The 144179-nt window shown below is 41.6% G+C and overlaps 4 protein-coding genes across 5 annotated transcripts; 2 read left to right on the forward strand and 2 right to left on the reverse strand.

The window, feature by feature from the left end:
* Positions 1-3118: 3118 nt before the first annotated feature.
* necab3 (N-terminal EF-hand calcium binding protein 3) lies at positions 3119-49654 on the reverse strand (the record flags this gene model as incomplete). The annotated part of the gene is made up of 13 exons (XM_084062491.1): positions 3119-3195; positions 3906-3997; positions 7178-7255; positions 7789-7901; positions 11461-11514; positions 13179-13258; positions 14199-14308; positions 25935-26071; positions 27378-27475; positions 28520-28545; positions 32069-32177; positions 41775-41799; positions 49517-49654. 13 exons carry the CDS (start codon positions 49652-49654, stop codon positions 3167-3169), a joined length of 1089 nt encoding a protein of 362 aa, XP_083918617.1. The 3' UTR covers positions 3119-3166.
* Positions 49655-51592: 1938 nt separating this feature from the next.
* Positions 51593-64385, forward strand: rbck1 (RanBP-type and C3HC4-type zinc finger containing 1). Its single transcript, XM_084062478.1, has 13 exons — positions 51593-51729; positions 52083-52122; positions 52617-52761; positions 53898-53994; positions 54127-54325; positions 56335-56489; positions 57080-57253; positions 58579-58739; positions 59544-59655; positions 59906-60085; positions 60630-60728; positions 61948-62091; positions 62299-64385. The coding sequence occupies exons 2-13, from the start codon at positions 52089-52091 to the stop codon at positions 62380-62382; spliced, it is 1584 nt and encodes a 527-aa protein (XP_083918604.1). The 5' UTR covers positions 51593-51729; positions 52083-52088; the 3' UTR covers positions 62383-64385.
* Positions 64386-65004: 619 nt separating this feature from the next.
* tbc1d20 (TBC1 domain family, member 20) lies at positions 65005-74943 on the reverse strand. Its single transcript, XM_084063373.1, has 8 exons — positions 74516-74943; positions 73402-73596; positions 70782-70862; positions 70226-70412; positions 69897-69998; positions 69359-69500; positions 68624-68802; positions 65005-67480 (listed from the first exon to the last, which is right to left on the reverse strand). The coding sequence occupies exons 1-8, from the start codon at positions 74556-74558 to the stop codon at positions 67216-67218; spliced, it is 1194 nt and encodes a 397-aa protein (XP_083919499.1). The 5' UTR covers positions 74559-74943; the 3' UTR covers positions 65005-67215.
* Positions 74944-85385: 10442 nt separating this feature from the next.
* Positions 85386-104496, forward strand: znfx1 (zinc finger, NFX1-type containing 1). Of its 2 annotated transcripts, none has more exons than XM_084061558.1 (17): positions 85386-85897; positions 86102-86336; positions 86655-87007; positions 87478-87657; positions 88012-88118; positions 89230-89468; positions 90324-90470; positions 91091-91239; positions 91539-91691; positions 92354-92477; positions 93971-94194; positions 94720-94859; positions 96229-96361; positions 96880-97047; positions 100405-100515; positions 101222-101317; positions 101701-104496. In XM_084061558.1, exons 1-17 carry the CDS (start codon positions 85454-85456, stop codon positions 104134-104136), a joined length of 5439 nt encoding a protein of 1812 aa, XP_083917684.1. In that variant the 5' UTR covers positions 85386-85453; the 3' UTR covers positions 104137-104496. The 2 variants fall into 2 exon arrangements, with proteins under 2 accessions (XP_083917684.1, XP_083917685.1); XM_084061559.1 differs by having other exon boundaries at positions 90324-90458.
* The last annotated feature ends 39683 nt before the right edge of the window (positions 104497-144179 follow it).

Below are 144179 nucleotides of genomic sequence, written 5' to 3' on the forward strand. Positions count from 1 at the left end.
TGGACATAGAACAAAATGAGTAAAAAGGAATGCTAATGCCTCAGCAGCCATGGGCTGTGAAATGCTCCAGAGTATCAGTAGAAATATATCCACAGGCAAGAGTCTCCATGAACAGTACACTTTAAAGAGTGTGCTATTCTGTACTGCGCTATAAGGCCCTTCAAAGCTATATACACAGTAGGCTAACTATGAGTAGTGCCAAGAAAGTTCATCTAGCAAAAGTATTACTTGCATACAAATATGATTTTGTTTAATGGCATTGGCGTATTTCATATCATTTGACAGTGTGTGTGCAAACGGACCCTTAAATGTACTTAATACAGTTTTCCCCTTCTCACCTGACCTTAATTGTGAGGCTCATCCAGGAGTATTCCCAGGAACACAAAGAACAGGTGTACCCCCCCTGTTTGTGCCCCCCCACACACACATTTTGTGTAGACATTTGAGTTTATAACTCATCTACATGCAATGTACACTGATGGCTAATCCATTTATTCATACCTCCATTCTACCATACAGCCAGGCTCGACAGGAGGCTGGACATGCTGCAGGCTCCAAACCACCAGTGCAAGTCTCAAGGCAATCAGACAGCACAGCTGGTGCAATGGACATGTGCCCCGTGTGCATGTACGCATGCATGTGTGCATGTACATTTGGTACAAAACTAAATTTCTACAATTGAAGCAACTGAGTGTTTCTTTAGAAAATAGGATTTGCTTTATTTATGTTTATACCTAGTCTCCAGTGCCACAGTGCCAGCATGTATAATTAAAACAATTTAACCACTTAAACCCCTTACTTCATTGACTGGGATCCTCCAGCGGCCCCACCCATCCTTTTTTCACTCTACACCAAATCGCTTTGCCGAACATATTCTATATATAAGCTCACAACGCGTGGTGTTTTGTGAGCTTGTAGATGAGATATTTCCCCGTTTTCACTGAATGTTCACCTATTATGACATGCCTAGAGTAGGGATGCTAAGGTTCATGTGGTGAAAGGGTGCCCACATTGTAGCTTATGAGCCCTATTATGTACCGGTTTGGGAGAGTTCTTCTTCAGTGTGGTAATTGGAGCGGCTAGTAAGGAGGCTCCACACATCTGCAAACCATTAGTCCTAACATTGGGATGTTATTTTTCAGAGCGATATGATGTTGTTGACAAAGGTTTTCTCACAGCAAAACACGGTCAGTAGAAGTCAGCAGAACTACGCTGAACAAAAAGGTTTGTGTTTTTCTACACTATAGAGGAAAATAAACAAAAGTACATTCAATCATTTGAAGACTTTTATTGAAGTTGCTCATCATTGTTCATATTCGGTGGGAATTACCACTACCAAACCAAAGCACAACAGAAACATGAATATCTTTGTGAATTGTATTACGTACAGATGGAGGAAACTCTACTGCAGTCTTTCTGTTTATGTCCAGATGACAGGAAGACATCTCTTCAGAGGGTGTTATAGTTAATCTCCCATAGTAACTAACAAACTATTCATCACTAATACAGTATGTCACACTTTTTACATTTTACACATCACAGCCAGAAAAATACAACTTTCAATATTGGGCACCCCAGAAAAAAAACAATACATAATGTAGTTCACAATTTACTGATCACTGACAAAACGTGTTCCTTTGGTACAACTTAAGTAAGTTGATCATGCAAAAAAAGGTCATCTTGTATGTTCCCATTCCATAATCTTAATAGAACAAGATTTTGTCACAATCTACAAAAAACACAGCTTTTCTATCTCTTTATAAATTATATGTACTGTATTAAATTAGAAAGCCATGTGGTGTACAATCATTTTATAAGAAATATATACTGTATTTTTTCTCTTTGATTTAATATAGCCTCAACTTGCCCAAACCCCTGTTGCTCATCTTACTCAATAGCCACAATCTGGACAAATAAATGCACACAGCAAGACGGAACAAATATCACATCTGATCTGTAACCTCAAGTTTGTAACTAGAATAAATAAACACTGCAGTACCTGATGTGTGACGCCACCTTAAAATGATCAACTCCCCCTCAGACACAGGAATCATTATATCAGCAACTCAATAAAATCACTTCACATGGCAAAAATAAACATTAAAAACACAATTTAGACTGCAGTTCATTCACTATACGCAATGATCACAACCATCACATGGCTGCTGTAGTTAAGATCAACCTAGAATTGGTGCTGCATACTGCATATTGTTTTTGGATTCCTTGAAACATGGGATAGGCTCATTTTACCCAATGGCTCATCTTACCCCGCTGTCCCCGGCCTATAGTAGATCTACAGCAGCAACAAATACATAGTAGCAGTAGTTTATTTTATAGCAAGAGCCGGATTCGATAAAAATACTTGTGATATACAGTTGAAAGTACACATTTATTTTGCATTCTATGCACATCACTGGGTAAGTAAAGTAAGAAGGACTGCGTGCAGCCAGAATGCAAAGTAACTATTCATAAAAGCTCTTGCCCACAGCTGACCAGCATGCATGTTTAAGGTTTAAGCCCCCAACGGCAACCCTGCCCTTTGTTTTTGTTTGCTCTCCCTCTCTCCCTCTCTCTCTTGCTCTCTCTCTCTGTTGTGCTCTTCAGGAGAAGACACTTTTGCATTGAAAATCAGCGAATCAGAATCACTTTCAAGTTAATAGATTGGCTAGGGTGCAACCATCCATGTGTATCTCTCTTTTGATGTTAACGTCACAATAATGAGTATTCCAAGACAGTGAGACATTAAAGTATGCTGCTGGAGAGTGCCACATCATGCCATGCCATGTCTTGTGTCCTGTTGCTTTCACAACACTTTGAAGCCTTTAGCATTTTCCTCATCTCGTATGTGTGTGTGTGTGTGTGTGTGTGTGTGTGTGTGTGTGTGTGTGTGTGTGTGTGTGTGTGTGTGTGTGTGTGTGTGTGTGTGTGTGTGTGTGTGTCTACGTGTGTTTGCATGTACATTATGAGTGTGTGCGTTTGCTTTTCTTTCTGTTCGGGCATGCTTCAGAGTGTCCGGGCAGTGTGTGTGTGTGTGTGTGTGTGTGTGTGTGTGTGTGTGTGTGTGTGTGTGTGTGTGTGTGTGTGTGTGTGTGTGTGTGTGTGGTCGGTCGTGTTTGTCCGCATGACAGCGTGGGTGGCAGTACATGTGGCGCACGGCTTTCACTTGTTAGTGGTTAGTCATGATCCACCAGGAGGCTGTGGAACAGAGGAAGAGAGAGAAGAGAAGAAAAGAGGGAGGAAGATGGACAGAGACAGGAGGCAAGACAAGGATAACAAGAGAAAGAGGAAGATTGGGTGAGAGAGAGAAAGTGTGAGAAACAAGGGAATGAATAGAGATTGAGAAAAAGGAAAAAAGAGAGAAAGAGGGACAGAGATTTTACATGATCTGTGTGTTTCTAAACAGTATCTCTTGCATCTCTCATGGCTAAGGGCACATGTGAGTCGATCAACAAATCATTCATCTTTTTTCCATCTCATTATGTCTGGTTTATTAGCTAAACATTACCTACAAGCTAAATTTCATTTAGTGAATGCGACCACCAAAAGAGATTTAATCATTTAATCCCTTCTCAAACATTTTCAGAAATAGCTGAACTACAAGCATACAACGCGTCGCATTGCGAGGCATTGTGAGCTTGTAGATCGTTTTTGAAAGATTTTGCCTATGCCCAAACAGTATAGATACGTTAGATGCCTAAAAGAGTGCAAACATACAAACAAAAGTGGATGGAGGCCCACATATTTTGTCCGCATAGTACTTGTACTTGTTTTGAGTCACAGAACTTTTTTTTGTATCTTTACTCCTCTTTAACATGCTTGCATATGCCCTCAAGACATGCATACATGCATGCATGCATGTGTCTGACACAGGCACACACACAGTCTCAACACACCCACACACACACCTGGAAGCAGCATGGTAGATACCACTTCTGGATCCTCAAGCATGTCAATTACGCAGCGCTGGAAGTCTTTACTGGTGTTGGACTGCAAGTAACTACAGGGACGAAGACACAGAAAGACAGAAAATGGGCCATGTTTATCAACAGGTTCAAAAGGATCGACAACCACTGTTACATTTATCATTTCTCATTTCAACAGTTTTTTTGTAAATAGTATTTCATAGATTTTTCAGTATAAGCTATGTTTCAGCCTGGACATTAAATCAATTAACTCTGGAGAAACCAAGGGGACAGATTCCGAGTTGTAAATTGAGGCTATATAGGAAGAGACAGTTCATATGAATGGCCTGTAGTCTCGCTGTTTCACACCTGCCTGGTGTCAGAAAGTAAATAAGCTCCATTCAAGCGGATGGGTTTTTGCTTTACACTTGATTTTATTACCTTAATAAACATTGTCATAAATACTATATGCTTCCAGTCGCTAGTTTAAAGTCTTATTTCAATCACCATGATATGCGTTTTGGTAAATTATGGTCCCATCTATTTCAAAATTGATGATAAAGTAGGGTATGCTGTAGGAGGGGCGTGGCTACCTTGTGATGATTTGATTGACACGCTACACAACCAATAGCATTCATTCCCCACGCCCGCTCTGGTCCCAGCCAATATCATTAATTTCCGAGTGCACAGGAAACAGAAAGATGGCGAATTTTGAAATAGTTTAAAACATAGGCTTCATTTACGGTCTGTAGAGTCTATGGGCGTAACTCTGTCCATACCTTTTACTGTCTATGGGAGAAACACGCACAAAAAAAAACATCTATATAGCAGAACAGAAGAGAACTGAATGAATGAATGAATAATAAAAACATTCATTCTGTGACCACCAAGGGGAGCAGAGGTCTGGGGAGATACTTCAGCACCACGGACAGCACGTGCCAATTCACCTTCTCAATCAGCTGGAAGGTTTTGTGTGGTTCTGTGGTTTTACTGAAAGGTGCTGACAGCTGTGCTCTGATCAGCCTTGGGCTATAAAAGCTGCTTAGAAAAGCACTTGCTGTCCTCGGTGAATGACATTACGTTGTGTGGCCAGCTACACACACAACTTTCTGGGTTATGTAAGTAATGTGAAATGGTGCATTACTAACTCTGGTTTGTATCCCTCATAGGCAACGCAGGGCGAGCCTACTCATTGGAAAATACCCTGGTTTGTAAAGAACCTTTTGTTGGGCATGTGTTTGCAACCCTTCCCCACACCACCAGTGTTAACTTTCCTTTAATAAACTCTTGTTTCGACCTGACAACTCTGCCTCTGATGTGTGTATCGATCAGCGCTATCACTTTACATGAGATGAATTTGCACAATAATCATGCCATGGTGTTCATATCCCTATAACATGTCTCATAATTATGATCTCTAGGAGGACTGTAATGGATAGTACAGAAATAATAAGTTAAATGGCCCTTTATTGCGGCCTGATGTGTGGAAGGTGCAAAATATATAAGGGGAGAAATATGAATGACAAAAACAGACAAACAAATGATAACACTATGTACTGTGAGAGCTGCAAGAAACTGATGGAATGGAAAAATCAGACAGCAATGTCCCTTGTAGTGTAAAAAATATCTTCCTTTCTTCTTTGTGTTCTATTTTCAATATTTATCAACCTCATACCTTGGATAAGTGCAGTATTCTCTATTTGCAGAATCAAATAACTATGTATTTAGCATCAAATAACATAACTGAGTTAAGGAACACCTTTGAATCTGAATTGCAATCTGACTTGATACAGTATGTGATAATAGGTTTGTTGTGAATGTAGCAAAAACCAAACGTTCAGGCCCAAACATGCCACTGATATTTTAAAAGCTAGCTCAAGAGGCAAATTTGCTTGGTGTCATGGAGGGCAATCGTGGGAGAAACATTGGAAATATTGTTAAGAAAATGGGTAGAGGAGGAATGTAATGCCTCAGAAGAGCTAGCTCTTTTTTAACCCTGCCTCTAGAGTGCTAGTGAAAAGGCACTTGATTTACCTCACCTTGATTACTGCTCAGCAGGCTGTTTGGGTGCAGCCAACAATGATCAGGCTAAGCTCCAAATAGCTCAGACCTGCCGGTTTGCTGTGAGGCAGAGTCCAGAGAAAATGCATGCCCGTCTCTCATCTCTCAGAGTGCAGGAGAGGATGGCATGCAATTGAATGGATTTCTTTTGGGAATATATCTGTTATATCAGCCCAAATTGTCTGTACTCACAAATACATTATGTGATAGATTAGCACAGTCATACTATCAGGCAGGCTATTTGGGGTTCACCTTCCCTAGACTTCTTTTCATAGACCTGGTTGCTTGTTTCTCTCACAGAATCTGGCAACGCTGGCCCGGTATATAGCGTAACACGCTAGAACACACCACTGGGATGATCTAGAATTGATGGACTGCCTTAACTCCTCAGAAAGGGCCCACAAACTTTGGAAGTCAGTCAAAGCCACTTGGAATGGAAAAAAATCTTAACTTTTCAAAGAATGTTACCTAATCTTCTTAAAGAAGAATCAGAAAATGTCAATGACAGTTGATAAAAGTTTATATTATTAATATGTTTAACATTTTATTATTCTAAATTATCATTTGTTATTTATAAAATAATAAAATAAAAGTTATTTATTGAGAAATAAGTGTTCTTTACAAATCAAGAGTCAATAGCCTAAATAAAAATCGAATTGTGGATTAGGCATATCGTGACAACTCTAATTATATAATAAATTATATATACATACATACATACATACATACATACATACATACATACATACATACACACACACACACACACACACACACACACACACACACACACACACACACACACACACACACACACACACACACACACACACACACACACACACACACACACACACACACACACACACACACACACTGTGTGGATAAGTGAAAGAGAGAAAGTGTGGGAGTTTGTGTGTGTGCGCACACGTGCATGTGTGTTCCTGCAACATAAGAGATGGGCCATCTGCTCCTCTTCAGTAGCAGGGGACACTTCCACCAACAGGCTCAGAAGCACACTGCCAATATCTGTCTCACACACACACACACACACACACACACACACACACACACACACACACACACACACACACACACACACACACACACACACACACACACACACACACACACACACACACACACACACACACACACACACACACACACACACACACACACACACACACCCACACCCACACACACGTACCCACCTCATCCAGGAGAGGCGGTCTTGCCAGAACTCATACATAATGTAGCACGACTTCCCTGGGAGCATCTGAACTGACACTCTGAGGAAGCACCGGGGAGGACGACCGAGAGAGGAAGAGGAAGAGTGTAAAGGGTAAACGACACCAAAGACAGTGGGACAGACAGTTGTAAAAAAGGGAAAAAAAAGTTTTTAACCACTTAAGCCCTGTATACTTCATAAGGCTTGTTGTGCGACAAGTAGCTTAAATATACCATCTACAAGCTCACAACGTGTCGCATCGTGATTCATTGTGAGCTTGTAGGAAAAAAAATATTGACACATTTACCCAAACTAGGGACACCAGCTACAGTGCGTGCAAGCCCATAATAAAAAGGAAAAACACTGTCAGTCTCATTCTACACTCCTTTAACACACCTTAACTGTGTACAGATACATGTAATATGTATCCACTTAATCTCTTCATCCCTAATGCCCCCCCCCCCCAAAAAAAAACAACAACAACAACAACAACAACAACAAACATTATCCACCTTTCTACTACTGTATACCTAAAACCCAGCATTTGTTGAAGTAATAGTAATGCCTGGAGAAAAGAAAAATCTATCCACTCACTGCAGGTTGTCGGAGTGGGTGTTGGTGGCGTCGCTGTAGCTCTTCAGAACGTTACGGAAGTCTTCCAGGTGTTCCTCTGCCACTGTCATCTGCCTCTGAACCAGCAGGATGTTCTGGTTGGCACCCAGGCAATGGCAAGATGAGACAGAAGAATGGGGTGAGACGCCATGGACCTAGGCAGCACCTAACCATTTAAAACTCAATATACTTTGTTGCTAGGGGTCCCCCAGGGGTCCCCTCCCTTTTCTCCTCTACACCAGATCTCTTAGCTGAAATAGCCAATATACAAGCTCACCACGTGATTGGCGACCATTTTTGCCGGATGGTCGCCAATTTCCATGGCCAGAATAGGGACACTAGGGTTCATATGGTTAATCATGAAATCAACTTGATTTTATGATTAACTTGAAAAAAGGCCCTATTTTGGGGAAGACGTGCAGTGGATATGCGACTTGACAATGTCTGGAGTTGAAGTGGCGTGTTTGCCCTTGCCTATGTGTGTTTTCCTTGCCCTACGTATGTTGCCATGTGCCGGTGTGGGAGGAGAGGTGTGCAATAGGTTTGCAAATCAGCAGAGCACTGCAATTTGGAGGTCATCAAGGACCACGCTTTGTGCTGTACGCCACCTGCCTGCTTGGATCAGCTCGCCAATTGCTATTTTTGGCACAATTTAGTTAGTGGAGGCACTGTCAGGCACACCCAGACAGACATCTCTAAAATCACACAAGCATGCTTCATGGAGTTTGCGTGCCTAATAACAACCGCACATGTCTACAATCAAGCCAGATGACAACACGGAAGCTCATGCTAATCACACACCTGTCTATAATCAAGCCAGATGACAACACCGCCCCTCATGACAATCTGCGAACAGCTGTTCACAGTTGTGAGCGCTGTATCTCACAACGATCCCTCACACCCCTTATTTCTCTCCTTTCTCTCTCCCCTTAAATCTTACTTAAGTCAAAGTACAAAAAGTTCTATTATGTTGTGTTTTATCCATTAAGACCAGGAACGCATCAGTGTCATTTTAGATTTCTTTGGGCTATTCAAAAATAGCAGATCTACAAGCTCATAACGCAGCACCGAGTGCCGAGTGCCGCGCAAATCTTTGAATATATATATTCAAATATATGTAATATATAATAAATACATTTATTTTAAAGCGAACATTTTTAACTCAAATCTTTACTCCTGGGGATTCTAGCAGATGTCTGCCAAGGACCGCTCAGTTTTGTCCACCCGCACGTTGTTTATCTGGAGATTATGAATTGGGTTTATATGAACTGGGATCAACTGAGAAATGCTTCTCAGAGGACCAGAGTCATACATATTAAATGCATTTGTTATTTCCTCCAGAGAATGCATCATCTTCTCTTGGCTGCCTGTGTGAAGTGCCGTAGGTTTGTTGTTGATGACTGTGCACCCCCACAAGGACATCAGTTTGCTCTTGGGAGAAATTCAGTTTCCGAGTCTTTGCTTCCACGACAGTGTGGAAATTACCAGCTCTCAAAGGTAATGAAAAGTGATCATTTGATTGGTCATGATTGAATCCACCTGCAACACACCCACTGACAATATATCGTCATTGTCGCGTGGAAACCGACAATAACGTCCAAAACTGTTAATTTTCAGAAAATAAAATCCAATCCAATGGATCCAATACTTGTCAATGGTTCAGTATACCCACAGATCTAACCACTGTAACTTTCACTATAAACAAATCTACGATCTAAAGCTCACAACACGTCGTGAGGCAGCTATTTTTGCTACTTTTGTGTGACACTGTAGTATGGCGAAGTAGGGCGTTAAATTATGACAAAAACATAAAAAGCTGAAATGTGGGGATACAAGGTTTTCTGCCAAACAGCAACTCAGTGTAATCCATCCAACCTTGCCACTTTACCACGTTTCTTGCCCTTTTCCAGTCCCAAAAAATACCAAATCCATCTGTCGTGGCGACAGATGATTGCAATCACACCTGCAATCACACCTGACCCACCTGCTACACTGTTGACTGCACTTCACACCGGTTCGCCTGTTTCCCCCAAAATAGGGCCACAAGTGTTGAAATTTCATCAGCACCAAAGTAGCTGTGTTGCCATCTCAAGTGACGGATTTTAGAAGTGTCATTGATGCATTTATATTCTGCTTCGACCCTTTCTTTGTACTGGTGCAGCCGGTGCATCCTGTGCAAAAAAAATATCTAGAATGAAAGGAATACTTTCATACAAAATGTGTCTCTAGACTGGCAAAATCTTTGACTAGTGTAACAGATACAAAAATGCTAAATGTAATTGCCATTGGTGCATGCAGTAAAAAGTGAGTCTTCTCCTATAGTTACTTCTGTCTTGCTGAGTCACAGACTTATCTTTAGCAGCTAAAGGATTCTTACTTCTCGAAGCATAATGCACTGCACATTCACATCCCACTGGTACAAGTCTCATCATATATAATAGTTGGTTTATATAGTAGGTTCCCTCCAACATTATCCTTTACACATATCTTTATGTCACATGTGGTATGTTTAAAGCTGTAAGTACACAGTACATTTTTAAACAACAAATTACTTGTTATATAAACCTACTCGGGAACAATGCAAATAGCTGATGTATAAAATAGGGGATAAACGTGATTTTTATATTAACCAACTTTGCTGGGGACCCCCTGGAACCCCCTCAAGGACCCCTGGGGGTCCCCGGACCCCACTTTGAGAACCACCTGATCTACTAATGGACTCCATAGACCATATTCACATGGCGGCCATATTGGAATTTAACATTGAAAGTGCCGCCACCCGGGGTGGCTACTTTCATTGACTTCATAGAAACATGGCCGCCGTGTGAATATGGTCTATGGACTTGAACGACCTCTGCTGTCATTACTTCAACTGTCCAATAAATTACCTGAATATCAGTTGATCAAATAGGGACTAAAATACATACAATACAGTGCTGTACTCCAAAAGTTTAAGATGCAAAGACAGGTCTCTTAATGTATGCATCTTGCTTGTTTGCTCACAAGCTTGCATAATGCCTCATAAGCATGCAAACCGCAATTACTTCACTGGGGCCGTTGTGCACTTACATACAAATGCATTATTATCCAACGGCCATGCAGGCTCTTCTAACTAATGTTCCGTTCTAATTAAGTGCTTGTATGCAGCTGGGAGTGTTGTACTGTGAGAGAGACGATGGCTGTGATGCATTCTCAGGCGTAAGGAATATTTCCGCACCGTAATGCAATGTTCTGAAAATACAGCCTTGACGGCCGTATTTCATCAAGATGCCTCGAAAGTATTGCTTGTATTTCAACAGGACGTATTGCTATGGTTCACACAAAATATTTTTTCCTGTTGCCAAGCAACACTTAACTGTCTAGCTGGGAGACGGGATAGTACTGTACATAAGTTTGCGTTTTGCCTATATTGTCCAAGTATGAAGACGGTTTAAATGTTCAGACCTCATTTCAGGTTTTACGGTTTTCACGTGCAAAGGTCCAATCTCAGAGTTAAATTAAATTAACTACAAATTTGACTGTGTACTATTGCAGTGAACATTTAGCTATGCCTCTGATAAAAGATTGGTTGACCCTATAAGCAACGGCAAAATTACAATGTAATTCCTAATCCGTATATCAGTAATACAGGGAAAATATGTCACGATGACTCACAGACTTGTATGTGCCGGCCAGTGAGTCTTCTTTCAGTGGCTCCAACTTCGGACTCTGAAATGAAGAGGTGATAACATGAGAATAGTAGAAGTGTGAAAATGGACCCGTAACGGTCCATTAGACTCTCAGAATTAAATGAACGCTCAGGGTTTCACTGTATATGAGAGGCTTTGTCCTCTGCTTTCAAACAGTGTAGCCCAATATAGACTATCTTTTAAGCGATCTAGGGCTGCAACTATAAATTATTTTCACACACACTCTGAGTTTAAAGATCGGCTATTTTTGCTTTTTCCCACTTTTTTGTTGTGCCCAAAATAGGGATGCCAGATTTAAAGTGCACGGTTGAATGCTCTTTTTGGTCTAATATTTCACGAGGCTGTGCTGGATGCAGCTGTGTTGTGAACTAATGTGTCATGGGCTGTACATCCATTCCATTACTTATCCTTTTTTTCCTACTTTCCATATTTTATCTCACAGCAGTGAATGCAAAGATGGCACACTCTATTCTTTATTTCAACATTTATTGAGCAGTGACATAAGTTAGTCGAGATTCCAATGGTATTTTTTGATGAGGAAGGCAACCCATACATTTTTTACTGAACTGTATAAGGAAACTGCATCAAGTTGAAGGCTAACAAGGGCCCTTCCTTTTCAGGAAGTGTGCAAAAAGAACATTTCGTACGCCAGTACGATGATTTCATTTCTGATCCTTGCTCATACTTTGATATACATCCAAACAACCATACTATATGTGGCATGACTGAAGGACTGAATCATGAGTATATGGCATGACTGAAGGACTGAATCATGAGTATGTGAAAAGTCAGAGCACGGGCTAGATATAAAGGTTATTGTGCTGTGTGAGAGAGATCTGTCAGTAGATATTGCACCTCACTATAGCGTACAGTAGGTTATGATTTGCTTTGATATTGCCCCCCCCAGCACCCACCACTCTCCCTTGGGATGACAGGGGAGACATGGGAGAATGAAATAAAAACAGGTGCAAGAGATTGAAAAAGGAGTGAAGCACTGGTATGCATGGAGAGAATTTGCCATATAGAGGGTGTTAGGTAGGGAGCGAATATAGAAGAGAGAGAAACTATGGAATGAGACACGCAGAATTGGGAAGCCAGAGAGCGTGACAGAATAGTTCAGGGAAAGCGGAGAGAGGTGAATGAGAAGCGCTGCGTAAGCCTCCGCCTTGCAGAATGAACCGTGGCGTTACTTTCCATTCTGTGATTGTGCTCCTTTTCTGTCTTTTGCTCACATGGCATGTTTTCCACCTGCACAGGCCCGCATTCTGCCCTCCACAGTGCCATCTTTCCATTGCACCTTTTTAATGCACCTGGTTACATTTATTCATGTATACTGGAATTTGTATATTGATTTGACTCAACTCAACTCCCTTCCTGTTGTTTTTGATCTGTGTTCCTTTCTTCTCTATTCTCTCTTTGCCTATTCCAATGTTGACTTGAGAGCTTGCACAAACTTTTATTCATGTACTCCTTTACAGATATAATCATGGGAAGTAGAATTGATTCTGATTCTGAACATTCATTATAACGCTGACTGTCTCAGTGTCAGTTTAAGCTGAATGGAAAGTTTACGTTTTTAGATCAGCTTGGGTTGTATCCACTCTTGATTAACCGAGACCATGTGCCTCACAAAAAGAACCATGTGCAACATATACATAGCACATTTCTGAATGTTAAGTATACCTGACACTCCAGCTTGTCCAGAAGCTGCTGCAGCCTGTTGACCTGAGAGCACCAGGTCTCACCGTTCTCCACGCTCACACCTGGATATGCACACAGTGGAAGAGAGCAGTCTTTTTTTTTTACAATGTTCAGTGTTCAGAATGTAGGATTCTCTCGTATATTTTCTGCCAATATTGATTATGTGGAACAACCCTAATGACAGTCACGGGAAGCAGCCAAGCATGGACCATTGCAAACCATTCCCTGATGAAAAACTAATTACATTACACAGTAAATTACAGGTTAATAAAATATAATGATCAATCAATCGATTGTAGTTCCGTTATTTTCCCTTTATTCGAAAATGGTTGAAAATGGCGTGGTCATTTTCGCCTGGCATGGCCAAAATACGGATGGCATGTTGGCTACGGTAGGGTAAGTGATTTTCTTTGGTTAAAATAAGTGTCAAATAGCTCTATATTCTGATAGTCGTCTCCATGTCTCTTCAGCTCTTTATTAAACAGAAAATGCATTTTCAGGTCAGGATACCAATTTTATCCAATCAGTATAGAGAACTCAAGATAGAGATTAAACAAGTGAAATTGAAGGTGATAACACAAAGAAATGAGCAGACAAAATTGGAACTGGAACACTATCAAATGAAGCTGATAAATGGGTACTCGCTCTCTCCCGATTGGCTGAAATTTTGTCAGCTACCTGAACATTTATTTTCGGTTTATCAAAGAGCTTGAGAGACATGGAGACTCCTATTATTGAACAAACACTCTATAGCAATGATTACTATCAGAATATAGTGCTTTAACCTTTTATGAAAAACGTTTTCTTTTGACCAAAAAATATCACTTACCCTACCTTCAAAGAAAAACACTGAACAAATGTTTATGTACAGCACAGCCACTACAGTATGGAGTTCCACACATGTGAACAATAACATGTAGAAAACCATTAATATTTATCAGCGTCTATAGGAGCCACATCCGTCCTCCTATATAGTCACATTCTGTGTGATGTGTGTGTTACCTGTAGTCAGATCTGATGGCGACAGACACAGGCTGTTCTGGGCCCTGCGTCCACAGCTAGGCTTGTCGTTCCTCTGTAGCGCTGTCAGCTCGGGAGCCTCCACCTCGCCCCTGCTATGCCGCAGAGTGGCAGTGATGGCACAGTTTGAGGCCCGCGGAGAGATGAGTTAGTGTCGAGGGAAAAAAGTAGGGGAGGTTAACTGTCAGAGTGAATGTTAAAAACAACTGGAGGAATGACACAAGGCAGTGTTAAGTAGGTGGAATTGAATAGAGGTAGGAAGCCAGGGCATGGAGAGAGACAGACAGAAAGAGATAGGGAAAGAGATGGCTAGAGAGGAAGGGCCCTGTTTTGAAACAGAGTGAACAACGTGGCAGGTACAGTGGTGGAAAAAGTACTCACATTTCTTACTTAAGTAAAAGTATCAAAACTGTACCAAAAAGTAGAAAGTACTCATTATGCAGAATGTCCAATCACAAGTTTTCAAATGTATAAAAATCTTTTGAAAATAGCCGATCTACAAGCTCACAATGCTTTGCGATGCGACGAAATCATAGCTGTTGGGTGGAAAGCTTGCATGTCCAACAACCTTTACTTTTCAGGAAATGGCAAAAAGTTATGTGGTTATCATCTAGTCCCAGGCTGTTTGGTTTTCATTGGTTCAATATTTAGAAACCTTTTACTTTTTTCTGCAAAAATAGAAGATCTACAAGCGCTGCAGTTTTCGCCACTCTTCTGCATCACTCTTGAACGACTAAGTACTGAACTGAAGGCGATAAAAGGTTTCTGCCCGACAGCAGCAAAATGTAATTTCTCCCAAGAGCAAAGTTATGATGTCCTTGTGCAGAAGGGGGAGGGTCGCCAACAGTGAATCCACATCCACCTCGGACAGATGGCCAAGACTAAATCATAAGCCCAAAGTCACCAGATAAACTATGTGGACGGACATCTTAATAAAGTAAAAACGGAATAAAACAGATGTCGGCCTCGGAGGTCCAGGCAGCAGTAACTCTTTATATCTGTGCATACCTGTCCGTGTTATGATGAGACAATAGTCAGTGAAATCGAATAGCTGTCAGTGAAATAGAAAGTGGGCTTGTGTGACTTGTGTGCCACCTAGAGGTGCAACAGTTAATCGAACTAACCGATTTAAGCGATCTACAATCTCACAACACGTTGCGATGCGTCTATTTTCCCTATGTTCGCATGACACCGTTATTCTAATAGCGCTTAAGTGGTTAATTCAGACTAATCGATGTAGCTATAAAAATGAATTGAACATTTTCATGTCAATTCGATAGCTGCAGCCCTAGTGCCTCCACCAACTAAAGTGATGAAAGTAGCAATGGACAAGCACAGTACACGCCTCGCTGTATGCCAATAGACCTGGTCCAAGCAGGCGGGCAGCGGACGCTGCAAAGTATGGTCCTCATTGACACCGAAATTGCAGTTCTCTGCTGGTTTGCAAATGACCAATCTGGGAACCCATTCAGTAAAAAAAAAAAAAAGGGAAATGAGTTTTTCCCCCCTTTGTTTTTGCCTCTGAGGCCAGCACATTTTTTTGTGTAAAAACAGGAGCTCGGGTTGGCTCCTCCCCTTTCTTAGCCCGCTTCCTCCCGGGCATGCTTCTGTGTGTATTCCTACTAACAACAACACTACATGTTTAGGGCAGTGGTGCTGACAGATTCTGCTAATCTGTTTAGAGAGATTAGCAAACGACACACACACAGCCCACTGTGCTCCTCTCCCCCCACACCGGTGCACGGTGAGTCCACAAAAATACCAAGCACACGAAGCCGGGGAAAAAAAACACACCACTGTAATTTGGGAAATTGTCAATTTGGCCATCCACAGCATGCCTTACTCACGGCAACGTGCCTTCCCAAAAATAGGACCCAAAGAGAGGGAAATGGCAGGGTGGAGGAAAATTGGCAGAAGAGTGAGAGGGAGCAGATGGAGGGACAAACCGCACAGTGCTGCACCGTGGCGTCTTCAGCAGCACAGTTTATACTGTTCTTATCATTTCTTGTTTGTACATCATGCGAACTAGTTAATTAATGACTTAATGGGACCGTGCTGACATCTGAGAATAATAATAACTTTGTCCCCCACTCCTTTGGGGTATTTGTTTGTCGCTGGACATTTGCACTCACATTGACCCATTAAAACCGGGAAAGAATTTGTGTCGTTTTAGATTTTAGTTTGGCTATTCAAAAATAGCAGATCTACAAGCTCACAGCGCGTCACTTTGTGCCGTGCTGCAAGCTTGTACATCTGCCATTTTTGAAAATATAATCATTTTGATTTTTTTAACACAAATCTTCTCTTCTGGGGGTCCCTGGCACAGAGCATTTTCAGATGGGGGTCTGCGGCCAAATGTATAAATATATATCAATTTGGGGGTCCTTGGCATGAAAAAGTTTGAGAACTGCTGATTTAGAAGGCATTTGTAGAATCGGCCTCAGGTTAAATGTATCCGCTGCATTTACCCATTCTAACTATTACAACATCCAGAAAGTGGTTAGGAGTTAAGTCTCTTGCTCAGGTACACCTCGACACATACATGTAGACTGGGCAGACCGGGGGGTAAACCAGCGACCTTCTGATTCCCAGCGGCTTCTCTACCCACCAGCTATGGCTGCCCCATGATATTTGCCCAGACGGATTTACTACCATGTGCATGGACAGCTGCAGAGAAACTACAGGCACAGAGCAAGGAGGGGGCGTGTGTGTCATTATAAATGCCAGGTGATGCAAAACAAACAAGAGTGACGAGGAAGAAGATCTGTACCTTCCCTGCGAGTTCCCACTTCCCACAGATAAATATTTATATTTTTTTATCTATCAAAAAGTAAATACTGATAAGACAGTATCTTTCATAATAGATCAGACCACATCACACTGACATCATGTGGCATGCACATGCAGGCAGGTTGCAAAAAGAACCTGACTGATCCATAAGACGTAAAGGAAAAGACATCATGGCACCCACATGGGAAAATGCATTCCATCGAACCTTTGGCTGCAGTTTCCCTCCCAGTGTGGAGGAGGAAGGCTTAGAACGTTTACTGTGGTATCTCCTTCTTAAATAAATCTTAAATCTTAGATAAACAGACCTTAAATTGATCCTGCGGGAGGAATTCAGTCACCAGAAGCCACACAGCGGTTAAGGTACAGATACAGAGTAAGAGAAGTAGGCCTACTGTAAGTTACAGCGTGTCTCAGACAACAAAACTGTCCTTCTTAGACCTGCCTATAGACAGGTTTCTGAATAAGGAGAAGCCTGTGGAAAAGCAGGTCCAGACAGATGGGATGAGGACAGTTTTGAGACCCTAAAAGTGTAATTTGACTGTACATCTTGGAATGACTTTGAGGATTGTTCTGCCCATTTAAATGACATGACAGAAGTCTAAGGCTATATAGACGTCTGTGTGGGTGTGGTTATTGCAACAAGGGTCAGCAGAGTGTGTCCAAACAACAAGCCTTGGGTGACTACAGGGTTAAAGTATATTAGGTAATAAACTAGAAAAAGCCTGCATGAAAGAAAGGAGATACAGGAGCTAGGACTGCATGAGCTGGCATGCACATCATATCAAATAGACTCTCAAAGTGCCTCTCTTCAGCCAACAATCTGATACATTTTTCACTGCTTCAAGACAGGGGTCGGCGATAAACATCACTGTTTGGCAAGAGACTGTCATTGCCGGAATGGAAAACAAACACAAGCTCACTCATCATCGAGGAAGAGGCGGTGAAGCGCATGTTTGATAGGAGAGCACTAACTAACACATGAATACTGATTACATCGATATCAGGGTGTTGAAACACTGATCGCCCCAACTGAGTAGGATTTTTGAATCCCTCTTCCAACGCTCACTGGATACCCAGGTGGTCTCATCACTGTGGAAAACAATCAATCATGGTCCCCCATTCCCTCAGTCCCTCGTCCATCTTCTCCTAATGACTATATAGGCCAATTTCAATCCCCTCGTTGGTACTATAGCCAAATCACTTCAGAGGATTACCAAAACTCACTTTATGCACTCATGTAAGCAGATATCCTGGACCCACTACAATTTGCTTATCGCTCTGCAAGAGGGACAGACAATGCCAAAGCAACACTTTTAAACATTCTGTATTATGCATCTGGAGCGTTGTAAAACACAACAAGCACAAGTTTGCATATTTTTCTTGTGCAGCAGGCTGACAGACTGAAAAGAGCAGCTTGGACTGTATCCAAAACTAATTACATGGATTTTGGATTTCCTTGTGGGCAGATCTCAAAGGGTAAGAGTAGGCATCACCATGACAGACAGAGAGAGAGAGAGAGAGAGAGAGAGAGAGAGAGAGAGAGAGAGAGAGAGAGAGAGAGAGAGAGAGAGAGAGAGAGAGAGAGAGAGAGAGAGAGAGAGAGAGATTGAGTGCCTGTGTGTGTGCGTGCGTGTGTGTGCAGCCTTTGCAGCCTACTAATGAAAAGAGCTATAAATTAAGTTTAGATATTTCTCTTTCCTCTCTCCTACTCTCGTAAGAGAGTAAGAGAGACACACACAGAGACACACACAAGAGAGACACACACAGAGACACACACACACACACACACACACACACACACACACACACACACACACACACACACACACACACACACACACACACACACACACACACACACACACACACACACACACACACACACACACACACACACACACACACCTGTCTCTGCAGGGAGAGCACACTATAATGCACACTATATATGTTATATTATATTGTAGATCGGCTATTTTCACTAAAGTGCTTAAGTGATTCATTCATAAATCATAATCCATTTCTGGTAAGTTTGGATCCCAGGGAGACGACAAATTAATCTTTTGGGTCTCCGCTACAGCAGATAACCCCAAATTAAAAACTAATGAGCAGAAAACAAATGTATTCTCATGGCAGCAACTCAATTAATTAATGTGGTAGGCAGCCATGGGGAGTCTGGGGAATTACATGCACTGTCACTAGGGGGATGTGAACTACATTGATTCAGAAGCAATGTGCAGTACACTCACTATGTATTTGTATTATCACAAGTTATTGACATGCACTTTAAATGTCACCCTGGCCTGTGATAGGTGTAGACTTTTACTGATCCTACAGGGGTTTCAGTCATAGTTAATTCAGTTATGATATTTATGACGCCTGCTATTGATGATCTTGGATTATTGTTAAGACAGCAATTGAGAGAGAGGGGAAGAGAGATACTGTAGAGAGAGGGAGAGTGTGGTGTGAGGGTACAGTGGTGAATGGAGGTGAATGAATCCAAGTCATTTCCAATTAATTAATACACAGGCTAAATGCATGCATGATGCGCGTGCACACACACACACGCACGCACGCACACACACACACACACACACACACACACACACACACACACACACACACACACACACACACACACACACACACACACACACACACACACACACACACACACACACACACACACACACACACACACACACACACACACACACACACACACACACACACACATTCGCTCAAAGCCACTGAGTGCTTAAATGTCTTTCCTTGAACTGTGTGTGTATGTGAGAGAGAGAGAGAGAGAGAGAGAGAGAGAGAGAGAGAGAGAGAGAGAGAGAGAGCATGTGCCTGTGTGTGTGTGTGTGTGTGTGTGTGTGTGTGTGTGTGTGTGTGTGTGTGTGTGTGTGTGTGTGTGTGTGTGTGTGTGTGTGTGTGTGTGTGTGTGTGTGTGTGTGTGTGTGTGTGTGTGTGTGTGTGCAGCCTCCTGCTGACAGTCCACAGGGAGGGCATTACTTGGGAGGTACTCATGCTGAGACCTGCCTGGTGCCAAAAGGCCACTGCAGCATAAACCATAAACCCACTGCAGACGAGGAGGATGCTGCTCCATCCCTACACACACATCCTGAGTGTTAACCACAGCAACCCTTAGCCTCACTATTTTGCATGACATTCTCATGCTAAGCGGTGATACCCTAGATGCCATGACGACACATCGAGGTTAGACAACACACTCTATATTTGGGCGTAGCTGGCATGGTTTGTTTATGGTTATGTCAGAGTGACGTGGGCCGTGGTCCGCCCACCCACCGGCCGGCCCTCCCATCAGCCAATTTTAATATAGGAAAGGATAGGATATTGGGCACGTCACAGATCAAAAAACGAATTCAAGTATAAAATAGTTAATATTATAATAGTAGTATAACTAATATAATAGTAGTATAACTATATATCATATCATATATATCATATCATATCATATCATATCATATTATATATGTATAACTATAATAGTAGTATAACTAAGTTAATAGGTTAAATTAAATTAAGTCTGAGAGTGTAAATGTATGCCTTGTGGGCCCATTTTTCCACTTTTAGAGTCAAATGAACACACAGGACTTTACAGTGATGGTTTTCTCCATCTCTCTGTTTAATAACGACTTTATCGCTTCTCATTCCTCTCTCTTTTACTCATTCTCATTACTATCTGTTTCTCTTTTCTCTGATGTTGATTACCACTCTCTCTGTCCTCTCTCTCTTCAACTCTCCCTTGAATTGTCTCTCTTTCTCATGAATATCGACCTCTCTTTAATTGGTGTGGTTGTGAAGGGCTTTGTAGCCTACTAATGAAAAGAGCTATAAATTAAGTTAACGGATATTTCTCTTTCCTCCCTCTTACTCTCTTTAAGCCCCCCCCCCCCCCCCCCCCCCAACACACACACACACCTGCCGCCTTTTCACTGTCTCTGTGGGAGAGCAAACTATAATGAGTTGTTTGTAGCTTAAAAGCTCTCTCTCTCTGTCCTTGCAGCCCTTCACTGGTTACCTGTGAGTTTTAGAATTGATCTAAATTGATTGAAAATACGATTTTACTGCTTGTTTTTAAAGCCCTAAATGGTCAGGCTCCTGCGTATATCTGTGATCTTTTAACTCCCTGTAAGCCAGGCCACTGCCTGAGATTTACCTCTTGTCTGTCATAGTAACAGACTGACTCATCGTCTCTATTGCTATGCCTTCGTTACCTGTGGATCTCTCTCAGTCTCCATCTGTCCCCCTCTCTGCCTCCCCTGGTCCCCTCTCAATAATTCACCTTGGCAATAATCTCTCTATTATCTCCAATAATAGCAGGGTGGTTCCCAGAGGGAGAGAGGCAGAGGATAACTCTGCTGAGCTGTGCCACATGCTGCACTACTAGTACAATCCAACTTGATGCTCCATAGCAAGGAGGGGGATAGCCTCGCCCCTTCCACATTTAACCATTCAAATTAATGATACTAGAGCTGAGGCGCAGCTCTAGTATCACGCACACAAGCTGAGGCCGCGCCCCCGCGCCCACTTGGCAGCGCATATCACTGGCGTAGCCAGTGGGGCCATGGCTTGGTGAGTAAAGACCCTGTAGCGCGTCTGATATGTGGCATAGAGGGGCGGATTTTAAATCTCCAGAGAAAACACCCTTCCTCCTACCCCAATGTGCAGTATTGAGAGCCCTGACGTCACAACATTTGGAGTGATGGCCACTGCACTCTGGTTGGTTGGAATACACCTAGGGCCCAGGTAGAACCCACTTATAGGCCACATGGGCATCCCAGTTAAGAACCACCTCGGCCCCACATAGAATTGCCTAGGTGGGGCCCACCTAAGGGCCGTTTTGGTGGTCACAAACGGTGCTAGGGTGACCACCTCATTTGGTAGCATGCAGGGGCCTTAAGCAGCAGTAATGTAACACAAGCTTAACACAGTAGAACCGAAATTAGCAGAAATGACTACATTTCCCATGATCCCCTCTGATGGTCAGCAACGCGTCACTGCCATTACGTTACATTGTGTGACAAAAGCCCACAAAATACACTAAAACAGGGGTCTTCAACCTTTTCAGGCCGGGGGGACCCCGGACACCCAAACTGATGGGGTGATGGAGCAGGGACCCCCTACCTCATAGGGTGGGGGATAGGCTACCACATATATCGTATATTTATGCATAAAAGTGTGTTTTATATATAAATAAACATGAAAAAATGGTTGCCTAGTAGGTGTGCAAAAGAACCTTTCTCTACAAAATATGTATAAACCTACCATGTTATTGTGCATTCAATACTACGCTACACATTGGGTGCCAGCATTTTTTCATAACAACTTACCGTGGGTGCCAGCATTCTCCCCATTGACTGCGCTTTGCTGTTTAAAGCTTCCGCGTGCGTTACAAGCAAATCCATGCACGCAAAAAAAAGCATCGATTCATGTTGTGCCATGAGACTGGCTACAGGCTGGAACCATAACATTTCCCTGCCGAGTTACAACGGGGGGGGGGGGATCGCGCATCGCGCATGACCGGTTTTCCCCACAGGAAACAGATTCGGAGATAGAGGCGTTTCAAAGTAGGAAATAGACAGGAAGCGGATGGGAAAAAAAAAAAAGTTTCCGGTGAGCGATCTGGCACTTCCTTCGCAGGATTACAATGGGTGCTCCCAGAGCTGCTCTAGCCCCGCCCGCGCGGAGAAAAACGAAAAAAACAAAAAAGACTAAACTCACGGTTCAGACCGTGTTCGGCACCGAAGCAGCGGAAGCGCTACTATGTAAACACACGGTTCAGACCGTGTTCGGCACCCGATGTGTTAAAATATGTCATGTTATGTTTAAAGACAAATTGACATTTTTGGAAAAAAAAAGTTTTTAAAGTTTTTAAAAACAAAAATATTTTTTGAATCAAACAATTTCGCGGACCCCCTGCAGTACCTCCGCGGACCCCCTAGGGGTCGTGGACCCCCGCTTGAAGACCTCTGCACTAAAATGAAACTCTTATGCGTACCTCATTAAGTAGGTCTGAAGGCAGTGACATAATTTCAGACCATTATAACTGATGGACTGGCGTGTTAATTACAGACCAGCATTTTGGGTGGCAGTGACTGGTAGGCTGAAAGGTCGCCTGGACATCGCAGGGTCGGCGTCTATGTGTTGAAGTGCCTAACTGCTGAGTTAATAACAGTTGATACAGCAGTTGTAGCGGCCGCCAAATCATTGTGCTGGAAGGGCACAGCTTGAATCATAGCATACAAGACTTTAACCTTGAACAACACAACTTCCTGTCTTTCCTGTGGATTTGTCCATGGCAGTAGCACAGATGTAGCACTGCTCTTCTCTGTCACATATGATGGCAGGAATTTATAGATATTATTGTGTATTTGTTGGTTATCTCATTGAAGCAAGGTCTTACACAAATGTGCTAATTCCAACTCAGCTACAGCTGTCTCCCATGCTACTCTGACTCTGTCAGCTATTTGTATATGTGTATCTATGTTTGTGTCGCTCTTATCTTTAATACATACCTTATATGACCATTTAGAATAGCATCTCTGGTACAATGAGGACTATGTAGAACTGTGTTAGATGGAGGCTTTTGAATTAGAGGCTTGTGCCCCGAGGGGCTGTTGGTCAGGCCAGGAGGCCTGGCTATACTGATCTGTTTGCTCTGCTGCTGCTGTAATCTTCCTTAAATGGTCTACACTTCACCCTGACTGGATATAATATTTTCCATAATACACTGCTGTCATGGCATGGCACACTACCACTATATTTTAGACATAATGATTGTGAACTTGTGAAACGGGACATTCTGCATAACGAGTACTTGTACTTTTGGTACTTTAAGTATATTTTGATGCCAATACTTTTGTACTTTTACTCAAGTACATGTTTATTACAAGAGTTTTACTTGTAACAGAGTATTTGTGCATTACAGTATTGATACTTTTACTTGAGTAAAACACTTTTCCCACCACTGCACACTACACTCAAGGCTGTAAAATGAACACTGCCAACAGACACTTGACTTGAGTATAGAACAACTGTAAGATGGCACTGCATAGCATATTATAGCCCAGCATGACATTGTATATCAAAGCAAACACTCTAAGAACGTATAATGTATCATAACAAATGTATGATGCAATGCAGTGTAATATAATATAGCATAGTATGCCTCAGGAATCTGTACTCGGCCTGCCCCACTCTGTTCACCCTGCTACCCCTTGGCGGTGTCATCAGCAGGGATGGAATATCTTTCCACTGCTATGCTGATGACAACTGTACATAAACCAACCAAACCCCCTCTGCCACCCCGTCGTCCTCATCATCTTCATCATCACCACCGCCCTTATCCACTCTCACCACCTGCCTGGAGGAGATACAGGCGTGGATGAGAAACAACTTTCTGCAGCTCAACTGTTCCAAAACTGAAGTAATCCTAATAGGCACCCCCCCCCCACACACCAGATAAAAACATCCCCCATAACCAGCATCAGCTTCTCCGGACAGGACCTTCCCCTCTCACCGGTTGTCACTAACCTGGGAGTAAAAATGGACCCTCACCTGAACTTTGAGGCCCACACCAGACATCTGAGCAAAACTTCCTTCTTCCACCTCAGAAACATCTCAAAACTCCGCCCCACACTCACGCTAGCAGATTCCTAAAAACTTGTCCACGTCTTCGTCTCCTCCAGGTTGGACTACTGCAACGCGCCTCTCATCGGGATCCCTAGCAAGAGCCTTCAAAGGCTCCAGTATATCCAGAACAGCGCTGCTCGGATCCTAATGAGAGTGCGCAAACACAAACACATCACACCCATCCTCCGTTCACTCCACTGGCTTCCCGTCTCTTTCCTGGACCTAATACAAGGTATCCCTGTTGACTCATCAGTGCATCCACGGCAACGCTCCTTCCTACCTCAAGGAATTAGTCTCCCCACAATCCTCGACCCGCAACCTCCGCTCTTCAAACACTATAACCTCCTCAAAACCCCCTATACCAACCTACGTACAATGGGCGACCGGGCTTTCTGCTCGGCCGCCCCGAAATGTGGAATTCCCTCCTTACCCACCTGAGAGCACCATAGTCGGTTGACTCATTTAACTCTCTAACTGCCAAGAACGACTTATGACAAGACAATGACTTATGACAACTTTTTGGAAAAATAAAAATAAAAACGTTCAGAAACCAAGATATCGTGATCCGAAGATTTGCTGCTCCATTCACTTCTTGGTTCACTTATTACTTAAGGCTGTATCTCGGCTCCTGTGCACTTTTTTTTTTACTATGTATTTTTGGCCAAGACATGCTATTTTCAAAGGCGTATAAAATTGAATGAGGAAGTCGCGATGACATTTTTTTTTTTTTTTTGCAGAAGCACAGTGAAACAGTGGGCAGTGGGTGCATGCAGCCAGAAATAAGTCTGGCAGTAAGAGAATCTCTCTGTGGGTTATAAGAATATTTAACAAATGAAAAGTATTAACAAGAGCTTGTGACTTGATCATAACTCCATTGAATCCATTGGAACAGAAGGTTCTTTCCAATTCCTGAAAAGTAACGGTTTTGGACACACAAGGTCTGTGCCCAACAGCGACAATTAATTAGGTCAATGGTTCTCAAAGTGGGGTCCAGGGACCCTCAGGGTTCCTTGAGGGGGGTTCCAAATGGACCCTACAGGTCTGTAACTGAGAGTATAGAAATGGAACCAAATAAACCCGTAAGATCTGTAAATGGACCCTTACAGAAACCAAATGGATCCTTACGGGTCCATTTGCTGCTGTCCCTCCAGAGGCCTCTCACGGCTCCATTTATGGGTCCATTTGGTCCATTCTATTTGCACACTCTCAGAGTTGGATTATGTATTGATGTCGTTACATTATAGACTAGAGTATTTGTACAGCACTGACTTTGCAGGACTGCTCTGCTCCTCCACCGCCTCCATGGCACACTGCAGAGACCTCTGGAGGGACAGCAGCTGGCTGGATGTCTCTCGCAGCATGAAGCGAGTGACAAACTGGCCCAGCACACTGGAACCCTGGTACTCCTGAGAGACAGGGAGAGAGAGAGGGAGATGGAGAGAGAGAGACAGGGAGAAAGAGAGACAGGGAGAGAGAGAGGGAGATGGAGAGAGAGAGACAGGGAGAAAGAGAGACAGGGAGAGTTCACTTTCAGTCCGTTAGGTAAATAATTGATGAACAGAGACAGCTACCTAAATATGTAGAGACACACATTTGCACAGTCACATGGGCATGCACACACAGTCGCACACATGTAACACACGCACAAAGGCACTCAAGCACAAATGAGTGCATACATGCATACACGCACGCACGCACGCACGCAGGCAGGCAGGCACACACGCACACGCACACACACACACACACACACACACACACACACACACACACACACACACACACACACACACAAACTTCCCTCAGACAATCGAAACCCTTTAGAAATAAGTGCCGGCGGAAATGATTTGGCATAATTAGACGCTCTCTTCATGTTCGCTCCTCTGCGCTGCAGATCAAAATTCCAAGGTAGGAGGATTTTTTCAATAGCTCTTAATAACTACTGGAGCACCCTTCATCACCAATATGACGAAGCACTCCGAGAGGAGCTCCATTTTGTCAACATGTTAAAGCAATGAACAATGGAGCAGCTCTTTGTCACACTTTTTAGGGTGACAACCAGCCTATGCTGGCAGCCGTCGTGGGACTAACAGTCCAGAACATTCTGTGACAGTCCGCACGCAGCTGCTGCTAATAAGAAATTGCACAACCCCTCTGTGGATTTCCCCCGTTCTGAAAAGCACACTGAGAGCCGCAGCAGAGGAACAAGGTGCTCTAATTAACACAGGAAGCGTAATTATCCAGCAGACGTCTCCTCCTTCTAGCTTCAAGCTATCGATTCTCACAATATTCTGCTCCGCTGCTGCTTCAATTGTGGGATATAATTCCTCATTTAAAAACAATGTTAGGGAAAGTGGAAATGGTTCTGCAGTGAAAGTGGTAGATTTAAGCAAATAACTAAAGTGATTGTATACTCATTCGTGTTATTGTTACATAAATTAATATTCTTGGCAAATAAGTGTGCTGAACTACAGTATGCTCTACTTAATTAAGCTAATTCATGATTTTCAACTGAAAAACCTGCAGCAACTTCCCTGTGTGAGTATGCACGTGTGTGTGTGTGTGTGTGTGTGTGTGCGTGCGTGCGTGCGTGCGTTTGCAGACTTGTCTGGCAAGGATGGATCGAGTTATTAAGGATTTCTAAAAAGCCTAAATCTGCTGACTACATGACCTTGCACTAGAATTTAAGTTATTATTCTTACAGGAAAAGCTTACCTCTTTAGTTTTATCCATTGCCTTTAAAATGGAAATATTGAGGCTCTCTAGAGCTGAAAGTACATTCACATACTCCCCCAGGTGCTGAGAGAAATAATCTAGTAGGAGACAGAGCAGACTGAGTCAATAAAACATTTATCACAATGCTGTCAGTACAATCACATACTATTTTCCATTCTCGCAAAGCCAATCCTTTGTACTTGGCATACTGTTACAGATTCCCAATTCCCATCAAAAGATAAATATGATCATAAGAGCTATTTGATGTTATAAAAGGTTAAGAAAACAATCAGGCTGCTAAGAAGACCTCAGAAACTTCCATTGAGTGAACAACTAATCTCACAGGAATCATGCCAAGATAAGCAAGCATTCCAATATCTTACAACCATATCAGAAAAGGACAGAATTGTTAAAACATCCTTGGTTAAATACCATGATATTGGGAAACACTTTGTGATGACATATAGATGGGGAAAAGGCAGCTGTGCTTTTTTAATTGAATCCCCCCTACATCTTAGAATCCATTATGTTATCCATATCGATTTTGCACCATTTGCCAGTCCCCATATCTGCCTCAAGAACTTGCTTACATATCACTGCATTAAGGCTCAGCATTGACCTATAGAGTGTATTAAATCCATGAGAAAGCTTGGACTCTGTGATGGGATGGGAGGCAGTCAACTTTCCCTGAAGATGGACTGCAGTGCAGAATTGAGATGCCATTGCCATTCAATAAATTATGCATATTTTTTATTCTGGGTAGCTCCAGTGTTTACAGGTCTTCGCCCTATTTCCCTTTATTCAGGCCATGTGGCACTCGAGAGATGAATGAGAGATTATCGTAGAAAATAGGGCATCAGATCTGTGCTCAAAAATGTGTACATTAAAACGATAAAAGGTGATGATGGATGCAGTTGAATGATGGCGTTATAGGTAGTGAAGGTTGCAGCTTTCTTGTTGTGATGGAGATGATCATTTTGATGGCAATCCATTTCTTCTCATGACATTTAAAAAAGAACAAATGTAGCCAAGGTTTTGCTGATGAAAAAAAGAAAGAAAGAAAAACGGAAAGTATGCAACAACCATATTAATGTGATGTAAGGAATGAGACATTCAAACAGACAAAGCATTACCCCACTCACCTGAAAGCTTGTCAGTGTCTAGGTTGCTACAAGGCAGAGCATATGAGGAGGCAGAAGGGAAAGTGATAGTGAAAGTTAATTGAGTCAAGTGAAATTCAAAGATGCGCTGCCATGTTCATTTGCGCTAGAAAGGTTCTGTGGCTCAGAGCTGTGTGGCTAGAATTTTAATATCAGGCCCAGGTGCATCAAACCTAATGGAAACATGAGTAAATATTTCTGAGTTAAGCTAATGAATACAATCAAGGTTGTGTAAGCTGGCACAATTATAAGCTGGCCCAAAGTCCATTCGTTTTTGCATTATTGCTTTGGTAACATGCTGTTAAGCGTTCAAGCTGTGAAGAACACAGCATGCATGTCAACAAGCCGACCTTTTCAAATCATGCTGTTTTTTTCTTTTTGTTTCGTTTTTTTTCTTTTTCCCCCCTCCCCCACCCCCCCAATTTAGTTGTTATGCCAAATAATTCCTCCACACATTTATGTGCTGTCACCAGACCTTAAAAAAATATGGACAGCGTCACGCCATTGGTTTCTACAGACCTTAAATGAAGCCTATTTTGCAGCGAAATGCTAACGGAAATGAATGCTATTGGCTGAAACCGCAGCGAGGGTGGGTCTTCACTCGGTAGAACCAGTAGAAACCCTAGAAACATACCCTACTTTATCATTCATTTGAAAATAAATGGGACAATAATTTACCAAAACGCATATCATGGCGATTGAAAGACTTTAAACTAGCGACTGGAAGCATTAGTATTTATGACAATGTTTAATAAGGTAATAAAATCAAGTGTAAAGTTTGGCCAAAAACCCATCCGCTTGAATAGAGCCTAATTGCTTCTGCAACCAGCAGGGATGAAACAGCAGTGAAACAGCGGTGAGACAGCGAGACTACGGGCCATTCATATGAACTGTCACACTTCCTATATACTGTATACAGTAGCCTAAATTTACAAGCCGGATGCTTGGTTGTCACTGTTGTCATATTGTCACTGAGTGTACCCAACACTCCCTGCTGACAGGTGCCGCTCCAGCCCGTATAGAAGTACAATACTTGCAATGACAAATATCACCCTCCCCGCCCGGCTTCCCGCCACCGAAAACAGGACAATTGTGTTCATATTGACGCTCGACAAACCGTGGTGGATTCGAATCCCAGCCGCTCATGCTGTTTTTGATCAAATCCAACAACATTGAAATCAAATTCTTACTTTATGTGCCAGACTTGGCAAGGATGACTGCTTGGGTTGCAAAATAGATGATCACACTATTAATGTGCCCCTTTTAAGAGTGTTCCCCGGTGGCTATAGGTTAATGGATTTTACTGGTCATTTAGGTCTACTCTGTCAAATGAAGAGGCACCAATTAAAGCTGGCTAATGATTTGTGTAATTAGAAAACTCACAAAATGTCTACGTCTACAATTCATGTCCTCAATACTGATGGCACGTTCTCTTTTTACAGTAACAGTCAGCTGAAGTCATCGTGCTCTGTTTTCACACTGGGGATAAGCTGTTTATTATGTTTTTGATACATTTTAATGTCCTCTGTAGGGGGCCTTCCAACCTGTGTGGTTATTAACACACGTCACCAAAGTTCAGATATGGGAAATATAAATCCTTTCCATTTAAGGTAAAGAGATTCTTATGAATACTGTAAGAGAAGCAAAGTGAGATTTGTTGTTTTGTGGCGTATAAACAAAAAATAAAGAAAATATGAAGGGAAAAAAAAGTGTGCATGCACATCATGTGTGCAAGTTTGAATGCCTGTTATCCCAGACTGCGTGACTCCCAGGACTCCCAGTGAGTGTGTATGTCTGTGTGTACATGCACATGCACGTGCATGCATGTGTGTGTGAGTGCATGCGCACACATGCCTGTGTATGTGAGGGTGTGTGTGAGTGTGTGTACAAACACACAGATATACAGTAAATACATTATTTCACCTGGGCAACTACAGAGTCTGACAACAACAAGAACAAAAGACAACTTTGACATCCATAATTCAAGCTAACAACCTTCTCATAGACGTCCAATCAATGCTGTCATAGATTGTCCTCAACAGATGAAACAGGCTTTTAAGTGGTCCACCCATGAATATAAATCCCCCTTGACAAAGGCAACAGACTTTGGACAAAGGAATACAACTGGAAACCAAACCAATTACTTATTCAATCAGCCTTTGGATGATTTTTCTGATTGCAGTTGGCCTATTTGAAGTGCCTCTATGTCCAGAGGGGAGGATTTTTCCCCCCAATCCTAGCGCTCAACTACAGAACTCCATTAAAATCACACTACGTGGTGTTACCCATTGTCTTCTGATTGTCTTCCCCTTAGATTTCCATTGTGCTAGAGGTGGTCGGTCCTTTTATTTTGTGTATCATCAATAATTCGTTATTTTTTAAGCGTACTATGTATTGATTTGTTTGCCGTGCCATCGACACATATTGCTTAAGCACAATATCTCCTTTCATTGCTATGGAGATGACATATAACTATATATCACCACTGACCGTAACAATCAAGGGGGGAAAAATGTTGCAGTTTTTTCCTCATTTATCCAAAATTGGTCAAAAATAAATTCTGCAGCTAAATAATAACGAAAATGTAATGCCAATTACTGCATACTGAAAAAGCCAATTACTTTTTCAGTATGCAGATATGAAGCTAGCTTGGTCCACTCTCTCAAAATACCACAGTAGCAGTACACTGCAGAAATGTGGGTGTTATTTTTTACATTGAGCTTTCTTTAGATAAATATGTCAAGACAATTGCACATCCTGCTTCCTCAGCTTTAAGATTGCTAGAATTAAAGCTTTTCTATCCCCCCAAAACTTTATCACATCCGTCTGGATTACTGCAACTTACTGTACTTATCTGTCACAACAAAGTTTCTCCAAACTACAACTGTTTCTGTTAGACCTGTAGAAGAGACAGTGTTATCCCCAACGTATACTCCCTTCAGTGGTCCAGCCAATTAAGTGTAGGATTGATTTTCACATTTTATTTATCACATTCAAACCCAGAAGCAGTCTTGCTCCCCAATATATTATGGATCGTTTCACACCGTAACAGCCCGCAGGCTGAGATACTCAAGGAGAAATCTATTGCTCATTCTGAAAACGAAGAGTGACAGAGCTTTAGTAGTCAAGGCACCTAGGCTTTGGAACGATCTGCCTGAGGAGATCAGACTTGCAACAAAAAAAAAACACTGCTTTTGGTTAAATATTGGATGTTATATTTAATTTGTACGTTGATTGTATTTGATTGTACAGTATTTGATTAATTTATTCAATGTAAAGTGAATTTAAATGTATACGCTTTGCTACTGTAGAATCTATTGTTTTTATTACTTCATTATTACTATTTGTATTTTCCCAACTTTAATGGACTGCCTCATTTTATGAGTTTGTAAAGCATTTTGATTTTGATGACATTTTGCTCATATTTTATCTAAACTCTATGTATTTGCATTGCAAACAATGGGAAACAAATGACTTAATATTAGCCATTTGCATCGTTCAATCAAACCAGTTTGCCAAAAAGGCACCTACTTGTTCTGTCGTCCGTCGATGGAGAAGAACAGCTCCTGTAGCTCGTCTGTAGTCAGGATACCATCAGCAAAGTAAGCATTGAACTCGTCAAATGACAGCTTGCCATCATCTGAAATTCAAATGTAAACACATTTTTAAAAGATGAACAGTATTTACTTCCCAGAAGAGTAATAATCCAATAATAATCGAATAAATCCTTGGATTGAAATATCTAAATTTGCCAAAATAAAGTAAGTCTGTATTCACCACAGTGTTGTTTTCAAAAAAACTATATATATATTTTGTATATATATATACTTGGTTTTATTTCTTAAATGTTCAAGAGACTTTAAGGATGGTTGAGTCAACCATGTAAAGAAACACGCATTCCACCCAACCCTGCCCTATATCGCAATCACAGTATTGCATTATACTGTACTATAATAACTGTCTTAGATACATTGAAAAAGCAAAACGTTGCAGTCAAAAACTGACTGTGTGTTTGGGTCAGAATTCTTTCCTTCTGCAGGTTGGGTTACTGTAAGCACAAACTGCAGCGATGGACAATGCACAGGAAAATCAATAGCGGGAGATGAATTGCTTGGTTGTTTAAGTTGTGATGTGTGGCGAAGTGTCTCTTGCAAGATTATCCACTATCAATCTGTCTACTGGTAGAAATTGTACCGATTAGTCAGCATTCGCAGTCTGCTGGACAGTAGTAGTGCTGCACGATTATTGGCTACAATGCTAATTTGATTGTTTTGCTTCATATTGTAATCACAATTATTATTGGTGATGATGATGAAGAAACATGTATTTTTATGTCTAAATGTATTTGTTGCTCATTGTGCTTATCAGTGACATATGTTTGTTAAATTAGTATGACATGGCCTCTGTGATGTTTATGTGCCACTGTTAGTCCGATGGATGGAGAGATGGATTTTACTATGTGAGGAGACCAGTGCAAGGTGCAACAACTGCCAAATAAGGTAATTACCAAGTTTCACATTAAATCATGATTTCGGATTATTTTCCATTAATTGTGCAGCCCTGGACAGACACATTATTAGCATCGCTGTAATAGCTTCAATTAAATCTTCAAGATCACAATGACACATGAGTTTGTAGATCTACTATTCTCAGCTAAGAAATTTGGAGTAGAGGGGAAAAAGGAGTGGTTTATAAAGTATATACAGTATATCCCCCAGGGGGACTCCAGGCAATGAAGTATATAGGGTTTAAGTGGTTAAAAAGTCCAGACAGACAGACACACTGACCAACCGACAGGGAGCCACAGTAGACAGGCACAGATCTATATGTGATAAATCAAAGAGACGGACGGATAGAGAGGCTGACTTGAAGGCACCAAGAGAAGCATATGGACCATTGGTTAGCCAGGCACATGCAGACTGACTTTAATCAGAGAGAGACAGTAACAAACGAAATGGCCTTTCAATGGACATATAGCCTGTAAAAATCATGGAAGATATACTATAGACGTCAAACAGTTGGACATTGGACAGGACAGGACAGGTGGACGAGGCACTGCTTGGGCACATTCATTACTCAGAACGTGACTGGAATCGGGGGTTTGCATGGTATGATGCATTACCTTCTGTTGTGGAACAAGGTGCCAAAAGAAATTGATTGCTATACTGGCTATAATGGTTTGTGTGAGCGACCTTTATAGGCATGATAGCTATAGGCTATATACACAGCAGCCATAGTGGAAAGAAATTCGGCCTCTTTCTTACTTCCTTCACAGGTCTATTAATTGTCTCCGCCAGGCCGAAAGGCATGGCGAGAGAGTATGTTTTACCCTCTGTCCGTCCTTCCGTCCGTGTGTCCGTGTGTCCGTGTGTGTGTCCTGTCTGTGTGTTACCAGCTAATCTCCGGCACCGTTGGTCCGTTCGCTCCGAAACTGTGCACACACACTCCCTGGATGCCAATTCAGAACCTCTGCCCCAATTTTTTCACATGGGCCTGTTATAGCGCCACCAGGAGGCCGATTTGTGCAAAACACATTTTTTTACATTACTCCTACAGATGTTATCCAAATGTCATGCCAATCGGTACACAGTATCTCTATAGTCATGAGATCAACACGGATCTGTCCAATTTCCCATATTCCATCCTGATTGCCCATGGTTGGCTTCCAAAGTTTGCAGGATTGGTCCGTTTTGAACAAAATGCCTCAAACTATGCATGCAGCTTGCGATTTCCGTGAAATTTCACACACACATTCCCACTAGGCCGAGGAAGAAATGCCACCCTTTTCACATTGGCCTGTTATAGCGCCACCAGCAGGTCTAACTTAGCAAAACACATTTTTGGAACAAAATGCCTCAAATCATGAATGCAGTGTCTGATTGCCGTGAAAGACCTAAGAATAAATGGCACCCTTTTCACATTGGCCTATTATAGCGCCACCAGGAGGCCAGAATAACGTACCTGACCTGGCGGAGACCTGTGCTCCGAGGAGCACTTTTTCTAGTTACCAATTATATTGGTAGCACAGTGGTTCTCAAACTTTCTCATTTCAAGGACCCCCATAACTCATTGTTGTAAGTGTACAAATGGAACTAAATGGTGGGACTAAATGGACCCTTATGGTATTTTGTACACTCTCAGAGTTACTACTGTACATACCCATAAGGGGCCATTTGGTGCCTGGACCACACTGGTGTTGCAGAGTCTTTCCAGTGAGCCAACATGCACAATATCAATATCTGTTTGCCCAGAATGGAACACAACCTTAATTAGCAACATTGGTAAAACCTGTGAAGGAAGTAAAGAAGCGGCCCAATTTCTTAACAATATGGCTGCTGTGCATATAGCCTATTCCAGCAAAAGGACCAACTCTCTTGAAACATCTCATAAAGCCTGGGATAATGGGCCAAGCATATCAGCCCAAATAGAACTCCTGGCTAAACAATGACATGGTAACAATGAGGGCAATTTAATATGCTGGGGGAGTTCCAGTTGGCTGATTTGAAACTCCAAAGGTAACTTTGAGGACCATCTGTTTAGCCGGAGCCTCGATGATTCGCTGAGCTGAGCTGAATACATAATGTGATTGCGGAGGCCAGCAAGAATGCCACCACCGCTGACCAATTTCTCTCCTTTCGCAAGCCTTTCTCACCTCTCTTCGATCTCTATTGCTCGCTCTGTCTGCCTCCTCCATTCACAGTGAAAGGCTAATGAGCTGTACTGAGCTACCAAATTGACTTTCAACACATTCCATGTTATTTGAAAAAGAAAATATATCTTTTAAGCTCCCTGCCTGCCTTATTTAGCCGTGTTGTGTGCCTTAAGCCCGAATTATAGTGTGCCATACGTGTCGTGCACAAAAGTAGACGATTTAAAAGCTCACAACGCGTCGCATCTGTGACACTTTGTGAGCTTGTATTTCGGCAATTTTTGGTGTGTGCCACCAAGTATAAATTAAACAGTCTGTTGGAGAAAATTGATAAAAAGTGAAACAGAAGGACTCCCTCCTTTGCTACAGAAATGATTTACGATTGATTTACCATGGTCCAAAATACCTGACAGCCAGACTTGTACAAGATACAGTACAACCTTTTTTCACAGAGTGTTTAGAGTCTTTAAAGCTATTTTCATGCAGCAGTGTTACAGTATATGTATATTTTGGAGCGCTGGGCTGATGCTTGGCTCGTGTTCCTTCCTGTAGCTTGATACCTGCCATTGGTTGGTCCACAGATCAGAAGCCATCCTCTCAGAGGCCTGCATTTGGAAAGCCTCCCACGTTGAAGGTGTCAAGCTGACCACCAGTGGTCTCCTTGAGTCGACTAATGATGACTACTGGGAGCTTGCTTTGCTCTGCCTGACAGATCTGGGTTAACCATATTATTCATGAAAAGCGGACCACCTAAAAGAACACAATTAGTTTGGGCCTCAGTGTGCTTAATTGATCCATTTATTACAGAGATGTACATGATGATCGTGACAGTTATTATTATACGCTGCCTGCTATTAGTGAGACATTGTGTTCACGATGTAACTTCAACTACTTCAAGTATAGTGACTCCTACAGAAACCTGATAGATTTCTCCTGCCTCTGTCCATCTCAAGAGACATACTATATCTGTCTATTTCTGTATGTGTTTTTTCAGAAATGGATGCTCTCTTGTTACCTCCACCAAGAAGGTAATATTTTCTGTCCGTCCGTCCGTCCGTCTGTCTGTGTCTGTATGCCTGTCTGTCTGTCTGTCTGTCTGTCTGTCTGCCTGTCCATCTCCTAGAATCTCTGGAGCAGTTCTGAATGAATTTGCACAACATTTGGTGGAAAGGTTTGTCCTGCATGGTACAAGGAAGCTCCTCAACATTGCAGCCACAAGACAAAATAGCAAAGAATAGCAATCCAATAACAATAGTTCAATAGTTACCATGGTACATCAAATTATTAAAATATAATTACAATTGCACACTATGAGGTGCCTTTGTCAGGTCAGGTAAGAGTAATAAGAACAGTTCTTCCAATACGCTGGAACATATCTACCCCAGATACCCAGGCTGACTGCAGTGACTATGATAGCTTACACAACAGTGGTACTGTATGTCAAACCAGGGAATGGTGTTGGGAAAACAATGTTGGATGTTTGAACTCTGAAAGCCGTCCCCAGTGTCTCCTTTAACTGCACAGAGCCTGTGGGGTTTGGACCACAACAATAACTCAGCTGATGCAGCCGTGTTGCCAGATTAGATATAGCGAGAGAAACAAGCAACCGGGTCTCTGAAATCGAGCCCAAACGAAGTGACTAGGCCACATGAGCACACACACATGCACGCACGCATGCACGCATGTGCTCACGTGCGCACGGTAACTTAAACATTCCTCTTTTGTACACAACCTCTATCCATGAAAGAAATAGATTTAATAAATATGATATCACAGGCACAGCTTTTATATATGATTCATAGTGTTCCAATGTCCGTTATACGAGGCTGAAAAGGCAGCCTAGAACATCAATTTCATCACAGAGGCCCCTCTGAAACATACTAAGAATACCAGCATCAGTAAAGTAAAAGCATAGACATAGTGCTCAGCCAGGCTTTCACGAAGAGCCTGAGAGCCCACTGTGAGGAGATTGGACTGAATGCTCTCAGTAATTCTAGACCTTCTGAAGCCTTTGTGCGTCCTTGGGAATTCATAAACCACTTAGGAGAACCATAAGATTCTTCTCAGTAGCAAAGGGACTGAGTCGACTGACCTATAGGAGAGATAAGAGTGTGTCTTACTTTGTGTGCTACTTAGTTCACTTCCTCTCTTGCTCGCTCAGCTGTTGTTTACTTGGGCCCCGTCAGCGTCTTCTTTAGCTTAATCTGGCATTTTTCACTCAAAGCAGACAGTGCTGGCCGTGCTGCTCATTGGCTGTTTGGCTCCCTCTGCTTTGGAGGTTGCCATTAGCTTTACCATTAGGGAGATCACTTAACCCATTGAGACCTGAGGCCAATTCTACAAATGCCTTCTAAATCAGTAGTTCTCAAACTTTTTCGTGTCAAGGACCCCCAAAATGATATACTGTATGGCCGCTGACCCCCCATCTGAAAATGTTTTGTGCCAGGGACCCCCTGAAGAGAAGACTTGTGTCTTATAGCAGATGGACAAGCTTGCTATGAGCTTGTATATCTGCTATATTTGAGAACCACTGTTCTAAACCAATGTTCTAAATCCTAAGAGTTTTCAGAAAAACGTATGATGCTATATATAGCTAAAAATCTATAATGACACAGATGCTTTCCTGGCTTTAATGTAGATCATCAAAAATAGCTGATCTACAAGCTCACAGCGTGTTTTGTTTTTTTAAACCTCTACACCAAATCTCTTCATCAAAAATTGCTCATCTACAAGCTCACAGCGTGTTGCATTGCGACACATTGTGAGCTTATAGAACTGCTATTTTCACCAAATGTAGAATCTCAATCCAAAGAAGGGCTTGAATAGTTTACTATACAATATATATATATAAGATGAAGAGACAGGTACAGTGAGTCATGACTGCATCTAATCGCACACACACGCACACACACACACAAAAATCATTTTCTAGTTTGAAAGGCAGGGATGCGGGATCTGACACTTTGATGAGTTCACTGCTATGGATAACAGCAAAGCGTAGAAAACGGTTTGATTAAAAGACTGGTCGAGGTTACGTTAATTGGCCAATTGTCCTAGAGGTTTTCTGCTCGTGGTCCTTTGGTAGTCTTAATTGGTTGACTTCAGTATGCTCAGTATCCAGAACAGCGGTTCTCTAACTTTTTCATTTCAAGGACCCCCATAACTCTCAGAGTTACAGACCCGTCGGGGTCTGTTTTGGAACCCCCCAGGGAACCCTGAGAGTCCCTGGACAGCACTTTGAGAACCACTGGTCCAAATGGTAACTTGCATTCCTCTTTTGTACACAACCTCCATTCATGAAACAAAGAGATTTAATAAATATGGTATCACAGCTTTTATATATGATTCATAGGACCCATCTATTTCTATAAGGGCTGGGGTTCCTCATGTTTTATTCACCCAAGTATTCATATACTGTAACTACCTACTGTATATCCTATCCTTCTCTGTGCACAACAACAGCCTATTAGGGCTGAGCTCCATCTCATCTATCTACTGTATGTTCCTATTAGTATACAATATTCCTCGGGATAGGACATCCTCTGCTATGTTTCTTGTCTCTCTTTTCTTGACTTTATACACTGTAAGATCCCAGTGGAGTTTATAACTGTGCAACAACACTGGCATATAAAGGAGGAACAGTAATGAATGACATTATGTATCACAGTATATTTGATTTATGCTATGTATACATTATCTCAACTTTCTCCCCCACAACAGTAGGCTACCTCTCACTCGCTTCACTTATGACAACCCTCTCTGGCAGTGGTGTAAAGTAACTAAGTGCATTTACTCTGGTACTGTACTTAAGTACACTTTTTATACTTTTACTTATACTCCACTACATCTCAGATGCAAATACTGTTACTAGTTACCTTGTGGATTTTGATTATTATTACAAAACATACATTAACCACTTCAGCCCTATTAAAACTTTGGCTATTTGTATACATTTGAGAACGTGTGAAGTGCTTTTACTATTGGTGCTTTCAAGTATATTTTGATGCCAATACTTTTGTACTTTTACTCAAGTACATTTTTAATACCAGACTTTAAACAGAGTATTTCTACATTGTGGTAGTGCCACTTTTAACCCATTTAGACCTGGAAAGCCTATATACTGTATGTTGTTATGCCTTTCAATCCGGGAAAGCATCTGTGTTATTCTAGATATCGTTGCTATCGGGCAGAAACCTCTTATCTCCATATTCTGACTTTTTGTGTTTTTTTTTCATGCATCAACGGCCCACTTGACCATACTACAGCGTCACACAAAACCATCAAAAGTATCAGATCCACAAGCTTAAAACGCAGCGCGAAGCGACACGTTTTGAGCCTGTAGATCTGCTACTTTTGCTGCTTTAGAATTGTCCAAAAGAACAGTTTTGGACAGGTTTCCACAGACGATATGCTATATATATATATATATATATAGTTTGATTACATTTCATATTATACTACATAAGTGTCATGTGTGTCTAAAAAGGTCTAACTGACCTGTTCTAGTCTAAAAAGGTCTAACTGACCTGATCTTGATCTGTCTGATGTTTAAATAGGGCCTAATTAGTCTAGTCTGCACCTGAATCCGTGTAAATGTGATGATGTAACAGTCTTTTAGTTTAGTTGGGAGTCAGACACTGAAGGAAGAAACACAGTTTTTTGAGAGTGCGCTTGACTCTTTTTCCAGTTTTAGAGAGGATTTAGACAGTATTTTTTTAAATCGGCCTCAGGTCTAAATGGCTTAATTAAGTAAAACATCTGAGTACTTCTTCCATCAGTGCTTTCTGGTAAGTGCACTGTAATAAAGACCTTCCGGTGGCTGCCGTTGGCTTGGAGCCACAAAGTACTTCACTTGCAGTCAGTCAGACTGGCTAAAGTGACGGGCAAGAGCTGTCAAGATGTAATTACTGTTTGGTGTCAAGGTGGTTATGGCCACTTTAGCTGCTACAATGGCCCACTGATGTTGATTGATTGATTTGATTTGCCACCTTATTATTTAATTTGATATTGGATTGAGATAAATGGTTCTTTGTCAGGGCATTTTCCAACCACAGCAGCAGCTGAGGGAGTGAATGGTAAGGGTCATTTATGAACTGTGGGTATATACATTATTTCCTACAAGTACATAGTTTTCATACATGCATAGTTGGCTGTCAGACTGATTACACATAATAGTTATCATTCAAAAACAATTGTTGTGCGCTGTAGCAACAGAAAGAAGAGAGAAAAGATTAGAATAAACCTGTTCCCTGTTTTCATTGTTCTGTAGCAGCAAAGGACCCTTGAGCAAGTCAATGAACCCACCACAGGTTTTCAAAGTGGTTACCGCCAGTGGGCACAAGAGGGGGGAATCATAAAAGAGGGGGGAATCATAAAAGAGAATATATATAAAACATCATTAGGCTACTTCACAAGATCAGGTGTGTAAAGTGTCTAATGCTATCTTATCTTGATTCTTTGGCAAAGAAGCTAAAATTCACGCTGAGCTTCTTTTATAGAATGAACTCCTGTTTTTTCCCCTGCCTCTCGAAAAAAAGATTGTCATAGGCCTCTTCTTGTCGCAGTTCGACTATGGCGAAACTGTCTATCGCTTTGCCTGTTCCTCAACACTGGGCAAACTTCATCCCCTCTTTCATGCTGCACTGAGGTTTATTACCAATTCCACCTTTAGGACTCATCACTGTACTCTGCACTCTCTCTGTACTCCTCAGTGGGTTGGCCTTCCTTAACATCTCGCAGGTTGCTACACTGGTATATATCTACAAAGCTATTCTCGGTAATCTCCCATCTTACATTTGTTTTAAATTTGAACTAGTCCAAAACTCTCTCAATCTCAGATCAAATGCTTGGCTGCGCTATGTCTTACTGTACCACCAACAAAAACTGAGGCTGAAAAAAAAAATGCCTTACTTATTTTGGGCCCTGGTTTTGGAATGACCTGCAGACCAGACTCAAATTGGCTTTTGTGATCCCTCTAGTGAGTTTTAAAAGGATTAGCATGGGCACACTTCCCAGACAGTTCTCCTGTTTTGATGTGTAGAAAATGTTGTTGCTCTTAGTTTTATATTGGTCACTTTTGAGATGTATTGTACTGTTTGTCCTTGAGCGTCCTAGGTAGCCTAGTGGGTATTGTTTTTTATGGATGTTATATGTCTGTCATTGTTATTGCCCTGTATTTGTTGTTACTGGCAGAGCTGTGTACCATTTATTTGCCTCTTCTTTGGCCAGTTCACACTCGTAAAAGAGACCAGTCTCAAAGTGTTTTTTTTACTGGTTAAGGTTAAATAAATAAAACCAAAAAAATGAAAGCTAACATGGAGGGATATCATTTCCTGCAACATGCATTGCTCCTCCAGCAACAGCTCTAGAACAGCATCTTATCATCATAATAAATTGGCTGTGGAGCTTGTTGGAGCATGAAGAGAGCAGAGGAGCAGAGTTCGGAAGCTGTTCATGCAAACACGTCATCTTGCTCTGCCCAGCTATTATTTTTATGAGGCACGGGGGTGTAATTGGTGGAAATAACACCTAGAGCCACACACCGTGACAGATTAATCATCAACAAGCATGTTATGTCATTGTACTCACCATTTTTGTCTGCTCTGCGAAATATCTGGAGGGGGAAAAAAAGTGAGAGAATATGAGTTTCTTTGGTTGTAGGCAAGTTAACAAGTATCACAGATTCTCTCAGGGCAATAAGCAGGTCAAGATGATTAAAATGATGGCAATTAATCAAAAAGCTCATTAGAAACGTGAACTATAAAATGATTTAATTATAATACAAGAATGCCGGAGTTTTATGATGTAAACTTTTTCCCCCATGCAGAGTCATATAACTTTGTTAATGCTCGCAGAGCAAGTAGCCCCCTGAACTAGACATTGTAGCTGGTATGTAACAATAAATCAAAGCTAAATTAATCTCAGGCCATGTGGAAAAACGTTGATTTGGGCCTGTATAATGCATTCAGCCATTTAACAGCCAACAGCCTTTAAATCAAATTTTCGCCCTGATGAAGACCATCCGAAGTCGAAACATGTTGGCAGTTGCCTTTTAATAAATAAAGGCTGTTCCTCCTTGTTACTCCTGAGTGCCCGGATCGTCTGTTGTTTTTTTTCACATGTTTGATCCGTGAGCCTCGCATTGGCCCTTTTTATATCTCCTGTGAGCACCTGGTTGTTCAGTTTTTTCATCTATTCTATATTGTTGTACTTTCAAGTCCGACCGGCATCTCAGCCGCTATCAGGCCTCTCAGGACTGACAGGCCTGCCAGTTTTGACCTACAGGTTATTAATAACAGCTGCGGTCGCCGGTCGTTATCTCTATCATTTGCAACATGTCAACAACAAGCTGCAAGTCTCTGCTTCTGCCCCACTGTCTGTCAGTGTCTGCCTGTGTGCAGCCCCACTCATTATGGACACGGAGGACAGGTCATTTATATCCTTTCCACAAGGTGGCCATTGCTGCATTTTTGTTTTGTTTCTTTTTGTTTCTTTTGTTTTCACCCCTGTGTATGTTTGTATGTGATAGCGTGTTATTTAAACAGATGCCAGATTAATTTGTTGACCTGGCATCCTATATTTTGTATAGTTTCAATGTACAGATTATTATTATTATATTTAGTATTTTTTATATATTATACTGTTTAGACTGATGCTAGGTTCTTGGTTTACCTATGATCCTAGATTACTGAGGCCCTACACTGTCTCTATATCTCTATACATTTGATGTATGTGTTTACCTTGTTTACTGTACTGTAAGTCGCTCTCTATATAAATGCCTAAATTGTAAATTGTGTATGTGTGCCTCAGTGCCTGTCAGTGTGTCTGTCTGCAGATAATCTTGCATACCATAAGGTTGATCAGCGTCATATTTATTGTGCATGCTGACAGCAAGCCAAGGACATACATTCTCTATATTTATTATTCTATCTTTTATAGTATAGCTACTTCTTCATTCATAATCGCAGTGCAATCAGCCCTCCAGCCAATGGGATAAGTGTCCCTCTACCAACTAGCAATCACAATGCTCCTATCCCTCTGGCTTATGGGATATAGCGGGACAAGCCAATTGCAGACATTTAGAGGTGAATTCTGTTTCTTTCTTTTTGGAGCAGAAACTGTGTACAACAAACAAAGAGTGGGTGTAAAAGTTCTCAGTCTGTAATACAAACTTTTTCCAAATACAGGCTTAGATTCAATATGGCAACGCTGTCATATTGTGCGGCAAATGGATGCTGAAACCAAAGCCATCAGGTCTGCAGTGCTACAAGAACTATTACTACAGTACTAGTCAAAGAGAGTAGGTGAAAGACCAAAGCACTTTCTTATCAAGATTGCCATTCCCAGAGTGGAGACAGGCATACAGGATAGACTACTAGAGCATATCCCAGCTGCCGCCAGTGTTGCAGCACATTTATATTTTTCAAAAGTAGTATATGAAAAATTATGCACAGTGTTTCGCCTCATTTTGCTGACATAAATTAGGAATGTGCGAAAGAGCCATTGCTCTTTTTTGTCTTCTTTCTGATAAAGAAGACACGACGCTACCATCATCATCAACAACAACAACAGTCTCCCCTCTCTGCTTGTTGCCTCTGTATTCCTCCTCCATGTAGGCTACTCTCTGGCTCAAATAAATAGGGTAGCCATCGTATTCAAAATTAATAAATGCTAATTGCTCATGCTCAAGCTCAGGTGAATATTCTGACACGAGTCTGGAAATAAATGTGTTCCTCTGTAGGCTAAGCACTAAACAACAAACTCCTATGCTCAGAGTACCCCCGCCCAGCAACACGACTCAACTCCCGTGGGACGTCAGAACAACAGATACCCCCGGAGACCACTGGAATATTTTCAGACAAATACAGAAGAATTTAAGCCTGTATTTGGCACACACAAAAGAACAACATTGCCCCCCCCCGGAGGCAAATGAAGGGACTAATTCCAGTATCTTTACACCCACTCTTCGCTTGTAGTCCAAATTATCTAAAAAATAGGACCATGGGGAGAAAAAAATAAAAAGGAATTCCCCTTTAAGTTAGCCGGTTCAAGCCGACTTTACATTAACGCCAAAATATAAACATGACGATGTATTGTCTGTACCCCATAAATCCCAATTTACAAGAATCTATGTCTGCCCACATTCAACTCAAGTCAAGTCTGAGCTGTCTTCAAGAGAGAATGATGGAGAGGCTGACTATAAATGCGTATGAGAAAGAAGGAAGATAGTAGAGATGATGTACAACTGGTAATCACATGCCACGTTACTCTTTCACAGTCTTTACGTGTCTGCACATTCAACTCCGTGTGAGCTGTCTTAAAAGTCAGAGAGAAAGATGGAGAGAGGTATTACGAGGCCATGCCTCCTAGCAGAGGTTTGTGCTCTACTGAGTGCACTTTTCTTGTTGATTATTCAGTCCACTCCAGACAGGAGACCAGAAGAGTAAAACCAACATGCAAACTGCTAATGGCATTCCAGTAAAATGCCCTGAGCAGCAAACTCTTTATACAACTAAATCACAAAATGATTCCCTTTTAGCAATTACAATAACTACCTGCTAGGCATGGACTCACTTCTCATTATTGCCTCTTTATCAATACTATCGCTCTCCCTATGGCACAGTATACACTTTTTGCTCATCTGGACTGCTACCAAATAACATTACATATTATCAAGAACAGGTAGAGCTAAAAGCCCCTTCCTGGCTTGTCTGTGTGTTTTGGCTCTCTGGTGTCAGGAGATAATAATGCATCATTTACAGCAAGCTCCGAAAAGGTCAGTCCTTCTGCTTCCCAGAGCGCTGCTGTTCTGATGTCACGTTGGCAGATGTTGCGACAGTGAGATACTCGGGAGGCTGGGCTGATACATGGCTCTGCACAGGGATTATTATCTGGGCAACTTGGGCAAGGCAATCAGTAAGATATGAAGCTTGCAAACAACATTCATCCACTCCACTTTCTCTGCCAACAGTGTCATTTTCTTTTCTTTAATGCGCAGATCAATAATAAATTTCATATGGAAGTGTTCGTTTCCCTCCTCTTCAGACAGATATTGTGGAGGAGAACAGTATACATTTTGGGTTGTGTCATCATTACAGTGCATCACTGCATTCTATTACCATGGCTTGGTAGTGGGAGGAGGGGTGAGAGAGAAGAGTATCGTAAATTATAGGGAGTAAGAAATAAATATACAGTATATTCTGAGAGAGAGAGAGAGAGAGAGAGAGAGAGAGAGAGAGAGAGAGAGAGAGAGAGAGAGAGTGTGTGTGTGTAAACATAAACAAAAGAAGAAATGATATGGACCACCCTAGCCGCAAACACTAATTGTTCCCATGGCTTTCATTTTTTGAGACACTAATGCTTAATCCTCTATTAGCGTGGGCTGCTGCAGCCTGTACATTCCTCTCCCTGTTTCCGAACTACTGTAGCTTGGATCAATATAATGCGAAAAGGGGTTTGTAAAGGCTTTCTCTTGTTATCCTATATCTACATGGAAGAAACTCAGGGATGTTTTACAGTACATCAACCTGGCTGTACAGTCTCATGCTGCAACAAGGGACTCATCCACAAACAAACGAAAATTAGACCATGTCTTCTTAAGCCATATAATTGTTTGTGCATTATTTTGTGCGCTGAAAAGAGATGATCTACATTCTACAAGCTCACAACATGTCATAGTGCAATGTGATGTGAGCTTGTAGAACAGCTATTCAGTGTGTGCAGTCGTGTTTATCTCTGGATCAATATCTCATGTGCCACTAGCAAAGCTTAAGTTTTTAGAAACATTAAAATTCAACCCGCAGTGGTGCATCATGGATCAGCAATTCTCAAAATTGGATCCATGGTACATGGCACAAATTTTATTTTTTTTTACGATCTGAACAATACAAGCTTAACATATTTTGTGGGGCTGCGGAGAAGGCTCATCTGACAAAGCTTATTTCACTTTTTTGGGGGGGATTCTGGTCGAGCCAACAGGCAACAACTATAACGTATTCAGCCTCTCTCATTAAGTGCTGGCAGTTGGAGATACTTCTGTGTCACAATATCCCAGTGCAGTGATTCTCAAACCTTTCCATTTCAAAGACCCACCAGTATAAAATACGTTAGGCCCCAATTGTACAACATTTTTATGGGGACCCTAATCTACACTGTCACATCCTGTAAATTTAAGTCTGAGAGTGTACAAATGCTGTAAGGGTCCATTTGGTTGCATATGTAGAGTACTATCTGAGTTGCAGACCTATAAAGGTTTGTTTTGGTTCCTAACTATCAGTCATTTAGCCGGGGACCCCATGGAACCATCTAAAGGACCTCTGGGGGTCCCTGGACCCCATGGCGAGTCCTTCCTTGGAATCCACACATCTGTTCCTAACATATGGATTTATTTTTCAAAGAGTGTGCAGATGTACTCCACATCTTAGTTACCAGTGACTGATGGTAGTGGCAGTACAGTTCAATACAAAACAACATTTAGCAGTCTCTGCAGAGTAATTTTGGCCCGGCGAGGCGCCATTTTAATCTCCCCATAAGCCAATCTTAGAACCTAACCCAGTTTCTGGAAAGGACTCCAATAAATAACATGCACTACAATAAACAAGGAAAGGCTAGGAAGCCTTCCTATAGATTTTCCTATATATTACGTCTTCCGAAGGCATAATATATCATAGCAAACTGACAGACTTCTTTTTCCTTCACCAAAACAGAAGTCTTCACATTAATAAGACATTATACAAAAAGATCTGATGCTTATATGAGCAGTAAGGCAATTTAAAGGGTAATTCAGAGAGCTGTGATTTTTCTTTGCAACGTTCTAATGTTTCATTTATGCTCCGTTGTATGTCTGATGGTGCGGCACATTGAAAATGCATTGTGAGCTTATAACACAGTATATATTGGGCTTGCATTTATTTTGTCTCATTGCAAATCTTTGGTCTGAACTAGGCTTAAGAAACAAATGAGCATACAAAAGATCTATATCAAGACATACAGACAAAGGGTATTGTATGTAACTCATAGCTGGGTTCATTGTTGTAATTTATTTTCTATCCAGGGTAGATTTCAGTGGACAGGACACAGTCTGGTGTTCCCAGAAAAACACTAAAATATTGTGTCTTGTCTTGAAAATAATTGGACTTTTTTGTATCTGCCATCTGTCAACCATAAAACAGTGGTGTGTGTGTGTGTGTGTGTGTGTGTGTGTGTGTGTGTGTGTGTGTGTGTGTGTGTGTGTGTGTGTGTGTGTGTGTGTGTGTGTGTGTGTGTGTGTGTGTGTGTGTGTGTGTGTGTGTGTGTGTGTGTGTGTGTGTGTGTGGGGGGTGTTTGTTTGTTTGTTTAGTGCGTGTGTGTGCGTGTGTGTATGGTGGAGGTAAGTGCATTAGAATGTGTCTGTGTATGTGTTTGTGTGTCTGTATTCCCTAAGCATCGAGTAAAAAGGTTGACGACTAGTAAATTGGGAGGCAAACTGCCACACACGCGCACACGCACACGCACACACACACACACACACACACACACACACACACACACACACACACACAGACTGCCTCGGGCAGTCTGTGGTACTGTATCTACAGGGTGGAATATGCATTAGTACAGTGACAGTATGTTACATGACATGTCCTTAATTGGACCCTGCTGTCATATATGCAGTGCATGAGATGGAGCAGAGAGAAGAAAGTCAAAGAGACTGTGACACATCGCAGATCGTTAACTCAGCTAGAGGCTACTGATGGATGAATAACTAACCCAGCTACAGGCTACTGATGGATGAGTAACTAACCCAGTTTGAGGATACGGACATGACTAACCCAGCTAGAGCAGCGTTTCCCAAACAATGGCCCGAGACCCATTTTTGGGTCACAGACCCATTTTTATAGGTTGTGACTGTGAGTAAAAAATAATCATTTTTTTCATTTCCTACAATATTTAAAAATGATTTCAAAAGATCAAAGCAAAAATGCTACATGTCGTTGTGAGCTCGTAGATCTGCTATTTTCACTGGTTTGGGTCCCGGGGAGACATAATATTTCTCTTTTGGGTCTGAGTATCCTTTTAGGATGGAGGCTCTGGCACCCTATAGATGTCATTAAGTATTTTATTCCATCAGCAATTGGTGTTTTAAAATGGGCAGACTAACTGCCTGCAGAGCAGAAAGTTATTCTGCCTAGCATCCAAAAAACATGCATCTGCGTCATTCATTCACCCATGGAATGTTCAACTTCATCCGAAAATGTTCTCTAGGTGAACTATGTTTTTATACCCCCATTTCTTGCTTCCTTGCTGCTCTCTGGTGGTTTTGGTGACATGTGACAATGACAACAGTGGCGAGGTATTAATCATGTACGGTATATGTGTCTTTATGTGTGTACTGTATGTGAGTCTATATTGTATGTTTTACTGTTCTTACTGCTTGACTCACAAGTCAGCCTCTAAACGCTTGCATCGTACATCTACGGCAGTCCTTCATATTGGGACAGTGGGGAGGTGACATGATTGGTTTCCAAAGCAGCGGGCGTAGGTTAAATAAAGCTTTAGCCTTACCTTGACCCTGCTAGAACATACTGAATGAGACATTGTTGAGTCCTGCATCAGTTTTGAGAGGCTGACTGACAGCACTGAAATAAGGTGTGCTGTGTGCATGCGTGCGTGCGTGCGTGCGTGCACGACTGTGCGACTGTGCGTGTATGTGTGTTTAGCAAGTAAGTAGGCGGGGGACGCCCCAGCAGACAAAATCTGCTTTCCAAATTCTGTCCAACTGTGAGAGCTTACTTTATCATGCAGAGGCAGCAGCTGTAGCTCTTCCTTCACTACTCTGTCACACACTCAGGCTACATGTGCATGTGCGTGTGCACACACACACACACACACACACACACACACACACACACACACACACACACACACACACACACACACACACAGTAGCCTAGCCTATATGCTTCTAAAGCATAATTTCTGTTTACATTTTAATTTACACTTCAATGGAACATAGCCTATACTTAAAATATTTACAATCATGATTTGATGATCTGTGTAATGAATTAATTAATGCAGCCTTAATACTTCAATTAACATGATGACATATAGGGTACATTGACACAGTAGCTTTACAGGACCCCAATGGAAACAAGCCATAGTGCTTTCTTGGGTTTAATCCTTTTGTATTGAACTGTACTTTCTGTGCTTTTTTTGCAAACTGTTAATAAAGTATTCAATCAATCAATCAATCAATCAATCAATCAATCAATTCCCTAAGAAACAGACTCCTAACTTGAGTACAACTATTCAAATTCATTGAGTAATTAAAGAATAAAGTGAGACGCACTCACATCATGAAATATGGGCAGCCCGTGCACAGCGCTCTGCAGCGGCTGCTGCTGCTGCTGCTGCTGCTGAAGCTGAGCCCGGAGATGCTTCTGTTTCGCGGACTGGAGGCACATGGTGATCATCTCCGTGCAGGCAAGCATCTTTCAATAATAATAATGTCCGCAAACAGCTTTCCACTATACTGCGTTGTCTTCTTCTCTTGGTGGTGTTGACAACCGCACAAACAAGCAGGTGTGTCAGATGAAGATGATGCAGGAGGAGGAGGATCTAGACCAGGAATGATGAAGATGCTCAGCAACTTTGTGCGCCACGCAGAAGCTACTGTGGAACCTAATCTCCTCCTCCTCCATCTCACTCTGTGATTGGCTCTTATCTCCGTTGCGGAGCAATGGGATCAACATAGCAGAGAACGCCGGTGGCATTAAAAACGTATCAGGTTTATTCATTTTTTATTCGCAATACATAAAGGCAGTGGTGTAAAGTAACTAAGTACTCAAGTACTTTACTTAAATACAATTTTGAGTTTTTTTTTATTTTTTACTCTGGAGTATTTCCATTTGAAAGGTTTAGTTAGTTAGTTACTTTGTAGATTTAGATAATTATTGCAAAACATACATTAACCAATTCAGCCCTATCTACATTTTGGCCATTTGAAAATAACAGATCTACAAGCTCACAATGCATCACAAGGCATTGTGAGCTTGTAGATCTGCTATTTTCCAAAAAATATTTTTGGTACTTTAAGTACATTTTGATACCAATACTTTTGTACTTTGTTGCAAGTAAAAGTCCAGAATTCAAAATGTTCTTACAGAGTATTTATTGCAGTATTGATACTTTTACTTAAGTAAAAATGTGAGTACTTTTTCCACCACTGCGGAGAAGACTAGTGCCATTAAAATACCAGTGCCATTAAAAATGTATCCGGTTTATTTTTTATTTATTTACAATACATAAAGGCACTATATGTGCCCTTATGTATTGCATAATAGTGAATGACAATGTGTCAAAATATGTTCTCTGAAGTAGATTGTTTTTATTTATTTGAATGAATCATCCACCGCAATATATATTTGAATAAATAAGCACAAACAAAGGGTCAAAGACAGTAACTTTTTTAAATAGCCTACTGTTGCTGGACACTGCCCTCTACTGGATATAAATAGCATACGACTGTGACTTATTCTGTTTTATTCTTTTCTATTTTATCTTATTCTTATTATTTAAATCAGTGGGTCCCAAACTTTTTACCTCATGACCCAATAGAGAAATTAGACGTTTGCCCGGGACGCAAACTATAGTGAAAATAGCAGCTCTACAAGCTCATAACGTGGTGGGTGCTTCCTTTTCTAAAGATTTTTTACACATTTTGAAAACTTGAAATGGGACATTCTGCATAATGAGTACTTTTACTTATGGTACTTTAAGTATATTTTGATGTCAATACTTTTGTACTTTTACTTAAGTAAATTCTGAATACCAGACTTAGTTACTTGTAAATGGAGTATTTCTACATTGTGGTATTGATACTTTTACTCAAGTAAAAAAGGTGAATCTTCCACCACTGACTAAGCCAAAGTTTTTGAAGTGCATACAAAACATGAAAAGCCCAACTTCCAATCATCTCATCTTAACTTCCCAATTGGGAAATATTTTAATTTTTAATGGAAGTGTGGAGAGATGAAACAGGGGGCGGGGCGTGTAGGATGGATGGGAATTCTAAAAACAAAAACACTTCCTGAAAACAAATGTAGGCTAGTTCCCAGTGTGTTGCCATGTCGGCTTATTATAAGCGACGCTGGCTTGTTTTTCTGTAAAGTTGCTTGTTTCTAAAGCTTTTGTCCTAACGTTGTTTAAACCTATGGTAATTAAACATGATCATGTCAAGGACCCCCAAATAAATATGAATTTGTCCACAGACCCGCCTATCTGAAAATATTTTGTGCCAGGGACCCCCCATACAAAATCTTTAAAATCTTTCAATTTCTAGTCGCTTCTTTTGGGCTTGTTTTCATAGACCTGGTTCCTTATTTCTCTCACAAACTCTGGCAACATTGGCTAGTTTCACTTTCAATTCTGTTCTGCTGCTGCTCAAAATACAACACTCTGAAACTGGACAATAAATATAGTGTATTTATAGCTATTATTATGCCATAAAGAATATCTTTCAACTGGACATTCCACTGCAGACAAACATACGTATCCGGGTGTTCAAGTGAGTAACTTTAGAGTAGCCTACGACTTGTAAAGGCTAGATCTGAAATACAATAATAAATACAGTAAGCTTATTAGCTCCATCGCACCACTAATGTCGCTTTACCGAAAAGAACCGATCAGTGTAACATTTACTCAAGTAATGTACTTAAGTTCAAATTTGAGGATTTTTTTTTTTACTATTTTCAGATATTGCAAATATTGTACTTTTTACTCCACTACCATTATTTGACAGCTTTTGTTAGTTACTTCATTGTATTTTTTTATTATTATTACAAAACATCCACTTTAACTAAATAGGCTAATGTTTTATATCTTACATTATATCATTATAATATTGTTCCTTCTCTCTAGGCAATCATGACGTCTCCATCAGCTGACTGTCTGAAAGAGGGTGAGAATAAAATCAATACACTTTAAAATGGATCACTGACCTGCATTTCCTATTTGACTGCCACGCAGCCTCAGCAGGTCAAAGTGCGACCATGTCGGTCGGGCAACTTGGGCAAGTTAAATGTCGGCTTTTCCAGCAAGTGTGTGTGTGATCTGTGAAGTTGGAAATGGGTTTAGGTTGAAGGTAAACAGTAACTAAAGGAACACAGTGCTACACAATATGTATCCGTCTGTAATAGAGATAAATGAGGAGAGAATAAACAGACCATGAGATAGTGTGTGTGTGTGTGTGTGTGTGTGTGTGTGTGTGTGTGTGCGTGCGTGCGCGTTTCTCTGTCTGTCTGTCTGTCTGTCTGTCTGTCTGCCTGCCTGCCTGTCTGTCTGTCTGTCTGTCTGTCTGTCTGTCTGAAGAGAGAGAGAGAGAGAGAGAACATTATAAATACACACACAATAAATAGATAATAACCCCGTCCTGGTTTCCCCATTCCAATGCAGCTGAGGACCTGGCTGTCTCCCTGAGCGAGGCCATCAGTACTGGGGAGAAAGAGGAGGCTGCCAGGCTCTCACAGAGACTGTCTGAACTCTGTGTCCCTGTATCTGTCAACATCAACAGAGAGGCCTATCCACAAGACCCCATACAGTAAGTCACTGGTCCTCAAAATGTTTGGATTGATTGATTGATTGAATACATTATTAATAGTTTGCAAATAGTACAGAGATACGATTTTACAATGATTGTTAAAAGGATAAAACAAAAAGCCCTAGGGGCTTGTTTGCATATGAGGACCTGCTTCATGTCAAGGACCCCCAAATTAATTAATGTACAGTATTTGTCCATGGACCTCCGTCAGAAATAATTTTGTGCCAGGGACTGACATTAGAGTTAATGTCAGTTAATGTCTGAGCTGTACGAGGAACAGGTTCATTCTTTATGTGAAGACAGACACAAGGTCAGGAGTGACTGTTGTTCTGACTTGCTACACTGTCTGCTTTTTCCTTCAATATCTTGTACCCTTCACATAATTCCTCTGAGCATTGTGTCCTATACGGTATATCGAACCACAGTACATTTGTACTGATGTTACTTGCATAAATACACAACAACAACTATTATATAAGAATACGGTCATAGAATGAATATGTTTCACTTCCACACAACAGCAAATTCTCTCTAAAATATTACATAAATCTCCATCCCATATTTAATATTGTCAATATTATTACATGTAGGCCTACTGTATAACTTCAACTAGATAAAGACACTTACAGTAAGTGTACTGCCCAAGTCCTGTATTTAGGAAGTACTGGTTGCCGAGGGAGTTCTGACGTGTGCTCAATAACTGAGGTCCAAAATGTCCGTGAAGTTCATAACAAAAAAAGATATTTATTCTTCTGTAGCTTAGTGCCAGTCACTTTAGCATACAATAAATACAATTAAACGTAAATAAACAGTCAAACGCTTACAGTCCCCCAGATCTCATGAACACAGTCAAAAGCTGTCTGCCTCTGCCACTGGCAACGCCTGCGCTTGATTAGGGACAGGGTTAAATACCCTGTAACCCTGGCAACCTTGGCCTTGACTAAGCCCTGTGGTGATGTCATCAAATTAGAAACAAACATGGCTCATATGGCTCTTATGGCTCTTACAGTAAGTGTGATACACACACATTACTAATGTAAACGGTAATACAGAATGCAGTGCATTTGTCAACATTACATTTGGGACGGGTAAGATACTAGTCTGTGTTGTGTTTTTCTATTCTGTGCTACCCGTAGGTTGAAGGTGGGGGTGGAGGATGCTCAGTCAGATGCCTACATCCCTGTGACCCTCATCGTTACTCCTGAGATGATGATAGCACAGCTCAAAGTAAAGGTAGAGTATCATTATCATATACCTCATACCTGTGCTTTAGTATGAAATTCCAAAGCCTAAACTGAGCTATGACCCCTTGAACTTAGCAGCTAAATGTGTAATACACACATGCATTGTTTCCTTTGTTAACAGGTCAGCCATGACTTTGGGTTCCACCCGGCACTGCAGCGCTGGGTGATCGGGAAGCGTTTGGCACAGGACAGAGAAACGCTGTACAGTCATGGCGTGCGTCGGAATGGAGATCAGGCCTTCCTGTTCATTCTGTCAGCGCAGGCCGCTCACCTCACACGACAGCAACAGCAGCTGGATGCAGAGCAGCAGTGCTTGGAGAGTCAGTATCACTCAAACACATACAGTACCACCACGCATTGGTAAAGATGCACAGAAGACTAGACAGTGACTAGACAAGACTGATATATACTATAGTATTTTGAGTGAGATTGCATAGCAGGTCCTTAACCCATTAAGACCGAGAAAGCATCTGTCTTTTAAGATTTGAACCACTTTAACCATGTACTTTGGCTATTCAAAAAAATAGCAGATCTACAACGCGCTATGAGCTTGTAGATCTGCTATTTTTGAAAAATAACGAACATTTTGGGCAAATCTTTGAATATATATATATATATATATATTTTTAAAGCAAACATTTGTAACTCAAATCTTTGCTTCTAGGGGGTCCCTGGAACTAAATATCTTGAGATGGGGGGTCCGCGGCCAAATACATATAATTTTGAAAAAAAGTTTGAGAACCACTGATGTTATAGCAACATAAGTGTTTCAGAGAACCGTTTTAGAAGACATTTGTAGAATCTGCCTCAGGTCTTAATGGGTTAATCTTCATTTCCCTTAAACTTTCTGGTAAATTTCCATGGGAAGTTAAAGTTTTTGGTTGGTTTAAATTGAGACACCATGAACCACTTTCAAGTTTCAATGTCCAAGATTTCTTTATTGTTACATCTTGTGTATTGGTTACATAAGAGTAAAAATACTTTTACATTTTTGAACAAATAAGTCATTTTTTTGTGAATTTGTTTGTATATTTTGATGTTTGATTATCCGATGGACAAATCTAGGCTCTACAGCTTTGGATTAGATTTGATAGGTGAAGGTGTAAATAAGTAAGACATTTTCACAATTTCAGGAGAAAATATTTGCTTATTCAGTAGAATTGCAATCTTCGGCATGCACAGTGCATTCTCCATGCACAGGATACTTACATCACAGTTTCCAAGCAGATAACATTGAAGAGGTACAGGGGAGATACTGATAGGCTGGCATTGCCAGACTGATGATGTGGATTCACTCAAACGTTCCTCCACGGTATCAGACTGGACTTCGGCCCATAGGCAGAGAGTATGAGAAATCAGAAAATGACCGGGCCAATCAGGGGCTGCTTTTCACTGTTGTATGGACAGCAGTTGAAACGCAGTCTGATTAAAGGAAGAATCCTAGCTTGACAAAATGTAATGATTCTATGGTATTTATGTTGAAAATACGTATTCAACATTCCTGTTTTCTTTGTTTTTTACTCTTTTTTTTATCGGTGAAAAGAATCCAATGTAAAGAGAGCTCATTATTAAAATGCAACTCATAACCAACTTGTTGATTTTGTTAATTTCTGTTAGGAGGGTTTGCATTTATATGCTTATAATAGAGTAAAGGTCATTACACACCGGTGAATATACGCAACATTCGGACTCGGTCCGAATAAATAAAAGAGGCTTTTTCGCTCCGCGAAACTGATGTGGAAGCTTGCATTGACTTTATAAGGTTTTTTAAAAAAACGTATTATTCGCATGAAAGAATCGCCCCCGGTGTGTAAGGACCTTAAGGTTTATTTTTCTGTATGCATAATGACAAAGTACTGTAAATACATATTGTGCAATAAGATATCTATCATTTTCCTTTGAATTCCCATATATTCCCATTTTTCACCTGTGACTATACTGACTTTTGCAACCCTATTTGGGATGTATTATATTTTCAATTGAATCAATGAAATGAGTCTAATACAGTATGTCCAAATAAAGAACCATTTCTAATAATAAGGTACTGCTATTCTCTGTACTTGGTGCAGCCACCTTATGCAAGGATAAGAACATTATTTTCTTATAACATTTTGGTTGGGTCAGAACATATGTTGGACTATTCCGTCTTATATAATAACCTTTTAAGATACAGGTTTCTGATTATGATATGCCTTCTTTAGTTTATAACAGAACTGGAGACTGCAATAGCCATAGCAGAAAGTTGATTTTATGTTCACTGAACCGTTTCTGTGTGTTTTTTTGCCTGGGTATTTAGCTGGGTAAATCAAGTTGCCGTCTGTCTTTTTAGGCATCATGGAGTCGATGTACCTCCTGCCGAGAGGTTTGGAAGTAGGAGTAATTGAGAAGAAGATAGCTCCTCATCCTGGTCCTCAACAGAATCCCTTGCCTCAACCTCCCAAGCCGACTGTGGCTGCTCGACCAACTGTGCCTCCTAAACCTCAGGTCGGTTGGATTATGAGCTGTGGTGTTATCCTTAGACTGAGGATTTATGGGTGTCTTCTCTGAACCACTTGAACCCTAGCATCCCTATTCTGGGGTGAAAATTCAGCAAAAATAGCCGATCTACAAGCTTGTAGTAGACTTGAGTTAGTGTTACAATAAGGAAAAGATTCCTTTTGGGATTAAGGTTAGGCATTTAGGGTTTATGTTTTGGGTTAGTCAAGGGGTTAAAGTTAGGGATTTGAATTCTGAATTGAATTCTGCGTATTTGTATGTTTTGTGGTATTTAGTTACATTCTTATTTTCTATCAATTATCTATCAATTACACACCCCATGAAGCCTTGAATTCATGGAGATTTTGTACTTTGTCGCATTCATAAGCCAGTAATTTCATGACCGGGTCATCGGTCAGTAGGAGACCGGTCATCAAATTATCGGCTTCATGGGGTGTGTAATTGATAGAAAATAAGTAATTTTTTGGGCGAACTACTCCTATAAGGTTAGGTTGTGTTAGTGGTTAATGTTATAGGGTGAGGTGGTTGGGCTAGCAGTTTAAGTAATATTGGAACGTGTGCATGCCCTGCCTATACAGCTGGCCTGGTCCTGTAAGGTGTGTACCTTCCTCAACAAGCCAACGCGTCCTGGCTGTGAGATGTGTGGTGAGGAGCGACCAGAGACGTACCAGGTGCCTGACATCTACCAGCCAGACCAGGAGGAGTCCCTGCGACTGCAGATGGAGGAGCTGGCCTTGGAGCAGTACCAACAGGTAACCTGGGTTTCTTTAATCCATTAAGACCGGGAACTCATCTCTGTCATTTTAGATTTCTTAAAAAAAAGGAAAAAAAATAGCAGATATACAAGCTCATAGCACGGCACTGAGTGCCACACTATGAGCTTGTATATCTGCTATTCGTGTGCAAATCTTTGAATATATACCTTTTTTTTAAGGCGAACATTTTTAACTAAAATATTTTCTTCTGGGGGGTCCCTGGCTGGAACAAAATATTTTGAGATGGGGGTCCATGGTCAAATACATATCATTTTGGGGTCCGGTCCTTGACATGAAAAAGTTTGGGCACCACTGATATAGCAACATACGTTATTCAGAAACAAGTTTTAGAAGACATTTGTAGATGCGTTCCCGGATTGAATGGGTTAATATATATTTTTTATTTGTATATTTTGTAGAAGTGAAAATCCCATTGAGATACAAGATCTCTTTTAAGAGGGAGCCCTGTTCAGTTTATTAGCAGTACAAAAAGTTACACTTTACTATAAACATATACGTACAAACTTTTACATTAAGAAACAGAACATAAAAAAAATATTTAAGAGTGCAACAAACGTCATAAGCCAAAACTTTATATCAGCATACACTAAAACCAATGGCTAGGGAAGCAGGTGCAGTTTCCGATAGACAGTAAACTTTTAATAGACCTAAGTGAGATCAGTTGCATAAGCTGCAGATCTGTCTGCAAGTTATTCCATTGCTGCAGGGGCAGCACACATGGATTGAAGGCTTGTTTGCCAAGTTCAGTTCGAGTCTCAGGGACCATTTTGATGCGGTACCAACAGGTTTAGGGGTGAATCTGTGCCTCTGCTTTTGAAATCCCCCTCTCTGGTCATAATTTTTTTTAGGTAGGAATATGTTTAACCCTGTATCTGGTCAGACATTTCCATAAATGTTTTGTCGTTTTTACGTCACTGTCGTGCGACATGTCGTGTGACATGTCGTGTGACACTTGTCGCTCAAAGCATATATTGGCCTTTAGACCAGGGGTCTTCAACGTTTTTCAGGCCAAGGACCCCTTAGCTGAGCCCCTTGGCAAATGTTCTCCTCAGAATAGGAATGCTAGGGTTCAAGTGGTTAATGTAAAAACTAAAAATCCAATCACACAAAGATTTGGGGGGCTCCCCTCTAGTAACTCTGAGGACCCCCTAGGGGTCCCGGACCCCCTGTTGAAGACCCCTGCTTTAAACAACATAACGGGATGAAGAAGAGGAGAGGGATGGTGCTGTAAACTTTTTTTGACCATTCTCTCTCTCTGGCTTAATCTAATGTCTCTCTCTCACTCTCACTGGGAAATGAAGGCTGTTGATGAGGAGCGAGAGAGGAACTTCATGTCCCTGCTGGAGACAGATGACCACAGCCTCGTCCCCAATTCCACGGAGACCGATTGTCCCATCTGCTTTTGTCCACTGGAGCCAGGGGAGGGCGCTACACTGAGAGAATGTCTGCACAGCTTCTGCAGGTAACACACTATGGTCTACTGTAGGGCTGGGCAATGTACTGTATCATCATAGCGATATCGTGATATGAGACTAGATATCGTCTGGGATTTTGAACATTGAATATATGGTTTCAGTCACTTAAGCCGTATTTTTTACTTTCAAACATTTTCCAAAAGTTTCAAAAATTGCAAAAGTAGCTGATCTACAAGCTCACATCACAGTGTGATGCGATGTGAGCTTGTAGATCAGCAATTATTGCTATTTTCTGAGGTTTTGAGGTATTCGGTCAAAAATATGATATTTGATTTAGTCCATATCGCCCAGCCCTAGGCTACTGTATAATAGGCTGCATTCAAACCACCAGTATAATAGGGACTGGGACTGGTTTCTAGGATGTTCCAGTGACTTCACACATTCTTCCTGTCTGCATGCATTTAACCTCAGGGTTTGTATTGCTGATGATGACATGATGGAGGGTCGCAGCAACAAGCAATAAGTGATATGTCTCAATGAAACATGAAACTAGCCTCCATTTCTTGTCATGAAGTTTAGATTAAAGTAAAGTAGATCTTTGTCAAAACAATAAATAATCAGTATTATGAATTAACTGGCATATGTCAATATGCCAATGTGGCCAATGTGGCATAATTGTGGAATAATTGGCATATTATGTGGGTGCCTATTTGTGTGTGCATGCTTTGATGTGTGTGTGTGTGTGTGTGTGTGTGTGTGTGCGTGTGCGTGCACGTGTGTGTGCACGTGTGTGTGCGTGTGTGTGTGTGTGTGCGCGCTCGCGCCATGCGGGCATGAATTTTCCCCAACAGTGAGTGTCTTAAGGGGACCATAGTGAACAGCCAGGATGCTGAGGTGTCCTGTCCTTTCATGGACAACGACTACAGCTGTGAAAGCAAGCTACAAGACAGAGAGATCAAGGCTGTGAGTTCAACACTGTGGGGCCTTTTTATATTTTTTGGGAATCCCAAGTGCTGACAGCTACTGTACTACTGGCAGTGGGGCACAGACAACACATTGTATGGGACACACACACACTAACAGACACACACACATGCACACTTGCGCTTGTTTGTTGACCGAAAATTGCAAATCTATAAGGCAGCGCTATATAGCTATTTTCTGCCATCATACGACGAACAAAGTATAAAATGGTGCTTAATGCTGTGTGCAGCTCCTAACAGCAGAGGAGCATCAGCGGTTCCTGGAGTTACGACTGAGCATTGCGGAGAGCCGCTCGGATCACAGCTTCCACTGCCAGACACCCAACTGCCAAGGCTGGTGCATCTATGAGGACGATGTCAATGAGTTCTACTGTGAGCTCTGCAAAGAAACCAACTGCATCCTCTGCAAGGTAATACAGTCAAAACCTTAGCGTTAACTACAAAGAGTGAACCAAATGGAAACAAATGGACACGTAAAAGGTCAATTTGTTTCCCGTAAAGATCTGTAAAGGGTCCATTTGGTTCCCGTAAGGGTCCTTTTGGGTCCATTTGTACACTCTTCTGTGTTAAACCAACTCTAGACTCTAATGCATATGTGAGCACAGCCAATGTGTGCATGGAACGGTGGAGAGTTGGATACCGGTACTTGTTATTTTGATGCTCTACTCACACTGTTAATACCAACTAGCTGTGTGACTAACACAAAGAATAAATCCATGATTCGTGTTTTACTAGTTTTTGTAATAAAAAAAAAGTGCATAAGAAATTTGACAGTGCAAATGTTTGTTGACCACCCATAGTAGGGGAGGAATTAAGTGGCATTAAAGGTACATTTGGAGAAAAAGGGGTTACGGTAAAATAATGGACCATTCTAAAAGAAAATGAGAAAAAAACATAGGAACAACACAGTAAGTGAGTTGACAGTCAACATACAGTACTGTATGTGTTCAACAGGCCATTCATAAGGACATGAACTGTAAGGAATACCAGGATGACCTGCGCATCCGAGCAGAGAATGACCTGGCTGCCAAGCAAACCAAGGACATGTTGGAGGTAGGTTGACCTTTAAATAAGTATTTCAATCTGGTGGAACTTTTCAGTGAATGTGCGATGCAGTTCTTCATAGTTCCATTAACAACCGTACTAGCAACTCTTACAGGTTGGTCAGTGAGCCTGTTCAACAGGGAGAACTCGGTAGGAAAGTTTTCCTTTGCATGTGTTACGCTCTCCTGGTGAAACTCCTCAGTCAGGTGAAAAGAAGTAGTTGTGACTTTATGTTTATTAGAGCAAACACATGCTCGTCTACACGCTTCCACGTGACGAACTGTAGGGGTTAGCAGTGTTTGGAAAATTGGGAATTGGCATAATGAATACATACTGTAGGGAGAAAAAAGGAAAAAGAATGTGAAGCATTACGTAGATATTATGTGGAGAAACAATTACTGATATTGAATAAGCATGAAAGCCGTAAGAATATCTTAGCGTTACATGCTCAGAGCTTGCTACTGTTAACTTAGTTGTTTGCTGGTGTCCTGCACCAAAAATAGCTGATCTGCAAGCTCAGAACGAGCCACGCAATACAATATAATACAATATTTTTGTATTTTGTACAATAATACCTGGTCTGTACCTATTCATTATATTGTGTATAGGGATGTGTATGACTCACCAAAATCATTTAAGAACATTCTACTGGTACATGGATATCCAAATATTATAAAATTAAATCCAGTTATTGTCTCCGCCAGGCCGAAGGCATGGCTGAGACTCTGTTTTGCACCCTGTCCGTCCGACCGCGTGTCTGTCCGTCCGTCGGCCATGCATTTTTCACATCAGCCTTTTATAGCGCTACAAGGAGGCCGAGATTTTGTCCAAACACCATGCAAATCGGTACACATTATCTTTATAGTCATGTGATCAATAGGGATCTGTCTGATTTTTCATATTCCATCAACATTGCTGGCCCACAATAACCTACCTGACCTGGCGGAGACCTGTGCTCCGAGGAGCACTTTTTCTAGTTCTTTCTATATTGTGTTTCATAATGATATTGATCACTGTAGTTTGTGTTGCATAATGATATTGATCACGGTAGTTTGTTGTTCATAATCATAATGATATTGATCACTGTAGTTTGTTGTTCATAATGATATTGATCACTGTAGTTTGTTGTTCATAATGATTAATAAAATTGATCACTGCAGTTTGCTGTTCATAATTATATTGATCACTGTAGTTTATTTGTAATAATTAATGATATGTATCACTGTAGGGTTTGCTGCAGAGTGGGGAGGCCATGAAGTGTCCGCGCTGTGATGTCATTGTGCAGAAAAAGGATGGCTGTGATTGGATCCGCTGTGTCATGTGTCAGACAGAGATCTGTTGGGTTACCAAACAGGCTCGCTGGGGACCAAATGTAAACATACACACACACACACACACACACACACACACACACACACACACACACACACACACACACACACACACACACACACACAATGCTTTACACTCATTTTCTGTAGACAGTCACATGTACACCTACACAAATTGAGGAATGTTAGGTTTCTATCAACAGTGTAACACATCAATGTAACGTGTGTGTGTGTGTGTGTGTTTTCAGGGTCCTGGAGACACATCTGGTGGCTGTAAATGTCGACATGTTGAGAATCAGCTGTGTCACCCCAACTGCAAAAACTGCCACTGACAAGGACACGTGCACATAAATGTTCACATGCACACACTCGCACAGAAAAACAGCCCTCAACCTAACTGCTGTCTTACATCTGATTATATCGTATTTAATTCTTACTTGATTTACTGTGATTTAAATTCATTTGCTTAGCCTGATTCTATCTCTGTTTTGCTTGTTGGATGAGTACTTAAAAATATCCTGCTACAGACCAGGTGGGAAGCTTCCGGTCTGAAAAATGTACCCAAAACAGAAGTGTATTAAGTTAGATTGTATAGAGGTCTATAGGGAAATGACCTTACTTCTCACTTGATTTATTACCTCAGTACACATTTTCCTATGTTCTCAATCGCTAGTTTCAAGTCTTCAAAACAGCATGTTCATTTAGCTAAATTTCGTCCCATAGTATAAAATAGACAATAAAGTAGGGCATGCTTTAGGGCAGCGGGCACTGGAGGTCCACAATTCAGGTCCGCAAGGAAAGTTTTATTTTATTTCATGTATAATATTCATGACAATTACAGTACAGTATGTATCTGTAGAAGAACTGCCTTAAGTCCGATCTCTCGCTGCTATCTTTTAGTACTGTTTTGTTGTTGTGGCTAGTTAACAAAACAAAATTCAATCCCCCCTGTCTGCCCAGAGTCTCAACTAGGTGCTAAATGTTAATATTAATATGCACCGCCACAACAAACCCTTGACAGAATACAACATATTTGTGCCTTTCAATACATGGCACGTTGGAGATGCAATTATCCTAACCCAGCACATTTGCCATCTGTGTGCATCGCTCATAGAATTATGCCAAGTACATACAATGACCAAATATAACGGGTGGAAAGTGAGATTCATATTAATTTCTTGACTTGTGCGATGGGTGCTACAGTATGAGTTCACACCTGTGTGTCATGTTCACGCAGACTCGCGCATAATGACACTAGTGCCTGTAACGCAATGATTGCATTGCCTAAAACCGGAATCAGGTGAACGTTAATGTGAAAAATTAAAGACCTTCCTTCTCCCAGCTGCTCCATATTCACATAGCTTCACTGTCAATTGGGTTCAAGTGTTACTTCCCAACCACCAAAGAACCATGAAGCAACCATTTTCTGTACAAGCTACAAACATTTGCAGTTAAATATAACCTTAAGAATACAAAAGAAACAAAGTAAATATAATAAGTATAAAGTCAGTACAATTCTATTCATTGTGGGTTGATAATGAATATGCCTACATATTTAATAGGTATTTTCAATCGGCGAACATCACAACCCACGACCTAGCCTCCTACAGAGCTAGGACGCAAGACATCTAGAAGAGGGTCTGTCTCTGTCTGTCTGGGTTAATCTTGCAAACCACTGGACCGCTCAGCAACAGATTTCTTGTGCACGCTGTCAGTAGGCCGATTAGGACTTCCACGCGTGTTTTATATTCAACTTTAATTTTACAATGGAAGTCAATGGATCAGGCTGAAACCTTGACCAAATATAGTCCTATGTCATAGACACGTCATAGATGACTGACGTGTCATCATAGACTGGATACATGAAGTCTGAAATCCACGCCGTTATTAGAGCCTATCTTGTTATGCAGTCTATGCTACAGATGCACTTCTATCCTTGAGACAGGATAAGGCAAGAATGAGGTAAAACGGTAATGCTCTTCAGTTCACAAAGCCAAGTGTTCATATTGGAACTGAACGACTCCGAAGATGTTTTAATGTTTTTGTAGCATTTTAAGCTCATATTGCTGATGAGACATCATAATTTTCATTGTTGCCGCTGATTACTTTTGCAATGTAACTTTCATCTAAGTCCCAACTCGCTTAAAATGAAACCTCTGATATCAAACATAATGTATCTAAAAAATATATGTTTTGTTTACAATGTAAAGTTTTGTTGTTGGCAACAGAGTCAAAGAACTACAAACAAAATTCTAATATATTTTTGCTGTTGATGTTCTGTCTGTGAAGGATAAAGCTTTGAGAAACGCCAACTGTATCACTTTGCTTAGCATATTTTGTAATAAGGGGAAATAAAGTGGATAAACACTAATATTGTTTGGGTTATGAGGCTCTAGTGAGAGTGACAGGAAACAGAGAGATACACAGCAAAGGTGTCAGGCTGCATTAGAGCCTATTATGCTGTATGCGCTTTAACCCATAAGACCTGGAGACTATTCTACAAATGTCTTCCAAATCCCAACACTATTCTGAAAAAAAAAGTATGTTTCTATATCAGTGGTGCTCAAACTTTTTCATGTCAAGGACCCCCGAAATTATATGTATTTGGCCGCCAACCCCCATCTCAAAATATGTTGTTCCAGGGACCACCAGAAGCACAGATTTGAGTTACAAATATTCGCTTTAAAACAATATATTCAAAGATTTGCACAAATGTTCAAGATTTTTCAAAAAGATCAACAAGCTCGGTGCCGCACTACGAGCTTGTATATCTGCTATTTTTGAATAGCCAAAGTGTAAAATAATGCTTTTTAGCTCATATCTAAAAATGACACAGATGCGTCCCAGGTCTTAATGAGTTAACCACTAGGCCATCGGTCTCCTAGACATTGTTTCTTGTGGGACTCGATGTTGTTTCTGTGCTACTGGTAAAAGCAGAGCATACTGTAAAGCACGTGTTCAGTTTAATTTATTTGCATTCTCTTATACAACTTTACATTAGTACAACAGCTTCATGGAAACACAGAAATAACAGAAAAGGCAAAATAATGATTTAGTGCAATGAAAATGACAGACAACCACCGAGTGCAGGTATACTGTATAATGTCAATATCAATATAACACTGCTATACGATTGTACTCTCAGGCACATCATAGCATTCTACACTAAGTTGCAAGTCGCCCCGATTCTAGACATAACTAGATCTCCCAGAACCTGGCTAAGCGCTTTAGCACGAATACCACCTATATTATGATATGTAAATGAGGTATTCAACTCTTCAAACAATGACTTAGCAAACAACAATTCATTTCAAGATCTTTCAGAATTTCAGTGAGCAGTTTTTTGCACCCCGCAACGCGGGTGACAGAACAGGCGATCATGATTGAGTGAACTCCTCAGTGTGGATCAGAAAAGCCCTATTAAGCAAAACACAGCCAATAGGCTCCATACACAGCAGCCATATTGGAAAGAAATTGGGCCTCTTCCTTACTTCCTTCACAGGTGTTACAAATAATTATAATGAATTACAGGTCAATTTGTTCTCTCAGATTTACACACTCTTAAGGGGCCATTTGGAACCCCCTCAATGAACCATGAGGGTCCCTGGACCCAACTTTGAGTGTCTTTGCTGTGCATAGAGCCTACTATTACACACATCTGAGTAAGAACTGCTCCACAAAACAGTAATTCTTTCTATAAGAGTAAGCCAGGTGAACACGTTTTCCAGACCTTGGGCAGAATGCCATTGAAATGTATACAAGTCCAGACACCTTTAAATTGAATTAGAAAAGCTTGGAACATTAAATTCAACCAGTTTTCAGTTTTACTTAAACATAATTAATACTTTCTAATTAATCTTACCTTTAAACTAAGCTTGAAATAAATAGCTTCCAGACATGAGTGGGACTGCGAAACAGCTCAATGTTTATTCATTTTTTGCAAATCTGCCACCCTCGCAGTGCCTGCAGAAAGTATTGCGAGGGTGGCAGATTTGCAAAAAAAATAAACATTCAATTCAATTACAACTTGCCCTGATCCTGATGGTTCTCTGTGAGCAGGCCAATATCAACTCAACGCCAGGCAACGGTTACCGTAGTTAATTGAGGCCATGAGACTCGGGCACATTTTCCAAGGCAGTGCTGTTGGAACAAATGCTGGAATAATAGTTTCCATGGTCAATTTATGATGAATGCATGTGTTGTTCTCTATTTTATAAGCTAATCCTCCTCTGAGTTCGAATTCAGAGGCATTCTACAGAACATGTGACAGACCTGTATATACTATAAAAGCTTTATAAGTGAATGTGGCTTTACAAGCTGGTGTGTGAGAAATACAGTAGAGCTACAGTATATTAAACCAAGGCCTATACAATAAACTATATATGGCTGGGGACCCAGAATGGGTAGACAAGATGAGCAACAGTGTTCCTGGATTTCATGGAAGACACAATGTCAATTTGGTTATCATGGTATAAACGTAATAATAACCTAAAATAACCCATCAACACAGCCTCTGAAAATTGCCTGTGCATCATGACTGTACTACTACTGTACTAACATACCTATATAAAATTATGAAATGAACATCTAAACAAAATACAGAGAGGATTCAGAGGAGCCTCTATTTGGTCTCAGTCTAGGTATCAAAGGGAAAACAAACTGGTTAGGATTAGGAACACGCGTGCACACTTGGCCAATCACTCACCACTCATACATACATACACACTTTCACTTCATTGGCAGCAGTTTCAAGTTAAGTGCAACCACCAAGCGTAACAGCCTAAATCTCTGTGAGCTTACCATGTATTAAATCAACATCAGACAAATTTATTTACAAATATAAATTATCTTTGACCATTTTTAATCAATGGTATTTGCAGTCCTCAGAAATATACTTGACTATTAAGGGATGGATTCTTCCCTCTGGTGGGAGAGGTGAGACTCCGCAAGGAAAAAGCAGTCATAACAAGGGCACTAAGTATAGGGACCTTATAGGTATCCGAGGAGGGATCCGTGGACACATCCAGATAGCATAGTAAGGGAAAAGGTTCCCTTAAGTGTGCCTGCTCCAGAGCAGCTGTATTGACCCACCGAGGTCAGACTCTAGGGGTCAGGGTGTCCGGTACGTAGGAGTGCAGGAAAGGGGTCAAGAGAGAGGAACCAGATCAAGGAAACAGGTCCAGTTTGGGAGCCCATTCCAGCGCCGTGTTGATCACAGCGATAGCTGCTGCCCCCATAGCCACCGTTATACCCATGACGGCCAATCGGACGAAGCGCCTGGCTGCCGAAGGCTGGGTCACCACCACTATGGGTCCAGCCCCGGATTTGTCCAGTGCGGCCTGTTTCTGCCGCCGGCGTCGGCGTAGAACCGAGTCCGGCCGCTGCTGAGTGGACGCAAGGTCAAAGTCCTTAAAGGTGGAGGCCGCCGTGCTGACAGAGGACAGGAGGGGAAGAGAGAGAGAGAAACAGGGCAGACAGACAGGACCAACCAGAATGATGAGTTAACATTGAAACACAAGGATGGTAACGGTGTTACATGGTGCAATTATGGTTGGTTCAGCCTCAGGTCAAAATATTTTAATACATGTTTGCTTATTTAGAATGGGCTCAAGGGGAGTGATGCACACTGATCACTAGTCTGCTTTTTGTGGAGGAGTAGATTAAAACTAAGTGGGCTGTATACTGGCTAAGATGTTAGAAACCGTTGACAGCCACTGGAGAACATGTTCCCTTCACCAGTTGCCAGTTCGTAAGACGTCTTTTTGTTGCTCTAGTCTACGCCCACTCGACTACCAAGAAGAGCTACAGTAGCTCTCAGGAACAAATAATAGAGCTACAATACTTGTGTTGGTTGGGTGCCACTTTACTGTGAGAATGCTATAAAACCCAGTAACCACAGAATTCACCACATACACACAGTTATACTTGGTAGGAAAGTAGCCAAGTAAAAATAAACTATTTTTTTTTTAAGGAATGACATATTACCTGGCCAAGCTAACTAGTTAGAATTAGCAATGTACACAATAAAAGGACATTTTCGTTGAGTAATTTCAGCACATATCATTGTCCTTAAAATCTGTGACTGATCATGTGAGGATATCCTGCAGTCTTGCACTAGTTCAACAGCTCTTTCAATAAAAGCATTCATCTGGAGTTATGGAGTTATAGAGTTATGTAATGTTTCTATAGCCACAACAACAATGTGGTTGCTGTACAGGCAAAGCATTGAATGACCCAAGTGAATGAGACCCTGTTTGCAATCATGACGTAACAAGCCATATGATTTGGACCGATTGCTGAGGGGGGAGGTCGTAAAACTAAAAAGATGATAGGCAAAGTTCTTCCTGCAGGCCTGCACACACCGCACTAGGAAAAGGCACAACACTGCGTCTTCCAAACGTTATACTTCTTAATGAGTATACTAAGGCCTTAACAGTTCAACCGTTTGTAACATACATCAACTGAACTTTGAATTATGAAAGTCATTTTTATGGTTTAATATTGATTTGAACTAGCTACATAGAAAAACAACTAAACCTGATTTTTGGAAAAGGAATGGAGAGAGGCCATTACCTCTCCTGTGTGGCGGCCTCCCTTGCCAGTTCAGAGGGTGGGAACTGGACGAAGAGGTCTCCTGCGCGGCTGATGAGTGTCTCATACGGCAGGTCCTGAGGAATCTGGGACAACAGGTGGTGGACCATGGCCATGTCGCATTCACACTCCAGCACCTCCTCTTCTCTGTACAGCACGATCTGGGGTCGAAATACATGGAAAAGAAACACACACACACACACACACACACACACACACACACACACACACACACACACACACACACACACACACACACACACACACACACACACACACACACACACACACACACACACACACACACACACACACACACACACACAATGATCATTGCAAAGGCTTGGCTGCAACTTTTCCGGATCAAGATTGGCCCATATGACAAAATAAATCAAAATGTCACCTGCTTAAAATCAATTTAATTTATTAGAATGGCTAAATAGTTCTCTGCTCCAAGGGCACCTCCTTCTCAAATGGTTATCATCATCATTATTACTTAAAGCAAAATTCCAATGGGTTTATAAAACAGCCCCCACTAGATGGAGACATTGGGTGACAGGAGAGGGCATCGCACACACAGACTTGGACTTCAGAAAGTTAAGACCATAATAACAACTTCTAATTCAAGAGCCTGAGAAAAGCTGTATCAAAATTCAAAATCCTCAAGTCTTGAAAGTGGACAATTAAATTGAGAGGCAGCAGGATGGAATAACTCACCACAGCAGCAAAGTAGATGGGCATCAGTGGGTGGCAGGCAAGGAAGAAGTCATACAACCGCACAACATGTCGGAAATCTGACAGAACGTGGCCAAACCAGGTGATCAACCAGCTGAGGGCAAATATAGTGCCCACCTCTGCCCTGCAAAACATGCCACAGATTAAGTTACATGGTCAGTAAACCAGCACATGATAAAATAAATGCTGCCCACCTCTATTATATAAGTATACAGTAGGTTATCTGTAGGTTCTCTACCTTCTTGTTGAGGTTAATCACAAAATAGGTGTCCCTATTTTGAGAAGATTTACAATTTTCTTTGTTTGCTATATGTGGTATGACAAAGTATATACTGTAAGGGTAAGTAAAAGGTTTTTGCACAATATCTCCACATTTAGGTGTCCACTCGAAAGACTCAATATCAAAGAGAGGGTTTCCCGGCCAGAGAATGCAGTGATAAAAGCATGACGGATGTTAGCTGTTCTGCTCTAAGGTCCAGAACATAACAAATGCCTGTTGAAAGAGCAATGTGAAACTTACTGCTGCATGAAGTCATGCACCTCCGGGTTAACCCTCTCTATGATGGGCATCAGATAGTTGAGGATGTGTTTAGTGTTGTCCATGGTGGGGTCCATGAAGTCCCTGTAATAGACAGAGATAATCTTATGTTTTAAAACATGCATCAGAGATAGAGATAGGGGGTCATGGGGCAGACTTTGCAGGAATAACGTGGTCAGAAGAAAACAGCATTGTGAGCTTGTAAATTTGCCATTTTCACTATTTAAAAAATACACATTTGTGGTAATAAACATTTCAGTAACATGCTTCTTATTAGAACAGTGGCCTGTGGCTAAAAGTCTACATGGTACCTGAGGTGATGCGTGGACAGTTTCTCTACCAGAGCCGTGGCTAGACGCTCTCCCAGGACCAACAGAAAGGTGACTACAATGTCATGGTATCCTTGGTAGTAGTATAGCTGGGGATTCCGTGTCAGAACTCTGAGGATGATGTCGATCAGCTCCTCTTGAAGACCTTCCCTCTGGTTATCTGGCATACCTGGCCATGTGATTGATTGATTCTTTATCGGTCCGTTAGGAACATAATATTGCGCCACAGAGGTGTCACATAAATAACCAAATAACTATATCCAACACAATGGTGGCACATTTATGTCCATCTCTATCTCTCCCTTCTCACGAAAAACTACAAAATGATGCATAGAAAAGGATTGTTTTCTGTGCACGGTGCACCCTAGAATTAATACTCAAACATGGAGTATTAATTATATGCATCAGCATCACATACTAGTGCTTAGTATTTTCTTTACTCCCAAAACCACTGTCTAAACAGTGCACACACATCCCCAGTTCCATTCAGAGACAGTATTGACATCAGTGAGATAAGAACTGGAGGATTTCAACTCACCAGGTGGGAACCTTCGTAGTGAGCGCTGGACATCCAGCAGCACCTGGTTGTAATCCTTATTGTTTTCTCGCTCGACTGTGTCTAGAGAGTAAATCACACCATCAGCACAACCATCATACACTTAAGCCTGTACTTTGTTGTACGACAGTGTTCCAGCACCAAACATAGCCGATCTACAAGCTTGTAGATGGGCTATTTTTAACATGTGACAATGTAGTATGACAGAGTATGATTTAGGCATGACTGACTGCTGTGATAAGCATGTCAAATAAACCTTTCAAAATGGCCAGATGTAAGGGTCGCTAGCCTTAGTTACCGCATGAGATATCTTGTGCAACCAAGGAAGCCACCTGTGCCACTTGACATTTCTTTGAAATATCCCCAAATCAAGGAACCTAACTAGCATGTATCCTATGCTTCCTACTGTAACAAGCCAGTCTTAAGCAGATACTAGATTTCATGAAGATGCTACTGACCTATAAATGAGACAGCGCCTCTGAATGTACACTATGTTATATGTCTATGAATTCACTGCACTAATGTGAGTCCTATTTGTCCTTGTGTGCTGTCGGTAAGTGCTAACTGTCCTTTGTTAGGTTGTCAGCACCATATGTGCCAGGGCAGATTCTTTCCTGGTACACATACCTCATACCAGACAAGCACGTGGTTGTGTTCATGATTCCGATCAATCAGCAAGGTGTGTGGGAGTATTTGTGTAGTCTATTTGATTTCAGTCTATTGTGGTGATCACACGAGAAGTGTTGCTCCAGAAGCAGCCATTTCACATAATGCCAAGGTAGACTGTGAAGTGCCTGTGGACTGGGAGTGGGCCTTTAATACTCTAGGGCAGGGGTTCTCAAACTTTTTTATACCACAACCCCATATTATGAGGGATTTATTTTTGGCGACCCCATCACCCCCGGTCTAGCACCCTACGGTTCCCATTGTGTTGCGCAATCATTGTTGCGTATTGCATATTGCATGCTTGCCTCTCGCCGCAATGACCGTTCTGTTACTGGCTACGTGCAGTTGCTCTCTCAACTCGATCAAGTAGGTGCCAGACAAGCTAATACACAACAAATCGTTCTTTGTATGCTGGCTGTGGGTGTGAGAGAAGCAGATGCCCGTGGGACTCGGGCTGCAAGAATCAAGTGCTGCTATGATAGACTGACTGACCAGCGATCAGATTACTGCAGCGCAATATAAGCTATGGGAACAAGGTTGTTCCCCCGTCACTTAAAGTGAGAGCCGAGAGCAATGGGTGCCGTCCGGGTGTGTCTTTCCTTTTTCTTTTTTTATGTCGGCTCCACTCGGATCTCGGAACCAATTTCAGGCGTCCAGTAGGGTTTGGGTCCGTCATTTTGAACCTGTGAAGAGCTGTATGTGTATAATATATAATCTAATATGTTCACCATTTATTCATTTCTGACTTCCTTACTAAGTGGTGTTTATTGAAAAGCAAGGTTTCATGTAGTTCTTCTAACTTTCACTACAGAGTTCAGTAGGCTAAGCTTGAATTTCCCTTAAAAAGAAAGTCTGCAAATTACTTTTTAACATTTACAATCTGGTCTTTATCCAGAGGTACTTAGTACTTATAGTTGGTTAATTAAATTCCAAGGACTCATTGTCCATTTGGTTACATTTGTATAGCCCTAGCCTACTCTTCAGAGCTACACCAAAACTGAGGCCATAGGAAAACAATAGTTTTTCAGGTGTCTTCTCAGTGTAACGGCTATTCTGTCATATTACATAAGACTTCATGTAATTACATACATAATACACTGTTATAGAACACACCCCATGAGTCATCGTGGCAGCGTTCTAATTTGTAGAGCTGCGTGACCCAATTTAATTGCTGCGACAAAAAAGGTGGAGAGATATTTGACAAAATACACTTTTTTTCTGCCAGAACTTTCAAATAGATATGAAACTAGATGACAAGTGTTGTTGGCCCCAAGTTGGGTGAGAACATACGCAACACCACAAATTAGAATGCCGCCGCGATGACTCCCCTCACCGGGAGGGCATAGGTGTGTTCTATGTGGCTGTGTATATGTAATACATGAAATGCATGTAATATCACTCACAGCCAATCTTGGGCTACCCCCTATGTCAGTGGTTTTCAACCAGTGGTCCGGGGACCACCATTGGTCCTTGAGGGGGTTCCAGGGGGTCCCCAGACAAATTAATAGTTAGGAACCAAATTGAACCTTGTGTGTCTGTAACTCTGAGAGTGTACAAATGGAACCAAATGGACCCTAACGGGTCCATTTGGTTTCATTTGTACACTCTCAGAGTTCAATGAACACTAATGATGATGATATAGTGTAGATTGGGACCCCCAATAAATCAAAATGGTTGAGTCCCTGGCATATCTTTTCAAATGGGGGTCCGTGGGCTAATATGTGTCAATTAGGGGGTCCTTGGCATGAAAAAGGTTGAAAACCACTGCCCTATGTGTATTATCTGTGTACACGCACCAGATTATTTGATGACATGGCTGAGACTGCACACTATAAAACTGTTTCAATCAAGGTGCAGGTGCAGTATGTGTGTGTGTAGTTGTGGTCCCGGGCCGGGTTATTATAACATTTGGTGTACTGTGGGTGCAGCCGGGTACCTGGTTCCTGTTCCAAAATGTTTGGGGGCACATTGAGAAGCCGGGGCCAGACTTGACATCGGATCTCATCGGTCAACAGCCCCCCCTCACTGATCGCCATCCTCCTCAGCGCCGCAACGTCCACTGGACACACACTCAGGGCCTGGGTGATGTCTGCTACTTTCCTCTTCCGCCTCGAGTTCCAGTCTGACACCCCTAGAGACATCACAATATAATAGGACACAACAATTAGCCCCTTATTAGATCTAATTTTGGTTAACGTGATCATATAGGCCAGGATCATTCAGTGGTGTAAAGTACTCAAGTATTGTACTTTGTACTTGTACAATTTTCAATACATTCACTTCTACTCCATTGCATCTCAGAGGCAAATATAGTACTTTTACTCCACTACAATTATTGGACAACTTTTGATACTAGTTACTTTGTAGATTTTAAATATTATTACAAAACATACATTACCCATTTCAGCCCTATATAGACTTCGGCTATTTAAAAATAGAAGATCGACAAGCTCGCGATGCGTTGTGATCTTGTAGATCTGCAATTTTCAAATGATTTTATACATTTTGAAAGCAAGAAATGGAAGATTTCTGCATAATGAGTACTTTTACTTTTGGTACTTTAAATACATTTGGATGCCAATACTTTTGTACTTTTACTCAAGTGAATTCTGAATACCAGACTTACAGAGTGTTTCTGCATTGTAGTGTTAATACTTTTACTTAAGCAAAACAAATGTGAATACTCCTTCCAAAACTGACCAGGATAATGATGGCCAACGAGTTACTAAACATCTGGCGTTATGACTGTTAGCCGGGATGACAGTCAGGGCTTTGCTTTGATTTAATACTTTATTTGGAAGTTTGCAGAAAAAAGCACATTAAAGTACAGTTCAAATACAAGGTCAACAAAATAGGATTTAAAAAAAAGCCTATGGCTTGTTTCAATTGGGGTCCTTTTGTACTCAATTCATAGTGACATTAAATGACAGACAGATATACAAAATATGTACAGTACTATTGCTATTCAAAAGTATTTAGTTTTGTGTCTGAAGACACAAAAACACTACTGTCACAAATCCTTGGTGACTTGCCAGCCAGCTGTCACTTACCCTGCTTTCCATTCGAGGCACCCACACTTTTGGATTTCTTCATGTTTAAAGTCCCACTCCTTCAGCGTTCTGCTACCTAGCTGACGTTAGCTACAATTGCCATGGTTCTTCGTCTTGGCTAATGTTTTGATTTAGCCTGTTTTAGTGCAGTGGGTGCCAACTGACAGTCGGCTACCTAGAACACAACCAGGCCACCCTCACATAGACACACACACATAGGCCTGGTTGTAATGTTAGCTAACCTAGCTAGCTATTACAATCTAAACGTTAGCTCGCTACGTTCTCCTCCCGAAACCGAACATTTAATTCCAGTGTCATGGCGAAGTGTTGCTAATTGAAGCTAATGACTCACAACATGCAGGTCCTCAGGTAGACTGGCTTAGCTGGCTACATGTTTACATGTTGACATACTAACTGCCTGTCTTCATCAGCACACCAGCCAGCCACTGACTGAAGGCAGCGCTGCCATGTTTTGTGAGAGAAATAAGCAACCGGGTCTAGGAAAACAAGCCCAAAAGAAGCGACTAAATAGGCCACATGATGAGCACTTTAACTATTTGAGAATAGCCGATCTACAAGCTCACAGCTTGTCGATCTGCTATTTTCAAAAACTCTTGCAATAAAATGAGGAATATTTGTAAAAACATTCTACTTCTAACAACACAAATGCTCCCTGTGGCACAAAACATTATCATGAAAATATTTGAGAACCACTGGTTTCAATAATAATCAAAACATTTGGGAGTAAGCACATTTTAGAAACAAGCCCAAAAACTGCAACCCGCAACTACCAATATTTACAAGCAAAACTGAAAAACATGCCCGAAGTTGCTTATAATAAGCCGACATGGCAACGCTGACTGAAGGCTATGCCTTAGAATGGGATCAGTTCACTTTGCTGGTTGCAGATCTGGTCTAAAGCGGATACGGAAATGGTTTATGTACCTGTATCTATGTGTGCGTATAAATTACCGGATACAGTAGGCGGACTCCAAACCAGATCTGAACAGTAAATAGAAATCAGGCTTTCTACAGGTGGTGACTGGGGTTTATATACTCCGTAGTACGACGGTGTCGCTGACCAAACAGATCAGATATAGTCGCGCATCTGGACGCATGTACGCATCTACAACTTGCAAGCTAACAAATGCTAGTTGTTAGCTTACATTTGTAGATCTGCCCGAATTCAAGACAGGTGGGCACTAGGGACATCTGGGCACCATATCTTTGGGATGACATGGGCAGGACGAGTGGACACCTGGAGAGGTTTGTTTGTTTGTTTGTTTGTTTATTAAGTATCCCCATTAGTCTACACCTTAGTGGAGACTATTCTTCCTGGGGTCCAGGCAAAATCCTCACAATACAAATCATAAAATGCAGTACAACATAATCAATGTTAGTGAACAAAAACACAAACTTAGAGAACAGCATTTATATTAACAATAAAAAATTAAATTAAAAACAAAACAAAACAGGTTTGTCTGTCTGAAAATACCAAAAAGAATAACCTAATCTAATCTAATCTCCTTTTTGATTATTGCTTCCTTAAGTTTCTTTTTGAAACCAAATGTATTTCTTGTTAGAGTCAAATATGGGGGGAGCACATTCCAGTATGCCATGGCTCTGTACATTACTGTTTTCTTAAGTGCATTGATTCTGGGCAGAGGTAAAGTAAAGTGACCACTTGATGCCTGTCTAGTATTATAACCATGTCTTTCATTTGCAGGTAATAGCTGTAAAAACAAACTAAAGGGTTTCTGTGAGGAATACACATTCTTTAAAAACAGAATAAGGCTGCATGCCAGTCTTTCATCCACCCTCCTCCATGACAGCCTGGCATGCATAGCATCCACACTACTCCTAACAGAGCAGTGAAGTGCTAGTCTGTTCTGAGCAAGCTGAAGTTTACCAAGTTCTTGCTTTGATGCACTTGACCAGATAACAGGACAGTAGTCCAGATTTGACAGAACTAGAGATTGTATGACTAGTCTAATTGTTGTGTTAGTTTGCAGATAAGCACTCCTTCTAATGGTATAGATGGCATTGCTCATTCTCACCAGGACACCAGGACAACTGGGCACCAAAACCATCTGGGCAGTAGGGACATGTGGACACCTGGACGAGTGGGCACTAGGGGTGGAGATAACTGGGCACCTGAACGAGTGGGCACCTGGATGAGTGGGCGCCTGAATTAGGATTCGTGTCCACAAGGGTATTTTAACTTTACATAATGCTGCTTTGTTGTTGGTAGGCTATCACTTAGCCGCTAAGTGATATATAACCCACTGTTAAACCCCCAAACACAACACAACACAACACAACAATAATGGGGTCAAAAGTACAATATAAGAGTTTATTTACCAAAATAGTACTGAGGTCAAAAGTAGGCCTACATAACAGATTTTCAAATATAATATAAGAGTATATTTGCCAAAATAGAAGCACTGTTAAAAAAAATAGAACAAATTGGGGAAATGGTAAAATACCAAAAAGAATTAAGGATACCAAAAAATGGTCAAATGATCAATGTTAATTATAATTAGAGTGTTTGGGGGTTTAAAGAACAGTGGTTTAAATATCACTTACCAACAACAAAGCAGCATGCTATGTAAAGTTAAAAAAAAAACACTTGTGAACACAAATCCCAATTCAGGTGCCCACTCGTCCAGGTGCCCACAATGTCCCTAGTGTCCGGATGGTTTTGGTGCCCAGTTGTCCTGGTGCCCACCTCTTCAGGTGCCAACTCGTCCAGGTGCCCAGTTATCTCCACTCCTAAGTGCACACTCGTCCAGGTTCCCACATGTCCCTAGTGCCCAGATGGTTTTGGTGCCCACCTGTCCTGTTACCATCTGCTCTTAGTCCAGTGGATTGAGACAAAAAACTTTCACTTTTTCATAAAAGTGTGAAACTTGGTAGACTTGTACAGACTTGAACATTTTCAGATATGGCGCCATTGCAAAAGCGCCCGGCCATTTTACTTTCCACCATTACCAAATAATGTATTTTGCATCATAACTCCTGAACCAAACATGATAATACAGAATAGGTGATGGTCAATGGTCAATGATTACAATGATATCATGTACAACATCATAAACTTTTAGGTGAATAGTAAAGGGTCATTTCAGTGACATTGAGAGGTAGTCCGGTGGTTTTGTCCGAAAATCGTTCACTTTTTCATGAAAGTATGAAACTTCAGGTTAATAGGTAAGGGTCAATTCAATGACGTTGTTTATGTCCAGGTAGCTCAGTTAGAGCACTCACCTTAGGACCACAAGGTTCTGGGTTCGATCCCAAGGAACCTCGGTGTATGAGTAGCATGGCTTGGGTAACTAAGACGTGCATTAAGTACTGAGAGATGATGGTAGGTGTTGCACTCCATATCCGCAATCCAGGGGTCTAGCACATTGAATTGGGAATAGACACCCTCATTCTCAGCCAATACCGATGATAATCCACTCTTACTTAGTCAGTGACGTTGAGAAAAGGAAATCACAAAATTCCTATGTTCCCAGAGTCCTACTGTATGTTCCATGGCTTTCTATTCTGTTAAACCTTCCATTGTGTTATGGTATTTTTTTTTTTACCCATTTTCAAGTTTAAATTGGTAAAGAGTACCCTTTACATTTCTTTATTGGAACAAGGCTTCATCATATACTCAGAGACAGCTATTTTAACGCAACACATTTTTTATAGCCATTTTTGTTAATTCTGATGGTCACTTGAAGTGACACTTGTGGTGTTAGCGGGTCAAATTAGGTTCAATTCTCCCCAAATTGTCAATATTCAATGTTTGAAAGTGAGAGAGACTTGTCCTCAATTAGCATTTGCTCTCAGGAGTAAAATAAAGTTTGAGTTTATGAAAAATAAATGACTTTTTACCTTCTATGCCGGTATACGGGTCAATTTTGACCCGCTAACACCACAGGTGTCTGGAAGTGTGTTCTAATTGTTATTCTTAATTATTCTATTACTAGACCATACCCGGTCAAGGGCGCAGGCGAAAGTAGTTGAAAACTTGGGGTTATTGCACGTCCTGTCACGCCGTTTTTGGCGTTGGTTGTGAAAGTGCAGGTGGGTGTGGGGACGCGTTGTGAGCTTGTAGATCGGCTGTTTTCCAAGAGGCAAGGTATATGTGTGAAGGCGCTTCGTTTGGCTTTCTTTTCATAGACCTTGCTGCTTGTTTCTCGCACGAAACCTGGCATTATCTCCCATTGTTTGACACATAAGCGCTAATAATAAGCTGAGATTTGATGAAATTGAGAAACGGGCTTCGCAGTTGTGTTCAGATGGTAATGGTCAATGGCTGTGTGCAAATTCAGAGCAATCGCTCAAGCCACTGAGGAGAACCGGGCAGCCTCACCATGACACAATGCACCACGCACTACACTACTACAGAGGTTTGTCAAATTATAGGAGGATTATAGGAGGATAGCTAGATAACATCATTATCCATTGTCTTCATTATAGGAAATGTAATGAGTGAATTTTAACCATTTTACAATTGAAAACAACATAGATTGAAAGATGAAACCTAACCCTAACCCAACATAATATTTTAAAAAGTGTTTATGGATATGAATGCATTACAAATCAGCTATTAGGAGGGAGGGAAAAAAAAGAAAATAATTATTCTTTGAGTATTTTGGGCTGAGTTAAATCACGGGTCAAATTTGAGCCGCTAACACCACAAGTGGATGCAGGTTTCTAACACAATGCAAGGGTTAACACACATAAAGTTAACCTTTTAAAAGGTTGTTGGGTACTCTTTTTCCAAAGGCCTTGTGTTCAACTGCATGCTATGTTCCTGGAACACTCCCAAACAAACATCCTTTCTTATTTTCTGAAGTTAATATTATGTACAATAATGTTTGGACATAATTTGGTTCAAATTACATGTGCTTGCTAACATATATTATCTGGTAAGCTATACCATAGAGGTGTGGCTCTGACCCCGGACAGAGCCAGGCAGGGTGGGGGGGATTGGTGGGGTAGGTGAGTAAGGTGTGGTGTGATAGAGGTGCATTGGTACCCCAGGAGCAGGGATGTTTGAGTGAGGGGTGGAGGTACTGTATGGCGTGTACAGTAGAAGTCTAGAGGTTCCCCCTTTTAGAATGAATGGAGGACAATGTCTGAGAATCTTTTTCTCCATTGATGTGGAATTTGGAGACATTGACGACCTTGGAGACCTTTAACAAGTTACCACAATAGCCCATGTCATATAGAGAGCTCGGTAGCATATTTCTCATGTGCTACTGTATATAGAGCTGGGCATAGCAGCCAGGAAACAGAACTTTGGAAACATAGGGAACAGATGTGCCCTATCTTGGGCCCATCTTGGGCCCAACTGCCTTACATCTTATCCCCAAACTTTGTTTTGCATTTTTTACTATTTTGATTATTTTTTTTCAACCAGTAGTTCAAATAGCCGATCTACAAGTTCACAATGTGTCGATGTAGATCGGCTAGTTGAACTATTTGAAAATGTTTTTCAAAATAGTAAAATATGGCTAATACGTTTTGGCATAAGGGGTAAGGCAAGATAGGGCCCAGAGCATGCATGACACAACTGGTCCATATGTTTCAAGGCAGCCATCATTGTCATCACCAATTTGCTTACTGGCCCCAGGTTTAAGCTGTGTTTCCTAAGTCCATGACAAATATCTCTAAAACACTAAAATGTTTTCAATATTCACTACCAAATTGTCCCGTTAAAATAAAACTTGTTCTGTGTGCTTACATAGATGTTTATCTTGTTCTAATCTATTCTGTTGAAAGGTGCAGTCACTAAGTGCTAAAATAATTGTCCCCCATCCTGATGAAACACCAGGTATACAAAAAGTCAAAGAAATTGTCATTGTAGTGAAAACAGCCGATCTGCAAGCGTACGGGTCACATCAAGATGCATTATGAACTTATAGATCACTGTAGAATTATACAGGGCCTTCCAGCGCCTGAAGTTTGCGGTTATTATTGTTATTATTATTATGTATTTCCTGCTTATTTAGGATCTTATACCGAAGTGATAGGTCGAGTTATAATCTAGGTTGGTATGCTTATACGAAGGTTAATACTGCTTATTTTGAGTCATAAACTGAAGTTATAAACAAATATATACAAATTCTCTACATTCTCTACAGCACAGCAGTGGACTTTACACATGTACCTGAGTGTCATATGAGGGCATGTTGATTGATTAGGTCAGATGAGGAGCTGGGCTACAGTGACTACTGTTTAGAACAGTGCTAAAGTCCGTGTTTCCACATTTCAGTAACATGATTAATCAACAGTGTGAGGGTAGACCAAACCGATATAAATTGGTGGATGCTCACTATTAGGGCGAAGTGTTCTACACATGCACCAGTGTTACTAGTTACCAGGGTGTTATTGCTGCGTTCGTCATTTTACATTTCAAGCTACGAGACACTGACGGTAAGAATTGAGAGCGTGTTTACACAACAAAAATATATTTCTGATATGTGTGTATATAGTTTTGTGTGTATATTCCATGTCAGTAATGTGTTGTTTCGTTGTTGTTTGTGTTTACTTATTTAGGTTTATAACCTGACTCTTTACTGGACTACTGGCCTATTGGCTTCTGGCCTAATGGCCTAAACGTGTTAAAGAGTGTGTTTATATTGCGTGTATAATAAAACCATCAAAGACACAGGTCTGAGTTGAGTCCGCTAACTCGGTTGCTCAAATACCCTTTACAAGGGAGATCTAATTAGTTGCATTGCTTGTGTGACTGCATGGCTAGATATAATTGTACAATCACAATGTATTCATTTCATGTTATTCCATTGTAATTTTGGTGTTGATAAATGATTTTATATACTGATTTTGTTGTTTTATCTCATATGATTATAGCCTATAGTATATAGCCTATATATATATGTTACCAGAATCATTATAATAGTTGTATGCTTTTCAAAAACAAAACAACAACAGACTTTATTGGAAGGATTCACATTTAAACCTTTTTCAGTTAAAGGAGAATTCCGGTCATTTTAAGTGTTATGTTTGATGTGTGTCAAATCACTTACCAACGTAGAAATGAAAATCGCGTTACTCGACAGATCCCCCTGTCAACCCCCACCGTTTGCATGATACTCCTATCGTGGATAGCCCAAATTCGCCTATTTTAACAAATGCAAAGTCTGTTTTTTTGCTTCTAGTACTCATTGTTGAGTCCCATGATAATGTAACAGGCGCTAAAACTCCCGACAAGCTAACGGCTAATAACAGAACGAGCTAATGCTGGTTGCTGGTTTCTCTCCCGACCTGGCAACCTGGGGCTGCCATGCAGAGAGATAAGCAGCCCCAGCGTTAGCTCGTTCTGTTATTAGCCGTTAGCTTGTCGGGAGTTTTAGCGCCTGTTACGTTATCATGGGACTCCACAATGAGTACTAGGAGAAAAAAACAGACTTTACATTTGTTAAAATAGGCGAATTTGGGCTATCCACGATAGGAGTATCATGGCAACGGTGGGGGTTGACAGGGGGATCTGTCGAGTAACGCGATTTTCATTTCTACGTTGGTAAGTGATTTGACACACATCAAACATAACACTTAAAATGACCGGAATTCTCCTTTAATGTAGCCACTGCCACCTTCCCGTGACTCAATTTGGGGTCCTAACTCACAGTTTGAGAACCTCTGTTTTAAATGGTCACTGTATCATCAATGTAATCCTTAACCATCAAAACATAGGTGTATAGAGACATCACCTATTCTGTATTATCATGTTTGGTTTAGGAGATATGATGCAAAATACATGATTTGGTTATGGCGGAAAGTAAAATGGCCTCCAAGGCCACTGGGGAGTTTTTTTGCGATGGATCCATATCCAAAATTGTTCAGGGCCCCAAACTGTAAGTGTACCATGTTACATACTTTTATGAAAAAGTGACCGATATTTGGACAAAACCACCGGACTACCTCACAACATCACTGACTTGACCATTACCTATTCACTTGAACAGTTTATGATGTTGTACATGATATAATTGTAATCACCATCAAAACATAGGTGTAGACATCACCTATTCTGTATTATTGTTTGGTTCAGGAGTTATGACGCAAAATACATTGGCGGAAAGTAAAATGGCCACCATGGCCACCAGGGGGTGTTTTTGTGATGGCTCCATATCTGAAAATGTTCATGGCCCCAAACTGTACAAGTGTACCAAGTTTCACACTTTTATGAAAAAGTGAACGATTCGCCTAAAATTTCGTACCAATCCACCGGACTATCTTTTTTTTGGCCGGCAGCGACAACCGCACGTTGACGTTACAGTTGAATGAGATGATGGTCCAAGATTCAGAGAACAAGATATTTCAGTGCCAACTGCCGAGTGCCCATGACTTTGATTTAGTTTTAGAGGCACATTTTAAACTTACGGTTTAACCTTAATAGATGAATAGAGTTGAATGAATTAATTATTTACATTCGAGAGGGGTCTGAGGATATGCGGTAGTGTCAGGATCATCGGTCAATATTTGTCGTGTTGTGCGTGCATGATGATTTCCTGGCATTGGAACACTTTAAGTTTCTATAGACTAGTAACTAAGCAAAACGAAACAAATACATCAAGTAGGCGTAGGCTATGTTGCACAGCTGACAGACTGACTCATGCCGGCTATAAACCACACTGGTTTCGGTTTCCATGTCATCCTTTAAAAGGCTGTGCTGTACCAGAGGTTGTTCCAAAGGCTGGTAACTGACTGATCAGCCACACTCGAGTAATAGTTTTCAGCGAAATCTACTGAAGGTGTTCGTTTTTCCTGTGATTGGTAAAGATATAAGTATTTTAAGGCTCCATTAGATAAGGTGAGTTGTTGTTGTTGTTGTTGTTGTTATTAGTATTATTTAGACGGTACCGTTTGGCTATTGTATTAAGAACGGAATAGAGCAATGGAAAACACCGTGTCAAGAAACATAAATGGTTCTAGATAAACAAATCCAATTATGTTAATGTTACAACAACCGCTTATAACTTAGTAATGTATTGTCATCGTCATATATGAACATGGGGCCTACAGTAGGCTAGATATGTGGTGTTTTCTATGTTTTCACCTTAGGCGTACCAAACAATTAATTGTTTCCTATGCTTGTGCGTTATTGTGTGATATTGCTGTATCATTTACTCGCTATTTCTGGTGAACCGAAACCTATTCACTTGCATTTACCTGTGGGGTCCAGCAAGTGGCGCACATGCCCCTATAATGGTTGAGTCAAAATCATATATCACTTAGTTTTTGTTATTTTTCTTTGGCATCTGGTGCAGTGCAAGACTTAACTTAGGTGCAAAAGTATACAGAGGAACATTGTGTGCTTGTTCTCTTGAAAATTATTCTAAAATAAATAACTATATTTCTGACAAAAGGTGCTCATGTCAAGGTTAGGATTATTGGGATACCTATATGAGTGCTATGAGCCTGTGTCTGAGATCCAGCTTTGATACAGCATTGATTGCTAGTTTTGAACATTGACATTAGAGATGCTAATATTTTTGTAGGCCTAAAGGGTCAGCACTGGTTAACATCAGACTTTTATTTGTTGTCTGGTATGGTTGCCAATAACCCACCTAGTTTTATATTAAAGTGGAAAAAAGTAGCATACATGATTTGCAACCCACTTAGTGTGTTGATTAGCATTGTGTTGTCAATGATTAGCATTAACATAAAACCCCACACAAATATGAACAAAACATTTGTATACAGCATTATGCTGTAAATAAAACAGTGCCCTCCTCTGGAGTCAATCTGTTGTCAGCAAACTGACAGAAAGTGCATTAATGGATCAGTGTATGAGTTATTTATCCTTTATGAAATCATTAAGGCAGTGTGATGGGGGAAAAAATATTAAGGTTAATAGCATTGCATTTCTGCATACACTGCAAAGTCTAGCTTAGCAAACGGGATGAACGGAGACAGCAGCAAATACGTGTTTGGTGTTTGAGTGGACTACAGCAATCACTTGCCACAAGTAACCTAGTTTGTGATGAACTGATGGTCGTCACTGTAGGTTAAATGAGGGGGATATATTTGATATCCAATCATGACTAGGGATGTGATGCAACACATCAGAAGTTTTTATTCTTGTTGTTGTTGTTGTTGTTTACACAAGTGTTTGTGTGGGGGGCAGATCGCGGACCCCATGAAATTGGTGCCTATTGGTAGGGTTGTCCGATATTGGCTTTTTTACCGATAACCGATATACCGATATTGTCCAACTCTTAATTACCGATACCGATATCAACCGATACCGATATATGCGGGGATTATTGTGATTAGGGTAAGCTCAAATTTCATATCACACACACCATATACAGTAAGAACTCCTGTAACTTATTTATAAAGCAAAAAAAAAAAAAAACGATACCGATATTTTCCCGATATCAATTTTTATGCTAATATCGGCCGATAATATCGGGAGGCCGATAATATCGGACATCCCTACCTATTGGTATAAGCACCCCTTTAATTAAACTTTCTTCTGATTTAGAAGTAAAAATGTGTTTTGTATTGTATGTATGTTGAGACAGTCCTCCTTCTTCACTCAGGGAATGCCAGTGTGAGCGTCCTTCAAAGTCATCGATCTGTAAAGGCATGGACAGACTTTCAGGGGGAGTTGGACCTCCCTGGCCGGAGAGGGGAGGCAGAGGAGGAGCTGACAGAGGGGGATGGAGAGGGGGACGGAGAGGAGGAGTGGAAAGAGGGAGAGGCAGAGGAGGAGTGGAAAGAGGGAGAGGCAGAGGAGGAGTGGACAGAGGGAGAGGAAGAGGAGGAGCGGACAGAGGGAGAGGAAGAGGGTTTGGAAGGGGAGACAGAGGAGCAGGCGGTGAGGGACGGGGAGAAAGAGGGAGAGGTGCAGCGAGGGGAAGGGATGGAGGATGGGGTGGTATAGCTGGAGGAGAAGGAGAGAGAGTGGACATGGGGGCTGGAAGTAGACGAGGTGGTGAGAAAAGAGATGCCGGTGGAAGACGCAAGAGGAACGGGGGGAGTTCAGATTCTTCGAGCAGGGATGGCACCCCGTACGTTCATCGACTGGGCTACAAAACATTAGAGGAACTATCTGGGAAAGATCCAGCCCAGGTGGCCATCACCCTGTCCTCGAACCCTGCTCTGCAAGTCCTGCTGGACGAGACGGAGATGAGGCAGGACCTCGTCCAGCTCCTCTGCTACGTCTTGTGCAGGGCCTTCCAGGCACAGACAGACAGGGCCACCCTGCAACACCTGGCTGACACGGTGAAAAACTCAGGCTTCCTCCGCACCATTCTGCCACACTATGTGGCCAACATGGCTTCAGAGTCTAACCCTGACCGCAGGGATCAGTACCCACTGCATCTGGACAACATCCTGGCTGTTGTCTTTGAGGTAATTACGTAAGATGTGGTTTGTAAATCTGCTTCATCTCCATTAATTGATTAACTAATGACATGATTATGAACTCATTTTGTTTGGAAAAAATGTCCAATGTGGATTAGTTGTTTTTTTGTGTATATTGAATTATTGTTCCTCCTTTTAGGCTTGATATCCTCTGCAGTTTACTTTATTATTTTCCCATCCACTTGGTTCCAGGTGCTCAAAACCTTCCCTGCCAGTTCAGTCCAGTCAGTGTCAATGCTTGTCATGCTGCTTCAAGCCTCCATCAACAACCTCAGGGCATCAGGAGTGGACATCAGCCCTCAGACAGATGAGAAGTTGCAGCAACTCCAGGGCCTGGTCAACCATCTCCAAGAGAAATCCAGGGAGGGGACTCTCCGCTCAGACAAAGACACCTATAGCCTTCTGCATGCTGCTGGAGAGAACCCAGGTTGGTAATGTCAATCATACGAATACTGCTATACTCCTTTATTGACAGTAACATTTCAATATAATCGAATCTAAAAAGGCCAAGCTGTCTAGAGAACAGCATACGCGCGTGCGTGCGTGCGTGCGTGCGTGTGTGCTTGCGTGTGTCCTCAAAAGTAGACCAATCACAGTTCATGGCTCTACATGCATGACATCATGAAACAGAACCACCTCCGGTCATAAACAAGCTGCACAAACACATGAAGGAAATGCCTGCTGAATAAAAATTGTATGTCAAACAAATATAAATTTGGCCACTTTCTGCTACCTCCTAATCTAGGTGCGGAAGATCAGCAGAACTTCAGGACCCTGCCCATCTATCCTACGCCTGAGGAGTTCCATGAGGAACAGAGGCCCTTCCTTAGACCTAATCTCACCTCTCAACACTACGCCAGCACCCACGTCTACCTTGACACACACTTCCGGCTGCTGAGGGAGGACTTTGTGCGACCGCTTCGCGAGGGAATCCAACAACTGCTTCGGAACCAAAGGGACATGGGAAGGAATGACAACCCGCTGAAGAATGCACGCTTTGATGACATCAGAGTGTACTTTGACACCCGTCTGGTGGTGCCAAAATGTACGCTGGATGGCATAGCCATCATTGTTCAGTTTGACCCTCAGCCTCTTCAGGTCAGTACCTGGATGGATTTACACCAACGTTTTCTCATATGCTTTCACATTCGTTAGATTTTGTTATGGAATTGATTAGGGCTGCGAGCCTGCGACTATTGGTTATTTTATCAATAATCTTTTCGATTTATTGAAAAATCAAGAAACACTGAATCAATGCAAAACAATGCTGATATTTGTTTATACTTTGTTGTACAATGGTGTCATGTCACGCACACATATAAAAAATAGCTGAGCTTGAAAATCACCTATTTTCGGTATTTAAAACGTTTTGTAACATTTTCACCTATACTGTAATGACTTGCTTAAAGAACCCCCCCCAAATTGATGTTTTTGTATAATTCATTAAATCACATTAGTTCGATTAACTGTTGCACGCCTACAATTGGTAGATATTGACAGACTTTGACTATATAAATGACAACTACGCGTAATATAATCCGCTGACCACACATTCTTTCTCCCAACAGTTTGTACGCTGGGAGAACTCGAAAAGGCTACTCTACGGGTCCCTGGTCTGTCTTTCGTGTGACAACTTTGAGACCTTCCTGTTCGCCACGGTGTCAAATCGTGAGCCTGAAGAACTAAAGAATGGCCGGGTCCAGCTTATCTTCTCTGCGGAGAGCAGAGAGAAGCTGGTGACAATACAGGTGTGTTTAATGGCCTTTGATAAAAAGTGGCATGTCCGGACAGGCGTATTGACAGTTGCTATGCATGAGATCACCAACAAAGCAATGTATCGTCACTGTTTTATTCAAATCCTGACCCAGTGATTTTCTTCTCTGGAGAAAAACACAGACAAGCTGTGTAATAGATGTTAGACAGCTTAATGCATTGTAGCACCACTGTTGCATGACAATAATACATTTTCAACTCAAAGTATAACATTTGCCTTAACTCTGCATAAAAAATGTTTGGAGAATCCTGGAGTGCATATTCACTCTACAAAGTATCGTATAGAGAATATGATACTATAGAGTAACACAAATGACCTGATCCTTCAGACAGACCAGTCGTTCCTGATGGTGGAGACCACCGCCTACTTTGAAGCCTACCGCTATGTGCTAGAAGGCTTGCAGGAGCAAGAGGAGGCCCACCTGCCCTTCCAGAGGTGTGTGTGTGTGTGTGTGTGTGTGTGTGTGTGTGTGTGTGTGTGTGTGTGTGTGTGTGTGTGTGTGTGTGTGTGTGTGTGTGTGTGTGTGTGTGTGTGTGTGTGTGTGTGTGTGTGTGTGTGTGTGTGTGTGTGTGTGTGCGTGCTAGAGCTGTGCAGCTTAAATTGAGCTATTATTCATTTTCCGTGCAGGTCTGACATTCTTCAAAAAATGACGGTCTCAGTTTTCCATCTCTACAAATCAAACATACAAAAAAATGGTACATAAATTCTAAAAAAAAGAAAACAAGACAGAGAGAGAGAAAAAAAGTCAAGGTCTTGGTCTCCATTATTTTATATGATCACTTTGGCACTCTGACACACATGGATGGGTTCGTAGGTTCATGTACCTTGTCTGCACTCCCTGTGCCCTCTAACAACTATAAATTACCCTCAATGAAGGAGTAACAGTGTGAGGCAGTTCATTGGGATTCTTGTCCGACAGCCTCTGCTCTACTCACCATAGCATGAGCCATAACTTTAAACCATATATTAATCTCAAAAGGAGAACATTGAAGTTAGCTTAAAACTTTCCCAGGAACCAATCTTCCTGTAATTTCAAACAGGCTTAAACACTGACTTGTGGTGTTATAATTCATTACAGTCAATTGTATTAGTTAATCGTTGATTAATATGAGTTCCCAGAAATTCTCGCATAAAAACAGGACTAAAAAACAGGACTCTCTTCGTTCCCATTTCCTCAATAGTCCATACTTTGGCTATTCAAAAATAGCAGATATACAAGCTCATAGCGCGGCACCGAGTGCTGCGCTATAACCTTGTAGATCTGCTATTTCTTTGAAAAATCGTGAAAATCTATATATATATTTTTGAAAGCGAACATTTGTAACTCAAATCTTTGCTTCTGGGGGTCCCTGGAACTACATATTTTGAGATGGGGGTCGGCGGCCAAATACATATAATTTTGGGGGTCCTTGACATGAAAAAGTTTGAGCACCACTGATATAGCAACATACGTTTTTCAGAAACCAGTTAGGATTTAGAAGACATTTGTAAATGCGTTCCCGGATTGAGTGAGTTAACTCTTACACTTTTTTTGTACTTCTCAAAGGTACATAGTGGACTGCCAATCTGATGTGCACCCCCCAGCCTATCTGAACAACGGCGATTCTTACAAACTGTCAGACATCGCCGATCCTGAGTACAAGGGCAAGATCCAGCCCTTCCACTGTCTGAAGCCAGAGGCCTGGCCCAAAATGGAGGAGCTTGGGCTGGACGAGTCTCAAATGAGAGCCCTCCAGCTGGCCCTCACCAAGGAGCTGGCCATCATACAGGGACCTCCTGGCACTGGTAAGGCATTACGGGGTATTATCAAAGTTTTGCCTGAGATGAATTAAGTAATGTGTTTGAAAGGTATTGAACTGAATTAAACATGAACCTCAATGAGTCTGGGGCTGGCTCTTGTAAAATAATGGCCTCCAGAATACCCCAACCTGGGATTACACTGTACAAAAGCTTTAATCCTAATAACGGCTGTTAAATTGGTGTAGTTGGAGCTAGTGAAGGAATCATTAAATATGAGATGCTTTGATGAACAGAAAGGAAATAAATTAAAACACCTGAAGGAAGAATTTTAAAATGCATGCGTGTTCCAAGTCTTTCTCAGCCCTTCATTAATAATTTGGGTTTGTAACGAGAGGAACTAGTTGTGAACCGGTTCTTATAGTACTTTAATACACTTTTAAACAAATAAAAGGCCACATGGCAGAGTAATAAAACATAAGTGTGTTTGTTGTACCACTGCTAAGGGCTCTTTACACTAGATTATTATATCACAATCCACCTTTGCCCTTCTCTGCCCATCATGCATCTGATATTTAGGGAAAGACTGACACGTGATGTGTACACGGTTCATTGTCAGAACATGCATGCACGCACGCACGCACGCAAGCGCAAACACACACACACACACACACACACACACACACACACACACACACACACACACACACACACGTAACATACTTCCATATCTTCCTTATCTTCCTAGCACTTTGTAACACCGTTTTGAGAGGTGCTATATAAATAGTATTATTATTATTATTATCTCATAACGTCACGTAAGCATAACACATCATCCATTGGACTTGCAGTCAACGGTTTAAGCCAATTTTAATAAAGGATATTTCCTTCTTGTGTCTCCAGGGAAGACCTATTGTGGCCTGAAGATCGCTCAGGCCCTGTTGACGAATGAGAGCCTTTGGAGAAGTGAGCTAATAGGCAATGCTCCCATGCTGGTGGTGTGTTATACTAACCACGCCCTGGATCAGTTCCTTGAGGGTAAGTCGTTCAGTGAGTTCTTTTCCTCAAATGCAACTAAATTAACCACTTAAACCCTATATACTTTGTTGAGTCCTCAGGGCTCTAAACTTGGCTCCCTACTTTTTACCTCTGTACCGAATCTCTTGGTTGATAAAAGCAGATCCAAAAGATGAGCTTGTAGACCTGCCTTTTTTCGCAATATCTCCACCTATAATGACATGCCAAGAATATGGATTCTAGGGTTTATGTGGTTAATCCACAATCAAATTGTACTTGCTGTGCAGTTATACAAGTTTGACAACCTTGAGATGGGGGGGCCATTACGGAAATTCATTCCACAGCTTGGGAGCCACAAGCCATTTTTTGTTTTTCCATTTCTGATGTGATGCCATGAGCACAACTTACTTAATATGAGCATAATAGTACATGGTGTCTTTCCTTTCCTTGTTAAGAGGCTGTCGATGGCCGGGAGGTGTTTCCTTTGATCATGTTCTTGCTTTGTCTTTATACACTTTTCAATTTATTTGATGAATGTTGTATTATTTATTGTTTGTTCATATGTTTGTATTTTGTATGTTTATTAAAAAAGCAATAAACGTATTTTGCACAAAAAGAAAACATGAGTATAATAATGCTCCTCTGTAACACAGGTATCCATAAGTTCCTGCCAGATGGTATTGTCAGGGTAGGAGGCCGCAGCAGCAGTGAGGTCCTGAAGCGCTTCAATCTTCGGGAGCTGACCCACTCTTTGAAGTCTAGACGCAGCATGCCACGCCACCTGAGCTCTGCGTACACTGAGGTGAGTTGGTGTGAGGAAAATTATTGACGTACATGACTTTGTTTAACATTACTCTTCCTCTGACACAAGCTTTCAGTGCTCATTTCTCACTCAATTTAACCACTTAAGCCCAGCTTGTCGATCTTGTCAATCTGCTATTTTGTGCATTTGATATTTCTATAGCATATGGCCTTGTGGGAGTTTTCGCAGTACAGTATGTTTTCCTATTATGATAAGCTCAGAATAGGGACACTAGGGTTCATCTGGTTAATGCCATTATTATGGTGGTTTGACTTGTGTTTCCTTCACACTTCTGACAGATCTACAGTGAGCTGAATCAGGAGGAGATAGAGATCCAGAGTCAGGCGGTGAAGCTGGAGTGCAGTCTGAAAGGGGTGATCAGAGAGGCTTTCCTAGAGAGGTTCATCTCAGAGGAACACTGGCTCAGCCTGCAACACTGCCCAGCTGTGCATGTGAGTCACACAGCAAAACAAACACAAGACAAACCTCTGTATTCGCTTGATTTATAGACACTCATGTGTGACATTAAAGGGCGACTTCACCCATTTCAACCTGTCTTCATATAATTGGTCCTCGCTAATGCTCATTATAACATGGCACCATTTTTGTCTACTCGGTCTGTGTCTCAGAGGAGGGCTGTGGACAGTTCAGAAACCCATCTATCAGTGACATCATCAATGGGGAATCCAAGCTAATAGAAACTACAGGCTTTCTATTCCTGGAAAGTTAGCATGCTATAATGGAAGCCATTGTTCCCGCGTTAATAAAATAAAATAAAAATCTTGAACATTTTTGAAAAAAAACTTCCTAACGATGATGTCACTGGTAGACGGGTTTCTGAAGTGTCCACAGTCCTCCTATGAGACACAGACTGAGTAGAAAAAATTACACAATTTTATCTGGAGCATTAGTGAGGATCTATTATATGAAGATAGGTTGAAAATGGTTGAAGTCGTCCTTTAATTCAAAATTCATTCTCTTTTGCCAAGACTTGGATGATCAGTGCAAGACCAGCATAGGCTATACATTTACATGAAAGTGAATTATACGTTTATAATATCTGTTCACAGAAGGCAATGTAGATTTACTTTTTGTATAATGGCCCCCTGCTTAGAATCAGGATGACTTTGAGATCTTTGGTGAGAAGAAGAAGAAACCCTGTCTGATAATGGAGTGGTTGGGGATTGGTTCCACTGTCTTCCAGCAGAGGGCGACAGAGGAGGCAAATATGAACACAGGTGAGGTTTTAAAGTGCTGCCATTCCTGAACAAAGCAGGATAAGAAGGCATAACAAATGATTCAAGAATGAAAATGTATTTGATCTCATATGAGTAAAATGCTTTGGTTTCGGTTCGTCAACAATTTAACACACAGTAAAAACAACAATAAGAGATAAGTATAAACAGTAAGTAAAATAGCATAGTATGAAATAGTATTCACATCAATGATAGATTGTAGCATAACTTTGAGATGCTTGTAGATGCTGTGTGCCAGGGTCCTACTTAGCATGTCCATGTAGCCTATGTATGTGTGCACTGTGCTGTCAGATAAGATGGATAAGATGAGACATTTAGTGATCCTGCGGGGGAACTTCAGTTGGCAAATGCAGCACAGCAGTTAAGATACAGTTACAGGGCAAGAAAATAACTGTAGGTAAAGCAGGGCAAAAGACATCACACTCAAAGAAACACCATCAATAACGAACACAACTGATGCTACTTTCGAGCAATTGATCTATTGAACGAGCCGAGCGGCCATCATGTGCCTCATAATGCATCTTCATAGTTGGCGGCACAAAAGAGGAATCTGTCATTACCCCTCCTGCTAAACCTTCCCACAATCTCCATGTGAAGGGGGTTTGAGTGGATTTTCCATGATAGCACCCATACGCCACCTCCTCCACCCGGATGGCATAGATACAGGCAGGGCTACATAGGGCTGTATATATATACATAATGTAAAGTAGTATCTATTTATCTGTATACATGTTCGTGTGTGCAGTCAGTCTTAACACATTGAACGCCAGACGCGTAGATCTACGCGAACCGATTTAAAGCCGCAGCGTGCCAGTCGCGTAGATCTACGCGACTCGCATTTCCCATGTTAAATCGAAAAAGTGCACTTTCCGGAATTTTTTTCGACCCATTTCCGGTTCCGGGGCCGACCGGAAACGGAATAATACTGGTTCCGTTTTTTTCGCTCGCATCCGTTTCCTGTCTAGGCATCACCTTAGAATCGATTTATCTCCCTTGTGGTTTTCCTCACCGCATCGTCCTGTCTAACGTTCTCGCATGTAACTTCAAAATGGAGGCACGGATCGGCTCGCAGTTTTTTGTTTTTGTTTTTCACGGATCCCGTGTTTGTGTCGAACCAAATGAACGCGGATTTTAAACGGATTTAGCGGGGGCTATGACGACATGAAAAAAACATGTGTGTGTGTGTGTGTGTGTGTGTGTGTGTGTGTGTGTGTGTGTAGTAGGAGGCAGACAGGTAATGGGCCTACAGTGTCAATCGTTCATAGCCTGATTGCCTGGGGGGGTTTATTTGCCTTCATGATTCCACCATTTTATGCTTAGTATTCCCTTGAATGTGAGCTCCTGTGAACCTCTTATTATTGCTACAGTGTTTGTACTGATAATGTGCTGGCAAATACCGGCACACAAGCTGTGCTTGGAATTAAGTGCAAAAAAGAAAGCAGCTTTGTATCAGATTTTATTTGGATTTCCTCCAGCTATGGAGACGGAGGAGGAGGACGATGAAATGATTGACATTGCGGAGGAGGCAGATTTGATCCAGGCTGAACGATTCATTGAAGACACTGATCACAGAAGCGACAGAGACAAAGAGAAGGCCAGAGTCATGGAGGAGACTCTTAGAGAAGTTCAAGAAATGATGCTGGCCACGATGTTCGAGGATACTGAAATACAGGCGGAGCAGAGCGAAGACGGCTTCCAGGTAAAAGAAAATGTTAATTCTCAGTATCCTTGTATTCTTGAATTCTTCAGTAGCCTTGTATGCAGCTTTCAGCAGCTGGTCCTGCATTTAAATGGCTAACCCTCAGTTTACAAAGCCATTACATCCTCACAGCCTTATATTGTTCGTACCAGTGGTTCTCAAAGTGGAGTCCAGGAACCGCCAGGGTTCCTCGTGTTGGAACCTAAAAATTAAAAGAATAACAAAAAACAAATGAATGTAAAAGAAGTGATATTAAAAACATTTTGTCATATTGATGAAACGATGATACATAAGAAAATATGACACACACACGCACCCTTTGCATAAATAAATAAATGATAATATTATATAAATAAATAAATACAAATGTGACCCTGCTTGATCCAGTGGTTTCCGAGATTAGCCACAGACACACAGAGTCCCTTCTTCTAGACCCCTCTCCCCCTTAGGAACCATGCTGTCAAAATTAAAATTGCTTTGTGGGTCAAAGTTCAAATCACACAATGCTCCTGTATGTTTGCCTAGATGCAACGGCAGCAGATAAAAAAGATGAAGAACAAAATCAAGAAAGAGCTAGGCAAGAGCTCGGCCATGAGTGGAGAAGAGGAGGAAACCATTTGGGATGTTTGGGCTCTTGGTCTTCCAGACAGATGGAGGCTCTATCGGTAGGACGCCCTTTCTCTACTGTCTCCTTTCTGGCTACTGACCATCTCCCCCGATCCTTCATTCCCATTTTATGTCCACTATTCCTTTCATTTCTCTACCTCTTTCATATCTAGCCTTCTTTTTGTTACCTCCGCCAAGGAGGTAATGTTTTTGGGCCTGTCCATCTGTCTGTTGGTCTGTCTGTCTGTCTGTCTGTCTGTATGTATGTCTGTTAGCAAGATATCTATCAGTTATGAGCAGATTTGCACAAAGGTTGGTCCCTCGGCCAAGTAAGAACTGATTCATCTTTCACACTTGTCAGTGGGTATGATCTGTCACAAAAAAATGCACATAAGTTCTGAACAGATTAACATAATACCACAATACTTTGAAAAAGGGTTTATCATGGGTCCCATAGACAAACTATGTTTTCTCCTTCCTCTCTCCTCTCCACGGCATCCTCGAAAGCAGCCTCATTCTCATTGAACTGCTGTCTATTCCCTGTGTATATAATTAAGTCAACTAATCACCGGGAAAACACAATCCCAGCGGATCACCCTCAACTCAGACAGCCACGATAGAACTCTGAAAGTTTCTGCCACCGTGGAAACAACAAATACGTTTTACTTGCTCTTAATTATAACATATCAGTGGTTCTCTAGCACTTTCCTGTCAAATTGAATTTGGCCATTTTGTGTCAGGGACTCCCATAAGGGAAGATTTATGAAGATTCCTCAAGACTTTTTCGAAAGAAATCTGACCTACAAGGTCAGGACACGTTGCATGTGATGTGTTGTGAGCTTGTAGATCGGACATTTTTGAATAGCCGAAAAATATAATAGGGCTTAAGTGTTTAAACTGATAACTGATTTCATCATGTTACAATGTTAAATGAGCCTTCCATTTAGGTGTGGAGGATTGTGTGAGTACATACAGTATGTGTATAATGTGTGTTGGTGTGTGTATTTGTACTGTACTCTATATCGGCATCCTCGAAAGCAGCCTCATTCTCATTGAACTGCTGTCTATTCCCTGTGTATATAATTAAGTCAACTAATCACCGGGAAAACACAATCCCAGCGGATCACCCTCAACTCAGACAGCCACGATAGAACTCTGAAAGTTTCTGCCACCGTGGAAACAACAAATACGTTTTACTTGCTCTTAATTATAAGTTGAATGGACAAAAACACTTTCAAAGAGATTAATGTGTTTTGCTGTTTTTTTAATAAAGCAATTGTCTATCAAGCAAAACAAAACATGACATTGGCTTTTATCACCCTATTTTCTTAGTTTTAGTCGCGTCGCCACCGGCAAATTCAGAGAGGTTTTGTGATGTTATTGAGTCAGTTGTCACGTCGTAGACTATTACGGATTTCTTGTCTGCAGGTTGTGGATTGCACGCTACAGAGTGGAGATGCGTACCAAAGCCCTGCAGTCTGAGCAGGCCTATCAGAATGCTGTAGACAGACTAGCTGACGTACGACGGCATGAGAGTCTCTGTGTCCTCAAGGCGGCCACGGTACAGTAATACTAGGAACAATAACAGCAATGTAATACTTTACTTACTTTATTTGTTTATTTGGACAAAAAAACTGAACAAAACAAAACTACAACAGTAGAGTTGGAATGCAGTGTAAATACGTCAGAGTTAGCAAGGATGCAAATTTTCATCCGTAGTCCCAGCATGTGACAATAACACGAGATATTGCAGATCTAATAACATGCAATGGTTAATATAAGCAGCAGTGCTTTTATTGTTACTGCAGGGTTTCATTTTCTCAACTTACATTTCAGGAATGGAGGTCAAGTGGAAGAAGATTTTAAAGCATTATTTTGTGCAGCCAATAAAAATAACTCTTCATGACTTTTTATTATTTATGAATTGTTTCTATATTATTGTTATAAAACAAAAATAAAGTTATGTTTATATTGAAAGTAATAGTTGGCGAAGTGAATATATTGCATGATTGGTCAATAAGTGTCACTGTCAGGGATACTTGAGTACTTATGTTGACAAGCAAACAATCTGTACATCAGGTCATCGGCATGACGACAACAGGAGCAGCCAAGTTCCGGAAGGCTCTCCAGGAGGTGCAGCCAAGGCTGGTGATCGTTGAGGAGGCTGCCGAGGTGCTGGAAGCCCACACTATCACCACGCTGAGCCAAGCCTGCCAGCATCTGATCCTCATCGGAGACCACCAGCAGGTGAGGAACCACGGCTAGCCTGTAAAACCAACAGAGCAGTGACACATAACATATCAGTGGTTCTCTAGCACTTTCCTGTCAAATTGAATTTGGCCATTTTGTGTCAGGGACTCCCATAAGGGAAGATTCATGAAGATTCCTCAAGACTTTTTAGAAAGAAATCTGACCTACAAGCTCAGGACACGTTGCATGTGTTGTGAGCTTGTAGATCAGACATTTTTGAATAGCCGAAAAATATAATAGGGCTTAAGTGGTTACACTGATAACTGATTTCATCATGTTACAATGTTAAATGAGCCTTCCATTTAGGTGTGGAGGATTGTGTGAGTACATACAGTATGTGTATAATGTGTGTTGGTGTGTGTATTTGTACTGTACTCTATATGTGCATGCTACATGCACCTTTAGGGCAGATGACTGCCAGGTAAAGAAGCATTCCATGCCGTTGCCAGTTTATGGAGAGCAGTACACTGAATAATGAAACTTCTGGACTTTAGTAGAATATAATAATAAATGAAGTACAGGTGGACCAACAGCCTAGCTAGCCAGCACAATATCCTATGGTACAAGTAAGACGCGCAAACGCGGGAAGCGAACGCAGCTTGAAAATAACAATAAGAACAATAGAAAGGAATCAGCAATTGTAGAGAAGTGCAGCCTGAAATATGCACAAATGACATGGAATTCTTAGATATCCCAATAGATGAACTCGTGTAGATGCTTTTAGATGTGTTATTTTTGACTGTAGCTGCTATATTTCTCTCAGAGGAGTGTAATTAGTCACCCAGGGGCAGGTGGATTTCAGCCACACTGTAGTGCACTGTAGTGCACTCTGAGATCTGTCAGCAGCCAATGAGAGCGTGAGTGACGTGAGTGATTGCTGCGTTCACAATCATTTTTTCATTTTCATTTTTTTCTCCCCCATTTTTCCCATTTTCTCCCACTTTTTTGTCGTTATTCACAGTTTTCTCGTATTCCCTGTCACTGTTAACCCCATACAGTTGGTGATGTTAGAGAGTGTAGATTAGCATGTGTCTTCCTGATTCACATGAACTCGCCAGTCGCTTTTTTTCACCAGTCAGGAGTTTCACAAGAACATGCTATGTTTTCCTATCTAGTTCTGCACCCCGCTGAACAGGTGCCCAGATCAACCTGTAGGGGTCACCATAGTGCAGCGACAGACATCGTCCTCCCCGCTCGGCTTCCTCCTAGTGAGCGTGGCCAATTGTGTTCGTTGGAGCGGAGGACTCGAACCCTTAGTTTCTGCGGAGGTGGACAGGAGCTTTACTTGTGTGCCATCCAGCAGATGCCCCTCTTTTTTTCCTTTTAACATCTGTGTGTGTGTGTGCTATTTCTTTGATTGGAGAGAACTACAGTAATGCTTGTGTTCACGTGTTTACACATGAAATTAGCCATGTTTGGCTACACATGCCTTGTGTAGCCAAACATACAGTGCTACAGTACCCTGCAGTTGTATTGAAAGTCCAGCCAGCGTAGGAATCAAATTTAAAATTGAGTTTGTCTTGAAAATGGCTGTTAATGTAAGCCAGGCATTCATCAATTGGAATTCAATGGTCATTTTCATACAGCAGTTGGTTTACATTAAAATGGAACTGACACACTACTCTGCCTGGGGCTGGAATGCTCTCTACTTCTACCGTGGTCCCTCTCTCTCTCTCTCTCGCCATTTCTATCTCTCTCTCCCCCTCAATCTCTCTCTCCCTCCCTCCCTCTCCCTCTCTCTCTCCCTCCCTCCCTCCCTCCATCCTTCACCTTTTCTATAGATCTATCTCTCTTCCTCCATCTCTCTCACCTTTTCTCCGGACATCTCTCCCCAATTTCTTTCTTTCTTTCTTTCTTTCTTTCTTTCCCTGTCTATTATTTCTTCTTTTCATTTAATATAATTTTAGACATACACTATGAGACTGTTCACTCTCAAACGATCCTCTCTGATTGTATGAACAAGTGTTCAGTGCTTTGTTTTGTTTTCTGAGGCATCAGGCTCAGCATGTAATGGGGTGGATGGATCACACTTTCAGGGTAAAATAAGCTTTGGCATTGTTGTGCTGTTCATTAATCACAGGTTTGGTGTTGAATCAAGCAGAACACAATGCTTCACATTTATACCAGAATTTGTCTCCCTCCCCCGCACCCCGCCCACGTACACAGGCCACAATCTCGCTCTGTCCTCTAACTAAATAAGGCGTGCGCACACACACACACAAACACACACACACACGCACCCTGCGCGCGCATGGGGGCATGCAAGCACGCCAAGGCAAAGCAGCAAGAAACTAAACAGACATTTAGACTCTATTTGCATACTCTGCTGGAGCAGAAGCATGAAGTAGGCTATTGTTTTTACAACCACAGTTGTCTACCAAGGTTATTGCGCTTGTAGAAACCGATCTACAAGCTACTGTACATTCCCAAAATAGGGACGCCAAAGTGGTTAACGTTATTTCCAGCTCTTGCCCTGGGACTGGCTCTAAATATTTGCCATTCATGCTCAATTCAGGTGACCATGAATATATATGAAAATATGCCTCATTGTGTCTTATTTGAAATATGTCTTTTGAGTAGTTCAATCATGGAAATAGAAATCTCACTCTTAAGTTGACGTCTCTCTCTCTTAATAAAGAATCTTGGTTTGTTGTGTTACACGTCGCTGACTGATGGGATATATCTGCAGCAAGTGAGAAAGTTGTAACATGAAACATACAACGTAGCCCTGAATTTAAATAACAAACAATGTTCACTTACGGTACTGTAAAGGTAGGGTAAGTGATTTACTTTGGTTAAAATGAGTGTTAAATAGCTCTATATTGTGATAGTACTCATTACTATAGAGTGTCCCACGTCTCTCCAGCTCTTTATTAAACAGAAAATGCATTTTCAGTGCTCTCTCCTGATTGACCTGAAAATGTACTATATTCTGTCTCTCAGCTGGAGAGACCCCTGTGACCGAAAAAACACTCCGTAGAAATGATTACTAACAGAATATAGTACTTTAAGTTAACCTTTTAACAAAAAAAAATCAAAACATATCACTTACCCTACCCTTAAATAATAAACAGAAGTATGTATAGAATACAAGAGTCATCTCTATTCCACTGTTTCTCATTGAGGGGTCCTTGATGGGGATCAGGTTGGTCCCCAGCTAAATGATTGCCGGTAAGGAACCAAATGGTCCCTTGCAGGCCTGTAACTCTAAAAGTGTACGGATGTACATTTGAACAAACTCAGAGTTAAATTAACACAGTGTAGATTGCGGTCCCAGATTTTATTTTGCTAAATTCATATTAAAAAGAGGTTGTGAATCACTGCTCTATATTACTGTATGTCTCTTCTCTTCAGCTACGGCCCAGTGCTACGGTATATGAACTGGCCAAGAACTTCAACCTGGAGGTGTCCATGTTTGAGAGACTGATCAAGATGAACTTTCCCTTTGTTAGACTCAACTACCAGGTTGGTGCCTCTTTTCATTAATCAGCCAATCCATCACTTAATTACTAATGCTTATTCATTTATGAACTGAAAAAAAATCAATGATTCAAATATGGGGATTCAAAGTGTAATTTAGATGTGTTACTTTGGATGTCTGTGTAACCGTGGTGTAAAGTAAGTACATTTACTTTTTTAAGTAAGTAAGTCAAGTACTTTACTTGACTATTTCTATTTCCAATTTCTAATACTTTTACATCTACTCCACTACATCTCGGATCTAAATATTGTACTTTTAGTCCACTACATTTATTTGAAAACTTTAGTTACTGATTACTTTGTAGATTTTTATTATTATAACAAAACATACATTAGCCCTATATACATTTCGGCCATTTGAAAATAGCCGATCTACAAGCTCACAATGCGTTGCGATGCAACCCATTGTGAGCTTGTAGATCTGCTATTTTCAAATTATTTTCATACATTTGAAAACTTGTGAAATGGGACCTTCTGCATAATGAGTACTTTCTACTGTTGGTACTTTAAGTGCATTTTGATACCAATACTTTTGTTCTTTTACTCATTTTGTAGATTTTGAATTCTGGACTTTTACTTGTAACAGAGTATTTTTTACATTGCAGTATTGATACTTTTACTTAAGTAAAACATTTGAACACCTTTTCCACCACTGGTGTGTAATGTGTGCTTGTGCCCTCCTGCTCTGTAGCATCGTATGAGGCCAGACATTGCCTGTCTCTTGACCCCACATATCTACGATGAGCTACAGAACCACCCCTCTGTTTTTGACTACGAAAACATCAAGGTTTGTTTTGCATTCACGTACCACATCAGTTCCCCTGGCTTTTCCCAGCAGTGCATAGTTGTTTACTAGCCCACACTGACGTAAAAAAAAGCACCTGCATGTGCTGTCCGGCTTTTAAATCCATTAAGAGTCGCAGATGGAAGTCTGGTCTTAATAAATGTATAACCCAATAAGTCAAAATCATGTTTTTCCAGTCTCTTTGATAAATGTCAGATGGAGGGTAGAGTCAGCATAGCAATGTATGAAAAATGAGTAGCTTGCTTTATTCCTTATTTGAACCCCCCTCCTTCCCCCATTTAGGTAATATAATGTTCTGAATGTCATATAATACCATACCATGAATATTATGACAACACAATTTCATGCTAATTATTGCCTTGCAGGGCCTTAAAGCCAATCTATTCTTTGTGGAGCACACACACCCAGAAGAAGAGATCAGAGATGGGAAGAGTCACCAGAACAAGCATGAAGCCAAGTTTGTAGTTTCCTTGTGCCAGTACCTCCTCTTCCAGGGCTACAAACCAGAGCAAATAACCATCCTAACCACCTACACCGGTCAGTTCCAGTGCTTGCGCACACTTATGCCCTCCAAGGCCTTCCAAGGGGTCAAAGTGCACGTGGTTGATAAGTACCAAGGGGAAGAGAACGACATCGTCCTGCTATCTCTGGTCCGCAGCAATAAACAGGGTAAGGTCGGCTTCCTGAACATCCCCAATCGTGTTTGTGTGGCCTTGTCGCGTGCCAAGAAAGGCCTCTACTGCATTGGCAACAGTGCAATGCTGGGCAAAGTCAAACTGTGGAGCAACATCTTCCACACTTTGCGAGGGAAGGGCCAGATGGGGACGGCTCTCACACTCTGCTGTCAGAACCATCCAGACCGTCAGATCACAGCCTCCTGTGCGGCAGATTTCGACAAAGCCCCGGAGGGAGGCTGCACAATACCCTGTGAGTTCCGTTTGGAATGTGGCCATGTTTGTGCAAGTGTCTGCCACCCCTATGACCCCGACCACAAGAAGTACAAGTGTCTTAAGAAGTGTCAGAAGGTTCTCTGTGACCTTAATCACAGGTGCCCATATGACTGTCAAAAGGCATGCCCCAAGGAGTGCCCTGTGAAAGTTGAGAAGACCATACCAAAGTGTCAGCACAAACAGATGATGCCTTGCCACCAGGACCCAGAGAAGTTTGTGTGTCAGGAGCCTTGCCAGAAGACGCTCCAGTGTCTGCACCCATGCACTTCCGTTTGTGGGGCACCATGCACCAGTAAGTGCATGGTGAAAGTCACCATAACACTCAAGTGTGGGCACAACAAGTCAGACAGCTGCTATTACAAAACAGCAGAAGATGAGCCTAACTGCAGCGCCCCATGTAACCAGCAGTTAAAATGTGGTCACACTTGTAAAGGTACTTGCCACCGTTGCCACCAGGGACGCTACCACCATCTTTGTGCGTACCGGTGTGAGCGTCTTCTGATCTGCTCCCATAAGTGCCGGGAGCCATGCCTTCCTGATTGCCCTTCCTGTAGCAGGCCTTGTGAAAACCGCTGCATCCACAGCAAGTGTAAGAACAAATGTGGCCAGCCGTGTGCACCTTGCATTGAGCGCTGTGCTTGGCGATGCCCTCACCAAAGGTGTACTAAGCTTTGTCATGAGCCATGTGATCGTCTACCTTGTGATCAACCCTGTGACAAGATCCTTGACTGCCGCCACCCCTGCATAGGCCTCTGTGGAGAGAAATGTCCAAACAGATGTCGCATCTGTCATCGTGATGAGGTCACAGAGATTTTCTTTGGCTCTGAGGACGATCCTGATGCTTTGTTCGTTCAACTAGAAGACTGTGGACACATCATTGAGTCATCAGCTATGGACACATACATGGGGATGGATGACAACAAACAGGCTAACGAAGGAGAGGAGGTGGCCATAAAGCTAAAAGAGTGCCCAAAGTGTAGAACTCCAATCCGGAAGAACCTCCGTTATGGAACTCACATCAACCGCAGTCTGAGTGAGATAGAGAAAGTAAAGGAGAAGATCAACGGCTGTCCAACAGATATTGCACAGAAGAAGATGACCCTGGTGAAGCAATGGGGAGAGAAGATGAAGCTTCAACTGTATGTGCAAAGAGAATACTTGAAGATTGAAGATGAACTGAGTGCTCGCCATCTCACAGAAAAGGATCTATGGGTTTTGGAAAACAAGATGGCCTTCCTTGAGAGAGTTGCAAAGTTTAAGAAGATCCAAAGGGAACAAATGTCTAGAGTACAAGGTGTCTGTTTTGAGGCGAAAGTTGACACATTTGTGATGTGGCTCCTTGATGCCAAGCAGAAATTCTCCAACCAGCAGGTCTCGGATCTGGAGAGTGAGCTGCAGAGGCTGACCCTCTTGGCGGAGCTTGAAGCCCGTTGTTCCATGAGAAGAGGAGAAAGTGTCATAGTTGATCATGAGATTGAAGTTATCAGGAGGGTTCTGGAAAAGCTGGGCCCATTCACTGAGCAAGACGAAGTGCATGTCAAACAGGGGTTGAAGGATCTGAAGATTCCAAGCCTAGGAATCAGCGAAGATGAGAGGAAGATGATTGTGTCAGCCATGAAGCTGCAGCCTGGACATTGGTACAAATGCCCCAACGGCCATGTCTATGTAATAACAGAGTGTGGAGGTGCAAACGAGAGTCGGCAGTGCACTGAATGCAATGCTACTATTGGCGGAGAAAATCATCGTCTGGCCACAGGCAACCAAGTAGCGTCGGAAATGGATGGATCAGAACATCCCGCTTGGTCTGAGGCCAACAACCTGCTCAATTTTGACCTAATTAACTTCAATTAACCACTCAAACCCTATATACTTTCTTGTGTGTCTCGACACGTTGTGAACATGTATATCTGCTGTTCCTGCAGAATGTTCACCTATTTCTGTTGAATGTTCACTCGCCTATTACCGTATGACATGCCCAGAATAATGATATGGTTCATATGGATAATTTTACATTTAAATCCTATGTTGTATTTTTCTATTGTTTTGGACTTTGAGTTTTGATTTAATCTTCTGCTCAATATAACCAACCTTTGATCTACTGCTGTCTCTATCCTGCTCTATTCTTGCACACTGATGGGAGAATTGTTTTAACACATTGGGTGCCAATGTCCCCCAAAATAATCACTATGCTATTTTATTTTTGCATAGTAAAGGGTGAATTGTTTTAATATACTGGACTATTTGATGTAATGTATGAACACATAATAAAATAACTAAAAACTGTATGGCTATATTATTTTAATTTTTAGTTTTTTTTTTTCTTTTTTTCTTTACTATTATAGAAGATTTCTGTCTGGAATGATAGACTTACTGCTGAATCAACATTTATTTTTTTTAAGTCATGCCCATCACCATTCTGCATAATAGTTCCGGCTAATTAAATGTGTGAGTTATGGATGATATAATTTAATGATAATGCAATTTCAGGATTTATGAAGTAATTAAAATGATACTGTCTTTAAATATCTAAGAATCCACTAAAACTAATTTTAAGGTTACAAGTAATTTAACAATAGATGGCAGTAAAGCACTGTAAAAGAACAAATAACTACATGACTTGGTACTCTATTTGAAAAGGCTTGCAAAAATGCAATAAATGTACCTAACTAAGCCTATACTTTTACACACATGTATGAACAAAATACACATGCAAATCCATACATGCACTGTGCACACAAGCACAGAAACACAAATGCACAGGGAGTGTTAGCAGGAGAAATGGTTGAGAGAGCCTTTCTAACCTAACAGGCAAGAGGCAAGACACACGTGTGTATGCGTGCGTCTGCACACACACACACACACACACACACACACACACACACACACACACACACACACACACACACACACACACACACACACACACACACACACACACACACACACACACACACGTGAGCGAATACACCGGGTGAATATCAGTAGCAGAAATCTCCATAGCATTCAGATATAGCTAAAGATATAATGGGTCACATGCACCCTATAGCGTCCCTATTTTGGGGTAAACATTTGTTGCAAATAGTTGATCTACAACCTCACAACGCGTCGCAATCACACAACACGTTGTGAGGCTGCAGGTCTGCTCTATTTGATGAAGAAGATGTTTATTTTTAAAATGGGGGAGCTAAGAACAGATCCCTTGGGGGACCCCGGGCAATGAAGTATATAAGGTTTAAGTGGTTAAAGTGATTAGGAAGTCAATATGGAACTCAGGGTCACTGACCACCACTGTCCACCACCAACGGTGTCGCACGTTTGAAAATAGCTGGTCTACAAGCTCACAACATGCTTGTAGATGTGAGCTTATAGATCAGCCATTTTCAGCATGCAACAGCGCCATACGACGCAGTATAAAGTAAGCAGCAGCATTACTCAAAACAGAACCTAACACATGGCTAAACACACAGTGCGTGCCCATACACACATGTACACAAGCACCCAGACTATGGTACCGATCGCAGTGCATCACTGGCTACTGTTCCTCTCCTACACCTGCAGGACTCACAGACGCTGACTTTCCGTTTGGCATTTTGCAACAGCTTGCATCACTTTATTACATGATGAATGTGCCCATGTCACAATCCAAACTCCAAATGCTCTCTGCAGGGAGAATAAAGGAACAACACAAATACAACAAAATATGCTGTCAAGACAAGTGCTATAAAAAAAGCGGAACTTTAAACATAATATGCTGCTTTATCAGTATTTATAGGGGTTCAGGTATCAGGCCGTGAGTTGGACTAAAGGAGGTAGTGCACAGAAATGGTAATATCCTCCAGTCTGCACTGTCTCATCTATCATGTCAGGTCACCTTAAAGGATGTTACTGTCAGAGTTTTAGCAAGTCAGGCGGCTTATACAGTATACATAGTTTGATCACTGCTTCTTGCAAATATGATAGCATTCGCTGGACTGGAAGTGGCCAAGTTAAAACAAGGGGGAGCTGATACACCAAGCGCTGTTCCGTGAAGGGTAGAGAAATACTGCTGAGACAAAACAAACTAACACACACACACACACACACACACACACACACACACACACACACACACACACACACACACACACAAATATAACTCTGTTGTAGAGATGAATGAAGCTAAAAGATGTCTAAAATTAAAACGATAATTGTCTTTAAAAGCTGCGAGCTTGAACAGTGCAGATCAATATTAGTGAAGTTGAACAGCTCGCTCAAAAAAAAAGAAAAAAAGAGAGACAAAAATTGAGTTTGTCACATCCTCAAGCAAAAGTTGTTGGACCGCAGCCTTTGATAATGAATAAGAAACCAACTTGGTGAACTACTTGGGGCAATTTCCTGGGTAATTTGCCAGCAATATAGGTACACTTTTTGGTGATGAATTGCAAACACATTTGGGTGTACAAACATAATTTCCAGACAGTCAATTTCCCATTTATTATCGATGGAAACTGTCACTTGATATCACATGCTTGAATCTCGGACCTTCAAGAAAGAGAAGTTCAGGTATAAATTCATAATTATTTATTCAGTTCTATTTGGGGTGGATTTTCCTCTTAAAACATGAAACAATATAAGATATATGTTTAATGAAATCACATATATCTAATAGCCAAAATACTGCCTAGTATACAAACATTTCCACCAAGATGCTTGTTGCTTATTCTGTAACAACCCTATGTTGTGTATCAGGTAGCAATATTGTGGCCAGGTTTTGCACAGCTATCCAACATGGAAAATAATCATATATACAATATTGACTGAACAGTGAGTGGAATGAAGATAGATGGTTTTAGCTCTTATACTGTGCATACTGTACAGCAGTGCTTCTCAAAGTGGGGTCCAGGGACCCCCAGGCGTCCTTGAGGGGTACCAGGGGGTCCCCAGTTAATATAGCGTCACAAATCACAATCATTTTAACCACTATCTGCTATTTTAGAAAAATCTTCAACATTTGTGCAAATCTTTGACAATATGTATTTTTAAATCGAACATTTTTAACTCCAATCTTTGCTTCTGGAGATCCCTGGTCCCAAAATATTTGTTTAGATGATGGGGGTCCTTGACATGAAAAGGTTTGAGAACCACTGCTGTACAGCGCACATGTCCATTTAATAATGCAATAATCGTTATAATCTTGAGGAGGAAGCCTTGCAGCAGGAGCTCATATCCTCAGCTAGCTGTACCCAGTCTACAGCTCAGTTTACCTAATGGCATTGTGATCTCTATTATGCATGGTGTGATGCAAACAATACTTTTATGAGAACTACTGTAGAAACCAATTGTTAAAAGAATTGCCACCCGAGTGGTAAAGTCACTGCCCACCACTACGGAGGTTGTGGGTTCGAATCCACCATGGTGCATCCGGCTTTGTCGAGCATCTACGCGGACACAATTGGCCTGTGTTCAGACAAGGAAAGCCGGGCGGGGAGGGTGATAGTGGTCATTGAATTTACACCTACGGGCTGGGGCGGCACCTGTCAGCAGGGAGAAGTAGGACGAAGGCTCTACGTCCTCCTGGTGGGGGCTCCTCACTGGCAGGCGAGTCAGTAGGATACGACAGCAGTGACAACACAGAAATGTGTGTGGGGAGGAATTGGCATAACGACTAAATTATGTAGAAAAAGGGGTAAAAAAAAATTGGTTACTCAAAATGTAAAGAAAAAAAGAATGAAAAGAAAAGAATTGCTTGACAAGTACAGTGAATCCTTTTTTGCTGAAAACATTGAATAGAGCTGAAGCAATGGTGGCTTCTGTCTTTTTATTGACATGGATGTCCATCTGTAGGTCAGTTGAGAGTGTTTCAAACTGAACACACCTCCAGTAGGTGTACCATCAGTAGGTCAGTTGAGAGTGTTTCAAACTGAACGCGCCTCCACAGACAGCAGAGTATAGCTTTGAATTGCAGACCCAGTGGTATAGTAGGCTGCATGCTTTATTGAACCAGGCTAGGTTATAAATAAGAGAGAATGATAGAGAAGAGTACCTCGGTAAAAGCATTATATTCGCTTAATGGAAAACATCATTTTGACCCCTCTTGGGTGAAAAGGTATGAGATACACCCTGGGACAACAGTATACCTCTGCAGTGACAATGTAACAAGATTGACCGAGGATCTCTTTTTCTCGCCCTCGGTTCCTCTGCAGCAATTTACTGACCAGGCACTTTGAAATAGAGAGAAAAAGCAAATCAATGGCGTTTCCACAAGCAGACCTGTGGGAGTGTTTGGTGTCTCGAGTCGAAACCCAATGTTTTATCCTACCCAGACTCTGTATACCAAATTATCCTTTCCCATAGGACTGATGACTAGGATAGGCTTGGACCATAAACCCACAAATGAGCCCAATGCTGTATGCACTCAGACAGCAAGACTTGTTGACATAGTTAATGTGGTGGAAATGGACCTATATTAATTGAACCGAAAGGGTTTAAGCACTCAAAATAAGCACCATAAATATCCAATTACTGTAAGTACTTACTAAATACTATACTATTTTGTTAGTGAAGCAGTTAATGTTGGTCAATATACAGCATAGAATAACTTCAAACCTAATCCACACTGAATTTAACTTCCTTAATACGCATCTTTTCCTTTTAAATGTGATTTGTTTTATGGTGGATATCATTATGAAACAGAATTCTGCAGTTGCTCGTTATTTATTTTTCATTAATTCATTTTATTCGTGTGTGCATTTCATCAGCAAAGCTTGTTTTGGTGGGAAAGCGCTAGCTTTTTAAAAGACTTGAGATATAGTGGCCTGTCCTGCCGCCCCAACATGATGTATGGTGAGGAAAATGTTTGGCTGTAACGTGTGATGGTTTATTCATTAAAATGCAGAAAGCACTTTTGCCCCAAAACAAATCACTTAAGATAAAATTTGGACTTCCTGTGTAAGTTCAAACCTCTGGGTTTTCTCAGCTTGATGCTATGAAGTGCGCTTTCTGGTTAAATAATAAATGAAGGGATGTTTACATGGTTGTACTCCAGAGAACTTTTTCACAGCGCAGCGCTATTTTAAGTCGAAAAATCATTACAACTGAACTTCCCTCTGTACATGGAGAATTATAGTTGGCATTTAGCTTGTTCTTGTGTGTGAAATATTGAGATTAAATGTTTTTATTTATTTATTTTCAAAAGCGAGTGGGAATTGAGCTACCTTTTGTAAGGACACACAGGAGAGCTAAGAAAGTGGCATCACAGGACAGGAGAGAAAGCTCTGATTGTCAAGCAAAACTTGTTGAAAGGGTTGTGCAACAAAGTAGAAATGAGCCTTTAAGCCAGGCTGCTGACACCTCCCGCTGACAACCCCTCCTTTCTCTCAATTTAGTTTTTCCACTCACATGTCTCCTCCGATATACACATGAAGTTGCCAGCCACGATCTTTTCACCTGACAGTGAGGAGTTTCACCAGGACTTAACACGTGTGGAGGAACATGAGCTACCTAGTTCTGTACACCGCTGAACAGACGCCTTGACGAACCTGTATAGTCACTACAATAGCGACAGATCGCCTTCCCTACCCGGCTTCCCACCCATGAACATGGCCAATAGAGTACAGAAGTCCTGACGTCACTCGTCCATCCCCTGGTTCGTAAAGTAATTTATCTATGGAGAATAACATTCAAATATATAAATATGCAATATTAAACACGTCTATGGGAATTCAGAACGGGGGGGGGGGGAAACCGCGACCCAGGTAGGATGTGTAAATTACGTCAGACTTCGGTGCTCTATTGTGTTTGTTTGAACACCCAGGATGCATAATGGAGGATTCAAACCCTCTAGTCTCCACGGTGGTGGGCAGGAACTTTACATTCGCTCCACCCGAACGCACCGGCTGCAGACACTTTTATCCAGGGTAGGTTTTCTTTTCTGTGCATGAATGCTCTTTTTTTCAGCAACGCCTTGCTTCACACTCATGCAGACACATTCACACCCGGGAGCTGCCCAGTACAACCATAGTCACACTGTGGGCAACCGAACAGCTCCACCGGAGCGTGTCCGGCCCAAGGGCACTTCAGCGGTGGGTACTGAGGGGGGCTGAGTGTAGCTTATTCACTGTTAGGAGCGATTTGGGACAGAAAAACGTCTGTCAAAAGAGATGTAAAGACAGTAAGGATAGTGATCTCATTAGCCTACAGTATGCTTTAAAGTTTAAACCCTATATATACTTAGTTGACCAGGGTCCCGCAGGTCTCTGCACATGGTCCGCTCCTGTTGAGGGGGTCTTTGACAATTTCTGCAGATAGTTGGGGCATTAAAGGAAAAACTAAAAGTATTTTAAACTAGATACCATACTTGCGGCAAGTCTAGATCTATGAATGGAGAAGCTCTCAGATTGGAACATTATAGTATTCCAATTCACTTCCAATTTCACTTGTTTATACTGTATCTTGTATGAGTTCTCTCTCCTCGATTGGATGGAATTGGTATTCCGACCTGAAAATGTATTTTCTATTTACTAACTAAAGAGCTGGAAATACGGGGAGACCCCTGTTACTGCACTCTGTAGCAATGGTTACAATGCGAATAGAGCTATTTAGCACTATTTTGACAAAACAATATAACCCTTGACCCTGTCTGTTGTTGTGACACCTCAACTTGTCCCCTACACAGCAACATCCTGTGTTCATTTAAGATTGTAAAACTGGACCCTTAAGCCTACATTAGGCATTATAGGTCAATTATTACACTTTCAGTTTTAAACTAACACTTAGGATTTTGCTGTGTACAGCCTCGACTGCCCCTTTCTTCCTAATAACCATAATTTCCTGCAAATGAGATAGCAGCCCTGGGTGTGAGTTTCTCTGACGGAGAGGCTTGCCGGCAACCCCTGGCTTGCTCTGAGCTTCAACCGGCCCTCCACTGCTGGCCCCAATTCCCTTGCATGTTATGGTGGTCTATTTACCTTATAGGCCACTGTGAGAGAGAGAGAGAGAGAGAGAGAGAGAGAGAGAGAGAGAGAGAGAGAGAGAGAGAGAGAGAGAGAGAGAGAGAGAGAGAGAGAGAGAGAGAGAGAGAGAGAGAGAGAGAGAGAGAGAGAGAGAGAGAGAGAGAGAGAGAGAGAGAGAGAGAGAGAGAGAGAGAGAGAGAGAGAGAGAGAGAGAGAGAGAGAGAGAGACCTATTGAAGTGGGAATGATCAGATTTGATAGGAAAGGGATGGACTGTCACTGGACAGATTTATTTCATCTCAGTCCACTGAAACGAAATACACCACAGAATACAAAAAGAGAGAGAGATAATATATAAAGAGTAGGAATGGGTCAAATGGGGTCGATCAAACTGGCTCATCCTCTTTGCACTGGGCTAGAGACACAAAGATAAGCAAGATGATGGAAGGAACACCACCCATCTGTGCAGATGCAATTTGGTGCTGCGTGGTGTACAGAAAATCATTCTGACAGCAGAAGTGTGGCATCCTCTTTCACGGTATACTGTACGTGGTCCAGATGATCTTCAGTTACGATTGCCATGCCTCGATGTATCATACCACTGGTTCCCAAACTTTTTAGCTCGAGAGCCAAAAGAAACATTTTATGATGTCTCCAGGGATCCAAACTAGTGACAATAGCAGATCTACAAGCTCACATGCTTGTGTGTTTTAATTTAGTGTTTTATTCACCTTCCTTAACTACAGCACAGTGTCTCAAAATCTGCCAGTTAAAAAAGCCACTTGATTATTTCAAAAGTCCCACAGCTGTATGTTTAATTTCTTGTTCATTTCAGAGTAAATTATGAATGTTGTAATTAAGATGAAAAGACAAACTGCAATTCCAGTTAGTCATCTTCAACATCTTTCAGTCTGTTAACCAAGATCATCCAGTAAAAACGTTACACTTAATTGTTCGTCAAAGGAAAATAGCCGATCTACAAGCTCGAAACACGCCTCGAGTATTTCTATGCAAATTTTGCCGAAGGTTTGCCTCTTTTCGCTGAAAGGTTGACTCATTTTGCTGAAAGGTCGCCTATTTTTGCGAAATGTTTGCCTGTTTTCACCGGATCTTCGCCTATTATGACGTTCCCAGAATAGGGACATCAGGTTTCATGTGGTTAAGAACAAAATGTAAGTAGAAATGTCAAATGTGTTTGTACCCTTCACATTCACCTCACAGAATTGCAGCCTTGCCAATATTGCACTTTCATCACAGCCATAGTTCATTGCTTTCATAGGATACATAGGTCTTGAAGATTTAAACCAAAGTGAAAATTCTGCTAAAAGTAGCTTTTCAGCTACTTTTGACCAGTTCAATCCTGTATACTTCGTTGACAGGGGCAGGGGCCTATACTTGGCCCCCTCCTTTTTTCTCTCTACACCAAATCTCACAATTGTGTTGTGTGCGTTGTGAACTTGCGTTGTGAAATCTGCTATTTTTGCCAAATGTTTGCCTATTTTTACTTAATGTTCACCTGTTATGACATGCCCAGAACATTGATGCTGGGGTTCATGTGAAAAAAAGCATATCATTCCTTGACTCTGTTTCGACTGATCAAGTCAGAAGCCAGGGAGAGTTATGCTAGTTTTTAGCTGTGATATTTCAGATACACATGCAATATTGTTAATTGGTGCCTAAGTATTGCCTGGACAGTACATTAATGACTGATTACTGCAGTCCTCTCTCCCTCTTGAGATGAAAGTCAGGCAGCCTCTCACTGAGCATGTGTCATCGCATCAAAAGTTTGATTAAGGCGATGGGCGAAGTACAGGCCCTGATCACATTTTCCCTCAGTTTCTTTCCAGGCTCAGGCTGATCTAAATGTAAATTCATTTTTCCTCCCCCCTCCTCCCCTCTTGGCAGAGATGAGGAGGGAGAAAAGGACGCAGTGCATTCTGCCCAGGTAAGCATATTTAGTTAATGTTTATGTGATTCTGAACTAATTTGAAAAGTGTGTGAAAGACAATTTTACTTAATTTAACCCCACTCCTCTTCAGAACACCTGCATCTGGATCAGCACTGGGCCTGAGTAGTGCAGCTCTTGTCGCTTCAGAACATTTTTTAATATAACACCATATGTGCCTTACAGAATGCCTAATGAAGGTGGCTTGCTGTTTTAACAAAGCACCGATGAAATATGGCCAAGAAAAGTGGAAATATTATCCCGGCTAATCCATCGCCTGGGTGCTGTGACAAAGGTGGTTTATTATCATTACCAAGATTTTATCATTATCAATATGTATTAGTAGGGCATCTCTCCATGGTCCACAGGCCCAATAGGCCATGACTCTTAAACAAACTATGTTGCTGCTTCAGTGGGGGAAAGTCACTGATGGAAAAAGTACTGATCTTTTACTTAAAGGTATAGGGTAAGTCATATTTTTTTGTAATTTGTTTTGTTTTGTTAAAGGTTAAAGTACTAAATTTAGGACTTGAGGACTTAACACACTAAAGAGACATTACTAGCAATGACCTAGGCTATACCATTATATACAAACCATGTTGGAGGTCTTTTACGCTCTCTAGCAATGATGCTAGAGAGCGTTTGTTCGGTCACAGTCTCTCCAGCTCTTTGGTAAACCGAATATTAATACATTTTCAGGTAGGACAACATTTAAGCAAATCAGGAGAGAGCACTGAAAATGCATTTTCTGGTTAATAAAGAGCTGGAGAGACAAGGGAGACTCCTTTTACTGAACAAACACTCAGCAATGAGTACTATCAGAATATAGAGCTCAGCTAACACTAATTTTAACTAAAGTAAATCACTTACCCTACATTTAAGTAAAAGTAGCAGTACCACAATGTAGAAATACTCTGTTTCACGCCTGTATTAACATTTTTACATTGTGTAAAAGTTCAAAAGTACTATATATTTACAGTTCCAAAGTAAAAGTACTCACATAAAAAGGGTAAAAAATTGTCAAACCTTTTCAAAAATAGCTGATCTACAAGCTCATAACACATTGGACCTTGTAGATTGATCGGCTTTTTTCAAATAGGTGAAGCATAAATGAAGGCTTAATTGGTATGTAATGTAACGTTTGTAATAATAATCTAAATCTACAAAGTAAGTTAACAGAAGTTTTCAAATAATTGTAGTGGAATAAAAAGTACAATATTTGCCTCAAAGTGGCTGACATCAGGCAATGAATATAAATTCATTCAGATAACTTACAAATGGCTTGAGAACATTTTATTTATGAAATGTAAATGCGAGTGTGAATATTGTATTTGATCTTGGCATTCTGCTATACATTACTCCTTGCTCAGCACATTAGAAGACAACCATTTAAGAGCAGGGAGATATATATATATAACTGTTATGACCCCAGGGGTCATAATGTTTATTTTCTGGTGCTGTGTGCCTGCTTTGCCCTCTGCCTGTCCTCCTTTCCCCTCATTGTGTGTGTGTGTGTGTGTGTGTGTGTGTGTGTGTGTGTGTGTGTGTGTGTGTGTGTGTGTGTGTGTGTGTGTGTGTGTGTGTGTGTGTGTGTGTGTGTGTGTGATTGACTACCAGCAGGTGTGAATGGTGTCTGAGTGTGACTGGTAACTAGTAGGTGGAACATTGCAGGTGATTGGCTGCTGTCTTCATGGATTAGACAGCTGCCTAACTTCTATTTAACGGAAGTCAATCTGGGAACCCATCGCCAAATAAAAAGGAAAAACAGCGCCCTCTGCTGTTTTTTACTCTTTCACTTGGCTCTGGGGGGGGGGGGGGGGTATATGGTGGACCCGTGCGCAAGGAAACCGGGGTTTTTGGTCTGCCTTCAGCGCTCCACTTCCGGTGGTGCGACTATGTTTTCATTCCCACTAACAATATTTCTCCACGGAACACTAACACCAATTCTCCCAAAGAACATGGATCGTTTTGGTTATAAGCCCACTTGTTACTATGATGAAAGAGCAATTTAAAATGTTACTAACATTCCATGGTCTTGTCGGCTTCGAGGACGCTATTGTTAAATGAGTTTCGGCTTGTTTCTAGTGGGGAAGGAACGGCACGCACGTAAATCCCGGCCACTACATTTGATTGGGTAAAGCGCGGCCTGCTTCCTGATCTGATAGCACGCCCACTTGAAACAAAATTCTCGATTATGTAATGCCTTGGGAGTGTGTGTGTCCTCTTTTTGTTACTAGTTTGTTTTGTTTTTGTTAGTTTACAGTATATTGGGTAAGATACTTGTATATTTGGTTTCCTTTATGTAAGAATAGGTTTTGTTTTGACTTAATGGTCCCACCCTAGCAGAGCCTACTGGTGGTGGACATTTTCTCAACCACTCAAGCCCTATATACTACTTTGTATGACAAATAGTGAAAATAGCTGATATACAAGCTCACAACGTGCCACGTTGTGAGCTTGTAGATACATTTACCCACAAAGGGAAGGGATCTCAGGGTTAATGTGGTTAACTTGAGGTTAAAATGTGATATTATTGAATAAATAAAATCAGACAGTCTACATTTCCCAAAAGGAAATGCATGTATTTAATTCAGTCGGACCAGAAGCAGGGATAAAACATAGTATCCCGCACCCATAAAATGTATGACCAGAGAGGGGGTTATCAAAAGCAGAGGCATGGATTTTCCCTGATTTAATGTTCACTCCCGTTGTATGCAAGCAAAACGGATGTCTTCTGATTCGCACCTCAGCAGGCATTGGCCGGCAGCTGTTGGCCACTCCCCTTCATTCGTGCACGTGAGGCCCCTATACTGAAAACAAAACCTTTTAGTTAAACATAATAGGATTTGTGCACTGCCAAACCCATTGATTGGTTCCAAATTAGAAGTATCACTGGTGGCCGGCTTTCTTCTTCTTGCTCAAGGTTTTTCATTAGAAAAGGTTGTCGATGTACCAGTTTAATATACTGGATGCCTGGATGAAATAAACTGCAAAATCCCAAGTGTTCATTTAACACAGAGTAGGCTACAGTGAAGTACAGAGTACTTTGACTGTACTAAATTAAAAATGCTATAGGATTTTTCTATGCAGGCTCCTCCAACACATTTGGTGGTTTTGCTGAATATCATTTGGCAGTGAGGGGTCATGGCCATACATTATCCTCAACAGGAAAGGCCTGATCAATTCTGTTGTGATCCATACATTTAACGATATGCCAACCTATCTATTAACCCGATTCAACAAATGCCTTCTAAACCAGTGTTTCTCACACTTTTTCGTGCAGCGGACCCCCAAAATTATATGTATTTGGTCGTGGACCCCCCATCTGAAAATTGTTTGTGCCAGGGACCCCCCAGAAGAGAATATTTGTGTAAAAAAAATAATTATTCAATTCAAGACTTTTCAAAAATAACAGATGTACAAGCTTGCAGGGCGGCACGAAGTGACACGCAGTGAGAATATCTGCTTTTTTTGAGAACCACTGTTCTAAATCCTAAGAGTTTTCTGAAAAACTTATGTGGAGATACTGTACCTATAGCTCATTCTGAGTGCTTTGCTTCACAGGATACTTTGTCCAAATATTGGTCAGACTACTGCTGTAACAAAGGAAGCTATTTTTGCTACAGTAAAAGGCAGAACAGCAGGAGGTAAATGATGACTGGTGGCTTGAAAGAGTTGTGAATATCTGGCTGTCATAACATTTTATGAGGTTGTAATGGACTTTCAAAGGGAACTGGCTGGACATCAGGCAATGCATGAATTATATACTGTACTGTATGTCACAGCACCAGGGTTGGAGTGGATTCACATCCCATTAAATCAGTTAAAAATGTAGAGTGAAACTGCTATTCATTGGTTGTTGCTTTAGATTAGAACAGGGGTGCCTGAACTTTTCAGCAGATCTACAAGTTCACATCACAATGCAATGTGAATCAGAATCAGAATCAGCTTTATTGTCACATCACAGGTTTACAGAAGTAAAAAAGTTGGTGAAATTTGTTTTCGTGCATAGTTCCCATCGTATCGTTATTTCCAAATGTTCACCGAAAATCTATTTTATTAAAATCGATTTTCCTTTCACAATTGATTGCATTGATTAGTTCAATTAACTGTGGCACTAGTTGTGATATATAAACTCTCATCTGTTGAATTGTTGAATTACTGTAAATTCCCTAAGCAAGCGTGAGCTCGAAGAACACCAAGGCCATGTCAGAACATGTCACATGACATGTTCTGAACTTTATTGAGCACACACAGAGAGGGGAGCTGGTGGCTCAGCCAGTGAGAGCACAGACCATATGCTCCCTGTGCTCCTTGCACGAGGACCCGGGTTTAATTCCGACCTGCGTCTTCTTGTCACACATATGTCTCTCCTCTCTGTCTGCCCTTGTCACACGGGGAATACACGATTGACGACATGACCGGAACACATGTGAGTCATGACTGATACAGAAGGCAAGATGTCAACAAACAGGAATAGGAATAGATGGGGAACATGATGCTCTGGCAAGCAGATGGCATTTGTACCTCAACAGTGACATCCTGTATCCTTGGGCCTCCATGTGCTCTACTTTATCAATCTTGATACAGAAGAGCACATGATGGAATCAGAAAAGTGTATCTATAAGCTTACACAGCTTAAGACTTATCATGATTAGTTCTAAGATTATGTAGATACTGGGATGTGGGTCAAGCATTGTGCATATTACAACAGTTCTGATACAGCGATCATAGTTTTTTTGCACCCCCCCGAGGTTCTCTCCTTTTTCGACAATGACAAATCTGCCAACCTTGAATCCCAGGGAATGTGGAAGTGAAAAGTGGATAGAAGGGGGCAGGACTGGTGGGTGCGGGGGGCCTCAGCCTCAGCTTTTTTGATTGATTTATTGAATACTTTATCAGTCAGAAATGTAAACAGCACGTGGTAGTCAGGACATTAAGGCTATAAGGATAGCAGAGTCCTGGGGTCTTGTTTGCATTGTGGTCCTATGTATTAAATTCATCAACATATATGAATGAATGAATGAATGTCTTTATTGCAGACTCAAGGTCCATAGATACACACAAATACAGACTCCAACAATAAACATGAATTAAAAACAGTCCTTTACACAATAAATTGGGACGGTTATAAATACAAGCATATAAGCCAATGTCTCCTAAGACTAGAGGTATATCTGATGCAACTCTTCACAGGGTTATTTATATTGACAATGATGCTATTCTCAGACTCATCCAAACGGCACATGAATCTGTGCATTAGATTCCTAAGAACAGCTTGTAGAGTATTGACTCTTGCAGCCACAAACATTTCACTTGCGCTGCTCCATCTAGGCCTTTTGAGTAAAATTCTCATTGCATCATTATATGCAACTTGCAATTTCTGAAAACTAGCTCTCTTGTACCTTGACCACAAGTGGGCAGTGTAGAGTGGTGTGCAGTAAGCTCTGAACAGAGTGATCTTAACTGCTTCAGAGCACATGCTGAACTTACGTGCGAGGATGTTCGCCTGCGCATACATCCTACGGCACTGTCTGTGAATATCATCATCGTCTGTCATGTGTTCTGTAATAAAATGGCCGAGATACTTGACCTTACTACAGACCTTGAGCACATTAAAAGAAAGTTTAAAATCGGGAAATATTTGACCCTTGTCCTCTTTAGTTCTACAAATTAAAATAACACTCTTACTGGCGTTATACATGACATCATTTTCAATACCATACCCAGTGCAAATGTTGAGAAGCTGCTGGAGACCAGCGCTACTTGGGCTCAGTACCACCAGGTCATCTGCATACATCAGATTATTCACTAGATTATCACCCAGCATACATCCAGTGTTACAGGCATTTAACTGCTTAGACAGATCATCCATATATACATTAAAAAGTACAGGAGACAAAATTCCCCCCTGCTTGACTCCATTAGTGACACAAAAAGGGAGAGAGAAACTATTTCCCCACTTAACCTTCATTGTCTGGTTTGTATACCAGTAGGCTAGAATCCTAACTATGCTCCCAGGCACCCCTCTTTGGGTTAGCTTAGAGAAAAGTTTAAAATGATTGATGCGATCAAAAGCGCGTGACGCATCAATAAAGGACATAAGGACTGATGAGTTTTGTCCTCTATATTTATCTACGATTTCCTTTAGCGCATAAATGCAGAGGTCAGTGCCATGCTTGGGTTTAAAACCAAATTGATTATCTGTGGAGTGAATGTACTCATATATTTTGTCCAACAGGATCATTTCCATCACTTTAGATACTATACTTGCCAATGCTATGGGTCTGTAATTATCTAGACTGCTAATTTTTCCAGTCTTGTCCTTAATTACAGGTACTAACAGAACCGAAAGCATAGAATCAGGAAGCATGCCATGAAACATAAAACCAGTAAAACATAATGCGAGGAGAGGATATGTTCTCACACTAGCATATTTCAAATGCTCAGCATCAATACCATCAAGGCCACTTGCTTTGTTGTTAGTTAGCTTGTGTACGGCATTATACACCTCCTGTGCTGTGATAACCATGGGGTCATCTCTCATGATGTTGTCTGCCTTATATGGCTCACTGTTGATACAATTAAACAGAGCACTGTAATGCAGGCGCCATACCTCAGCTATATTGTTTGCACCTGAAGCTCCTCCTACAGTACATGGTAAGGGTGCTTTACAGTTGTTTAGAACTCTGACTTCTTTCCAAAAATCAACCACATTGTTACTTAACAGCTTCTTTGCCATGGAGTCAGCCCTCATGTTTTGTTCATTTTTCTGTATGTAGCGAACAGCATACTTAAACCTGGCATTGGTGAGCTTCTTATGCTCAAGCAGCTGCCCTTGTCTAGGTCTGCCTGCTCTGTCCCAGGCCTTAAAGGCTTCACGGGCTTCCCCATGATGCTCGGCTACCATCTCATTCCAACCAGGTCTGATGTTGTAGGTTTTGCTATTTTTATGTTTGTGGTAAGGTTTACCGCTTTCGTGCAGAGCACCCATAATGTTATCATACATAAGGCATAGAGCTTGCCTATGCTCCTTCACCTTACAATTTGAGTCCCTACACAAAATTGCATTTTTGCAAACATGTATATTTTTTAAATGTTTCTCTGTGAGAGCACAAAAAACTGAAAGATCTGCCTCTGTAAGTGTAGCCCAGTCTACCTTTACTATGCTGGTGTTCCCTTCGACGCTTGACACACCAGGTAACTGTTCAACTTTGATTGACATTAAAAAGGGAATATGGTCAGTTGTTGCTATGCCATACAAGATATCCATACTCCCCAAGGAAGCATGTGCATCAGCAGTGCTGATGCAATGGTCCAGCCATGATGTAGTATGCCAAGCCTCACTGATGTATGTATAACTATTTGCAGGCAGATACCTTTTGGTTGACAATATAAGTTTATTATCCTCACAAAATTGAATCAAATGGGATGCAAACATAGACCTGCTATCAGTAATGTCTGCATTCATATCTCCAATAACATACACATTAGATGACGAGTTATCCTGAATAAAAGAATTAATAAATGCAAGTCTATGCAAATACTCATCTTCATTCTCCCGACATTCATAGGGTGTATACACATTGAGGATTACAAAATCTTTATCATTGTGGATAAAATGTATAGCAATACACCAGTCCACGCCAAGTCTGATCACTTTTATCAGTGAGTCAAGCTTCTTGTTCCACAGAATAGCAACACCCCCAGGTATCCTCCCTCGGACTATTCCCATAGAGAGGTCTGTTGTAGACTCCCCAGCCCCATGGAAGTTATGATTAAAACAGTTTAATTTGTCGAGGTCTTGTTTGGCTAAAAATGTCTCTTGTATACACAGTATATCACACTTGTCTAAAAGAGTGTCAACAACCATACGGCGAGCTTTATCCCCTGCGCTCTGGCCTAAACGCAGGCCACGGCAGTTGTATGACACAAGTTTTATTTCCATCTTAAAAACATGTCTACTTTGCGCCTGCCAGGACGCGTATTCCGCTCGAAATCGCAGCAGTGTTTACCCCCGCAACACCTTCCCTGCGCGGCTCGTAATAGCGCCTCACTAGCGCTCCGTCCGGCCAAAGCTCCGGTTTGTACATTTCATCCACTTCGTTGCATTCAGCAGACACTTTAAATGATCCGAATCTGCTTTGTACTGTGTCAATCTTTTGGCATTTTACCTCACGGCCAAGTTTCTCTTTGAGATACCGAGTCAGTGTTTCAGCGTCTAGTTCAGGAGAGAATTTGGAGGCAAAAACACTCACCAATTTAGTTTTGACAGTTTGAATTCCAGACTGAACTCCAGTACCCACGATCGGCGCAGCACGGACTGCTCTCCTCTTCCGACCGTTAGCCACGGCTCGCGGTCCCGCCTGGGCAGCAGCTTTCGCCGACCCGTGCACAGGTCGGCCCTTCTTCACCACCACGTTCCATCCAGGGGAACGAGACATGGCGGCCATACCTCCGGGAGACAACTCCAGCGCCACCTCCGCCCTCCCCACATCCATGGGTGAGCGGCCCGACGTCACAGACGCGTCGCCGCAGCTCGCTGGAGACGCTGATCTCCGGTGATTCCTCACTGATAGCTCGCCCTCCCTTGGGCTCCCTCTCTCCGAGGCTCCATGCACTGTAGACACCGTCTCCGTCTCAGCAGACACCGAGTCCCCAGCACCATTCTCAGCGATCACCGGCTCACTCAGTCCCTGGCGCTCGAGTGCAGATAGTCGGCGATTAGTGTCCACAGCAATCGAACGAAACTCCTCAGTTAGATTAGCCTGAAGCTGCATTGTATGTTTCAACGAGCAGACTTCGTCGTATGTCTTCTGCAGCCTCCCAAGCAGGCTTGAGACGTCCAGGCTGTCATATGACACCGGCGGCAGCTCGTCCAAATAGTGCGAGACAAATCGCGGAGTATTGTCCCCACATTCATTCAGCACTTTTAGGCAACTTTTGATGTTGTTTGCAGCTTTTTGTGGCCCTTTATGTGTTATGTTCCGCTGAGAAGATGGGCAGAACTCAAACAGAACCTTCTTCGAGGCCTCAATGCTCTCGGATCCAAAATTGTTTGTAGCCAATAAAACAATCTCGTCCTGGCTTAATGTCTTGATTTTAACTGCAAGGAAGTTCAACAACTCATCCTCCACAATTATCTTGCCATCAGTGGTGTTATAAACCACAGGTTTTATGCGAGATCTACTGAAAGTAGGAGCAGCTCCACGGCGTGCAGCTTCCACATCAGCGTCAGCCATCTTCCGTTTAGTTAGATCTAAACGGTTTTGATTTGCACATGTGTCATGTTATGTTAAACAAACCTTGCAGTAGTGCAGTCTGGGACGGTCCCCTCAGTCCACATCTGTGTTGGCCAAGATATCAGGTCCGATGTACAGCCACGCCACAGCTCAGACAAAAGACGACGAAATTAAAGTAGATCAGTGATATATGAACCGAAATCAAGTAGAACAGTTTCCAATAGTAATCTCTCATCGGACGGAGAGACCTAGCATCTGCAGGAAAATTTGAGTAATCTCAATTTGAGTAATCTATTTGTTGATGACATATACATGTCATCAACAAATAGAAAACACTATCTATATGTACAAAGGAGAACAAGGAAAAAACGGCAGCAGTGAATGACACCTCCTTTGAATGGGAGTTTACGTTGACCTCCCCTTGTGGTCTCCTGGGTTTTGTTTTTTCAGGTCAATTTTGAAAGAAAATTAAAAGGCCATTAAAAGATTCACATATTTTAATGGATGGTGTCAGGGCATTCCACATTTTGCTGACAGAGTAGTTGAAAGTGAATTGTCCCATGTTTGTTCTAAATTTGTTCTAAAGATGATGGACGCTCCCTCTAGTGTTGTGGCTGTGGGTGTCTCACTTTGGAGAAGTAGTTAGTCGGGTATGAGGGTTATTGAGGGCACTGTCCCTTTGACTATCTTAAATACCAATCCCATTTTTATTTGCTTAACCCTGTCTTCTTTCGATGAATTGAGTACAAACAAGCCATAGTGCTTTCTCTTGGTTTAAAATCCTCTTAACAGACCTTGTATTGAACTGTACTTCCCTGCCAGTCTTTGCAAACTGTTAATAAAGTATTCAATCAATCAATCAATTCAAAAAGAAGTTAACTGTGCCAGGCCCTGTTTATCTCTTCCTTTATTTAGTATGTATTTACTTACATTTCAGTGAGACAAATAAAATCATCATTTTATCTACCCAGATATTATTCTGCAAAGAGTGAGACAAAGATCATGGGTTATGTTAATATTTAGTCTGAAGATAGTGGGCCCACAGACTGTGCTCTTTGGCTCGCCCCAACAGTGGGAGGCTGTAGACCTGCGGAGCAGGCAGATAGACGCCCCAGGCAGTTTCATCACCAGGCACTCAGTTTCATGACCCACACCAAAATAACCGTATTACGGGCTGCTCATTTCATCGCTCCCGGTGTCCAGCAATCTTTTGGCACCTCGAGTAGAAAGTTTTGGAGAGCAGTGTCGCTCATCAATGTCACTTTCCTGTACAAGAGGCTTGGAGTGACACGAAGCATTGAGCAGAGGCGTTTCTCTCTGTGCACGTAGCACACTGGACATGATATCCAAAGCGCTCTGCCGATGAGATAATGCTTTCTTTGGACATATTCCCATAAACTCACACGAAGGGGTGGAGCTTAGTGCAAAATCGTTAATCAATGACCAAGGACTGTGATGGGAATTAGTTAGAATTATTTATCACCCATTCTTGAGATTTGGGACACATCATGTCCTATCAAAACCTTTCAAATTATTACTTATTAACACACTCATTCTTTTTTTTTTACATCTAAACTTGCACTCGGGCAGAATACACCCTCGTCTCAGACAAGGATTCACAATTTCCAACACATTTATTTTTGTTAAAAGCATAAAAAAACTAACCAACATGGTGTAAGAATGTACTACTATTATCATCTCTGTTTAAAACCATTTTTAAATAAAATTGTGCCCAAGATCTTAGTGAACTCCGTCAGATTTCTACAAAAAACACAATTTAATCAGGCATAAACAGGCTTAGGTATATCCTAAGGTCCCCTGTCTCACTTCCTGGTTTAAAAAAAGCAGGAAAGCTGCTGAAGCTATTGCAAGCTTTCTATTTTTTGATAAATGCATTAAATAATATTGCTATCAGATGTGTCTCAACTGTAACAACTCGTAAGTTCTTGTAAATCCAAACTAAATAAAAAATAATGATTTAAAATGTGTAATTTTATGAGAGAACTCTGAGCAAGGTTGACAAAAATGATTGTCTACTCACTATGACTGTGCTGAATGAAAAACATATAACATTTTGTCAACTGTGTAAGAATCCGTAACATGTCAACTCCGTCAGATATGGTAATATCTGATAATTGAAGAGTTAAAGGGATAGTTCACCCAACAAATGACTTATGTTCTATCAATTACACACCCCATGAAGCCTTGAATTCATGGAGATTTTTTGGTTTCTCAAGAATGGGTGTTATCTATATCAAGATTGATTGATTGATTGAATACTTTATTAGACAGAAATGCAAACAGCACAGGTAGTCTCATTCAGGCTAAAAGGATAACACAAAAAAGTCCTGGGGACTTGTTTCCATTGTGGTCCTATGTATATATAGATACAGATAGATAGATCTATTTCAAAACTGCACATAGTGCTTGACAATGAAAGTAAATTTGACTACGTTGAGTTGACAATGTCCACGTCGGTTTATATGAAACATATTTCTGCTCCCGAACATTGTTAAACTGCATGGCCTATTTCTCGCCTAAAATGATGTCAGGAGCAGCAGATGCGTGAAAATGCCTGGGCCATATATCTGCCTGTACTGCAGGTCTGAAGCCTCCCCCTTCTCACTCGCCCTCGTATGCTCCCAATATACACCGATCCATCATTCAACATGACGATGCAGTCTCATCATGTATTGTCAAACCAGCGCGGTGAGGGAGCCCACACAGACAGCGAAAGTTTTGAAAGAGGGGCTGCTTTCTGTTGGGTAGCCTACTATAAGTGCCTGCGTGAATGACAACGGAAACAATATTGTGAACGCCAAAAAAGCTTGTGAGTGGATGTCAGTGTGCTGCTTTGATCACATGTGGCAGCTTGCTGTAAATGATGGCTTCAAAGCTTTAACAAGCCTTAAGCGTGTCGTGGGAGGTGACATTAAGCTTGTCGCCCATTTCCATCACACCACTGTAGCGACATGAGGTCTGCACTTACAACAGGATCAGAAGAGTCTCCAGAAACACGCTCTCATTCGGAGCTGCAAGACGCAGTGGAACTCGATTCATGTCATGTTTTCACTTCTGACAGAGTAGAGATGGGCAATTAATGTGATCCTGTCAGACCGAACCATCACCAGGTTGAACGAGGCACGCATTTTTAAGCTGAAAGTGGAGTTGAGCAGGATCATGGGGGAAATCCGCCCCGTTTTAAACTCCCTTGATATGGCAACGACAGTAGCCTGTAGCGAGACATCTGTTTCTCTGTCCATGGTGTACTCCATCATGAGTTTTGTCACAAATGTGTACTTGAAAATGAATAGAGTAGTGCGGCAGTCAACACTTTCATCTCTGCTGTGCACCAGTCACTCAATGAACGCTTCTACCCACAAGACCCTGACAATTCCTTACATCCTGCGCTCATCGCTGCTACCTTGGACCCAAGACAAAAGAAACTAGAAAAAGTGCTCCTCGGAGCACAGGTCTCCGCCAGGTCAGTTAGATTATTGTGGCCTCCTTGTGGCCCTATAATATGCCAATGTGAAAAGGGTGCCATTTCTTCTTAGGCCTTTCAATCGGACACTGCATTCATGATTTGAGGCATTTTGTTCCAAAAATGTGTTTTGCTAAATTAGACCTGCTGGTGGCGCTATAACAGGCCAATTTGAAAAGGGTGGCATTTCTTCCTCAGCTTAGTGGGAATATGCGTGCAAAATTTGACGAAAATTGCACGCTGCGTTCATGTTTTGAGGCATTTTGTTCAAAACTTTCCTGCAAACTTTGGAAGACAATGTTAGCCAATTAGGATGGAATACGAAAAATCGGACAGATCTGTGTTGATCACATGACTATAGAGATACTGTGTACCGATTTGCGTGATGTTTGGATAAAATCTGTAGGAGTAGTGTCAAAAAAATGTGTTTTGCAAAAAGCGGCTTCATCCTGGAAAATTTGGGGCAGAGGTTCTGAATTGGCATCCAGGGAGTGTGTGTGCACAGTTTCGCAGCGGCCGGGCCAACGGTGCCAGAGATTAGCTGTTCACAGACAGACACGCGGATGGACGGACGGATGGACGGACCGGCGGACAGGGTGCAAAATACTCTCGCCATGCCTTTCGGCCTGGCGGAGACAATAAACATTTCTGAGTGATGACATGTGCCGGGCTGTGAAGAATCAATTGGAAGCCATCTACAGTAACGGAAAGGGACGGGAGGAGAGATTTACACCTGAAGAAAAAGAAGGAGAAGTTGATACAAGGCAGGTGAAAAAAGCAAAACCAAGAAAATAATCTTTCCTTCACGGAACATACTAAAGATGATGAACAAGCATCTGAAAGGGAACAAATAAAGACCGAGTGCCTACTCGTCATGTGGGTGTTGTTGACCCACTCTTCTAGTGGAAGATGCACCAAGCCTAAATCCAGATACTCTCCAAACTAAAATTGTATTTGTCTACATAGCCTTAACATAGACTTAATTAAGGTAGGGTAAGTGATTCTTTTTTTTTTATTGAATACTTTATTAGTCAGAAATGTAAACAGCACAAGGTATACAGTCAGACATTAAGGCTAAAGGGATAACAATAATCGTGGTCCTATGTGAGTTTGTTAAATAACCATTTATTCTGAGTAATCCTTGCTATAGAGTGTGTTCTCTCCAGCTCTTTAATAAACAGAAAATGCATTTCCAGGACAGGATACCAATTTGATCCAATCAGGAGAGAGAACTCATACAGGATACAGGATAAACAAGTGAAATTGGAAGTGATGACACAAAGAAATGAGCAGACAAAATTGGAACTGGAACAATATAAAATTGAAGCTGATAAATGGGTACTCTCTCCTGATTGGTTGAACATTTTAAGATCAGCTGATTTATTTATTTTTCAGTTTATTGAAGAGAGAGATGGGGGGTGGGGCAGGGGGCTGTTATTGAACAAACATTCTAGTCTATATCAATGAGTAAGATCAGAATAGAGTGCTTTACCCTTTTAACAAAACAAGAAAATATCACTTACCCTGCCTTTAGTGTACGTATGTTAATTTATATACTGCAGGCCTACTAATCACATTTTAATCAGGCTGTTAACACCGCTGAAGATGATGTCCCTGTATACAGTAGGTCATTAAAAGAAAATCTTCTTGACATTTTCATCTTCTCAAAACTAAAAAAAAAGAAACACACACACAAATAAAATAGACAGGCAGACACTTCTGCCTGTATATGGTTGGATCATTATTCGTTAACGTTTTCATAGTCCTTTTCATAAAAACTGTCTGAGAATGTTATTTAAGAATACAATGATCCAACATCAATGTTCCTTCTTGACTTTTATTTTGGCTATTTGTAACAACATTTATTTAATATTTGAGAGCCCCTCAAAGGGACTAAGACATTCATCTTAAACAATGCTAAAAATGCCAGTGGCGTGGAGCCGGACAACAAAGACACTCAGAGACACAGCATGAGGAAATGATTACCACTGTCAGCATGCCTGGGCTTGTCTGACTGCAGCTTTCACTCCAGGGAGGAGACAACGGTGTCTTATTCACGCTCTGGTGCTGAGGTTGGTTCAGAGAAATGCATGTCTGTTCCAAGATCATTTTTTCCCCCACTGGCTCACGGTGATGGAAAAAAAAGCTGTCAGTGGTAACAGTATTTTGATACACTTGATGACCCAGCCACACTTTTCTCTAGCACCATGTCCAAATAACATTTCAATCTCTCCACACAAGGGATAGTAACATGTTTTGTCACATCTGATGCTCTGGACTGTACTGATAATTGGGAAATGCCCCGGTTGAATGAACTGGTTCAAAAATGGAAAAGAAAACCGTCAACAGACAATATTTAACTAGAAACAGAAACAAAAACACAAACCTAACTAGAAAAAGTGCTCCTCGGAGCACAGGTCAGGTACGTTATTGTGGCCTCCTGGTGGCGCTATAATAGGCCAATGTGAAAAGGGTGCCATTTATTCTTAGGTCTTTCACAGCAATCAGACACTGCATTCATGATTTGAGGCATTTTGTTCCAAAAATGTGTTTTGCTAAATTAGACCTGCTGGTGGTGCTATAACAGGCCAATGTGAAAAGGGTGGCATTTCTTCCTCGGCCTAGTGGGAATGTGCGTGTGAAATTTCACGGAAATCGCAAGCTGCGTGCATAGTTTGAGGCTTTTTGTTCAAAACGGACCAATCCTGCAAACTTTGGAAGCCAACCATAGGCAATGAGGATGGAATATAGGAAATCGGACAGATCTATGTTGATCACATGACTATAGAGATACTGTGTACCGATTTGCATGACGTTTGGATAAAATCTGTAGGAGTCATGTAAAAAAAATGGGTTTTGCACAAATCGGCCTCCTGGTGACGCTATAACAGGCCCATGTGAAAACATTGGGGCAGAGGTTCTGAATTGGCATCGAGGGAGTGTGTGTGCACAGTTTCGGAGCGACCGGGCCAACGGTGCCGGAGATTAGCTGGTAACACACAGACAGGACGGACACACACACAGACACTCTGTGCAAGGTCTCCGCACTTTTCTAATATTTTCTGACATTATCCATTGCTTCTGTGTCCGTTGGGGAAGGTATTGTTTCCCTTATGAGACTTTAGAAACAGCCAACACATTACAATGCAAACTGCGTGAGTGTGCCTTATGCAACAGAGGCATTTTGATGTGGACACATCCGGCCTAAAAAATTAAGCCAGTGCATGCGTTAGTTTCTTAAACCTGTATTCTATCCAAAGGCCAGCAGAGACTGACTCCACTGATTGCAAAAAGAAGTTTGATTGTATGGAAATCAATGGGAAAATGACCCTACTTGATTTATTACCTCGGTAAACATTTTCCTAATGAGTTTATGTTTTCATGATAAAGCAGGGTATGCTTCAGGTCATGTTTACGTTGTGATTAACAAGCCGCTACCAGACTATACACAGCGAGCAGAATAGAGGCGGAGCAACGAACCTCCCCATCTCCCGTCTCTCATCCAAATATGGTCACTCCTGGTTGCAGAGCCATGATGGCAGAATCCTGTTTATTCCTTGTGGCAATGGGATGATGCACCACCAAAGGAGGAACGGGAGAGAATTATTCTATCACATGATACAATCACAGGGTTACACTTGAATCTGTGACTTACACGCACAGCTGTGACTGATTTTTTAACATTCACACCTGCCTCTGAATCAGTGTCAAGTTGTGTTCAGTGGAGTAGCACTCCTTTCAGACAATTACTATCTGGTTGAAAATAGCCCCATATTGCTCTCGTAGACGTCCATGTTAAGGGCTTTTTTCTCACTTCAATCATGGGCTCCGGGATTGGGGCAGCCCCTCCCATCCCCACCCATACACACTGGTCTCATTCAAATTCAACATGGAATGTGGTACCTGAACCCAAAGCAACTCGATAGTGCCTTTAAGATTAATGAAAAACTAAATGAAAGATAAATGACCATCTGTTGATGATTACTGTGGAATGTTCATTATAACTATCACAAATACAGTAGCCTATGAAGCTTAAGGCAGTGGTTTTCAAAGTTGGGTCCAGACTCCAGGGAATCCCAGAGGTCTTTGGGGGGGGGGGGGGGGGGGGGGGGATTCTATTGATGCCATTGATCCTTCCAGGGAAGGGTAAATGTGCAAAAGGGCTGGCTTGCTTGGACACTTTTGCTTAAAAAGCAAGACAGGATTATCTAAAATGGCATATTAGACCCGACGTCATGATGCTATGCAATAGTAATGCTACACTGAAAGCCAGCTGCTTCTTTGTCCTACTCTACAATCTCACACACATGCTGGTGCGCTGGCACCAGCATGGCGCCAGCATGTGTACACGCGCACGCGTGCACCAGCATGGCACCACCATGTGTACACGCGCGCGCAGGCACGCACGCACGCGCGCGCACGCGCGCGCGCACACACACACACACACACACACACACACACACACACACACACACACACACACACACACACATCCAGAGGGCGCTCTCCCATAGCGAGACAGCGAAGCGATGTATAGAAATAGACCTCGAAGTCTAGCTCTATAGTTGGAGTTAAACTGGACGATCTGGAGGTGGTTGTGGAGAGGAGGATGAGGAGGAAGTTGGACTCTATCCTGATGAACCCCTCTCATTCTCTCTATGATGTGCTAGTGGTGACTGATGAGCACATTCAGCCACAGGCTCATCGTCCCTCAGCACACCACAAAGCGACTTGGACAGTCCTTTGTGCTGGTAGCCATCATGCTCCATGCACAGAACCAAGCTTGTCCCCCATATGTTCTGTTCTGTTCTGTTCTTTGGGATTACTGACTGCTTGACTCTGGCACAGTTGCATATGGACTACTGGGATGTACTGTACACTACTGAACCGTAACTGATGCCTTATTTTCAGGATGTTGTGAGACTCACTTATAGTACATATGCATTTGTTGTTGATAGGCTGTATACTGTACATATAAATACTCTTCACTTTTTATAGTTTTAACCATGAATTTGAACTTTTCCTTCTTTTGTGTGTGTTTTTGGTCTCCCCTACCTCTCTTCTATCCGAAAAAATACCCAAGTTTGAGCACTCAGGCTTTCACAGCATATGTGGGGTTTTATGTAAATTGGTCTCAAAACAGGCCAACTGAATTGCCCCCGCCTGTGACGTTGCATGCGATACCTACAAAGCACCTTCAAAGCAAAAAAATAATAGTATATATATATATTATTTTTTTTACTTTTTCCACACAGAACCAGGAGATAACTTGCATACAAACTGGTACAATAGTGCCACGTGCCAAATAAGGACAATGTGGTATTGCAGGTGAAAGTGCTTTATAAGCCAGAGAGAAGTTAGTTGGAATGGTATATCTGAGGCTTGATTTAGGCTCAAACCTTTTGAAAAACGTTTGAGGGACATACACAATATGATATTAAATATGATTATATATTTTTTTAATGCATGGTGTACTCCCTTTAAAATGTATAAAATGTTTTGATAGCATTATGTGTTCACTCAGTCAGATCATGTGCAGATGTGTTGTGTCAGACTCCAAGTCAATTTACTTTACTTAATTTTAATTTGCATTGTACCTTTTTCTTATCTTATGTCTCTACACTTACTGTACCACCTACCCTGTGTTTGTCTCTTACTGCTGTTGCTGCTGTGACTCCTGAATCTCCGCACAGGAATTATGAACTTATCCTATATTATCTTAATATTATTTAACAAGCTCCCGTGGCTTACATGTGGGAGGGAGAAAAAGAAAGCCCAAAAATCCAAACATCTAAAAGGTTGCTGGTTTCCCTGAAGTTGCCTTAATCTCACAGATGTCATGCATATTAAGATCATTGCCCCAAGCATAGACGAGGAGGCATGCGAATTGACTGCAAAACCACTGAGTTGTTATGTATGCAATTAACTACATGACCTTTGATGTTGCAGCCAAATGACCTGTGTGTACTCGCACATTCTTTTAAAAACCTCATTAACCCTGGTCCTATAGTCAAACTTTCAGCGCAAATCACGATTCTAGGTGTGATTCTGAGATGCTTGAAAACTATGGGCCATCGTCTTTAAATCTCTCCCACATCAGAAACATAATATAATTTTATATTATTCAGTGAAATCGAACTCCCCCCAGGACATTTGAGATTCTTTGGCACGCAAGCCTTTAGCCTGGGCTATTCTACTACACCTACACTGATTATACACTGCTCTTCATGGCAGTCATCCAATGGCTATAGCGCACAGGCAGCATTCTTGTATCTCAGCTCAGTTCATTTAAGGTGAATTAAGTTCAGCTGGTATTCTTTGGTTCAATAGTGCAAACCCCCTCAAGGAAATAGCCTACAGGAAACAAAAAATATTTAATGATTTGGGGTTGTGCTGCTTGTGGCGTCATCTTCCTGGTCCACACATGTTTGGATGTGGGACCACCAGAGAAAAGGCCTGCGTCTTCAGGACCTTGGGGGAATCCGGAAGACCATGGTTTGGCCTCTTGTAGCCTGAACGTAGGACCGACGCGGAACTTACTAAATCAGAACAAAGAAGAATATTAATGTTCTTTGTGGAGGCGGTGGAGTTTGTCTTTCAATGCCTTATTTTCTCTCTTTTTCTCCTCACACCTCTGTTGCATGGATGTAACCGCTACACTGAAGAGGCCTGAATGGACAATCAATTGTCAAGGATGTCCTCCTTCTCCTTAGTCATTATAGTTAGTGAGGTTAAGCCAGCATGATGCTCTCTCCTGGAGAACCATCAGCCCCATACCTCTGCCTGTAGCTTGAATGGCCACCTTGTAGACAAAACACATGGTCTGTGACAAATTCAGATCTTCCACAGCGAGGGGTCGCTGCCTGTCATATCATCTTCCCACTCTGTTTGGTAAGCCATCAGGAGGCTTTGAGCGCTCTGACTGAGAATACATCCATCTTGTACTTTTGTCAGCAAGTGGGTACTGGAAACGGTCGGTCTTGGATAGCAGGGACGAGTCCAAAGAGGAGAGAGCAGTCGTGTAGTTTAGCTGCAACAACTGGTTCCATGGTGGACATCTGGTCACTGGATATTCAGTCACGCAGCAGCACTTTTGCACATGTCTTGCATGTTTAATCCCATGGTACATGAGTGGGAGGATTCCGCTACATCACCAGTTGCTTTGTTGGGAGGCTTTGCAGCCCCGCTCAGTGTCATGGAAACATTGTCATCTTCCTCATCATTATATGGTTGATCTGAGTCCCCGTCCAAGGCATTGTCATCCCATGGGATCCACCGGATGGATTGGATGGCGGAGAATGTCTTGGCTTCCACAAAGCCATCAAAGTGGACAAGACGGAGTCGCAAGTGGCAACACGCTCCTTGACAGTTTAACCTGCCCTGCTAGCCGTTGTCGAACTTGCTACTTCGGTCCATACTCCTTCCGACGTCCAAACTTTTATTCGGAAAGGGAGGTGATATAACTACAAGTTGATGTCATTCCGAACTTCGGATGGTGGTCTCAGAATTTTTCCTCGGAACCCGTGCACCTCCAGATGTCCTGACTCTCCGAGCTATAGTTCGGAAAGCCGAACCCCGTCATTGGAGTATGTATTGCGCTTTAACTCTTTGACTGCCAATGATGAGTGCAAAACAAACAGCCCGTTCTCTTCCTTATAATTTGATCTGGAAGAATGGCTTTTCCTTTGTTTCTGTTGCTTTTTGGCGAAAACAGCCTACATTCAACTGCCCACAACTATGGAACGGATGCTTGCGGCGGCTCCCTTCCCCCCCTACTACGAGACTCGAATACGTCTTTTAAAGCGATTGGGGGATCGATCATACTGGAGATAAATATTCTATGATTTTATGATGGTTAGTGAAAACACTCGAAAATCGCTGGCAGTGGCGTGGCAAAATCATGTTTTATTTTATTTCTGTCAGTCAAAGAGTTAAGGTTCTGACATTGTGACATCCATGGTGTTGTCTATGAGAAGTGACCTTGAAGGTCCAGTTTGGTCCAATTTACATTTCATCAAATGGTGAGGGTACTGTATTATGTAGAGTGACAGCATGACAACAGCTAATGCTTTAGTATTGACTTGCGGCGTCCAATTGCATTAAATGTGACATCCTGTCGTCCCTGTATCAGTATGTGCTAAGTATGTCCGTATTGATATGTTCCTGAACCAATGCTACACAGTCACATATTTCCATCCATGCATTGTACTTGGTAAATTAAACGATTATGCTTCTGAAATGATCTATACACTTTTATTTTTTAGGTCACTTTTCACACCATTTGGAAGTTTTGGTTTTGTTTAGCCAAATTATTTCAATTCAGGTGAAACATACCCGCAGATGGTGACTGTGGCTGGAAGCAACACATAGCCAATGGTTATAACAGGCTGTTCCACTCAGAATATGTTAACACTGAAGCAAAGCCTCAAGTGCATTACCCAGAATAGTAATACACTTGCCTTTACTGTATATATCCGAATTGTAGTGCCATACCTTTGGGACGGCATGAATGCCTCTAAATCTAATGTCCCACCATGCCTCTTCACTCAGACAATTACTGGAAAAACTGAATATAGTATCTCTCACTCTCTTGTTCATAAACTGAGCAGGAATGTTCTGCACCCTGGGCTCTGTGTGAGCTGAGAGAATGAATTGGGACAGCTGCACAGGCACCGATAGTCGCATTGTGCCACGGCAGCGGAAAGAGCCTCTGGAGTATGAGAGCCAGGAGAGAGGCCTTGGAAAAAGCCCTGTGTCAGACCTTTTCACTGCAGAGATGCAACCCCCCCACTCACGCTGACAGAGCCCTGTCACACACCTGATCGCCATGTTGATGGTGGCTAGCGAGCTAGAGAGAGTGACGCCATCTGTTAGCGCCCAGATGACAATTAGTATCTGTGGACAGACTGAGGAAAAAAAGGCAAAAAAAAAAATTCTGCTCAGCTCAGCGCCACTTTTTCCTCTCACTCACCTGCCTGTTCATGACGCTGCTGTTGTGTGAATATCTCGTCACTTCAATGGTGATGTTTTTTTCTTTCTTTTCTTTCTTTTTTTTTGGTAACGTGAATTGAAAATTTGCACAATCCTCAACTTGCTGAGTAAGTCTCATAACCCCTAGAGGCCGGGACAGCTATTCCAAATGAATTGTATAATTTAAAAAATGTATGGACGTCGAGCGGAAAATAAGGCTGTTTTGCTTACCGTCTGAAAAAAAGTTTACCTTCTTAGATGCCAAGTTTCCAGCTAAGCGTGGTGTACTGTGGTGGCAGAGGTAGAGGAGCACAGAGAAGTGGAGTAAGGAAGTGGGACACCCTCTGGGGGTTCATGAAGGTGCATAGAATATTCCCTTTACATATACAAATGCGATTTATAGTTTACAGATGCAGATTGTGCACACCCTCCGATTTTCTATTATTATTATTATTGCCATTTCTGAAACTACGCACGTAGGGAGTGATGCCCGCTGGGAACAATGCTCGTTGGGAATGCATGCCCCCCCGTTTTTGCAAAATCCGCTGTACCCATTTTACCCTTTGTCAGAGTACCTGTTGTACCCGTTGTCAGAGTCCTTAGACCAGTGGTTCTCAAACTTTTTTGTGCCAAGGACCCCCAAATTGACACTTATTAGCCCACGGACCCCCATTTGAAAAGATATCCCAGGGACCCCCATAAGATAAGATTTTTACGGCTCTAGCAGTGATTCTCAACCATTTTTATTTGAAGGACCCCAAGTTTGACATGCATTAGGCTACGGACCCCCATTTAATGGCATTTCTGTCTCTGGTATATTGTAAAGTCAATGTTAATTTAACTCTGAGAGTGTACAAATGGAACCAAATGGACCCGTTAGGGTCCATTTGGTTCCATTTGTAGACTCTCAGAGTTACAGACCCATAAGGGTCCATTTGGTTCCTAACTATCCATCATTTAGCTGGGGACCCCCTGGAACTCCCTCAAGGACTCCTGGGGGTCCCCGGACCCCACTTTGAGAACCAATGCCTTAGACCACATCAGAGTTAATTGGTCCGAAACAAAAAACATTATTCTTAGATTGATCAAATCTGGACTAGATTTCAAAGAAGACCCCATGCAGGCACTCCTTGAAACAAAGTTTTATATTTGTGAAAGCGTTTGTTTCCTTTTCCCAGAATTAGCCACCTGTGCTTCCCCTGACCATAACAATGTGGCCATCACAGGAGTTATCTTCACGCTTTATTTGTTTCCCCCCTTATGGTCATCTGTTTGATGACAGGATCTCCTTTTCCAGGGTTGTGACATTCTTCAAGGTCATCATAATAGAAATGCCAGCTTTTATCCATCCATACTGAGTTTGTGAATGCCACAAAGTGGCAGCCTATTGTACAAAGAATAATTATAGTAATAATTGTCTCCGCCAGGCCGAAGGCATGGCGAGAGAGTATGTTTTACCCTCCGTCCGTCCGTCCGTGTGTGTGTCCGTGTGTCCGTGTCCGTCCTGTCTGTGTGTTACCAGCTAATCTCCGGCACCGTTGGCCCGTTCGCTCCGAAACTGTGCACACACACTCCCTCGATGCCAATTCAGAACCTCTGCCCCAATGTTTTCACATGGGCCTGTTATAGCGCCACCAGGAGGCCGATTTGTGCAAAACCCATTTTTTTACATTACTCCTACAGATTTTATCCAAACGTCATGCAAATCGGTACACAGTATCTCTATAGTCATGTGATCAACACGGATCTGTCCGATTTCCCTTATTCCATCCTCATTACCTATGGTTGGCTTCCAAAGTTTGCAGGATTGGTCCGTTTTGAACAAAAAGCCTCAAACTATGCACGCAGCTTGCGATTTCCGTGAAATTTCACACGCACATTCCCACTAGGCCGAGGAAGAAATGCCACCCTTTTCACATTGGCCTGTTATAGCGCCACCAGCAGGTCTAATTTAGCAAAACACATTTTTGGAACAAAATGCCTCAAATCATGAATGCAGTGTCTGATTGCCGTGAAAGACCTAAGAATAAATGGCACCCTTTTCACATTGGCCTATTATAGCGCCACCAGGAGGCCACTATAACGTACCTGACCTGGCGGAGACCTGTGCTCCGAGGAGCACTTTTTCTAGTTTGACATAATTTAACCCATTTTGGGCAGGAACCCCTTTTTGTAACTATACAGTACCTTTCAGGATTTTAGGGGTTCCTGTTGCTATGTACAGTATGTACAGTATATAGCAACATACATTTTTTGTCATTTTTGAATAAATATTTTCTCAGAAAACTTAGGTCAGGATTTTGAAGCCGTTTTTAGAATCGGCCTCAGGTCTAAATGGGTTAAGGCTAAGCTATATTAAAATAGCAATGAAAACAGGTGAAACAAGTGAAAACAAACAACAAGACTTTTCACCAGATGTGGCAAGGCTGTGCGTTAAGTTTCTTTCTGTATTACAGAGACCAGTAAAATGCATGGCAGTCCATGCACAAATACTACTGTACATGCTGCAGTGTTGTCTCTACTACTAGTACTTGGAGGGCAGTCTGAAGCCATGTAGAACTCCATATTTGGGCAAGACTGATGTCATCAACATGGTTAGGCCACCCGGCCTGACAGAGATACAGCATGCGCACCACTGAAATGCCAAATCTCTTCACCAAAAAATAGGCGATATACAAGCTCACAATTCATCGCAATGTGACATGTTGTGAGCAGATCTGCTATTTTCACAGACTGTTAACCCCACAATAGGGACGCTAGAGTCCATGAGGTAATGGCCTCTCTGTAGTTAGTTTTTTTTGCCTCCTCAATACCACACTGATTCTGAAATACTGTTGATGTCTAATGTCCGGCCTCATCTCTGCAATGAAATAGAAATAAAAATAGGGGAAAAAATAACTTGCATCATCTCCTCTCATTTATTTGGTGATGAACCGCCGTCAGCATTGCTTTCCCCTTCGGATCCCCTGGAGCAGAAGAAGAAGAGCAAGTGCTTTTCTCCTGTCAATAGCCCTGTATATTCAGTATATTCAGTGGTAAAGCTTTGACTCCCTCCCGCATTAATCCTCATCACATGTGTTCATGTCGAGGTAACGGCTATCTACCTAATGTTATTTGACCTTGGCTGCCCACAAACCAATTCAACTCAAATAAAAACGACATTCAGACATATAGGGTTAAATTCACTTACCGCTATTTCTGCTTGTTGGCCTATCTTTTGCTACAGTCAGACTTGGTGTGGATTGGATGGATGGTCGGTTATGCAGCAATAATGCGTCACATCCAAATTCGGCTATGTACAGGGCTCTGTCAGTAATATGCAAATATGATAGATACATAAATAAAATACATTTGTTCAACCACAGAACACACAGAAAGGAAAATAATGTTAAAGTCATGAGATTGCCAAAAGCCAAGTAAGCTATACAGCTTTTAGTCTATCAGTCTACACTTAAACTTTGTAGTAAAACATTTTATATCTGTAGTTAGTTTTATTTCAGTTGGAATGGTGTTCCAAAGAAGCCCCCAAATGTATCTGTAATCTTTTGTGATGTGTATCTCGATCGGTTTGGTATCTCTGCAGTTGCCATTTGCTGCTGGTCCCGCTGATTCCGTTTCCATCTTGTCTACTGATCTGCATAACATTTTTAAGGCTGTATTACAGTATTTAGACATTTGAAGGCTAGTTTGAGACAAGACAATTTTGTGAAGAAGCAGAATATTTTTTAAAATCCATGCGTAATTGTCCATGTCACCTGTCCGTGCGAAATGTATAAATCTACAAAATGGGGTTGCTACTTTCTGAGTACACCGGACAAAGAATGGCAAACTTCTGTGGACGTGTCTGCTTCCTGTTTTGAACCTTAAACGGTTCGATGATGTCCGGCGATGAGCCCAACAGAATCTGGCAGTACAGTATGTGTTGCACTGCCGCCATGCCGCTGTGTTTTTGAGCGTGTCCTCAGAGGACTCTCGCTTATAGGGGCGCTCGTGTTTCATGCTTGCCTTAACCTTAATCCTGCCCCCAGTTTACAGGCGCAGTCAGTGGACTGTAAATACATTTTGCCTGTTTCTTTCTGTACATACTGGACTTAATTTACTGCACTTTGTATTTCATTAAGTTATTCTTTACATTTAATCGGGGAAGATGTACAATGCATATTTTATCACTGTCATGTGCAGGGGTTCCCAAACCTTTTCAGCTGATACCCAATAGGTAATTTAGTTGTCACCCAAACGTACAAAAATACATTACGAATTAATAACTCAATTAAGGCCGTATTTCAATAGTGAAAATAGCCACGCTTGTCGGAAATATAGAAAGCGTAAAAAAGGGTGTCTTTGTGTGTGTGTGCGTGTGTGCGTCTGAGTCTGAGGGACTTTCATAATGCACTCTCCATTGCTTTCCTTGGGCATGCCATCCCTTGGTTACACCATGTTATGCAAGGATGAACAGCTATACTGAATACCCTCAGTTCTTGTCGATAGTGTCCATAGCCACAGCAATAACCTAATTTACTGCATATTAACTGCACCCACTGTACTTGTGCCAGCCAGAAGTCCTGAATGGTCTTTCTGCAAACTTTCATTTGAGTAACATACAGTAGTTGAAAGTGCAGTTGCACTACTACAGTACATGCTGTAGCTGAAATTCAGAGCTGTGCTGGGAGCACACAGAGCACACGCCAGACACTCAAGGTGGAGACTAGAGAGACTGATGTCCAAGCATTTGAACATTATGGTTGAACACAGAGGTGGAATGTAATGTAAAGTACATTTACTTAAGTACTGTACTTTAGTACAATTTTGAGGTATTTGTACTTTACTGGAGTATTTCCTATTTTCAGTACTTTTACTTCTACTCCACTACATCTCAGAGGCAAATATTGTACGTTTACTCCACTACAGTTATTTGAAAACTTTAGTTACTACTTACTTTTTTGTTTTTGATTATTATTACAAAACCTACATTAACCACTTCAGCCCTATATACATTCGGCAATTTGAAAATAGCAGATCTACAAGCTCACAATGCGTCGCGATGCGACGCATTGTGAGCTTGTAGATTGGATATTTTCAAATGATTTTTATACATTTTATACATTTGAAAACGTGTGAAATGGGACATTCTGCATAATGCGTATTTTCTACTTTTGTACTTTAAGTACCATTTGATACCAATACTTTTGTACTTTTACTCAAGTACATTTTTAATTCTGGACTTTTACTTGTAACAGAGTTATTTCTACATTGCAGTATTGATACTTTTACTTAAAGGGGCTACACCATGAATTTTAACTTTTTCTTCTTTTTTGTGTGTTTTTGGTCTCCCCTACCTCTCTTCTATCCTCAAAAATACCCCAGTTTGAACACTCAGGCTTTTACAGCAAATCTGGGGTTTTCTGTAAATTGGTCTAAAAACAGGCAAAACTGATTTGGTCCCCCTGCCTACGTCACGTCAGGGAACAATTCCTCCCGTTTTTCAGTTCCAAGCAAAAAAAAAATGTTTTATTATTTTTTTCTTTTTTTGTGTGTACTTTTTCCACCCAGAACCAGGAGATAACATGCATACAAACAGGCTCAATAGCGCCCCATGCCAAACAGGACAATGTGGTATTGCAGGTGAAAGTGCTTTATAAGCCAGAGAGAAGTTAGTTGGAATGAGTATATCTGAGGCTTGATTTAGGCTCAAACCTTTTGAAAAACGTTTGAGGGACATAAACAATATGGTATTAAATATTATTATATTTTTTTTAATTCATGGTGTAGTCCCTTTAAGTACCAAATGTGGTAACACCACTGGTTGAACATAAGGAGGTTATGGCAAAATGCAGTGGTTTTGTATGCGTGTCAAGAGGGTAGATCCCAAGCGCAGAACAATCGGAGGGAGAGCAAGTTCAAATGCAAAGACTTTATCAATAAAATGACACGGCTTACTGAGAGGTGAGGCAGGTCACACTGGGAAGGCAGCCCAGTCCAAACAGGATAAGAAGTTGAAAGGATCGGGCTATAATCCAAGAGTCCAGAGACAGGCCGGAGGTCAAGAACGCGAGCCAGGATCTGGAGGCGGAGATCCACACAGGAACAAAACAGAATTTGAGGCAGATCTCAGAAAAAAATTATGAATTGCTAATGGAAGCCTAGGGAGCAAAGACACAAGTAATATACAGCATGATCCGGCAGAAACTAGATATGTGTGTGTGTGTGTGTGTGTGTGTGTGTGTGTGTGTGTGTGTGTGTGTGTGTGTGTGTGTGTGTGTGTGTGTGTGTGTGTGTGTGTGTGTGTGTGTGTGTGTGTGTGTGTGTGTGTATGTGTGTTCATATTTGGAAGCCTTGGTAATGTCCATAAATCAGTTGTGAGAGGCCTGCAGGAATGCCCAAGCCAAGAGCTAGGGCATTGGCAAAATTCTGTTCAGTGTCTGTGATAATTGGCAGTCGCCATATATGGAGGAGGCGATGCTTCCTGTACCCGTGATATGTATCCTGAAATACTTGCTGTTGAGTTTTACCAAGTTTGTGCATCTAAGTATTGTTTGTGTTCAAGAATTTCTTGTTAAATGTGAACCCATATGAAGATGTTAAATGTGTATGTGTGTGTGTGTGTGTGTGTGTGTGTGTGTGTGTGTGTGTGTGTGTGTGTGTGTGCGTGCGTGCGTGCGTGCGTGCGTGCGTGCGTGCGTGCGTGCGTGCGTGCGTGTGTGTGTGTGTTGGGGGCCGGGGGTTTCAAACTAAACCAGCAAGCCGACTTTATAAACGAAAAAACTAAGCTGAAATAAAAAACTGAACTTTCGAAACAATATATGACATTTTTTAAACTATGATAACCTAGCAAGGGACGAGGAAAAAAGGGGATTGGTAGAAGGCAGGTTAAAGAGAAGGGAGTCAGGGGCAAATGGTCTGTGAGCTGGAGACTGTGGCCATACTGTGTAGACCACAGACAGCCTAGAGTCTGTAGGCTATAGACACGGGCAGAGCATGGTGCCCTCTGGCAGGTAGTCTGGAGTCAGGGCAGAGATCAAGTGTAACTGACCTGCAGGGCGACCAGAACGCAGGACCGAAGGGCAGAGCAACTTAGAAGAACAGGCAGGAGGACGGCCAGATGGGCGGAGCCACTCTGGAGATGACCAGATGGGTGGAGTAGTACAGGAGACCAGACTGCTCTGGAGGATGATCTGGATGTTTGTGATGTAGGCGGGGCCACTCTGAAATGTTTTTTTCCTCCTTTTTTTCCCACAACGCTGGCCGCTCACTCAGATCAGCTAACACAGGAATGCTGTTTGAGCCTTCCCTAAAACACGCTTGCCAACGCACTACACGTCCTAGGCTCTTCTTACTACCAATGTTCCACCCTAGTCTGAAGACTCAACTCTTCAGACTCAAGTCTTCAGACTCCACTTCACCCACACTCTTTTCTCCTTGTATCCCTTAAGCTGCTTTGATTTGATGTTGGCCTTTGGTGTTGGCCTTTCACACATGTAGCATGCAACAGGATAATGTCTGTTTCAGATGCTTTCACGTGAGTGAAGGTGATAAGGCGAGCGGCGTTGTCTGGGCAGTGGACGCACACATTAGCTACTCCCACTTAAAGATAACAACGTGAGGGAGATACGAGTAGCAAATGCAATCATTCTTTTACTTCCATCCACAGAACATGACAGATACATTGAATTGCTTGACATGCGGCCATGCGGTCTCCCATTGATGCACCCATACAAAACACAAACATCTTCCATACCATAGTAGGCCTAATGTAGACAATGACCTTCAACCCACTTTTCATCAACACGAGCTGGAAAAATAACATTGATCTCTACGGTACAGATGATGAGTGCACACTGCACTACAATTACTAAAGAGACATTTATATTGTTTCACTTAAGAGCCATTTCATGGAAGTTCGATCTGTGAATATTTTATATTTCCAACTCAAACGCTTTCAGTTAACTACTGTACTAACTGTAGGCCTCTCTCCAAACGCCTCGGGAGGATAGGGAGGCTCCACTCGTCGACAATAGAGTCATCAACACTGGCTAAATGTAAATTCACCGGACATTGCGGACAATCACTGCATACATTCACACATTGGGCTCAATCGGACCCAATCGGACATTAACTCAAGGGTCCTTTATGCTAGCATACAGTCTGTGCAATGTCTGATCCTACTGAGCCGGAATGTTGTGTTCATACATACCGTACAGCCCCTCCGTTTAAAGTCTGGAAAACGTCCATAATACAGTGCATGTGTGAAAGTGACTTTATTGTCAGATTTTGTTTGATAAATGCTTATTTTTTCCTTTTTCTTTTGCAGATCTATGTTGGTTCCTTGTTCATGCTTACTCTGCCTACTGTGATCTCACACTTGAAAGTCTCTCTGGATAAGAGCGTCTGCTAAATGCCTAAATTGAAATTTGTAAATTGTGAGAGACAGGTCTATAAATGGCTGCTGATGTGACAATTGGTGAGGGAGGCTGTGATTGTGGCTCCACTATGAATCTCCAAACACAACTTAGTTATAATGAAATATGAAAACAAAAACAAACAAAAACAAATTTGAATTTCACTGAGCCAAAATTACGTCTGCAATCCGTCACTTATCTACATTCACTGTGCTGTCATACGCTATGTTATGAACCACAGAACGTTTAGATGCTGGGATTGCTAATAGCAATTACACCAGGTTGCTAGTATTCAGATATTGTAGGTCACTTTGAGGACATAAGCCAACTGTGACAGATGTGCTGGTCAGAATGAATAAATATCAGACCTGTATTTAACATCATCCCAGATACTGCACACTGGATCTATGCCATATCCCTATTTGCTGTATCATTTCAGAGAGAGGGCCATTTAAAGATAAGACAAAATTGGAAAATTTGTTAAGCCCTTTTTTTACTGAAAAAGAATGAATGATATTTGGATGCCTCAGGCTGAGAACGTGGAGGACATCCAAGTGCCACTATACGCATAAAACCACATCAAGGTTACCAACGACAAGTGATAAACAACACCTCCCATGCATGCCCTTTCCCTTTGATCACATTCATATCAGCCCTATAGTGACTCATTCATTTGGTTCTTTCTTACTTCTGTATTTTGAAATTAGATTTCCGTGCCCGAGGGCCGAGGGGTAACAACAGACATTAATCTGGCACTCGGTTGAACCAATCAAGGAGAGTGAGCGTTTCAGGGAGGAACGGAGGGCAGTGGCATCATCAAACTTGTAGAAATGGCGCCTCATGTTTCTGGTTTCTTTCTGACCCGGCGATGCTGGAGGTTAATTGCCATGTGCTTAGTGAGAAAAAAAAGGAAAAGGACAGGTTTGTT

The sequence above is a fragment of the Gymnoscopelus microlampas genome (genome assembly GCF_963454915.1).
Source record: "Gymnoscopelus microlampas genome assembly, chromosome: 7".
NCBI classification, from domain to species: domain Eukaryota; kingdom Metazoa; phylum Chordata; class Actinopteri; order Myctophiformes; family Myctophidae; genus Gymnoscopelus; species Gymnoscopelus microlampas.

Excerpts from the sequence above, each read along its gene's own strand:
- rbck1 (XM_084062478.1), top strand. The coding sequence starts at position 52,089 with ATGACGTCTCCATCAGCTGACTGTCTGAAAGAGG. Across the intron at positions 52,123-52,616 it reads AGCTGACTGTCTGAAAGAGG|CTGAGGACCTGGCTGTCTCC; the intron begins GTGAGAATAAAA and ends ATTCCAATGCAG. Across the intron at positions 60,086-60,629 it reads CCAACTGCATCCTCTGCAAG|GCCATTCATAAGGACATGAA; the intron begins GTAATACAGTCA and ends TGTGTTCAACAG.
- tbc1d20 (XM_084063373.1), bottom strand. The coding sequence starts at position 74,558 with ATGAAGAAATCCAAAAGTGTGGGTGCCTCGAATGGAAAGCAGG. Across the intron at positions 69,501-69,896 it reads GTGCATGACTTCATGCAGCA|GGCAGAGGTGGGCACTATAT; the intron begins GTAAGTTTCACA and ends CATGTTTTGCAG. Across the intron at positions 67,481-68,623 it reads GAGGCCGCCACACAGGAGAG|CACGGCGGCCTCCACCTTTA; the intron begins GTAATGGCCTCT and ends GTCCTCTGTCAG.
- znfx1 (XM_084061558.1), top strand. The coding sequence starts at position 85,454 with ATGGGGGCTGGAAGTAGACGAGGTGGTGAGAAAAGAGATGCCGGTGGA. Across the intron at positions 87,658-88,011 it reads AGAAGCTGGTGACAATACAG|ACAGACCAGTCGTTCCTGAT; the intron begins GTGTGTTTAATG and ends CTGATCCTTCAG. Across the intron at positions 91,240-91,538 it reads TGAGCTCTGCGTACACTGAG|ATCTACAGTGAGCTGAATCA; the intron begins GTGAGTTGGTGT and ends CACTTCTGACAG.